This window comes from Schistocerca cancellata, chromosome 3 (assembly GCF_023864275.1).
Source record: "Schistocerca cancellata isolate TAMUIC-IGC-003103 chromosome 3, iqSchCanc2.1, whole genome shotgun sequence".
Classification (NCBI taxonomy): Eukaryota; Metazoa; Arthropoda; class Insecta; order Orthoptera; family Acrididae; genus Schistocerca; species Schistocerca cancellata.
In genome coordinates, this window is record NC_064628.1 from 868,470,786 (window position 1) to 868,592,681 (window position 121,896).

Here is a 121,896-nt window from a genome sequence, read left to right on the forward strand (position 1 = left end):
TACGACACAACATGTGGTTCATGCACGCTGGAGCTCCTGCACATTTCAGTCGAAGTGTTCGTACGCTTCTCAACAACAGATTCGGTGACCGATGGATTGGTAGAGGCGGACCAATTCCATGGCCTCCACGCTCTCCTGACCTCAACCCTCTTGACTTTCATTTATAGGGGCATTTGAAAGCCCTTGTCTACGCAACCCCGGTACCAAATGTAGAGACTCTTCGTGCTCTTATTGTGGACGGCTGTGATACAATACGCCATTCTCCAGGGCTGCATCAGCGCATCAGGGATTCCATGCGACGGAGGGTGGATGCATGTATCCTCGCTAACGGAGGACATTTTGAACATTTCCTGTAACAAAGTGTTTGAAGTCACGCTGGTACGTTCTGTTGCTGTGTGTTTCCATTCCATGATTAATGTGATTTGAAGATATATATATATATAACGAGAAAATATATATGGAAAAACAATTTCTGATTTCTAAATGCCCCACTGCCACAGTTAAAAATGGAAGCGACAAAGGAAACAAAACCGCACACTTTTGCAGCAGAGAATTTCTTTTCTCAGTCTGGTTTGACAGAATACATGTACAGTGTTGTTTAGTGAAATATAACAGTACCTTTCTGTCTGAATGTTTAATACAGCATCGTTTAAAATTTGAAGTACGTCAATTGGTCAATAGCTTTTCGAGGTTTTTGGTAACTACATTTCACTATTATACACTTTTATATCTATATTTATATATTATAAAACATATAACTCATATTCGACCAAACGTTTACTAGAGTAATATGTAAAAATTTGAAGTAAATCGATCAAGTAATTTTTGAGATATTTGCTAACAAAGTTTCCCCTTCACTGTGCATCTCAATGTTCGTGACAGTATCGTCTAAAATTTCAGGTAAATCTGTCGTAGATCCGGGACTGGGGAGGTAAGCACGCGAAGGTGCCGCGCCCTGCTCTTTGCTACTGTCAAGCATCAACTTAGCCGACTCAGCTAGACGCATCCGTAAAGTCAAGTGACTTGCAGAGGTTCCATCACGCGTGACAGTGTTTTCAGTCGGTTTGCAACGTTTTGTTTCTGTAATTCTCAGATATGTAGTTCGCAAGGAATGTTGGGAGTCCCGATTCGATGTTTGCTCATAGCCACCGAGGCTAAGCAGTATATACAGGGTGTTCCATTGATAGTGACCAAGCCAAATATCTCACGAAATAAGCATCAAACGAAAAAACTACAAAGAATGAAACTCGTCTAGCTTGAAGTGGGAATTCAGATGGCGCTATGGTTGGCCTGATAGATGGCGCAGCCATAGGTCAAACGGATATCAACTGCTTTTCTTTTTTTTTTTATAGGAACCCCCAATTTTTATTACTTATTCGTGTAGTACGTAAAGAAATATGAATGTTTTAGTTAGACCACTTTTTTCGTTTTGCGATACATGGCGCTGTAATAGCCACAAACGTGTAAGTACGTGGTATCACGTAACATTCCGCCAGTGCGGACGGTATTTGCTTCGTGATACATTACCCGTGTTAAAATGGACCGTTTACCAACTGCGGAAAAGGTCGATATCGTGTTGATGTATGGCTATTGTGATCAAAATGCCCAACGGGCGTGGCCTATGTATGCTGCTCGGTATCCTGGTCGTCATCATCGAAGTGTCCGGACCGTTCGACAGATAGTTACGTTATTTAAGGAAACAGGAAGTGTTCAGCCACATGTGAAACGTCAACCACGACCTGCAACAAATGATGATGCCCAAGTAGGTGTTTTAGCTGCTCTCGCGGCTAATCCGCACATCAATAGGAGACAAATTGCGCGAGAATCAGGAATCTCAAAAACGTCCGTGTTGAGAATGCTACATCAACACCGATTGCACCCGTACCATATTTGTATGCACCAGGAATTGCATGGCGTCGACTTTGAACGTCGTGTACAGTTCTGCCACTGGGCACAAGAGAAATTACGGGACGATGACAGATTTTTTGGAAGCGTTCCATTTAGCGACAACGCGTCATTCACCAACAACGGTAACGTAAACCGTCATGATATATGCTATATTGAGCAACGCAAAATCAACAATGGCTGCGACAAGTGGAACATCAGCGATCTTCGGCATTATGGGAGGAAAGATAATTGGCCCCCATTTTGTCGATCCCAATCTAAATGGTACAAAAGGGCTCTGAGCACTGTGATACTTAACATCTATGGTCATCAGTGCCCTAGAACTTAGAACTACTTAAACCTAACCTAAGGACATCACACAACTAAATGGTACAATGTATGCTGATTTCCTACGAGTATTCTACTAATGTTACTACAAGGTGTTTCACTGCATGACAGAATGGCAATGTACTTCCAACACGATGGATGTCCGGCACATAGCTCGCGTGCGGTTGAAGCGATATTCAATAGCATATTTCATGACAGGTGGATTGGTCGTCGAAGCACCATACCATGGCCCGCACGTTCACCGGATCTGACGTCCCCGGATTTCTTTCTGTGGGGAAAGTTGAAGGATGTTTGCTATCGTGATCCACCGACAAAGCCTGACAACATGCGTCAGCGCATTGTCAGTGCATGTGCGAACATAATGGAAGGCAAACTACTCGCTGTTGAGAGGAATGTCGTTACACGTATTGCCAAATGCATTGAGGTTGACGGACATCATTTTGAACATTTATTGCATTAATGTGGTACTTATAGGTAATCACACTGTAACAGCATGCTTTCCCAGAAATGATAAGTTCACAAAGGTACATTTATCACATTGGAACAACCGAAATAAAATGTTCAAACGTAGCTGCGTTCTGTATTTTAATTTAAAAAATCTACGTGTTACCAACTGTTCGTCGAAAATATGTAAGCCATATGTTTGTGACTGTCCGCAGCTCGTGGTCGTGCGGTAGCGTTCTCGCTTCCCGCGCCCGGGTTCGATTCCCGGCGGGGTCAGGGATTTTCTCTGCCTCGTGATGACTGGGTGTTGTGTGACGTCCTTAGGTTAGTTAGGTTTAAGTAGTTCTAAGTTCTAGGGGACTGATGACCATAGATGTTAAGTCCCATAGTGCTCAGAGCCATTTGAACCATTTTTTGCTTGTGACTATTACAGCGCCATCTGTCACAAAGCGAAAAAAGTGGTCCAACTAAAACATTCATATTTCTTTGCGTACTACACGAATATGTAATAAAAAATGGGCGTTCCTATTAAAAAAAAAAAACGCAGTTGATATCCGTTTGACCTATGGCAGCGCCATCTAGCGGGCCAACCATAGCGCCATCTGGTTTACCCCTTCAAGCTAGACAAGTTTCGTTCCTCGTAGTTTTTTCTCTTGACGCCTATTTCGTGAGATATTTGGCCCGGTCACGATCGATGGACCACCCTGTACAATCTGCTCGTTAAGTTACAGGGGAGCACAAAGACATGGGAAGACCAAAAACATAACTCGTTACCATGTCTAATAATGTGTACGAAAAGCGTTGGCGTTCAAAACAGCTTCCAGTTGTCTCGGAATGGATAAATAAAGATTCAGAACATTTTTCAAGGGAAACATATTATTCTTCCTTCGAAATACTGGCAATTCCAGGTTACGATAATGGTGGTGAGTAGCGATCACGCACTCTTCTCGGCAAAGTAGACCACAAAGGCTCAATAATATTGACATCTAGTGACTGCGGTGGCCAGGGGAAAGCGACAGTTCATACTCGTGCTCACAAAACAAGTACTTGACGATTAAAGTTCTGTGAAACAGAAGACTCGTACGATGATCAAGTACAAGCAGCAACATATGTACACCACTGGCCATTAAAATTGCTACACCAAGAAGAAATGCAGATGATAAACGGGTATTTATTGGACAAATATATTATACTAGAACTGACATGTGATTACATTTTCACGCAATTTGGGTGCATAGATCCTGAGAAATCAGTACCCGGAACAACCACCTCTGGCCGTAATAACGGCCTTGATACGCCTGGCCATTGAGTCAAACAGAGCTTGGATGGCATGTACAGGTACAACTGCCCATGCAGCTTCAACACGATACCACGGTTCATCAAGAGTAGTGACTGCTGTATTGTGACGAGCCAGTTGCTCGACCACCATTCAGCAGACGTTTTCAATTGGTGAGAGACCTGGAGAATGTGCTGGACAGGGCAGCAGTCGAACATTTTCTGTATCCAGAAAGGCCCGTACAGGACTGCAACATGCGGTCGTACATTATCCTGCTGAAATGTAAGGTTTCGCAGGCATCAAATGAAGGGTAGAGCCACGGGTCGTAACACATCCGAAATGTAACGTCCACTGTTCAAAGTGCCGTCAATGCGAATAAGAGGTGACCGAGACGTGTAACCAATGGCACCCCGTACCACCACGCCGTGTGATACGCCAGTATAGCGATGACGAATACACGCTTCCAATGTGCGTTCACCGCAATGTTGCCAAACACGGGCGCGACCATCATGATGCTGTAATCAGAACCTGGATTCATCCAAAAAAATAACGTTGTACCATTCGTGCACCCAGGTTCGTCGTTGAGTACACCATCACAGGCGCTCCTGTCTGTGTGCAGCGTCAAGGTTAATCGCAGCCACGGTCTCCGAGCTGATAGTCCATGCTGCTGGAAACGCCGTCGTGCAGATGGTTGTTGTCTTGCAAACGTCCCCACGTGTATGAGAAATCGGTTGGAAACTTTCCTCATGTCAGCACGTTGTAGGTGTCGCCACCGGCGCCAGTCTTGTGTGAATGCTCTGAAAAACTAATCATTTGCATATCACAGCATCTTCTTCCTGTCGGTTAAATTTCGCATCTGTAGCACGTCATCTTCGTGGTGTAGCAATTTTAAAGGCCAGTAGTGTATGTTTAGAAGGAACTAAGATGACCGCAATTATTGACACAGGAGCAAATATAAATGCCGTTTCCCTTTGTTTAAACTATTGTCTACAGTATTTGACCGTCTCTCCCTGGTATAAGTTGCACTATAACCGGAGCTATACGCTCGCAGATCCAGAAAGTTAACATGTAAGCTTTAATAACAATTCAATTTCCGTCCACTGTTGTACAAAGCATTTTGCTTGTAGCGAAAAATTTGTCTGTCTCACGTTTGCTTGGCATGGAATTCCTGCGCCAATTAAAAGCTAATATCGACGTTTATCATAGAATCTGTACTTTGAATGTTAACGACCAAGAAACTGTTTTACAATTAGAGAAAGTTCGGAATTATCCCGTGGTCATGGATTGGAATTACATCGATTGATAAGAAAATACAACAATCTTTGCGAGTATTGGGACGTACCTGACAATAAACTTTTTGACAACAATGACGAAAGCTATCTTCCAGACAGAAACGAAGTTGTTGCTAAAACTCAGGAATCGACCTACTTAAATGACTAGCAGTGGCAAGAACTTCACCAAATTCTAAACGCTTCCATCCATATGTTTTCTACGACACATGGGACAATAAAGGGCATTGAATATCAAATGGAAGTAATTCATCACTCCACCTTTTGTAGAACAACATAAGCAATTCCCTTTTCTCGCCGAGAAGCAGTAAAGAAGAAATTAAAAAGATGTTAATATGGAAAGTGATTGAGACCTAAGATTCACCCTATAGCAGTCCCTTGCTACCCATTCTCAAATCTGACAATACAGTAGGTCTGGTACTCGATGTCCGGAACATAAATTATTCTCCCTGTCAGAACTCGTCCTGAAGCTCTTGACGAGCTTTTACAAAGATTTTATGGCGTTCGCTATTTGTCTAGTATGTCTAGTATGTCATACTGGCAAGTGAGACTACACGAAGAATCACGAAAGTGCACAGCCTTTATCTTTAGTGGACATTCCCACCAACTCAGAGTGACGCCTTTCGGTCTGAATGTCAGCCAAGGCGTGTTTATTTCTGCACTCGACCATGTACTCGGAGAGAATTTATTAGATGAAGTTACCGTTTATGTAGACGATCTATTGATCGCTACTAACACTTGGGAAAAGCATATTGAACTCATTCAAAAGGTATTTCAGAAATTTCTTGAATATGGTGTCACAGCTAACCTTACCAAGTCTAAATTTGTCCGTTCTCAGATCAAAATCTTAGGTCATATCATTTCCACAGAAGGAATCAAACCTGATCCGGTCAAAATCAGTGGAGTCAAAAATTTTCCTACACCAACCACTAAGCGACAATTGATAAGCTTTCTTGGCCTTGCCTCTTTCTTCAGAAAATTTCTGTCCAACCAGGTAATGAACCAGTCTTCATTGTTGAAACTGTTACAGAAAAGCAGCTCTTGTCAACAGCCCTTTTCTTACACCAACCCGACATGACGCAAGATTTTTGCATCTCATGTGATGTTTCCATTCAATGGCTTGGCGCAATTCTCTTCCAAATGGAAATTAAGATTATCAGTTTCAAGTCGAGTGTTATCTGAAGCAGCATGGTCCTATTCAGTAACCGAGCTTGAAGCACTCGCAGTGGTTTGGTCATTTAATCGCTTCAACTATCAGGCCATTAAGTAAAAGAATTTTCCAACCACCAAGCACTAAGCTTTCTTCTCTCCTGCAAATTGCTGCACCCTCCTTTGATCCGATGGTGCTTATTCTTACAAGAAAATTTTGAGATCGTTTATATAAGAGGTACAGATAACGGTTTGGCTGACACATTGTCCCGAATGTCGAAAGGATCTTCAGATTCCAACGATCTTCTAGACCAAATGTCCAACTATCGAATACTATTAATGAAACACCCTTTACATCGAAGATATTTTCTTCAATTATGCGATCATACTGAACAGTTACAAAAATCAGATCCGAGATGGAACAAAATCAAGCATTTGATCACCAACAGTAATGGCCATCCTCTATGCAAACGCTTCAAGATGCACAACAAAGTTATTTCATCAGACATCTGTTATCAAGCGACAACTGGCTTGTCTGCATTGCTAAGGAATTTGAAGAACATCTCTTACGGCACACTCATATTTCTTGGGGACATTTTGGCCCCGAAAAATGTAAGCAAAAGATAGCCACCTTCTGTTACGTTCCTAACTTACACACGAAAATCCACAAACTTCTCCGAAATTGTCTGATATGTCAAAAAGCAAAGTCCTTCAATCTTTCAAACGCTCTTCCTCTAAACCCCATCTTACCAACAAAACCTAATCAGATAATAGGAATTGATCTCGCAGGTCCATATACACGTGGACATGAAGGCCTGAAATACATTGTTTGCCTCATTGACCTATTTACAAAACATGTTAGAATTTATGCAATGCGATCCGCCAACACCAAACCGAAAATTAGGCGGCTTGAACAAGACTACTTCCCCCGATTCGCAATTCCCGAATCGATACTTTCCGATAATGGCTCTAATTTCGTTTCCAGGCAATGGAGACACTTTTTACGCAATAACCACATCAAACAGATCCTTATATCAAAATTTAGACCACAGAGCAATCCAACTGAACGTGTGTTTAAAGAATTCAATCGTTTCATCAGGACGTGCATACCAAATCAACAGACAAAATGGGTTGAATATGTAACACCTTTTGAGGAAATCATAAATAACTTGCCACACTTCTCCACCAGTTTTACTCCAAACAGCTTGATTTCTCAGTGAAGAGAACAAAATGAATGGTTAACCGCATTCCTAAAGCACAAAATGCAAGCCCAAATCTTGATGGAAAAATCCGACAAGCGTTAATTTCACTCGCTATCCAAGCTCAAATCCGCAAGAGAACTTTCGACGCCAACGTATATAAAGTTTTGGAATATAAACAAGCTGAAAAGGTACTCGTGAGAACACATTTTAAGCCATCACTTATTCTTAAGAAGAACCGCAAATGGCAGTCGCTTTTCCAGGGACCGTATATAGTATTAAGGAAGCCTTACGTCGTATGCCGTTTAATAGCAGACGTGGTAAGTGGCAGAATTAAAGGCTTGTATCACCACGCTGAGTTGAAGAAGTATTATTGCAAGGAGTGAGTAATCAAACGCACCACCAATTACCAACTGCAATGTTAGCAACATCTAGAGTTGCGTATGACGAAGAAGTAGCTAACTAGTGTAACAACAACGACACGATTTCTGTATGTCAACAACGGCGCTCACATATAATCGGCTAAGTCCAATCTGTTATCTAAGAACAACATAAAACATGAACATATGACATAAACATGACATCTGTTGATGAATGAAAACATCAATCTCAACTCACAGTAGTAATAGATAATGCAATAATGAAAAGAATAGAGATCGTCGAATCTTAAAGAGAAGCTCGTGGCACATAACCACGTACTTTTAAGTTTAAGATTTAAGTATATTTTATGGAAAATGGATGAGTAATCATAAGGTACGGACGAGCTAAAAACGTCGACTTACTCTGATGAAATGAATAAGCATTCACTTTTAGTTTTGTCCGCACCTCGTGATCTCGCCGTCGCTCCCCGAACACGGGGTCAGGGATTTCCACCTGACTCGAGATGAATGGGTGTTTGTGTTGTCCTCATCATTTCATCATCATTCCTGAAAGTGGTGAGATTGGACTGAGCAAAGGTTGGGAATTTGTACGGGCTCTGATAACCGCGCAGTTGAGCGCCCCGCAAAACAAACATCATCATCACTTTCAGTTTTTAGGTTGTTATGTCACAAATAAGCGAAGCTATTAGGATAAAGAAGGTTATATAATGTAGAACTCGCAGTCAGGATTCTTCGGCAAAAAGAACAAAAACACGACGTCACCATTATACGTCACTTACACTGTTTCAGCAAGACGAAAAAGAAAAAGAAATATGTCACAGACTTGAGTGAGCTGCTGAAAGAATTTTTTTTATAAACGGTACGGTAAGACACCCTCCGTCTACACTGCAAAACTTGCTTCGCAGCTAAGTCTTGAATTAAAGGATATGGTAATTGTGACGGTTCCAGTAAAGCAGCGTTGTTGTTGTTGTTGTTGTTGTGGTCTTCAGTCCTGAGGCTGGTTTGATGCAGCTCTCCATGCTACTCTATTCTGTGCAAGCTTCTTCATCTCCCAGTACCTACTGCAACCTACATCCTTCTGAATCTGCTTAGTGTATTCATCTCTTGGTCTCCCCCTACGATTTTTACCCTCCACGCTGCCCTCAAATACTAAATTGGTGAGCCCTTGATGCCTCAGAACATGTCCTACCAACCGATCCCTTCTTCTGGTCAAGTTGTGCCACAAACTTCTCTTCTCCCCAATCCTATTCAATACTTCCTCATTAGTTATGTGATCTACCCATCTAATCTTCAGCATTCTTCTGTAGCACCACATTTCGAAAGCTTCTATTCTCTTCTTGTCCAAACTATTTACCGTCCATGTTTCACTTCCATACATGGCTACACTCCATACAAATACTTTCAGAAATGACTTCCTGACACTTAAATCTATACTCGATGTTAACAAATTTCTCTTCTTCAGAAACGCTTTCCTTGCCATTGCCAGTCTACATTTTATATCCTCTCTACTTCGACCATCATCAGTTACTTTGCTCCCCAAATAGCAAAACTCCTTAACTACTTTAAGTGTCTCATTTCCTAATCTAATACCCTCAACATCACCCGACTTAATTCGACTGCATTCCATTAGCCTCGTTTTGCTTTTGTTGATGTTCATCTTATATCCTCCCTTCAAGACACCATCCATTCCGTTCAACTGCTCTTCCATGTCCTTTGCTGTCTCTGACAGAATTACAATGTCATCGGCGAACCGCAAAGTTTTTATTTCTTCTCCATGGATTTTAATACCTACTCCGAATTTTACTGCTTGCTCAATATACAGATTGATAACATCGGGGAGAGGCTACAACCCTGTCTTACTCCCTTCCCAACCACTGCTTCCCTTTCATGTCCCTCGACTCTTATAACTGCCATCTGGTTTCTGTACAAATTGTAAATAGCCTTTCGCTCCCTGTATTTTACCCCTGCCACCTTTAAAATTTGAAAGAGAGTATTCCAGTCAACATTGTCAAAAGCTTTCTCTAAGTCTACAAATGCTAGAAACGTAGGTTTGCCTTTCCTTAATCTTTCTTCTAAGATAAGTCGTAAGGTCATTATTGCCTCACGTGTTCCAGTATTTCTACGGAATCCAAACTGATCTTCCCCGAGGGCGGCTTCTACTAATTTTTCCATTCGTCTGTAAAGAATACGTGTTAGTATTTTGCAGCTGTGGCTTATTAAAGTGATAGTTCGGTAATTTTCACATCTGCCAACACCTGCTTTCTTTGGGATTGGAATTATTATATTCTTCTTGAAGTCTGAGGGTATTTCGCCTGTTTCATACATGTTGCAGCGCTAACCGTTATAAAAGCAGAAAGATATATAAAGACGCACGTGACGGTAACGATTTACAACTAGATAACAAGTCCTACGTGAGCAACAGCACAAAGAAGATCTTTGTAATTATCAGTAATTTATATACTGTTTCACACAGTTATAGGATACATTTTAAGCTACAGTGAACTACAGTATGTATAGACAGAAAACAAAGCATTCCTCAGAGACGTGCGTCCACAACTCTGAAAAGAATGGCTAATATTTTCTTTAGCGTAGTGTTTAAGTACACAGTGACTTTGTTTGCTTATACTAACTGACAAATTTATTTATATGTGAATTTGAATGATTGTGTGTAGCCCTGATGTGTTATCCGTCTATACCTGTGATTCCATTCCCAAATTTGATCACAGATTTTGTGTCTTATAGCGATGTTAGTTACTTTTGATGACGCAGATTTGAAGAAAGTAGTCACGACGATTTCGTTTCTGCCACATGTTTTTATTTATAATAAATCGCGAACACGAAGCTATTTAAAGCTTTTATGAAGTCTGTAGACGACTTATGCAGTATTGAAGTCGAATGATTTTCCGAGTATAGATCCCCTGTCTAAGATCTATTCTCAGCGTATGAGAAATATGAATCATTAAACGGAGAGAATGTTCGAATAACGAGAGTATTTGTCAGAAAAAGCTGCTAACTTAAAAGAGAGATTCAGTACCAGTACTTTAAGCAGCTGTGGACAGAATATAAATTTTGCTGAAAAGATAAATTGACCAAAACTTGTTATTTAATGCGTAATAATGAAAAGATGGAAATGAACGAAGCTTGAGCAACTGTAGAGCTCAGAGCCGATACTCCGATGTAATGAAAGTTTTTGTATGGTGAATACCTACAAATAATTGTCCTTATAACGTGTGTAATCTTATGAATAGCATCTTGTGGATGCAAAGTGACTGTGTCCCTTAAACAAAATGTTAGTCTTCACGAAAGCTGACGATACTCGATCTGTGATTGCGTAAGTGCACACAGAAATCGTCAATGACCTCGTGTGTTTAGTGGAAAATGCACGTGCGCTTCGTTTTCATTGTGCTACCGAAGGTGAAATTCACCGAGCACGCAGTGGCATGGTGTTACAGCAGCCAACTTACGTTCAATTCACGGCTGTGATGCACCCATGGCCAGATGTGTAGGAAGTGATGTGATTTCTATCGAGTCATCACGTCGCTATCGTCGACACGGCTGCACTCATCAAATGACGTTATACTGCACAGTGATAAGCGACCAGCCGTTGGAGCATATGCGAGCGCACTCTCCAGCACTGCCGGCTCACGTAGTACGCTTGCCTGGCCCGCAATAATCCGAAGAAATGACAATATACATACGCTATTGTAGCACAACATTTTGACGCAACGAATATTCCTAAGCGAATGACGTCATCAAAAATGCAATCTCAACCAAGTGTGATCCACAGTGGTCACCTAATGTGAACGAATTATTAAAACAATAAAGACGCCACGAATGTAAAGAAAAGCATCGTAGTGCTGATAGATCACAGATACTATGATCATTCTCCACAAAAACCTGTAAATATTAAAATTAAGTTGTAGGTTATTCAAATATAAGTGTATACATTTTTTGATTCATGAAAACCATGTTATGCCATTGACTTCCTGGATGAAATGCCATCCATTCGTGACCAACCTTTTTCTTATGAGCACTCAGACATCAAGCGATGAAATGCTTAAAGAAAGACGTATGTGCTACTAATGCCACGCATCTGTATCAGTGCAGTGCGGACTTGAGTTAATATTTCCTCATTCTTATCTATAACTATTTTATATATGTAAATTGATGCCGGTCTGAGTGGCCGTGCGGTTCTAGGCGCTTCAGTCCGGTACCGCGAGACCGCTACGGTCGCAGGTTTGAATCCTGCCTCGGGCATGGATGTGTGTGATGTACTTAGGTTAGTTAGGTTTAAGTAGTTCTCAGTTCTAGGGGACTGATAACCTCAGAAGTTGAGTCCCATAGTGCTCAGAGCCATTTGAACCATTTTGTAAATTGATGTATTCATGTACGTACCTTGAACATTTGTTAATACTTCTCACTTGAAAACTAAAGCTTCCTCTGTCAAATTTTTGACGCTTATTGATGAATAAGTACCCTTAGCTATAAGCCTCAAATTTTGTCAGACTTGTAAAATTCTATTTGTTTATTCCAATAGTTGATTTCAGTTGTTCTCCGCGTCCAGTGTAAATGTTCTTCTATGTATGATTCTATAAATAGTGGAACACAGAAGGTTACGGATGGAAATGCCCCTCGACAGATATCTCGACGTGACGAGATGCATTTGGAGGCGATGTAACATTGTGTGTGTCCATCGACCGAATTTAACTGAATAAGTTCTCCAGAAATGAAAGACTGAGTGAAATTGTGAAAGTTGCGTAATATGAGGTGAACTGTTCTGGCGCAGAGCGCCAAAGATTATTATTGCGATCCGATATACTCAAAAGCGGCCAAAGACGTTTTTTAAGCCCGACCGCGGTGAAACAAAATATGAGACTGAATGCGAAAACAAAGTGTGTACTAAATCCTATACCACTTACGTTTTCTTCTGTCTGTATGTGTAGACGCACGTTATTACAGTTCATTGTAATTTATAATTAAAAATATGGAATGTGAATAGTTTCGATGTGAAACGTCTCAATATATCAAGAAGTACGGTGGATATTTGCCTATTTGTGAGGAATTGTAATTATTACCACAAAAGCTGGTTTATGTGAAATTGTCAGCCATGATAAAGTGTGGAAAAATGTTTAAAGTAAGTTTATCTTTAGCTTATTAAAAATTTATTATAAACTGTATGCAGTTATTTGCCTTGTTATTTAAATAGCAGTCACCAGTCATTTTATCACACCTTATGTTCATAAATGTTTAAGTGTCTTTTTAGAACAATTGTTCACAGAAATCATAGACGGTTCCACAGGACGAAGGAAATTGAAAGAAATTGTCGTAATCAGCAAACTATTAGTCACTGAATGGTAATTCGCTGTACTTTATTTCCAAACGTAGGTCCCTTCGGTAATCTTGTTGAAATCCAGGCTCAGAAGCTATCCGGCGAAAATTTGATTACGATCCCCGTTTTTGTTTCCCAGAAAAGTGTATCAAAATTATTGATCGCTTCTTTCAAGTATCCGACACGTCATTGCACGCAACAAGGTGCCCTTATGTCGAAATCCGGTGTACTCGCACGAGGCTAAAAAACGACATGTTCTAAAACATCAGGTACCATAGTTAACAGCAAAATACTCTCTCCATTTCCCCCCATTCAAAATATTTATAATAATAAACAGGGGCTCTGTCGCATTCCTCAGTAATCACTGGGTAACAAACATTCTACCATTTGATGAACGTGACGGGCCAAAACTTTGACAGTAATGTTGAAACGTCCCCTTTGAACAATTGTACACGACTGTGCTTAAACTGACACACAATATTTTTAGCGCAACGCAATCTGACTATCAAAGATCCCTGCAAAAGAATGGCCCTGAGTAACATTAAACTACACCTTTCAGAAATCAGTTACCTCACAAAATTCTTCATTACTCGAACTACTGCAATACAGCGAGCGCCACTATTGCCAGCTAAATAAAAGATTCAAACTACGGAAGCACTAACTACTGATAGGGATAGTTAGCAAATGAAAGATATTAATAGAGAACAAACAATGTATTTACCTTAATAGTCATAATATATATATATATATAGAGAGAGAGAGCAGTTCATGACAAATTATAAAACTCCGCCATCTCTCTCCCCACATCCACCACTGCTGGCGGCTCACCTCCAACTGCGCAACGCTACGCGCTGTTCACATCCAGCTGCCGCTGCCCAACACTACAATGGCAGACAACAATGCAAACTAGCCACAGACTGCACACAGCACAGCCAGTGATTTTCATATAGAGCGCTACGTAACGTTGCCAAAAGAAAACATAAACAGCCTACTTCATATAGAGCGCTACGTAACGTTGCCAATAAGAAAACATAAACAGCCTACTTACATAGCCCCCATGCTCCCCACAAAAATGTAAAAAAATATTTTTGGGCAGTGGCCAATAATGATTTGAAAAAATTTTTCATAATTACAATAACAAAGATATCAAATGCACACACTTATTAACACAATGTTGGTCAAAAGCTAAAATTTTCTCACGGTCCATAAAGATAGTCCTGATCATTCATCATAATAGTAATTACAGTTTTTTTCACAAAGTCTCATTAGTAAAAGAAATTGCACACAGAAGTAGTGGATTTCCATGCAGTCTTGAAGAAGTAGTGTTGTCCTTCCAACGGAAAGACAGTGCTGACACTTGACATGCTGACAGGTAATGGGCCACAACAGAGCAAACCCACAGCAGAGTCATTCGACGTTTTGAAGAAGATTGGTAGGTAGGTCATCACAGAGTAGACCCTCTGTAGTCCTGGTAGAGATTAGCTGCCGCTGCCCAACACTACAATGGCAGACAACAATGCAAACTAGCCACAGACTGCACACAGCACAGCCAGTGATTTTAATATAGAGCGCTACGTAACGTTGCCAATAAGAAAACATAAACAGCCTACTTCATATAGAGCGCTACGTAACGTTGTCAATAAGAAAACATAAACAGCCTACTTACAATGTGACCTCGCAAAGTACCAGCGTGGTCCATGGAATAGCACGATATGGCTGCCCAAATTATCACCGAACCCCCGCCATGTTTCACTCTTGGGACGTAAACTCGGCCACATGTTGTAAACATGGGGAAACAAGACTCATCCGACCAAATTAAATCATCCACTATCCAGGGACCATGTTTTCCTGTTACGTGCATTTGCTTGACTGACGGCTGAGTTTGGAATTCCAGCTCGCCTTGCACTTGCCTACTTTTCGAACTCCCTTCCTGTTGTTTTGCTGCTGACAGGGTTCGCGAATGCTACATTTAGTTCTAGTCAACTTTGCTGCCGTCGCCCTCTTATTTTTCGTCACAACCCTCTTCAACGACCGTCTGTCACGAGCACTCAATTCACTCTTTCGTCAGTATTGCGACTTACCAGACGATGCTTTTTTGCTTTCGCTGCATGCGGTATACTAGTAAATCTTCGGCACGGTGCTTATTGAAACACCCAACACTTCGGCTACCTTCGCTATGGAAGCACCCACCATATGGGCACGCTTTCTGATGTAATGTGCTCATAACAATATAGAACACTTCCAACGTACAGGTGCCGATCATGATCAGATACAACATCGCAACATGGAGGCATTTATGCTCACCATCTGCAGCATCATCGAGATGAGCGATTGCGGACCTTTGGTACAGAGCCGAGTGGAGGGTCTGAATCAGGTGTCTGCGACCGTGTAGGCAGCAGATTCCTCGACTTGCGCCATAGGGTGGTGGGGCTTCGCGTTCCGCTAAATAGGACTGTGTCCACTACACACAGGGGGCGACTACACGGGTAGCAGGGGCTGTCTGGCGTGCACTGGGCGGTTTTTTAGGTTAGACAATCTCGGGAAAGATCAAAAAGGGCTCCAGTCTCAAAGGGTACACGGCAAAGGAACGATGAGAAACGACCAAGCAACAGTCGGTATTGTAGTTGTAAATTGTCTTAGCTGTGTTTGAAAAGTACCAGAGCTTCAAGCGCTGATAGAAAGCAGTGAAGCTGAAATCGTTATAAAAACAGAAAGCTGGCTAAATCCGGCGATAAATTCTGCCGAAATTTTTACAGAGGCGCAAACTGTGTTCAGAAAGGATAGATTAAATTAAGTAGGTGGTGGTGTGTTTGTGTCTGTTGGTAGTAGTTTCTCTTGTAGTGAAGTTGAAACAGATTACTGTGAATTACTATGGGTAGAGGTTATACTCAACAGCTGTACCAAAATAATAACTGGCTCCAGAATGAGATTTTCACTCTGCAGCGGAGTGTGCGCTGATATGAAACTTCCTGGCAGATTAAAACTGTGTGCCGGACCGAGACTCGAACTCGGGACCTTTGCCTTTCGCGGGCAAGTGCTCTACCAAATGAGCTACCCAAGCACGACTCACGCCCCCTACTCACAGCTCTACTTCCGCCAGTACCTCGTCTCCCACCTTCCAAACTTTTCAGAACCTCTCCTACGAACTTAAACTGGGAAGACCACATAGATAATATTGTTGGGAAGACTGCGCTTTGCTGGCAGAACACTTTGAAGATGCGACAAACCCACTAAAGAGACAGCTTACATTACACTTGTCCGTCCTCTGCTGGAATATTGCTGCGCGGTGTGGGATCCTTACCAGGTAGGATTGACGGAGGACATCGAAAAAGTGCAAAGAAGGGCAGCTACTTGTGTGTTATCGCGCAATAGGGGTGAGAGTGTCCCTGATTTGATACGCAAGTTGGGGCGGCAGTCACTGAAACAAAGGCGGTTTTCTTTGCGGCGAGATCTATTAACGAAATTTCAATCACCAACTTTCTCTTCCAAATGCGAAAATATTTTGTTGTCACCCACCTACGTAGGGAGAAATGATCATCATAATGAAATAAGAGAAATAAGAGCTCGAACGGTAAGATTTAGGTGTTCCTTTTTCCCAAGCGCCATTCGAGTGTGGAGTGGTAGAGAAGTAGTATGAAAACGGTTAGATGAACCCTCTGCCAGGCACTTAAGTGTGAATTGCAGAGTAACCATGTAGATGTAGATGCCGAAGCAAGCATTTCTCTCGGTGTTTTCATATTTTCTCCAACCAATATACAGGGTGAGTCACCTAACATTACCGCTGGATATATTTCGTAAACCACATCAAATACTGACGAATCGATTCCACAGACCGAACGTGAGGAGAGGGGCTAGTGTAACTGGTTAATACAAATCATAAAAAAATGCACGGAAGTATGTTTTTTGACACAAACCTACGTTTTTTTAAATGGATCCCCGTTAGTTTTCTTAGCACATCTGAACATATAAACAAATACGTAATCAGTGCCGTTTGTTGCATTGCAAAATGTTAATTACATCCGGAGATATTGTAACCTAAAGTTGACGCTTGAGTACCACTCCTCCGCTGTTCGATCGTGTGTATCGGAGAGCACCGAATTAGGTAGGTATCCAAAGGGAACGGTGATGGACCTTAGGTACAGAAGAGACTGGAACAGCACATTACGTCCACAAGCTAACACCTTTTTATTGGTCTTTTTCACTGACGCACATGTACATTACCATGAGGGGTGAGGTAAAGGTACACACGTGCTTTCCGTTTTCAATTACGTAGTGGAATAGAGTGTGTCCCACTGGAAACGCGTCGACGTATGTGGTATCAGCACGATGGTGCACCTGCACATTCCGCAATTAACACTAGGCTGACCCTTGACAGGATGTTCGACGGGCGTTTCGTAGGACGTGGAGGACGCATAAATTGGCCAGCCCGTTCTCCTGATCTTACACCTCTGGACTTCTTTCTGTGGGGTACGTTAAAGGAGAATGTGTACCGTGATGTGCCTACAACCTCAGAGGATATGAAACAACGTATTGTGGCAGCCTGCGGCGACGTTACACCAGATGTACTGCGGCGTGTACGACATTCATTACGCCAGAGATGCAATTGTGTGCAGCAAATGATGGCCACCACATTGAACATCTATTGGCCTGACATGTCGGGACACACTGTATTCCACTCCGTAATTGAAAACGGAAAACACGTGTGTACCTTTACCTCACCCCTCATGGTAATGTACATGTGCGTCAGTGAAAAAGACCAATGAAAAGGTGTTAGCATGTGGACGTAATGTGCTGTTCCAGTCTCTTCTGTACCTAAGGACCATCACCGTTCCCTTTGGATGCCTACCTAATTCGGTGCTCTCCGATACACACGATCGAACAGCGGAGGAGTGGTACTCAAGCGTCAACTTTAGGTTACAATATCTCCGGATGTAATTAACATTTTGCAATGCAACAAACGGCACTGATTACGTATTTGTTTATATGTTCAGATGTGCTAAGAAAACTAACGGGGTTCCATTTAAAAAAAACGTAGGTTTGTGTTAAAAAACATACTTCTGTGCATTTTTTTATGGTTTGTATTAACCAATTACACTAGCCCCTTTCCGCACGTTCGGTCTGTGGAATCGATTCGTCAGTATTTGATGTGGTTTACGAAATATATCCAGCGGTAATGTTAGGTGACTCACCCTGTATACTGAGTTTCTGATTCGACTCGCAAATTCAATACCTTATACATTTTTCCTCCAAGTTCCACTTCACTAGACGTGTTGGCATCCATGTTTGATTCTTTACACTTGGATGCTGAAGCAAGCGTTTCTCTCGGTGATTCCATATTTTTTCCAACCAATATATACTGAGTTCCTGATTCGACTCGCAAATTCAGTACCTTACACATTTTTCCTGCAAGTTTCACTTCACTAGAGGTGTTGGCATCCAAGTTTGATTCTTTACACTTGGATTCACGGGGAAACGTCTTTCCTACACTTACCTTTCATTTGCTCATAGGATACGTTGCACATACATGTCCCACTAGTACGTGCTCTCTTGTAAGAAATTTTCAGTGATCTACGTAAGTTGACGCTGACGCAGTTCTTCGAGATATTCTGCAGCTGAGACGAAGTAAATGCAAATCTTCACATTCACCACAAAAGTTCTATGCTTTCAAGCCCTGGTAACAGGTGACAAAAACATTTGCCATGGTGTAAAAAATTTAAGCTTTTAAATCAACGTAATCAAAAGATTTGCCCATTTACGAGTATTTACATATTTTGAAACTCGCCAACTCACTCTTAAAAATCTATAGGGTAGTTCCGTTGACATAGGATCATGAAATGTGGCAAGAATCAAGGTTTCACGGTACAAGTAAAGTAAAAAAATGTGAAAATTGTTAAATTATAACTACATCGCATAAAAATATCTTTTTGCCATTACGACATACTTTCCATTCCGCTCGCGCTCTGGCTAATGTTTTTCTCTAGTGTCGTAGGTGGGGACATCACTATTCTTCTCAAGTTGTGATAGATTATTTGTGACGCATTTCATTAACGAATACATGTATTGTGATAGTGCAGTTAAATGCCTAGCTCCTTGAACAGGATACAACAACCCAGATGAACACCACATATTATTCTTACTACTCATTTTTGTGCCATCTATACTTTCTTACTAAGTGATGAATTACACCAGAAAAGCCGGCCGCGGTGGCCGTGCGGTTCTGGCGCTGCAGTCCGGAACCGCGGGACTGCTACGGTCGCAGGTTCGAATCCTGCCTCGGGCATGGGTGTGTGTCATGTCCTTAGGTTAGTTAGGTTTAAGTGGTTCTAAGTTCTAGGGGACTTATGACCTAAGACGTTGAGTCCCGTAGTACTCAGAGCCACTTGAACCTTGAATACACCAGAAAATGACCCATAAGACATTATGGAACGGAAATAAGCAGAACATGTCAGGAGGTTGATTCGTTCGTTTCCAGGATTAGCAATTATACGAAGAGCAGAAGTACTTGAACTTCACTGTCTGAGAAGCTCCATAATGTTCTTCCTTCAACTCAAGTTTACATCACTATATACACGCAAAAATTTTGATCAGTCTAATCTGATAACTGACTCTTTTTTTATTTTTTACGTCCTACATCAGTTGTTGCTATGACACTATCTGTTCTACAGAACTGAATATCGTTTGCTTTCTCAAAATTCTTAGGGAATGACCAGTTTTCAGAAAATCACTTAAATAGCTCTTTGGCAAACATCATTAACAATGGTGCTTTCTCTCTAATGAGATTTATTATAACACTGGTATCGTCAGCCAAAAGTACCAATTGTGCTTCATAACTGTTAAGTGGAAGTCCATTCACATATGTAAGGAATAGGAGCACTGTTGGAGTCCCATTGTAATTTCTACACAATTATTAAGATTTTCTCACCTCCTGCATTGTTTGAATAATTCATCGCACACATTATTCATTGTTACACACTATGAAGTCCATTTGAAATAGTAGCCAAAACTCTGAAGCATCATTTCGCAACATGTCTCGGTCTACACCCAAGAACAATTTTGTGGAAATTGACTTCAGCTGCAAAAGTCTAAGCACTTGAAAGAGTAATCTTTGTGAATGGGATTGACCTCAAACAACGTTTCACCTTCTAGGAAAAGGTTCCCACATCGCCTGTAAGGGCCAGTTATACCAGAGCACGGGGTATGTCCAGTGGGTGGCAAACACACAGAGTAACTCTTATTGCTGCACTCAAACCACCTATGCTTTATTCATGATAATGTGATGTATACAAAATGACAGATGTGTAGAGCAGTCCTTATTGGACGAGCCGCTGGTAGACGATCTCCTTGATCTTGTTGTTGTTGGCCATCCAGACGGAGCCCGACTTGCCCTCTCGGATGGCAGTCATCATGCCCTGGGCGATGAAGTCAGGCCTGTGAAGACAACACACGCACACACACGTCATTTACATTGCTCCGAAATAATATAGCGTAATAAGTAACAAATGCAATTCCAACTTCCACATCAAATTATGTACTAGCTGGGAATTACCAGTGGGATCATTTTATTGCTGTGTAGTGTATGCTTCAGAAATGAGGGAGTACTAGACAGCGATGGGGCAAGGTTAACTATGTGCTACAACCAAGTGCCTGGATCACTATGCCCTGCCCATCACAGCACAACATCTGGCTTCCTATTTTTTTATAACAATTTATTACATTCTTATTTATGGAACTTCTGAGCATGAGTTTCTGGTTAGAGTGCATCAGGTTAAATTTGAGGTGGGAGATTTGCCATCTTTATGTGAATCACTGATTAAAAGGACGTGACCTTACTACAGACATGTGTGTGCTTACTTACTTAAAGAAACTAAGAGGACTAAAATAATGAAATAAACCCGATAAAAATATTAGTTCCTGTTTTAGCACAAAATACAAAGATAACAGTCCATATGCTGAAATGAGTCCCCCATGGAATTTAATCATTGTTTACTTTCACTATTTTACTTTCATGGTAGCAAAAATCCTAAATGCGTGTACAGTTCTGATTGTTAGGTTTATCGTCACTTATGTTCCTGCACCTCCTCATTAGTTCCGTTTTTCTGTAGTTTACTCTCAAGCCATATTCTGTGCTCGGTAGACTGTTCGTCCCAATCAACAGGTCCCATAAGTCTTCCACACTTTCAGCGAATCTTATCGATGCTCTACCATCTACCGGCATTTCAACTTCAGGGTGATGCGATGACATTGTCATCATTTTCGTCAGTGCTTCATCAGTGTACAGGTGAATTAGTGTGGAGGAGAAGGTAGGAATGCAAACTCACTTACTTTTTAAATCGACCACTTCTTTGTTAGTCTTTTTATTGTTCCCTTTTCACTCTCGTACACATTATACAGAGCGTACATAAAAAAACATAACTTGGAAACTATTAGGGATAGAGAAACGTGATTTGTTGTAAGACATTTAGCATCTCCTTTTTTTCCTGTGCAATTTCTTGCAGATTTGACTTGGACTGCATCAAAAAGAATGCAGACCAGCATAAGGTGGAATGTGTCATCTGGTACGCTGTTTCCATGTCGGTGTGAACGATACCGCGGAATTATCAACGCCAGTATGGGAAGACACCAACGGCAGAGACAAACATAATGAGATCGTTTTAAAGAGACAGGCAGCGTTGAACATCTTCCTCGAAGCGGGAGTTCCCTGTGCCTCAGGCACCTGTCAACATACGGCAAACTACATTTCCACACAGCCCGCAAAAGTCACTTCGTCGCGCTTTACGCAGATTGAGGAAAGCACGATCAATTGTCCATAAAGTGTTACAAAAGCAGTTACGCCTTCTTGTATACAGAATGCAAATACTCCAAGCACTGCAGCCAAACGATCGTCCTTGCGGTATGCATTCGCGTGTTCCAGGCAGACACCCTAGATGCAGACAATGATTACCTTGAAAAGTGCCTGTTTCCACATCAAACAACGGTCCGCATTTCCGAACATGTGAATTGCCTCAGCGTTAGGATTTGGGCCTCAGAAAAAGCACGCAACTCACGCGAACACAACGGTGATAGCCCAAAGCTTCACGTTTGATGTAGCCTGATTCGTAATAAGTTGATAGGTCTATGTTTCTTCGCAGAAAAAAGCGTATCGGAAATATTTACTTAGGAGTGCTCGAACAATTTTCGCTGCCAAAGGTCGAAGAATTGCAGCCATCCATCGTCTTCTCGTATGATGGCGCAGTCCCACAATGGAATTTGAAGATGTGGGTGTGCTGAGTGTTCCTGGGAAACACCTGGGTCGTGACGTCACATCGCACGCCCCCTGCGCTCTCCCGATGTCATGCCTTTTAGCTTACTTTTTATGGGGTTACGTCAAGGATCGCGTGTGCACAACACCAGTCAATGACATTGCGACCCTTCGTGTATGAATCAATGAAGCCACTGTTGATGCTGCGATGCTGACCCGTACATAGGGAGAACTCTTAACGTCACCTTAATGTTCTAGGAGTGACAGGTGAGGTACACAACGAAATTCTAGTATACAAAAAATGACTTTGACAGCTGCTAAACGTTTTACAATAACGCAAGATGCAGTGGCTCTAATACTTTCCAAGTTACGCTGTTTTTACATGGTAGCCGGACTTATGGACGCTCTGTATATTACCCGTATAGCTTAAAAATGTTTTTCTAAGAATTTCAAAAGTCTTGCATCACTTATTGAATGTTCTACCTAGGTCAAAAAATCCTAGAAAAGGTTCTTGATTTCTCCTAATATCCATTATCGATCGCAACATCAGAACTGCATCTCTCGTGCCTTTACCTTCGACCACAGTCTTCTTTTCTATCGTTCTGTGTATTATTCGTGTCAGCAACTTGGAACCAGGAGCTGTTAAGCTCATTCTGAGATAGTTCTTACATTTATGTGGTCTTGCTAGCAATGAGTCTGTGGGTGATATTCTTCCCAAAGCCTGACGGTATGCCTCCAGACTCACAGATTCTACATTTGATTACTCTCATAGATTCTGTGCACTAACTTGAATACTCGTTTGTATCCAATGATATTGTAAATTCCAAAGGAATGCTACGGGTATCAATCTCCTACTCCTTCTTTCTTGACAACCCTTCCAAAGACCTGTTAGTCTAACCCTGATTCTCCAATGTCTTCCTTATCGACTTCAATTTCTCCTTATGTTATGACACAGTTTCTCTTACTCCTCATTCTCTCAGAGGCGCTTATTGTAATCTACGCTGCGTTCAACAGCGAAATTCCTTTTGCACTCTTAATGCTGAAACGCTCGATCGTAAATTCACCGAAAGTTATTACGATTTGTCCATTTTCCTAAGCTGTCCATCTGGCGAAGATTTCTTTTTCGATTTCTTCACATTTTTTTCCGCAGCCAATTCGCTTTAGTTTCCTTCCATCATATATCCATTTCATTCCTAAATCATTTGTATTACTTTATCCATGGGCGTACCCAGTGAGGGGCAGATGCCCCCCCCCCCGCCCCCCCTAGAAGATATTCAGATATTCGCAGTTTTTCACTAGTTTACTGTTTTATTTAATAAGAAATGCTACATGTTTTCTCGGATTGTACAAGTACATTCTTGTACTTAAAATGTTTATTAAAAGCATTTTTCACTGGTTTACTGTTTTATTTAATAAGAAGTCTGTATGTTGTCTCGAGTCCTTGTTTCCTGAGACTAGTATGACCTGCCCCCCCCCCCCCCCCCCCCCCCCTAGTTCAGATTCGGCGTACGCCCTTTCTATTCCCAGAACATTTTTCTATTTCCAACTTTGGTGTATTAATTGCATTATTTCTTCTGTTAAGGATGATTTCTTCGCAAGTATCTAAATCTATCTACCTAACGTCTGTGAGTGCTCTTTTGGAGGTTGTGCCGTCCATGTTTAAGTCTTATATGTGCCACGGCGATAAAATAGGAAACAGTGTCGTGTTGTGAAAATGTGGTGAAGTGTGAAACGAAAGCCAATAAATGAGTACACAACATATAAAATGAGTGTATAATAGCACATGACGATGTTAGCTTCGGATAAAACTCATGAAGCTCTCTGGCGTAACAAACATATGAAGTGCCGCCAGAGAGAAAATCGACAACCCTTTTCCGTCTCGCTGTACAAGAAGGAAGTTGTGTAATAGCACCTCTGACGCTTGCTGGTTGTGAAACGAAAACGTATGTATTGCAAATGTATTACATTGTGCTTAATTTCAGAATACAATTCAATAGTTAAATTATGAGTTTTCTAACGGCCATAAGCCATTCCAGATCATTACAGGAACACGGCCATAAACCGCTAATAGCTTTTTATTTAAGTAATAATTTGCGGTCTTCACCTGTCTTCCTGAATAATATTACAGGAACAAAAAGCAGTAGAATATTTAGACTTTTAATGTTACCATAAAACATGAGTGCTCAGGAATTATTTTTTTTTTGTTTACGTAATAAAATGCTCTAATCTGATGGTTTTCACTTCACGAAATCAGATAACACTGAATGTTTTATAAAAGAACTTATTTACAGACAAATACTGAACAGATAACCGAAGTCGAATTTATTTCATTCTGGATGCTAAAATAATAAAAATTACTTCAATACAATATTTTTTGTGGAGGTATGTACTGTCTATGCAAACAAATGAAAGCAGTTTGTTTACTGCCATAAGCGCTTCGCTTCTTTTATTTGGGAAGCATCATCAGTAGCCTGAAATACACGTTTGGTTTTATACATTCAATAAACGAATTACGTGGTAGATACAACACGCTGTTATATTACATGTTATGGTGTTTTTCTCTTTTTTCTTTAGGTTAGAATCAACTTTTGCAGCATAAATTCCGTAGTGTGAACTTCTCGTTCGGTGTTACTTGCGGTTTCCAGCGCAGTTAACTCATGTGTGCAGTTCTGGAGATGTATTTGTTAGTTTACACACTCCAGCTGGCCGATTTCTGGGGTTCTTTCACACACACTTGTCACCTCGCATATATCGCTTGCACTTTTCATTTTGTGATCAACATATGTGTGTTTTCGGTTTGTAGTGTTGCCAACTGTTGTTGTCTGTTTTTTGTTTGTGTTGTGTTGTGGTTTGACATTTTCATTTGTTGTGCATGCGTGTGTGTGTGTGTGTGTGTGTGTGTGTGGGAGGGAGAGAGAGAGAGAGAGAGAGAGACTGTGGGGGGGGGGGGGGAAGGTGGATTCATTAATTCATTAATTATTTACGCTGGTTACATTCGGTGTTATTGTTTTGACGGCTAGCATGATCAGAGAGTTATTGCTGTCATGTCACATTCCATGTTAGATGGTTCATGTCCATGTTTTATCAGGAGTTCGGCGAAGGTAGTATGGCTATTTTAATATATCCAGCTCCTTATACGTTCTTTATATCTAGTTTTGAAGTTCCTGATTTACATTCTTGGCGCTCTAGCTAGCATATACCTGCTCCTTGGTATTTATCTGGTTTGTTTGTTGTTGTAAATGTGATTGTAGTGTATTTCTTCTTATATGTAAACCCTGTTTCTTTGGTATATTTGCTATCTTGTGTCTTGCTTTGTGTTTGTATGTAAGAATGCACCATTTTTTTCTTACAGAACACCTCACTCATCTCGTCATCAACTAAAATAGAGGGGAGACCCCCGCCTAAATTTTCTTCTTTCCACTTATCACAAAATAAAATGCACTCAATTAAAATGTGGCTACAGTAATTTACGTGCAACGGACATTTCTGGGTCACCTCATCTTGCTGGAATGACCTAGGTGAGGAACGCCATGGCCAGATCGTTGACTGCAACAACCCCAGCTTATTGTTCATCACTGGCAGCCATTGCTCCTCCCACAATTGGATGTACCTCCGAGTCACCAGCGAAATGACAGCCTACAGCAGATGGTGCACTGTGTAACGTCACGTACGCTGCAGGTCTCCTTGGCAGCTTTGTCTACCTGTTCATTTCCCTGAATTTCCACTTGCCCTGATGTTGTTGTTCTTGTTGTGGTCTTCAGTCCAGAGACTGGTTTGATGCAGCTCTCCATGCTACTCTATCCCGTGCAAGCTTCTTCATCTCCTAGTACCTACTGCAACCTACATCCTTCTGAATCTGTTTAGCGTATTCATCTCTTGGTCTCCCTCTACGATTTTTACCCTCCACGCTGCCCTCCAGTACTAAATTGGTGATCCCTTGATGCCTCAGAATATGTCCTACCAACCGATTCCTCCTTCTAGTCAAGTTGTGCCACAAATTTCTCTTCTCCTCAGTTCTGTTCAATACCTCCTCATTAGTTATGTGATCTACCCATCTAATCTTCAGCATTCTTCTTTAGCACCACATTCCGAAAGCTTCTTTTCTCTTCTTGTCCAAACTATTTATCGTCCACGTTTCATTTCCATACATGGCTACACTCCATACAAATACTTTCAGAAACGACTTCCTGACACCTAAATCTATACTCGATATTAACAATTTTCTCTTCTTCAGAAACACTATCCTTGCCATTGACAATCTACATTTTATATCCTCTCTACTTCGACCATTTCCTAATCTAATCTCATTTCCTAATGAAATTCCCTCAGCATCGCCCGATTTAATTTGACTACATTCCATTATCTTCGTTTTGCTTTTGTTGGTGATCATCTTAAATCCTCCCTTCAAGACACTGTCCATTCCGTTCAGCTGCTCTTCCAGGTCCTTTGCTGTCTCTGACAGAATTACAATCTTCATACCATAGCATTGGAATGGCCACTCATGGGAAGGCTCCCTCATGCTTGAACAACGAAGCCCTATTGGTTTCGCACGAACGAATGACTTTTGGAGATGGATGTTTCCCTGATTCCCAGCAGAATTACACCGTCTTCTCCTATCACTGTAGGAAGTACAGTTGATCAAAGTGAGATGGGTTATTTCTCTGCTGGGTACGTGTGCTACAACGATTGTAGGGCACTAAGGGAATTCATGCAGATGAGAAACGTTCCCCTGAAGACGCCTCGTCTGGTACGGCGCATCCGGGACCCGCGGAGCGCTACGGAAAATATGTTGAAGGCAGATCCTGGAGACATGTCGGGAAATACGACTGTACAGTCAAGGGACTTCCCTTGTTGGAAACCTTCGGTGTACGCAACTTTAAAACCGCAATGCCTATCAAAAATGTAAAAAAAAAAAGATATTAAGACCAAAAATCTGGAGGTAATCTATCTTAAAATTCGTCGGCTCTAAAATACACTACTGACCATTAAAATTGCTACACCAAGAAGAAATGCAGATGGTAAACGGGTATTCATTCTACAAATATATTATACTAGAACTGACATGTGATTACATTTTCACGCAATTTGGGTGCATAGATCCTGAGAAATCAGTACCCAGAACAACCATCTCTGGCCGTAATAGCGGCCTCGATACGCCTGGGCATTGAGTCAAACAGAGCTTGGATGGCGTGTACAGGTAGAGCTGCCCATGCAGCTTCAACACGATACCACAGTTCATCAAGAGTAGTGACTGGCGTATTGTGACGAGCCAGTTGCTCGGCCACCATTGACCAGAAGTTTTCAATTGGTGAGAGATCTGTAGAATGAGCTGGCCAGGGCAGCAGTCGAACATTTTCTGTATCCAGAAAGGCCCGTACAGGACCTGCAACATGCGGTCGTGCATTATTCTGCTGAGGTGTAGGGTTTCGCAGGGAACGAATGAAGGGTAGAGCCACGGGTCGTAACATATCTGAAGTGTAACGTACACTGTTCAAAGTGCCGTCAATGCGAACAAGAGGTGACCGAGATGTGAACCAATGGCAACCCGTACCATAACGCCGGGTGATACGCCAGTATGGCGATGACGAATACACGCTTCCAATGTGCGTTCACCATGATGTCGCCAAACACGGATGCGACCATCATGATGCTGTAAACAGAACCTGGATTCATCCGAAAAAATTGCCATTCGTGCACCCAGGTTCGTCGTTGAGTACACCATCGCAGGCGCTCCTGTCTGTGATACAGCGTCAAGGGTAACCGCAGCCACAGTCTCCGAGCTGATAGTCCATGCTGCTATAAACGTCGTCGAACTATTCGTGCAGATGGTTGTTGTCTAGCAAACGTCCCCATCTGTTGACTCAGGGATCGAGACGTGGCTGCACGATGCGTTACAGCCATGTGGATAAGATGTCTGTCATCCCGACTGCTGGTGATACGAGGCCGTTGGGATCCAGCACGGCGTTACGTATTACCCTCCTGAACTCACCGATTCCATATTCTCCTGACAGTCATTGGATCTCGACCAACGCGAGCAGCAATGTCGCGATACGATAAACCGCAATCGCGATAGGCTACAATCCGACCTTCGTCAAAGTCGGAAACGTGATGGTACGCATTTCTCCTCCTTACACGAGGCATCATAACGACGTTTCACCAGGCAACGCTGGTCAACTGCTGTTTGTGTTTGAGAAATCGGTTGGAAACTTTCCTCATGTCAGCACGTTGTAGGTGTCGCCACCGGCGCCAACCTTGTGTGAATGCTCTGAAAAGCTGATCATTTGCATATCACAGCATCTTCTTCCTGTCGGTTAAATTTCTCGTCTGTAGGACGTCATCTTCGTGGTGTAGCAATTTTAATGGCCAGTAGTGTAAGTAGAGAAAGACGAAGGTAATGAGAAGTAGTAGAAATGAGAACAGCGAGAATCTTAACTTCAGGATTGATGGTCACGAAGTCAATGAAGTTGGAATTCTGCTACCTAAGCAGTAAAATAACCAATGACGGACGGAGCACGGACGACATCAAAAGCAGACTCGCTATGGCAAAAAAGGCATTTCTGGCCAAGAGAAGTCTACTAATATCAAATACCGGCCTTAATTTGAGGAAGAAATTTCTGAGGATGTACGTCTGGAGTACAGCATTGTATGGTAGTGAAACATGGACTGTGAGAAAACCGGAACAGAAGAGAATCGAAGCATTTGAGATGTGGTGCTATAGACGAATGTTGAAAATTAGGTGGACTGATAAGGTAAGGAATGAGGAGGTTCTACGCAGAATCGGAGAGGAAAGGAATATGTGGAAAACACTGATAAGGAGAAGGGACAGGATGATAGGACATCTGCTAAGACATGACGGAATGACTTCCATGGTACTAGAGGGAGCTGTAGAGGGCAAAAACTGTAGAGGAAGACAGAGATTGGAATACGTCAAGCAAATAATTGAGGACGTAGGTTGCAAGTGGTACTCTTGAGATGAAGAGGTTAGCGCAGGAAAGGAATTCGTGGCGGGCCGCATCAAACCAGTCTGATGACCAAAAAAAAAAAAAAATAAAAAAAAAACGTGTAAGTCTGGGCCCCTCTAGGAGCCAAGGTGGAGATGTACTCCAACCTTGGCGTAAAACGTTAAAACCAGTCAGTCATTCGTGCGAATCCCATAGGGCTTTTTTGTTGAGCATGAGGGAGCCTTTCCATCAATGACCCTGCAACGCTATGGTATGCAGGTTTGTATGGCGTGGACAGTGTTTTATAGACCTGTCGCACCATAGATAGGCAGCGACTGATGTGAAGAGGAGGAATGAGTGAAGGCGTAAAACTATAGAGGGAGACAGAAGCTTGAATACAGTAAACACATTCAGTTGGACGTCCGCTCCCATAGCTGAGTGGTCTGCGTGACGGATTGCCGTCCTACGGGCCCGGGTTGGATTCTCGGCTCTGTCGGGGATTTTCTCCGCGCAGGGACTGGGTGTTGTGCTGTCTTCATCTTCATCATTTCATCCCCATCCCGCGCGCAGGTCGCCCAGTGTGGCGTCGAGTGTAGTAAGACCTGCACCAAGGCGGCCGGACCTGCCCCGCAAGGGGCCTCCCGGCCAATGACGCCAACCGCTCATTTCCATTTCCATTCAGTCGGATCTCAGTTGCAGTAGTCATTCAAGATGAAAAGGCTTATCCAAGGTAAACTAGCAGGGAGAAACGCATCAAGACCACATCAACATGTACTTCAAGTGTACTAACAAATGCTTGCTACGTCATCAGACGTTCTACAAATGAACGTGGTACTGACTGCGGGTATGTCCACTAAACGCCAATGAAATTGAAGAAGAAAGTGGTACGAACGTGTTGAGGGGCCCGTAAGTGGGTATGACGTCGATCAGCGACTGCTTGACGTAGTCGTGCAGGCAGTAGTGGTGGGCATCGTTCACGAGCGGCGTGTCTGTGGGTCCCGGGCACAGCGCCACCATCCTCACGCCCGTCTGGTTGACGTGCAGCTCGTCCTGAAACACAACACATTACGTCACAGGCCCACATTCATCCAGTGGTATACACTTTCAATGGTGATGTCCACAAACTTGCAGAATTTAGGCACAAGTCGCGTCCTGAAAAATGCAAACCACATGAAACAACATACAAGGTCCTCTGCTTCCTAAAGACTCATAAGACATATTATAGTCAGATTAAAATTACTTGACACTTCACACGTTTGAGCCTGTTTCCTCCAATCAAAGCACTCAATGTCACGCCCACACTTTGCCGCTGCCAAACTGCCACGACACAATTGGTCAGCTCATTTCCAGTTCCTTGTCCGGATTTCTTTATTGATGTGTTAGGACTCCGAATCCTGGATCTGGGCCTCTTCTTTCGTGACGCACACACACACACACACACACACACACACACACACACACACACACACAATCACACACACAACGATTCTAATCAAAGCCACATTTTTCAAACATAGCACCAACCAAACACTACTGGATCCTTTCACGCAGGACGCGATGCAGTGTCACATATACAGTTATTATAATCACAGAAATACTGTAGATAAGCTTCGCATGGTATTACAAGAAGCAGAATTTTTGAAGGCTACAATTCATTGTTGAGACTGTAGCTTCAGAGTGATGAATATAAGACCATAATGCAGTGCACTGACAGCGTAGTTTGTACTGGTTAGCACCGAGACCTGACGCGTAGAAGGTCGTAGTTCAGAAACTCATCAAATCTTATTTTATTTATAACTCTAATCCAAAGACTTTGATTATTATTTCATTCAATTAATTATTTTAAATGGATTTTTTTTATTTCTAATACTTTGCCGCGTCATTTTCGTCATTGTACTGATGTTTTTAATAGCCCTTATTTTTCATCCTATCATTCTTTTCTGTTTGCAACCAGTCTGTCTCACATATAATCTGCAACCAAGTGCCAACCGGGCTGCTCATCGGTTGATAATGCGGCAGCTTGTGTAGGCAGTTTGAGGATTGTTTCAGGTAACCAGTGGTAGCGAGAAATTACAGTTTGATTTTAGCGCTGACACTGAAATTTTTCTTGAAATAAGTAGTTGTAGCTCCGTCATAAGTTGCATTGAGAGTTCTCTAATGTACGTCCTATGTGGTGTATTAGCTGTTGTTGAGTCGCCCATAGTGCCGCTTTCATCATCACTGCAGGGACAGTTTTTGTATGTAGACTATCACCTGTATTTGTCACACGCTACGTATGGTTTGAAAATGAACACACGTGTTCGAAACTAATCAACATCAAGGAAAAAACGAAACTTCTCAATGCTACTTATGATGGAGGTACAACTATGTATTTCAGTTATATGAGAAGTTCCGGGCGTATTTTTCACCCCGTTTTTACGATTCCATGCCTCAATCTATACAGACGATCGCCGATCGCTTTGTTGTCTGTCTGTCTATCCATTCGATCGACTGTCAAGAATCCTCTCTTTCAGATACAAGTAGATGTATAAAGTTCAAATTTATGTCAGATACTAAGGTATATAGTTCCTTGGCGGTGTAAAACGTTTAAGCTTCTAATTCAATCCAGTTAAAAGACACGGACATTTATTTTGATACTTGAAAACCCCCTAATCAAAATCTGTGGGGTTCCTGTTGATCCAGAATCATGGAAGCAAGTTTTCATAGTACAAATCCGAAACTGTTAATTTGTAATTATATCACACGAAAAATATTTCTTTTGTCAATAGTTACTCGACTTCAAACTTGAAATTAAAACATTCTCGAAAGCCCTGGAATCCCCGGGATCGATATCTTGCCATTATCAATATCGATAACAGGCAAAAATCATCATTATTCTCGATTCCTGCAATGGATAGACTGTCTACATACATAATTCACTTCCACAGATCCCTCAGTGCGCCAATTTTTCTCGGGACAGGCACAATTTCTCCCGAATTTTTTCAAAGGTAATTTGGAACACCTATTTGTCCCAGATTCAACAATTATGAAACAATTTATCTCAAATTAGACATTTACAAATCAGACACCTTTTCGGGATGTTGTCTTACTAGTTTTAGTTGGCGAAAGTGTTTGACAAGAAATGCTGTTGCTATCAAAGTGTACCGACTTACACTGTCTCGCACAAGGAATAAACATGATTTCTAGCGACATATGTCATCCTTACGCGCCAAATTATATCATGTTTTACATAGTGTTATACTGTATTACAGTAGTTAATATTTCCGAGATGGGCCCGAGTCTCAGCCGGGCACTGGCCCATACCTCCTGAACTGTGTGTCATATGATTGTACGACACACAGTTTAAATCGTTCAAATGGCTCTGAGCACTAGGGGACTTAACATCTGAGGTCATCAGTCCCCTAGAACTTACAACTACTTAAACCTGACTAGCCTAAGGACATCACACACATCGATGCCCGAGGCAGGATTCGAACCTGCGACCGTAGCGGTCGCGCGGATCCAGACTGAAGCGCCTAGAACCGCTCGGTCACCACGGCTGGCCGATCGTATAAGTTTGCTGACATGTTGAGCAGTTTGTGAGGGGGGGACTGTGGTGTCACCGCCAGACACCACACTTGCTAGGTGGTAGCTTTTAAATCGGCCGCGGTCCGGCAGAATACGTCGGACCCGCGTGTCGCCACTGTCAGTAATTGCAGACCGAGCGCCGCCACACGGCAGGTCTAGAGAGACGTATTAGCACTCGTCCCAGTTGTACAGCCGACGTTGCTAACCATGGTTCACTGAGAATTACGCTCTCATTTGCCGAGACGATAGTAGCATAGCCTTCAGCTACATTTGCTACGACCTAGCAAGGCGCCATTACCAGTATAGATATTGAGATTCTATTAATGTATCATCAAGAGCGATGTTCTACAAATGTGGATTAAAGTTAAGTATTCCAGAAGCTACGTACTTTTCTTTATAGCATTCATTACGTATCCTGTTTCAGACCTCACGCCAGCCTGCGTGAGTTTAAGCGCGTGCCTTTCGGCTTCCTCGCATTGTGTCTAGGCTGTCTTGAATAGACACAACAGGGACTGTCAGCAAAATTTGTTGTGAATGAAGTTAGCAGGAAAGAAGTAACAAACTAAAATCGTGGCTCTGAGACTCGCAAGTGGGACTCGCTTCCGTCCTGCAACTGTTGAGCTTGGTTGCTTTTCTTCATCAATAACCATTGTATTGCATGTATTGTATTGTGTGTTAACCGATGGTCTAGAAACGACGGAGAGGCTCCATCCCTGCCGCTGTGGTCCACAACCCCACGACGACTACCGCAGTCCACTTCACCTTTCCGCCGCCCCACACCGAACCACTCTTTCAGGGTTATTGTGCGGTTCGGCCCCAGGTGGACACCCCCCCTCCCCCCCCCCCCCCCCCAGGGAGCGTCTCACACCGTACAAGTGTAACCCCTATCTTTGCATGGCAGAGCAATGGTAGTGTACGCGTACATGCAGTACTTGTTTGTGCAGCAATCGCCGACATAGTGTACCTCAGGCAGAATAAGGTGAACCAGCCCGCATTTGCCGAGGCAGATGGAAAACCACCTAAAAACCATCCACAGACTGGCCGGCTCACAGGAGCTCGTCACAAGTCCGCCGGGCGGATTCGTGCTGGGGAGCAGACGCTCCTTCCCAATCCGGAAAGCAGTGCGTTAGACTGAACGGCTAACCGGGTGCGTCAATAACCATACTTCCCAGCAAGAATGAGTTTAAAGAACTTCAGTTGCTCCTTCGCTCAGAAACTTCATTTTAGATTGCATTAATAAAGCATAAATTAGGGTACCTTCTGTACAAATTTATGTGAAATTTTACATTTATTACACTTAATTAAAATCTTTTTTTAATTTTTGCAATATCAAATCTTTTTAATGTGTCCCGAATTGGGGTCTGTAAAATATGGCCACCTGAAATATAAGGGAGCCATGCTTGAGTGTGATGAGTTCACATAGAAACAAAGCGAAATTTCTCAGCAGTGTCTTGAAATGATTCAATGCTTGCAAAATAAGTGTCAGAATTATTGACAGTCACAACTTGGACATGTGCTGGACACGGAAGTGTTGCAGGTAACGGGGCAAGGTGTGGTACTTACCCCATAGGAGCGCGTCATGGCGGACACAGCGTGCTTGGTGCCGCAGTAGATGGGCAGCTGAGGGACTTCATCGAGGCCCGCCACAGACGACAGGTTGACCACCACGCCGCCGGCGCCCCCGTTCTGCTTGCCCATGTACTTGTACGCCAGCAGGATGCCGTACACCACGCCCTTCTGTAGGAACACACAAAGCACCAAAAGTGTTCAACCGCACAGGGTCACTTCTGCCATTCTAATTACAGACCTAATATCGTAACAACGGTTCATAGAAACTGCGATAAGGCCGCCGTAAAAGCATCGTCCACTATTCTTGCCAAATCCCACAATTCTCTGGGCACAAGGAAAGTCACAACTATTTTCTGCTACCTGTTGCCCACAGCTACACTCTCGTATCAGTAGTTCTGTTGTTGAGTGATGGCAAGTAAGTAAGCTACTGTGCTTGCAATAACGTCACCTGCTCTCAGGTGTCTAGCTGTTTGGATAAGCCCCCCCCCCCCCCCTTCTATACCAACACACGACGATGTGGCAGGCATACAGCGTTGCTGACCAATGGTGCTTGGAGACAGGTGTGGGTAGCTCCGTGCATCTATCCAGTGTGCTGCTGAAACAGCTACACATTATACGGTCCGTACATTATGTAACATATTTAATATCTTCTAACATGGTTTACGTTCACTGATGTAAAAAATGCATTCCACCCCCTACGTCACACTTTTAAGCGTAGAATTTTCTTTTCTTTTTAATTTTCTAAAGTAGCCTATGTTCTTCCTCGGTGTTCAAGATAACTCCATACCATATTTAATCGAAATTGGTCAGTGGTTTATTCGTGAAAACGCAACGGAATTACTTTCACACATATTATATTATAGGCTGGATGTACAGTATATATTAAACACATTGACAACTATACAAGTACTGTATTCATTATGTTGAATTGTATTATGTGGAATATATGAATCAATAAAAGTATTTTCACAAATATGATAAAGCTCAAAAGTCAAAAGTCAAAGAACCAATAGCTTCCTTAATACGTGTAATGTTCTACAAATAAGTAAATAACTTGTGTACTTTCTGAAGTAGCCTATGTTGTTCCTGGGCGTTCAAACTATCTCCATATCAAATTTTATCAAAACAGTTTTGCGGCTTGGTCATGAAAAGGTAACAGAAAAACACATCTTCTCATTTATAACACCGAAAATAACGATATCTTTTTTTTCGTGGTCCGAGTTTGAGTAAATAAAGCATGTACGTTGTTCCAAGCTACTTTCAACTTGCTCGTGAAAACCCCATGAAAATTCGTCTAGTAGTTATGGAGATTAACGTGTTCAAACAGACAAAGCGACAGACACGACAGTTTAACGGTTTTCTTACTAATATAGACAATAATACAAAGTAAAGTAAGGAATACAAGACTACACAGAAGTTTGAGTATCAGGACTGGTCACTATATTGCGAAAAGTGAAACTGACACTTTTGTTACACAGGAGCAGAAGATACATTTACACCATAGACGTAAGAATAGATCAGTAAAGAATATTTTCTCGAGAATGTAAGTTTTACAGGTCTGTATCAGAATATATTAATAAAAGAATTAGAACAATTAGCGGCCTGCAGCAAAATTCTAGAAAATTGGGCGAACATTGAAAACGCAATAAAAAAAGCTGCAAATGAAGCGTTAGGAACGAAAATAAAATAGCGCCAGAAGTGTGAGTTAAAGATTTGATCAACAGAAACTGCCGAGGCTTACAAGAAAACAAAAAGCATATAAATGTTATCTTCCATAGCTACAGTGGAAAATATACAAATCTATAAGTAGAAAAGAAATTACGCAAAAAAAAAAATGGCTCTGAGCACTATGGGACTCAACATCTTAGGTCATAAGTCCCCTAGAACTTAGAACTACTTAAACCTAACTAACCTAAGGACATCACACACACCCATGCCCGAGGCAGGATTCGAACCTGCGACCGTAGCAGTCCCGCGGTTCCGGACTGCAGCGCCAGAACCGCTAGACCACCGCGGCCGGCAATTACGCAAAAGCAATAGCGAAAGGAACCCAACAGCAAGCCTTTTACTGATACATTAGTAGTACAGAATATGATATTCAAGGCTATAAGCAGACAGCATATAAAGCTTTGCAAACGTTGAATAATACGGAAAAGTATACAATTCGTTTGAATAATATTACGAAAGAAGAGTGGATGAAGTACTATAAAAACCTGTGATATGATGCTGACACGGAAAAGAAGAAAGCAAAAAATCCAGAAACAGAAGTAAAAGGCATAGATGACAAAACAACAAAGTAACTGACAGCAGAATTCTAAACAAAACAAAAAAAATCGGAAAGCAACAGGTTTAGCTGGAATATGGAGAATTATCACTACACATTAAGCTCTTGCACTTACTTGACATTCGCTGGAAGAAAAAAGAAAAAAAAAAAAAAGCACCACGAAACTGGAAGAAAGCAAAATCTATCGATATACTTGAAACGAGAAAAAATATATTTGAGAAAAACAGATGGATAAGCCTACTTGACAGCATATAAATTGTATGCAAGAATTTTAAATACAATACTAGAAACAACAGGAGGATACTTAATTTTGGAACAACAGGCAGGATTTAGGAACATGCGATCAAAAACTGATGTAGTTTTTATTTTTCGATGGCTAACTGAAAAGCAAGTGAAGTTTAAGAAAGAAACACATATTGTTTTTATGGATTTTTTTATGTGGTCAGAGAAAACTTATAGAGAATAATGGAGCACAGACGTTGCTCGTCACAGTTTGTATTAGCTACCAAAAGTCTGTATAAAAAAAACATCAGTAATCTTACATATAGAAGGCATATACACAGAAAAGATACAAATAAGTAAAGGAGTGAGACGCGTTTGGAGCTTATCCCCTAAGCTGCTCAATATTTATATTGACAGTTCAGTTTGCAGATGGAATTCTAGGAGAAACGCTGGAGTAGAACTGCCCATTCGGTAAAACTAAGGTCACTTTAACATGCTGATGATCTTACAATGATTTTTAAGGGAAGATGATGTACAAAAACGAATTAATGAACTAAATGAAATAAAGTATGTACAGACTACAATCTGAAAATATCAACTAATAATCTTAGTCAAGCGCATTTTGTGGAAAACATTCAGTGAGAACTTAGATAGGAGCCAACGAAACAGCAATTGGACGAGTAGAATATTTTAACAATATTGGATTAAAATATCGTATGAATGCGAAGATGATATTCAGATGAAATTCTGTATAACAGTTAACAGAACTTTAAATAATAAAACTCGGAAAGAAACACTAGTGAAACTTTATAAAACAGTCACATTGCCATTCGAATTATACGGAACTGAATAGTAGGTATTGTATAAACGATGAAAAAAATACAAGGAACAGAAATAGGATTTCTTAAAGCGATGAAGAGATATAAAAGAACAGATAAAACAGGAAATGAAGATATATTTGAAATGACTTAAAATATGGAGTGTGAACGGAAAATGGATGACAACAAAAAGAAATGGAATGAATATCGGCAAAGAATGCATCCAGAGAGACTATCACATCAGATAAGGAACTTCAGACCAAAAGGGAAAAGAAATCCTGCCAGACTGAGAAAAGGATGCGACCAACAGACCACAATTGGCCGAACACGAAAGTGTTGAAGAAGACATGTGATGCCTATACGTATGCTTCTGCAGGCAGTGTCGGTCTCCATAAAAGCCTTCTGGATGTACTGCTTTGTCATCTCATAAAACACTTAAGATGAGCAAAAAGTAATGTACATCCGACAATTAGATCATGTTTAAGAGGCCTTCCTCATTGCGTAGACTTACTTAGCTGTAGAACGAGTGCTTAGCCACCAACTTTGCCTGATCTGAAGCCGATTGAACACATCCCAGACGCTATCCGCGTCCACAAGTACATCATGTGCGACATATCTCCGGGAATCTACTAAGTATCTGCAGCGAATTGACGCATGGTGCAGGGAATGGCAATTGAATCTCAATGTAGACAAGTGTAATGTGCTGCGAATACATAGAAAGATAGATCCCTTATTATTTAGCTACAAAATAGCAGGTCAGCAACTGGAAGCAATTAATTCCGTAAATTATCTGGGAGTACGCATTAGGAGTGATTTAAAATGGAGTGATCATATAAAGTTGATCGTCGGTAAAGCAGATGCCAGACTGAGATTCATTGGAAGAATCCTAAGGAAATGCAATCCGAAAACAAAGGAAGTAGGTTACAGTACACTCGTTCGCCCACTGCTTGAATACTGCTCAGCGGTGTGGGATCCGTACCAGATAGGGTTGATAGAAGAGATAGAGAAGATCCAACGGAGAACAGCGCGCTTCGTTACAGGATCATTTAGTAATCGCGAAAGCGTTACGGAGATGATAGATAAACTCCAGTGGAAGACTCTACAGGAGAGACGCTCAGTAGCTCGGTACGGGCTTTTGTTAAAGTTTCGAGAACATACCTTCACCGAAGAGACCAGCAGTAAATTGCTCCCTCCTACGTATATCTCGCGAAGAGACCATGAGGATAAAATCAGAGAGATTAGAGCCCACACAGAAGCATACAGACAATCCTTCTTTCCACGAACAATACGAGACTGGAATAGAAGGGAGAACCGATAGAGGAACTCAGGGTACCCTCCGCCACACACCGTCAGGTGGCTTACGGAGTATGGATGTAGATGTAGATGTAGATGTAGAAGTGCAAGTAGAAACCCTTCCACGCCGAATCGTTGCTATATTGCATTCCAAACGTGGGCAACACGCTATTAAGCAGGTGTTCATAATGTTTCGAGCCGTCAGTACAAATACAATAAAAATGTGGCTGTACAGAAATGACTGACCAGCGTTATTCACATGCTGCTCAATGTCTGTTTTCTTCATGTGTCGTCAAAGAATGTAGAAGACACCCCTCATACCGTCCGCCACTCTTGCGTAGCTGCGTTCTTCCTCGGTATCTTTCACTTACCACATTGATGTCGATTTCCTTCTCCCAGACCGAATCTCTCATGATTCCTGCATTGTTGATAACAATGTCCAGACGGTTGAATGTGGATTTGGCTGCCTTGAAGGCCTCTGCAAGAACAGTAAACGGAAATGATTAATAAAACGGTCTTGACACGTACTCGTACAATTTTTGGGTTATTTATGCATTCCGTATCAGAAAACCAATATCTTTCGTCTGTAAAAACCAGTTAAGTGCAGTTCTCAAAGAAAAAACAGATATGACAGAAATCCTGCTGAGTACATAGTTTAATATTCTATACAGCAAAAAAAAAAAAAAAAAAAAAAAAAAAAAAATTTGGGTGCACGTAAATAGACAGCAATCCATCAAGTGCACTTAATGGATTCCAGCAGAAAAAGATACACGACAAACTGAAGATAAATTTTATAAGTAGACTGCAGTAAGCTAGTGTTTCTCAGCCTCAACTGCCAGAAAAGTGATCTGTATTGGTGTGCAATAATATTACATTACCTAAACAGTATGACGTAAATATTACTGTTGAAAATGAACCAAGAAGCAGTACTTCCTTCAAAATAAGTCTCGGTTAATGGGCACTTCACCAAAATGAATTGCTGGTCGGTGCAGAAGGGAACTGTGAGTCTTCCTTCCAGTGTGCTATCCATAAGTGGAGCCAGGAGCGGAATATTTATCGCTGGTGCACTGTATACGCTCCACTACAATACCGCACGGTGCCTTCCAGAGTACAGCAGTAGACACAGATCTTTACACATAATTAATACACGGGGTACGGGAGAAAACTGACTAGTAAAGACTCTGGAAAATTTAAGGACAAAAGTGATTGTCGCATTATGTGTCACTGCCAAGAAACATAGCTGGATGAAACTTCGACCATACAGATGTAGATGATGTAGATCTGCTAGAATGTATTACAGAAGACACCTGAAAGAAATACACTACTAGTTGAGCAAAAATGACACATGTGTTCAAAGACAATAATGGCACTGAGGCCACAGTGAAAAAATGATGTCCCTTGGACAGTTCAAACGGTGAGACAAGGTTCTTAACACGCTGTGTGATCACAACGGGCGGTAATGAATGGTACGCAAAGTGCTTCCACGCTGGCCAAAAGGTTGATAAGGGATTCTTGCGAGAGGGCGTTTCATTCCTCCACCACTGCAGTTAACAACTGGTGGATGAACGCTGGTGCTTATAGACATGCTACAATGCATCTGCCCAATGCATCCCACACATACTCGCTGGAATTTGAGCTGGGGGGGGGGGGGGGGGGGGAGGAGGGGTGACGGGCAGACCAGTCCAGTCACCGAATGTACTCTCGTTCCAAGATCTTCTCCACTTATGCTGTTCGAAGCCATCGGGCCCCGTCATCAATAAAATGGAAGATAGGGCTGAATGAACTCCTGCAAAGACACACATGGCAAAGGAGTACAGTGTCCCAATAAGTGTTCTATGTTCAAAGATTTGGAGGCCAGTATGCCCAAACGACATTGTGACTCTCCACACCATAACACCTGAACCGTCAAACGATCGTGTTCGACACTGCTGGACGTACCCCCATAATGCGTGAGGTGGGAACACGTAACAAGATACAGAAACGTTGTCGAACATGATAGTATCGTGGTCCAGGTGCTACGGAGTGGAGAAGATTAATGTTGCACGGGCATACTGGCCTCCTGCTCTTTGAACACGGTTTAAGCATCAGTCAACATTATTGCGACGCTGTACTCCTCCGACATGTGAGTCTTTTCAAAGGTGCATACGGCCCTCACTTAATTTTTATGGACGGCAATGCGCAACCGCGACGAATACCCAAGTGGAGGGGCTCTTGGAATAAATGAACGTTCGATCTGCCAGTTCCGACGACTTAAATTCCGTCCAACACATGTGGGATGCATTGAGGAGACGTACTGCAGAACATCCACACACACCAACGACCATTCAGCGCTGCTGCAGGAATTCGGTGCCCTACCACACGAACTGCTTAACAATCTCGTGAACAGCATTGGAGCACGCTGGAGAGCATGTCAAGCAGACTGTGGTGATCAGACAGCCTATAAAGAACCGTGCATGCCTAGCCGTTTATAATGTGTAAGAGACCGCAGGAATCTTAGAATAAAAGTATCATTCCTCTTCGTCTCGATGTGTATTTCTTTGACATCTTTTGTACTATACTGTTGCATTTTTTAAAAATGTGTAGTGGAAGTTTCATCGAGCTGTATTACTTGGCCATGACACACTATGCGAAAGTTATTTTTGCACACCAGTGTATTTCATGCACCTACGATAGACAACCTATCTGACATCAACCACACCCGGGACAGAACATACAGAGGGGTCCAAAAAAAAATGTATCCACTGTTTAAAAGTCCATAAATGGCAAACTAATTGACGGAGTTGTCTCATCTTTGGTAGTGTAATAGTTTGTAGTTTCGGCAATCGCCACACAATCGTTGTATTGCGTTGTTTTGTTTTCTCAGATGACAGTCGCCAGATAGTCAGTGTTTTGTTCTTAGTTGCACCTAGTTACTCGAGTAATCATGGCTGGCGCAAGGCTTACATTCGATGAAAGGAAGTCAGTCTTGAAGTGGTATTTTAAGTACGAAAACATTAATGAGGTCCAAAGGCAATGGCGAAATGAGTATCAGAGCCACCGACACGTTTAACGATTCGTCGCATTCGAGACAAATTTGAAGCCGAAGGCTGTGTTAAAGATGTACACAAACAACGATCTGGACGACCTGTAACAGTAACAAGTCCAATTAACTCCAGTCTGTGAGACAGTGTGCCCGTGAAACTGGAGTGAGTCGCTCAAGTGTTTGGCGAATTTTGAAGACAGCAAAGTAGAAGTGCTACATCCCACGATTTCTACCCGCAATGAACGAGGACGACTCAGATCGTAGAATGGAGTACTACGAGTGGTTTACTAACATGGTGCGCAACGATGAAGAGTTCGCAGAGATGATTGTGTGGTCTCATGAGGCACAGTAAATCGCCACAACTACATCTACTGGGCCGCCGAAAATCCGAACGTCCATGTAGACAAAGTCGCGAATTTGCCAGGAGTAAATCTGTGGTGTGGGTTGTCTTACCGGGGCTTGATTGGGCCATTCTTCTTTGACGGCACAGTTACCAGTGAGGTGTACCTTCAGAAGCTTCAGACATCCATTTTACCTGCCATTCGAGACTTGTATGGAGACAGAAGAGTTTACGAGTACTTTCAACAAGATGGTGCCCCAGCCCACTACGAAAATCGTGTTAGGGCATATCTCGACGAAAATCCACCAGGAAGAAGGATAGGCCGTAGAGGTGCTGTGGAGTATCCACCACGTTGCCCAGACCTAGCTCCTCTGGACTTTTACCTGTGGGGTACACTAAAGGACGTCGTTTATCGACAAAAGCCACAACATTGGATGAACTTCGAGAATCCATCGTACATTCATGTGCAAATATCCAACTGTACACGTTGCAGTCAGTAGTTCGTGCTGCAGTTCGGCGCCATCGTTTGTGTGTGGATGTTAATGGTGATCATTTCGCACACCTACAGTGGTATCTTTAAGTTGGATTCAAGCTACACTTTCACCAAAAATGAGACAACTCCGTCAATTAATTTGCAAGTTATGGACGTTTAAACAGTGGATATATTTTTTTGGATCCCTCTGTATTTCGCTCACTTTAAGATAAGCAACCCATCTTACATTATCCTCAGCTGGTGCGGATCATGCATGTTGCGTTGTCTATCTTAAGATGAGCGAAATATTTTCCGGGCCAGTCTTATTTTTCCCACAGGGTACAAAGCGGAGCACGGCAGAGTGAATCTGTAATGGCTCGACTTAGTAGCGGTACTTGCATGCTGAAGACAGGCAGTCAATCCCCGGGTCTCAATGGAGCCATTTTTCAATGGCAGAGTAGGCCTTACTAGCTTTTTGTGCATTGAACCGTAAGGCAGTAGTGAACTTTCTGAACTGTTCCGCATTGTGCAGATATTTCAGTATAGCTGAGGAACTGTAATATCACCGTAATAAATATGTGATCCAAACTTTGTATCAGAATTCTCGCTCGACTTATCCATCATTATATTTCAGCTATTTCGTGTTCTGCCTTCTATTTCATATTTATGAAACGTACAATACAATTTTCCAAGAAACTAGGGGAGAAGTTACATTGAACCTGACGCTGACTCGCTGGATTCGTAAGACAGAGTGAGTAGAATCATACGACGTGGGGAACAGCATAGTTGGATAGGAGTTGCATGGGAGATCAAAATACGAGGGTCACACCAAAAGAAATGCACACTATTTTTTTAAAATGCATCTAATATTTTACATGTTTGAAAGTTTTACAGTGTGTAGATTCATCCTTTGGGAACAATATTTTCATTTCTCCACATAATTTCCATCCCTCTCAACTGCCTTACGCCATCTTGGAACCAGCGCCTGTATACCCGCACGCTAAAATTCTGGACCGACCTGTTGGAGTCACTGTTTGGCAGCGTGCATAAGGGAGTCATCATCTTCAAACCTGAAACACGTATGTAACATAGCAGCGGTGGTGAGGCACGTTAAAATCTTTGACCAGAGAGCATATAATCGTAGTTAGTCTGCGCTTGGGCGCGCGAGTGTTGCGAGCAGTACTCTGTTAGTTATCGTTGAGAGCAGTTCAGTGGTAGTCGTCGTGGAGTTCAGTAGTAGCAGCCCAGTGCGGTTGTGTGATGTAGTCTGTCGGCAACACTGGTCAAGATGCTGAATGAGGTATATTGTTAATTAAGGTAATCATCAGATAATTTAAAGTTCATTTATTGTAATTAATTTCCAACAAGTGCCCCAATAATAATTATGATTTCAAAAGCAATTTTATTGAACTAAATTTCGTTCCACTTCCCTTAAACAAATTTCAGTTAAATTACAAAAAAAAAAGGAATATTATTAATTGCAATGCAATTCCTCCAAGCTGTGCGCAAGAATAAGAGCAGAAATTTGACTAGCAGTTACAATGAGGTAAGAATTTAATTCTGATTTTTGCACAGGGCCAAAGACCGATATTTCGGTGTAATTGAAATTTCATTATCACTGAGATTTTCTTATCACTGAATTGACTTTCATTTTGTTTCGTGAGGAATTTATACTTGGGTCAGATTGCTAATTTTTGTCTAATGGTCATTGTCATCGAATTTATTTGCTGGGAAATTACGTTAGGTTGTATTCTTGTTAACATACAAATTATCGTCCGGTCAACATTCTTGTGGGAAGGTTTCACTTGGCTCCCATTTTTATTAAATATTGTCTTTTCTTTTTTTGTGGGGAGGTTACACTTGGCGACACCCAGTCCAGGATCGTATTTCGTTGAGAGTCTTTTGAACAACAGTCAGATATCTGCTCTTATTTGCTTAAATATAATTAGGATTTGGCGCAACGCTTTTACTAATCTTGTGACTTTCTTTCTACAGGTCAACGGCAATTCGTTGCTCTATTGTATTTGTGTGTTGCTTTTGCATTTGTGCTTATTGTTTCGTGAATAATTGTGACTATTGTAAAAATGCCGCGAAAGACTGTGAATAGTGTATCGCGAGGTATTATGAACGAAATTACTGACTTAAACAACGTGACCGATAGGACATGTGACACGCAGTGTAATGATGATAATCGTGCGTTCACTAACAATCAGTGCATTCCAACCACTAATGATGACTTTTACCTTAATGATGAACAAACGAACTCAATTGTCTCTTCTGTTAATTTGACGACAATTGATGACGCGGGACGCTCTATTGTAAAGAGCGCTGTCCAGCTTAACACACCCGGTTTGGAAAATTCACGTAACAGACAGACGAATTTGTCTAATGAAAATGAACAGGATACACAAAGTACGCCGGAGTTATTTAATTCCGAAATAGTGAATGAGAGTGTACATTTGACAGGGACAGCTTTTTGTGAACCAAAGAATGACCAAATGGTCACACAAAACGTGACAATTGCATGTACTCCATCACAGAGTACTGGGAATGCAACAGCTACTTTAGGTTTGGATCAATTTATGACAATAATGCTACAGTTTAAGAACCAACTTAGTGTAGATATCAAACAACTAGATAAAAAACAAGACAATCTTAGTGAGCAGAATAAACAGTTAAACGAAAAATTAGACGACAATTCCAGACAGCTTAGTGAACAAATTAGAGCTGTTGCCGCGCAGTGTCATGACACTAAGGAACAGTTGCGCGTGGAAATTGAGGCTAGTTCAAAGAAAAGCAGCGAAGAAATTAGGTCTGTTGCTCAGGAATTAAGGGAAATGCAAACAGCCACAACAGAAACACTTAGAGCGGAAATTAGTACAGTCGCTAAACAATGCTCTGAAAAAGCTACACAATTACGCGACGAGTTTAAAGCAATGACAGCAGAACTTTCGCGCACAATGGATGAAAAGATCGACGCGAAATTCGAACAACAGAATACTCAGATTGACGAACGCTTTAATCTTCACATACAAAACAGTGATACGCGTTTCCGCAAATTTATTCAAGATCAAAATAAAGTCAAACGTCAAGTCATGGAAACAATCACTGCACAAAGACAAGAAGACAAACGCAAAATGTTCGCGAAAGCGAAGACATACGTAGACAACAATATTGCCTCAGTGTCCGACGAAATTAATTCCATCAAACAGTCGAACACAGAATTACGTGACGAAATTTCCAATCTTAAATCAAAAACAGATACACACACAGTAGATATTCAAACAGTGACAGACAGATTCGAACAATTAGAACTAACACAGGATTGCGATGTCATCAAAGCTGATGTTAAAAAACTGAGCGAAACTACGCGTAAGTTGCAAAAACAGATTAATGCGTCCGATTCTAAAACCGATGATCAGGCAAAAATACTGACTGAAAAATATGATGAATTAGCCAGTCGTATTGATGCTATTGAAAGTAGTAATGATAATAAATCAGACGATACTGCACCGATTTCATTTAACCAAACACCTGAATTTCAAAATTTACAGCAGACAATTAATGAGATCGATTCGTCTAACAACACGTTGCGTAGAAAATTGTCAAGTTTGCAGCAAGAGGTAACAGAGATGAAAAGCACTTCAGTTAATAATAACCTACAACAGACACCACTTTTCGAACATTTGCCAGACTCACGCAGCGCGTATAATTTGGGTAATTTACAGAGAGTACGCGAATTAAAATCCGAAAAGCTACGCGACTTAAAATCTGAAAAGCTACGCAACTTGAAATCCGAACTGACACAGAAAAACAGATTCTTGCACAAACCTGAACGTGTTCACAAATTCAGAGACGATAACGTTGATTACGAGCAGTTTTTATCCGTAAGAAAAACTAAGGAATTTAATAATGACAGAGCACAGATACACGATTTGAACTGTATACGACGATTTATTTTTGTACTTTCACCGCTATTACCTGTAACGCAGAAACTAGCTTTGAACTGGATACGACAATTTGCTCTTGAATTTTTACCAACATTTCGTGTATTGCAAAAACTTGAATTAGTATGGATACAGCAATTTATTTCTCAATTTTTACCGACATTGCCTGTAAGGCAAAAGCTGAAAAGTATTTGCAGTGCATAATCAACCTCAGGGGATTCATTACACTTTAATGAATATGTGCCGTAGCGAGCATAGGGCCCCGAGCTGTAGTAGTGCTGTTTCATCTTTAGTTTTCTGCACTGCTGCCTTCTCTTCTACTATACTTTATATCTATCAAAACCGCTCTTTAACTATTGCTCTACCTAGAATTAAGAATATGTAATGAAAACCCGATGTGACAAATTTTTACCGAAAGTGACAATTTTCATTAGGCACTCCAGAACTACCAGCGTAATTTTAATAACTGACAAAATTTTAATCATCAGTACGTATAAAATTATCAGTATCAGTAAACACATTTTTGTAACAATAGACGTTTTTACCACAACAGCATGAAAGTCAGCCGCTTAGCATACGTAACCAACAATGCAGTCTACAAGGTCAACCAAACTTTAATGTTTCGCCGCGTGCACGTATAGTCCCAGCTACAACAAATAGTAACGCACGGCAGCAATGAAATAACTACGTAGAGAAAACACAGTATTTCAATTTCTATCGCAATGCGCCATATGGAAATGACTATCACGACATACATAAAATTAATTAGCACAATTTTCAGCATACATTCAATAACACGTCAGATAGAATTTGATTAAATACAGTACAGATTGCATATTCCAGTAACGCAAGCAATACTTTTGACACGCAGAATTTTGTTCATGAGAATGTTATTGAAAACACGCTTTGTTGAATACTCCACTTTTATCGCACCCAGATCTTACCAGAAATTTTTCCATTGCCACCGACAGTTCTAACACCGCTTTAGGCGTACACATTTTCCAGGAAATTGAAGAAGATGGTTCAATAGCAATTAAAAACATCGCATTTGCAAGCCGCATTTTGTCACCTGCTGAACGAAATTATTCCGTTACAGAATTGGAAACATTATCTGTTGTATGGGCTTTTACGAGATTTCGGCACTTTCTTTATGGAAGACACACTACAGTTTACACAGACCACAGAGCGATACAATTTTTACTTTCAGCTAAATTCACTCACGACAGGTTAAGCAGATGGAAACTTTACTTGCAGGAATTTAATTTCACAATTGTTCACATTACCGGCACACAAAATGTTGTAGCAGACGCTTTATCCCGTTCTCTCGGCAACAATCAGCAAGACGTAGCAACCAACTTCTGCAAAACAAATTTCAGTGTCATGTACATCCAGCAAGTAGCATTTGAAAACTTTATTTCGTCGTCATTACAGGACATAGCAAAACAGCAAAATAAAGACAACGTGTGGAAAGAAATTAAACACCTTTGGCAAGATAGGAAAAATGTTACGATTAGGAACCACTACACTGTACGCAATGACATTTTGTTTCGCCGCTCTCACCCTGACACCAACAATTAGATATTATGTATTCCTGACGAACTGGTTAACAAATTAATCTGGTACACTCATTTAAGTTACGCACATTACGGAGCACGAAAATGTTTTCTTATACTGAGACAGAACTGTTATTTTAACAACATGGAGAAACGTATACGACGAGTTTTAGCGTCTTGTAAAATTTGCCAGAAAGCTAAATCAGACACCACTTCACGTATTCCTCCTTTATATCCCATTGTACCTGTTAAATTAAGACACATGGCCGCAGTAGATATTTTTGGTCCGATTCCCAGAACTAATAGAGGTTTTTGCTACATTTTTGTCGCTGTTGAACTAACTTCAAAATTTGTTACTTTCACTCCGTTACGCAAAGCTACTGCTAAAACTGTTTCGAAAGCATTTGTAAAACATTTTCTATTTCATGTAGGGCATGTGATGAAAGTAATTTCTGACAATGGATCTCAATTTCGTAGTAGCATATGGACAAGCATGTTACGAGCCAGAAACATTTCTCCGATCTATATATCCAAGTACCACGCTTCTTCGAACCCCTGTGAACGGTTAATGAAAGAAATTGGTAAACTGTGTAGAATATACTGCCACAAAAGACATATTGATTGGGATACACACATACTCTCATTCCAAGATGTAATTAATTCCATTCCAAATGAATCCACTATGCTATCTCCGTCTGTTATACTGAAAAACGTTGAACCACCAAACAAAATTAAAGAATTTGTAAATTTTCCTACATCTCGTCGCTTACGACACCACGAAATAATTGACATTGCGCTGAACAACATCAAACGTGCCGCAGAGCGCCGGAGAAGACAGCAAAAACAGGTTTGTACACGCCGCGACTTTCACGTTGGACAGAAAATATTAGTACGTACACACTATTTATCCAGCAAATTAAAAGGTAAGTGCAGTAAATTTGAACTTCTATACGCAGGTCCATATCGGATTCGCAGCATTCCTCACCCCAATGTTGTACACGTCGAAACTTTGAGAACCAGAAAATCGAAAGGAAATCACCATGTCTCAAACATTAAACCGTTTATTGAATGAAATCACTTTATGATGTAACATGCTATGACGCCATTTACTAATGCAATTATATTCACCTGACTAATTACTGATGATTATCGTATTTTTTCTTGGCAAGTGCCCGGCAAGGTAAGTTTAGCAGGTCGCTTTTCTTGTCGTTACACATCAGACCATGCACATTTTCCATTTTTTTTTAATGTACGATTGTATTCCAGTTTTGTCTATATGCACTGTGAAATAGTTAAGATATAACACACACCAGTCGACTTTGACATTTTTTTTTTTTTTGGCCTTATGACATCTCACCATCGTGACTTTTACATTTTTTTTTTTTTGCTGCTGCATTGTGATATTCCGTGTACATTTTTGCCTTTGAACACTGTCTGTGCTTTCGACATATTACGTTTTCTGTCATGTTATGCTGTATGCTTAATTATATTACCGTTAATCAGTAATTACTTAGTGGGTATATGATTTAAATACAAGACGTTATTCTCTATTCATCAATTTCAGAAAGAAATGATGCGTGTAAGAAATAAATTCAACAGAAATGGGAATTTCACCTACGGAATAAACGATAGAAGATGCAATAACTTTATGAGGAAGAGTAAATGGATCAGGATTAACAAGCATTAACAAGAATATACTATACTCATCGTAGAATAGCAGTCTTAACTAATTTTTTCTTTCAGAATACAAGGTGATTGATGCAGGCTGTCAGACAGAACTACACATCTTAGTTTTAGTGATGAAATATGTTAGAGATAAGGAATAGTTGTGTAACGAGTAATGAAGTGATTTTTTGCAGATGATAATGAGTGATGATGAATAATGATGAAGAGTGTGCTACTATGGATAATGAAGTTTTTCTTTACAGGTGATGATAATGATGGAGTTATGAATAATGAAGTGATGAATAATGAAGTTTTTTTCTTTACAGATGAGGATAATGTTGAAGTTATGTATTTATGCTACATAGTTATTTAAGTATTTGTTGCAGTTTGTTTTGACAGCAGGTGTTATATTGCATAGTAGGATGACGGAAAGTTTTGGAAAGGACAGCTATGGAACACATTTTATACACATTTCACTACTTGTTAATTCGAAGTTCACTACTTTTCAGCATAGTGTGCGTTTCTTCTTTCAGGTCAATAATCCATTTTGTATTTTTTCCAGGAGAAGCTTTTCATGATACTAAACCTGTTACTTATTATACCTGTTCTAGTACTTGCATTTTTTTTTACCCATTTGTGTTTATCATTTATAAATGTGATCACATATACTGCCTTGTTACATAATCTTGCTACAGCTGACTCATGACGAATGACGTTACACATTTTTGATTTACAGGAACAACCCACTACCAATTTTTTTTTTCTTTTTTCTCTTCTTGCTTTCTCTTATAATTACCAAACGCAATGCATTGCTAACAAAAAATGTATTACCAGTCCCAAATAGTGATACCAGTTTGAGAAAGTTCTGAATAATACTGATCAACTCTGAATAGTATGTCACTTCAGTAATGACTTCGTAAGGATACAAAAAAATATATGTATAAAATAATGCTTTGTAACTGGCTAATAACTGCCACGGTTTATTGTAATGAGACTACTTATAATGCCCATGCTTATTAATGCTATGACTGTAATTAGCTGATTTTTAATAATGACTTCGTAATGATCTGAATGTCACTCAATGAATTGTTATTACTTCTTAATGATCTGAATAATACTGAATGAGGAACAATGTTTTATACTATTCGATACTTGATGGCCACTGAGTGCCAATAATTAATGTCACTTAATGAATTATGTTATTAATTATGCCATTAATTAGCTCTTGTTTTCAATGTTGATACTTTGTAACTGGAAAAGAATATGATTCTTACTATATTGAAATGACAAATGATTAACTATGCTTTATAATTGGGAAAGAATGTGATTGTTTCATAATGCTTTGTAATTAGGAAAAGGCTAATGATTATTACTATATTGGAATAACAAATAATTAATTAACGATGCCATACTTTGTAACTGGAAAAGAATGCGATTGCTTCATAATGCTTTGTAATTAAGAGAAGGCTAATGATTATTACTATATTGGAATAACAAATAATTAATTAACGATGCCATACTTTGTAACTGGAAAAGAATGCGATTGCTTCATAATGCTTTGTAATTAGGAGAAGGCTAGTGATTAATACTATTGGAATGACCAATGATTAATTAACTATGGTATACTTTGTAACTGGAAAAGAATGCGATTATTTAATAATGCTTTGTAACTAGGAAAAGAAGGTTACTGATTCTATGTAAAACAATTAATGAACATTTTCTGTAATACTACATTCATGGTACAGAAATGTTCAACACTGGGCTATGAATGCCGCAAATGAAAACTGTAATTGTCAATATTATGTGACTTAATGTCCTTCACCTCATGAGCTAACTACCCTGAATTACTGCAATGTCCATTTGTCCTGTCTATCCTAGTGATCATGGAGCACTACCTTTGGGTTTGCACTACTTCTACGTTGGTGTGCCTTGTAAAAGCGTGGTGTTGACACGACATGCTGTCCACCACCATGAGCGATGAAGACATTATTATGGTCCCACTGTTTGGTGTACCTAATGTACTGCCAAAATGAGAACATGAAATATTACTACGAGAGTTCAGTGTCTTGGCTACACTGATGAATTCTGATGGGAAAAGAACTGCAAATTGTGTCACTTGGTGTTGTACTTCTGTGGAAAGAAATGGACTTTCAGAACAGCTGTGTGCAATCTAAAGTGCTACAACCATGATGCAATCCTTCCCTTTCCTATCCTAATTCTTGTCACATAGTGAAAATAATTTTTTGCTAACATTATTTATGTTCATGACTACACATTTTTTTTTGATTCGCTGAACTCCAGTGCGAGTACAGTTATGTCACTTGTCGATATGATTTTTGCCATTATGTTTATTTATTGCAAAAATGCCTAAGACATTTTTTCGATTTGTTCTCAAGGACACTATGTGCACTCTTGTCTTTTATATTGTATATACATTTTTTTATTTATTATTTTATTTTAATGATATGTTCTGAACTACAGTGCATGTGCACTTATGTTGTGTGTTAATATGTTTTCTACTGAACTTCAGTGCCTGTGCACTTTTCTCATTTTTCAATATGATTTGTACTCATTCTGTATATTCAATACTTCAGTGCGTATGCACTTATGTCATTTGTTACTAATTGTATATACATTTCGTAAATTGCTAATATGTTCTCAACTGCAGTGCATGTGCACTCATGTCACTTGTCAACATAATTTTTTGCCATTCTATATATTTATTTTGAAAGTGCTAAAGAATTTTTTCAGTGCGTGTGCACTTTGTTATCTGTCAAATAATTTGTATATACAGTTTTCTGATTTACTACTATATTTTGTACTCACATCCTGTATTTGTCTGAAATGTTTTGTACTCGGTGCATGTGCACAACATTTAATTTATGTACTAAATTTGAATATTCTGTAAATTGTAAAAATTTCTTGCGATGGCAAGTCCAAATGACTCACCATCGCTGCAAAATTTTTGCCCCCCCAGTGGAGGGTTATGAAACACGTATGTAACATAGCAGCGGTGGTGAGGCACGTTAAAATCTTTGACCAGAGAGCATATAATCGTAGTTAGTCTGCGCTTGAGCGCGCGAGTGTTGCGAGCAGTACTCTGTTAGTTATCGTTGAGAGCAGTTCAGTGGTAGTCGTCGTGGAGTTCAGTAGTAGCAGCCCAGTGCGGTTGTGTGATGTAGTCTGTCGGCACCACTGGTCAAGATGCTGAATGAGGTATATTGTTAATTAAGGTAACCATCAGATAATTTAAAGTTCATTTATTGTAATTAATTTCCAACAAGTGCCCCAATAATAATTATGATTTCAAAAGCAATTTTATTGAACTAAATTTCGTTCCACTTCCCTTAAACAAATTTCAGTTAAATTACAAAAAAAAAAGGAATATTATTAATTGCAATGCAATTCCTCCAAGCTGTGCGCAAGAATAAGAGCAGAAATTTGACTAGCAGTTACAATGAGGTAAGAATTTAATTCTGATTTTTGCACAGGGCCAAAGACCGATATTTCGGTGTAATTGAAATTTCATTATCACTGAGATTTTCTTATCACTGAATTGACTTTCATTTTGTTTCGTGAGGAATTTATACTTGGGTCAGATTGCTAATTTTTGTCTAATGGTCATTGTCATTGAATTTATTTGCTGGGAAATTACGTTAGGTTGTATTCTTGTTAACATACAAATTATCGTCCGGTCAACATTCTTGTGGGAAGGTTTCACTTGGCTCCCATTTTTATTAAATATTGTCTTTTCTTTTTTTGTGGGGAGGTTACAAACCTTGTTCCACGAAGAGAGTCTTTCAGTTTCCCAAAGAGATGATAGTCATATGGAGCCAGGTCTGGGCTGCAAGGCGGGTGTTTCAATGTTGTCCATCAGAGTTTTTTGATCGCTTCCACGGTTTTTAACTGACATGTGGCCGTGCATTGTCGTGCAACAGCAAAACATCCTGCTTTTGCCGATGTGGTCGAACACGACTCAGTCGAGTTTGAAGTTTCTTCAGTGTCGTCACATATGCATCAGAATTTATGGTAGTTCCACTTGGCATGATGTCCACAAGCAAGAGTCCCTCGGAATCTAAAAACACCGTAGCCATAACTTTTCCAGCAGAAGGTGTGGTTTTGAATTTTTTTTTTTCTTGGGTGCTTTTGCATGAAGCCACTCCATTGATTGCCTCTTCGTCTCTGGTGAAAAATGATGGAGCCGTGTTTCATCACCTGTCACAATTCTTCCAAGAAATTCATGTCCACCATTCTCGTACTGTTCCAAAAGTTCGCTGCATACCGTTTTTCTTGTTTCTTTGAGAGCCACTGTCAACATCCTGGGAACCCATCTGGCACAAACCTTTTTTAACGCCAACACTTTCAGTATTCTGCAAACACTACCTTCCCCTATCCCAACGTAGCGGGACAATTCGTTCACTGTCATGCATCTGTCAGCAGTCAGCAATTCGTTAACTCTCTGCCCATTGTCTGGAGTGTGTACAGCACGAGGCCTGCCGCTGCGAGGACAATCCTCAATATTGCTGTGCCCGCTTTCATCACGCAACATGCTTGCCCACCGACTAACTGTACTGCGATCGACAGCTGCATCTCCATACACCTTTTTCAACCTGTTGTGGATGTTTCCCACTGTCTCGTTTTCACAGCACAGGAATTCTATGACAGCACGTTGCTTCTGACGAACGTCAAGTGTAGCAGCCATCATGAAGACATGCTGTGACAGCGCCACTCACGGGAACAGGTTGAACTAAGTTTGAAAACAAGCGGGAAGGATCTATCTACACATGGTAAAACTTTCACACATGCAGAATGAAAACTGTATTTTTACAAAAATAGTGTGCATTTTTTTTGGGGTGACCCTCGTAGTAACAGCTGACACACGGGTGTCTAGAAGGTATGGAAATAATTACATTGGTTTAAGTAGCATGTCTCTGTCGCAAAAATAAACCTGATTTAGATTGACCGGCAAATCCTATTTAACAGGCAAAATGAAATATATCTATCGAGGAAAACAAGATGGCGATAAATACACTTTGAGGCCATTTGGAAGACACCTCCAGTGGTTCCAAAGAAGGGCCGTTACCTTCCAGCGAGCTGCTGTTGGTGACGTCCGCTTTGACGAAGACGACCTTCCCCTTTCCGAACTGCTTCTCCAGCTCCTCCACGGCCTTCTTCCCTGCCGCCTCGTCAGCGTCCGACGCCACGATCTGTTAAAAAAAAATCATAAAATGCATTAACAGCGTGAAGGATAACGTATCGGGACTCTAATTAGGGATTCCTGCTGTGGCTTCAGTCATTAAGTTACGTGAGCATGTCTCCGGACCTAATTTTCATTCTTACTGGCCTGCATCTACACATACATCTACATCCACGCTCTGCAAACTATTGTGAAGAGTATGGCAGAGCATACTTCACATAGTACCATAGTAGTTTCTTTCCGTTCAGTTCAGATATGCAGCGCGGGAAGAATGGTTGTTTAAATGCCTCTGTGCCGCTGTAATTAGATATTGCCTTCGTGATCGCCACGGATGTGATACTTAGGGCCCTGTAGTATAATCGTAGAGTCATCACCCAAAGGGGCCTCTTGAAACTTTGTGAGTATGCTTTCACGGAATAGTGTGTGTCTATCTTCAGGTGGCCGCCAGTCCAGTTTTTTCGGCGTCCACGTGATGTTCTCCCAGAAGTCAAAGAAACCTATGTCCATTCGTGCGGGTAGTTGGCCGGCCGTTGTGGCCGAGCGGTTCTAGGCGCTTCAGTCTGGAACCGCCGCGTCCGCTACGGTCGCAGGTTCGAATCCTGCCTCGGGCATGGATGTGTGTTATGTCCTTAGTTTAGTTAGGTTTAAGTAGTTCTAAGTTATAGGGGACTGATGACATCACACTTTAAGCCGTATAGTGCTCAGAGCCATTTGAACCTTTTTTTTTTTTTTTTTTTTTTTTTTTTTTTTTTTTTTTTTTTTTTTTTTTTTTTTTTTTTTTTTTTGCGGGTCGTTGTGATTAGACGTGGAGAGATGAGTGATAATGAAAGTCTAAGCCAAATCTGGAGGAGTGCTCAGAGTGCAGAGGCCGGTGCTCGCGTTAAGCAGGAAATTCGGGTTCGAGTATCGATCACATACAATTTTTCAGTTGTCACGACATATTTACTGATATATTCAGTTTTTTCATTCATTTTTACAGTTTATTTACACTAATGCCAGAAAACAACGTTGCCTGCAGAACAAAGATATTTCAGGTATATAACGTGAACCAGCATTCTTTCACTTTTTACCCAGGCTAATGTTCTAAAAATTTCTAGTGTTGATGACATTAAATCTCGTTGCCCGAGTCCTCTTTCCATTTTGAATTCACCATCCTGATGATGCCTAGTGCGAGCTGTAGAACTGAGATGTATGGTTGAGATGGCTCTGAGCACTATGGGACTTAACATCTGAGGTCATCAGTACTCTAGAACGTAGAGCTACTTAAACCTAACTAATCTAATGACAGCACACACACCCATGCCCGAGGCAGGATTCGAACCTGCGACGTAGCGGTCGCGCGGTTCCAGACTGAAGCGCCTAGAACCGCTCGGCCACACCGGCCGGCAACAGACATCTATATTCTTGCAAAGACACATCTCGGTTTTGCAGCTGGAGAACACTACGCAAGTCCCAGTATGTTTCATCTAAAGAGCTGTTCGATCGTATGAGGTAGTGGTAGTTCCTGTCGTTACTGCCGCAAGTCGCGTGAGTAGATAAGTACTCACTGTTGGACAAAGGTAGTGATGGTGTTGTCCCCTTCTGGGGGCCGAAGAAGTTCTTTTTTTTCCCCTGTTTATAAGGTAGTTCAATAAGTTGAGCAACATATTTTTTTCTCAAAGCAGGTTGGTTTCATTCAGGATTACAGTTTTTCGACATAATTTCCGTTCAATGCAAAGGCTTGACGCCATCCTTAGTGGGAGAGCATTTATGCCCGCATAATATCACTCTACTTCGACAACGGAGCCAACGTCTTGCAGCATCAGTAACCTCTCCATCATTCACTTACTGCTTACTGCGAAGTGCGTCCCTCATTGGGCCAAGGAGGCGAAAGTCGGAAGCTGCGAGATCCGTCTTCTGCTAGGCAACGAGGAACCCATGGAGGTAGAATAAGGGGAGATGGCGCTACAGACTTACGCTGCCATCTTGGATCCCCCAAAACATTAGCAGACGAGTGTTTATAATTGCTTCTTGTTCGTTATTTCTTTAGTGTGCACGTGATATTTGTTTTATATAGTAAATGTTACACTGTTTTAGTGAGCAACACAGCATAAGGAATGCAACTTCAAACATTTTTCTGAACTTAAATGCGTATTCGATACAGTAATACGACACGAAAATATAACGCTTCTGGCCTCAGTACTGTGATTCCTTTTTGTTTATACATTTCGAATAACCGAGAAGAGTAGTATGTGCTATGAAAAGCGTGCTTTCGTAATCCATTTCTATTCACTTTCATTGTGTTTTTGTCGATAATTGATAAAGTCAGAACTCCAAAACAATGACTGGTAGTTTAGAGGCACCGATTTGTATTCGTTGCATTTTCAAGTCAAATGCAAATTTTAAATGTTTAAGTTTGCAAGAAACGTACCTTATTTCCTTTGGTGTCCCATAGATATATGCAGGGATAATTTAAGGTTGTCGGGCCCATTGTAGTTTACACATCTGCTTTGTTTTTAAATTGTACCTACCAAGTGACAATCAGTGTGGCAAATAACAGCAATTTACAGGGTAACACGACAACACAGTGATTAATGTAATGATCTAAATAGCCTGGCCTTAGATGGGGAACTCTGCTTTAACAAATATGTAACCCTTTAAGTACTTATAATTTAACCACTGTAACAGGTGTTCTACACATTTTACTGAAGATTTAATTAACTACATATAGTTACATTACTTTTATATTACATTATCGCATTTTAAAATAGTCCCCTTTTCCAGGATACTTCTTGCCAGGACTCTTCAGTTACTTGGGAATAACCAAACAATGAAAACCAAGTGTATTGCTCACCTCCAGAGAGCTCCTCGCATTGGATTGATAGGAAATCTAAAGTCAAATCACAGAAATAAAACCATACTGTAAAACTTTACAGTGCATCAGAATTTCAAGTATACATAAGAAAATAGAGATTAAATAAGTCCACTTACGAATGAAATGTGATTTGTTCAAACTTTAGACTACAATCAAAACGATTAGTACACCCGTAAGCGACGCAAGCCGGCATTTTTTATCAAAACACTTCACGACTACAGGGAATCAGACCACCAGAAGCGAATGTTTTCGGGTAGTTTGGCGTCCTCTTGGGTAAAATATTCCGGAGGTAAAATAGTCCCCCATTCGGATCTCCGGGCGGGGACTACTCAAGAGGATGTCGTTATCAGGAGAAAGAAAACTGGCGTTCTACGAATCGGAGCGTGGATTGTCTGATCCCTTAATCGGGCAGGTAGGTTAGAAAATTTAAAAAGGGAAATGGATAGGTTAAAGTTAGATATAGTGGGAATTAGTGACGTTCGGTGGCAGGAGGAACAAGACTTCTGGTCAGGCGAATACAGGGTTATAAATACAAAGTCAAATAGGGGTAATGCAGGAGTAGGTTTAATAATGAATAGGAAAATAGGAATGCGGGTAAGCTACTACAAACAGCATAGTGAACGCATTATTGTGGCCAAGATAGATACGAAGCCCACAACTACTACAGTAGTACAAGTTTATATACCATCTAGCTCTGCAGATGACGAAGAAATTGAAGAAATGTATGATGAAATAAAAGAAATTATTCAGATAGTGAAGGGAGACGAAAATTTAATAGTCGTGGGTGACTGGAATTCGAGTGTAGGAAAAGGGAGAGAAGGAAACGTAGTAGGTGAATATGGATTGGGGCTAAGAAATGAAAGAGGAAGCCGCCTGGTAGAATTTTGCACAGAGCACAACTTAATCATAGCTAACACTTGGTTTAAGAATCATGATAGAAGGTTGTATACATGGAAGAACCCTGGAGACACCAAAGGGTATCAGATAGATTATATAATGGTAATACATAGATTTAGGAACCAGGTTTTAAATTGTAAGACATTTCCAGGGGCAGATGTGGACTCTGACCACGATCTATTGGTTATGAGCTGTAGATTAAAACTCAAGAAACTGCAAAAAGGTGGGAATTTAAGGAGATGGGACCTGGATAAACTGACTAAACCAGAGGCTGTACAGAGTTTCAGGGAGAGCATAAGGGAACAATTGACAGGAATGGGGGAAAGAAATACAGTAGAAGAAGAATGGGTAGCTTTGAGGGATGAAGTAGTGAAGGCAGCAGAGGATCAAGTAGGTAAAAAGACGAGGGCTAGTAGAAATCCTTGGGTAACAGAAGAAATGTTGAATTTAATTGATGAAAGGAGAAAATATAAAAATGCAGTAAATGAAGCAGGCAAAAAGGAATACAAACGTCTGAAAAATGAGATCGACAGGAAGTGCAAAATGGCTAAGCAGGGATGGCTAGAGGGCAAATGTAAGGATGTAGAGGCTTATCTCACTAGGGGTAAGATAGATACTGCCTACAGGAAAATTAAAGAGACCTTTGGAGATAAGAGGACCAATTGTATGAACATCAAGAGCTCAGATGGAAACCCAGTTCTAAGCAAAGAAGGGAAAGCAGAAAGGTGGAAGGAGTATATAGAGGGCCTATACAAGGGCGATGTACTTGAGGACAATATTATGGAAATGGAAGAGGATGTAGATGAAGATGAAATGGAAGATACGATAATGCGTGAAGAGTTTGACAGAGCACTGAAAGACCTGAGTCGAAACAAGGCCCCCGGAGTAGATAACATTCCATTGGAACTACTGACGGCCTTGGGAGAGCCAGTCCTGACAAAACTCTACCATCTGGTGAGCAAGATGTATGAAACAGGCGAAATACCCTCAGACTTCAAGAAGAATATGATAATTCCAATCCCAAAGAAAGCAGGTGCTGACAGATGTGAAAATTACCGAACAATCAGTTTAATAAGCCACAGCTGCAAAATACTCACACGAATTCTTTACAGACGAATGGAAAAACTAGTAGAAGCCGACCTCGGGGAAGATCAGTTTGAATTCCGTAGAAATACTGGAACACGTGAGGCAATACTGACCTTACGACTTATCTTAGAACAAAGATTAAGGAAAGGCAAACCTAAGTTTCTAGCATTTGTAGACTTAGAGAAAGCTTTTGCAGTGCTGACTGGAATACTCTCTTTCAAATTCTAAAGGTGGCAGGGGTAAAATACAGGGAGCGAAAGGCTATTTACAATTTGTACAGAAACCAGGTGGCAGTTATAAGAGTTGAGGGACATGAAAGGGAAGCAGTGGTTGGGAAGGGAGTAAGACAGGGTTGTAGCCTATCCCCTATGTTATTCAATCTGTATATTAAACAAGCAGTAAAGGAAACAAAAGAAAAATTCGGAGTAGGTATTAAAATCCATGGAGAAGAAATAAAAACTTTGAGGTTCGCCGATGACATTGTAATTCTGTCAGAGACAGCAAAGGACTTGGAAGAGCAGTTGAATGGAATGGATGGTGTCTTGAAGGGAGGATATAAGATGAACATCAACAAAAGCAAAACGAGGATAATGGAATGTAATCGAATTAAGTCGGGCGATGCTGAGGGAATTAGATTAGGAAATGAGACACTTAAAGTAGTAAAGGAGTTTTGCTATTTGGGGAGCAAAATAACTGATGATGGTCGAAGTAGAGAGGATATAAAATGTAGATTGGCAATGGCAAGGAAAGCGTTTCTGAAGAAGAGGAATTTGTTAACATCGAGTATAGATTTAAGTGTCAGGAAGTCGTTTCTGAAAGTATTTGTATGGAGTGTAGCCATGTATGGAAATGAAACATAGACGGTAAATAGTTTGGACAAGAAGAGAATAGAAGCTTTCGAAATGTGGTGCTACAGAAGAATGCTGAAGATTAGATGGGTAGATCACATAACTAATGAGGAAGTATTGAATAGGATTGGGGAGAAGAGAAGTTTGTGGCACAACTTGACCAGAAGAAGGGATCGGTTGGTAGTACATGTTCTGAGGCATCAAGGGATCACCAATTTAGTATTGGAGGGCAGCGCGGAGGGTAAAAATCGTAGGGGGAGACCAAGAGATAAATACACTAAGCAGATTCAGAAGGATGTAGGTTGCAGTAGGTACTGGGAGATGAAGAAGCTTGCACAGGACAGAGTAGCATGGAGAGCTGCATCAAACCAGTCTCAGGACTGAAGACCACAACAACAACAACAACAACATGGGGGATCTTCACTTGGGTCGGCTTCAAGTTTGTAACGTCATGACAACTCCTCTTATTTTAACCTCCATGGAGGACCCCAGCGAGCACCCACCTCTGAGTACCCCAGCTGGTGGGTGAGTGTGTCAGCACAACCAACAGAGAGCAGGGAGCTGCTTCATTGTGATCCGGCAATCACCTCGATCGACAGTTTTCACACGTTCCAATATTTCAGGAGTCACTGCTATGTGCGACCTTTTTGCACGAACTTGTAATGTTGATAACAGACGCATCGCCCAACGACTCGCCGTGCTTTTGTTCATTGACAGGTCTCCGTAGACATTCTGCAAGCGGCTATGAATTTCTGCGATACTCTTATTTTCCGCCACAAGAAACTTGAAGACGTCTCTCTGCTTGGAACGCATCTCCATTACGAAGGCCACCTATCGGAACTTCACGAAACTGTAAGGGGCTGAAGCGGGAATATTCCTCGATGTCTCACAAAAAATTCCGCATTTTTTTCAATCGAAATTGGCGGAAAAGAATGTGTTGCATTATTTATTGCACGCTCCTCGTAATTTAATGGCAGCCAGTGCTGGATTCCAGGCAGTGCTTGGTTGAAGTCCAGCATCCCCGTTGATGACATTGTCTGTAGTACATATCTGTACGATACGTCCTTGATAATACAATTCCAGAATGATGTCGCTGAGGACAGAACTTCACTCTGCTCGCATATTCTTCAGATTAGATTAATTATTCATTCCATAGACCCATAAAAGAGGGAATCCTCCTGGGTGTGGAACATCTCAGATAAACACATTACAAAAATGTAATTATAAAAACTTGAGTTTCATTAATTTTAATGAACCCCAGTCAATAAACAATAAAATTATGTACATGAATTAAATTTAAACTTCTAATATTTACAGGTTTAATACGTACATCTGCTTTCATTATATCCATCATTCGGACATTTGCTAGTTTCTTGTCTATTGAAACCAAGTATTATCAAAAATTAAAGTAAATTATTAATTTCAGTGATCCTCAGTTCTGAACTGTCAGATTATATACAGGATTTAAAATTAAACCTCCACTATTTACAGACTTAAGTCTTACATCTGCTTGCCATACAGCCATCATTCACACAGTAGGTAGTTACTTGGCTGTTACAACCAAGTATTATCAAAAATTAAAGTATAATAAATTTTCATTAAAATGGTCTACTGCACTTGTTGAGAAACTCATGGATGGAATAGAAGGAGTTGGCCACCAAAAATTCTTTTAAATTATGTTTAAATTGTGCCTTGTCTGAAATTAAACTCTTAATGGTTGTTGGTAACTTATTGAAAACAAGCGTTGGTGAATACTGGACTCCTTTCTGGGTAAGAGTAAGTGATTTTAAATCTTTATGTATATTGTTCTTATTCCTAGTATTGATACTGTGTACTAAGCAGTTAGTTGGAAAAAGAGATGTATTATTTACAACAAACTTCATTAAGGAATAAATGTACTGAGAAGCCATGGTTAATATGCCAAATTCTTTGAACAGGTTTCGACATGATGTTCTTGGATTTACACTACTCATTCCTCTTATTATACGCTTCTGTACTCTAAAAATTTTTCTCTGCTTGTGGAGTTACCCCAAAATATGAAACCATATGACATAATGGAGTGAAAATAAGCAAAATATGCCAGTTTCTTATATTTATATCTCCTATGTCTGACATCATTCGCGTTGCAAACACAGACTTGTTTACGTGCTTTAGCAGTTCGTTAGTATGTTGCTCCCAACTGAATTTATTACCAAGTTATAATCCCAAGAATCAGCATACCAACATGGTTACAACCAATGACTTGTTTCTCAAGGTCTGTAAGTGCAGAGTTTTTTTCGTACTGAGTCAAAAATGTTCTGAAAATATGCTAATGGTAGAGCAGTGACACACATTCACAGCTCTGTTCTACAAGTTCATTCGCAACTTACCAGTGCTAAATTGTCCTACATTCACTTCTAATTAGAGCACCTTCCTCTCTTCCTTTGCTTGACTTAAATATAACGTCTTTTCCATGCTTTTTCAGATAATTTTAGTGAATATCTTGTACATTACGTGGAGGGGGCTGACGGTATTTGTGTGTGTGTGTGTGTGTGTGTGTGTGTGTGTGTGTTTGTGTGTGTGTGTCCCCTTTCTTGTGAAGTAGAAAAATTAGAAAAATTAAAGCTGCGTTCTAATTTTGGATAACTGTCTTCCTCTGGATATATTTTTACATACATACTTTGCGTGCCACTATGAAGTTCATGGCAGAGGGTACTTGGCACGGTACCTCTTGTTTAGGTTTATTCTCGGTTCAAACGCGTAGTGGAAGCGGGGATAATGATTGCTTAAATGCCTCTGTGTGTGTGTGTGTGTGTGTGTGTGTTGTTATCAGCATCATCTTGCCTTCGCGGTCACTAACGCATGGGACTGATTAATATTACTAGATTTTTCACCTAATATTGTTTTCTGAAAATTTGTAAATAGGGCTTCGCCGAATAATCAGCGTCTAAGTTCATGGGTTCTGCCAGATACAATTATTCAACATTTCCGTAATGTTCTCCGTTGAGTAATACAAACTTGCGACTATTCGTGTCGACCTTCGTTACATACGTTCAGTATCACATATTAACCCTATTTGGTATGGGTACCATACACTCGAATAATATTCTAAGATGAGACACACAAGCGATTTGTAAGCAGTTTGCAGTAGCCGGCCAATGAGTACACTATTTGATCAAAAGTTACTGGAGACCTTAGGAAACACTGATATGTGTAAGGTGTCAGGCAAATCCAAAACCTTCCATGAAAACCGTGACATGATAGCAAATCCGGCAGTATGTCACATAGCTCCAAATAAATACTGACAATAAATTAACCAAAGTTAAACAATCAACGAGCGAACAAATGGAATACCACAGATTAACACAAGAAAGCCTAAATGCATGTCATACCTTCCCACCGTGAAACAGACGCAGTTCCGAGGGGAGAAACGAGAACAGAAGCCGAGAGCAGAACCGTGTTAAGCTAGAAGGCCCTACGATAAGGGACGGACACCCACGTCGCCAGCCGACCGCCAAGACCACCCCAGCCCATGTTAAAAGATAGAGCCCTCCAGAAGAACAGTATAGATCTTACGATAACACTAAAAGGGCCACACCAGCTGCAAGTTTTAGCGTGAGACTTTTTCGCATCTCTGTTACGTTGCAAACGTTAAAAACATTGCCCCACCACGAGAAGTATAACGTTTCTCATTGGATAGAATTTTTGTAGGCAGAGCTTAAGGTTAACATTGAGACCCTGATTGGTCAGTTGAAAACACAGCCAGATAGTTTTTTTAAACCAACTTCGGTAAATTGTAGTAAGGAGAAGTTAGGGGAGAGTTGCTTCTGAGATGGCGAGGTGCGTGGAGCTGTGCCGCCCGCCACCCCCTGACGCTGCCTAAACACCGACAAGGTAACTAACGCACGCGATGCCGCATTTTTGAGCGCATAATGCTTCACTCAGAACTGCAGAAGTCTCATCTGTTACATCCCCGTTTTACGTAATACTAGTGTCGATCGTCACTTAAAACTCAGGGTGTTCACATTTGCTACTTGAAGTAAAAATCTGAAACGGGATGATTTTTCTGTTATATAATTATTGAGAAGCCACATCAGCCACTGTAATTTACGACAAGTTAGATAAGTAATTAAAGATAATTGAGGGTCACTGTAGACCATTTTGATAGTTTTCTCTTTTATGAAACTTAAATCTAGATTATAGATGTGATATGGCATAGGTCATCCTTCGATCCATTGTAGAACTTGGAAACCCATTCAGGGAATATTCGTTCACATTTTTGTTGAACGCAGTTGGTTTTTATCATCCTGTATTAAAATATTTCCTTTTATCAATAGTGCAATTTATAAACAATGTTTTGTGAGTAGAATAAAATTTCCAATGGTAAATTTAACTGCTTTTTCGACGTTATTTTACCAGCTAACTAAAAATAGGAAAGCCTTGAACCCCTTCCACTAAATTTAGTTAGTATTAAGATTCTTTTACAGGGAGTGCAGTGGAACTGACGCTGAAATCAATAATTATTTGATTATATCATCGCTAGTCTCACTGAACTCTTCTGAACTCTACATGTCATGTGTGGTCTGGCGTCTCCTTACCAGCAACAGGTCCCAGGTTCAAACTAGTCAATTCCCTAAAAAACACGCTCAGAGCGTCGTTGCGCGAAAGTAGTAGGGAGACACGACTTAGAACAAACAGACACCACGCAGAATGTTAGGTATGGGTCATGCGCATCCTTTGTCTTTATGGTGGTTTGAACTCAGCTGGGAACACTTTCATATAGGTTTCCGTATGTCTGCAGAAGAGTGGCAGCCCATTCTTCCTGAAGACCCGACTCCAGAGAACGCAGTCATGTTGGACGCTGGGTTCGGGAACTACATCGACGTTCTCACTCGTTCCAAAGCTATTCCATTAGGTTCAGGTCGGAACTCTTAGCAGGCCATTCCATTTTTAAAGGATAAGTGAGAGCAGTTTTCTAGTCTTTGCCATGGGAGCTTGGTTCCCAAGTACATGCACGGAGAAAATCTTTTCTGCTAATAGGTAATTTTGTTACGGGTAAGTGATGTCACTCGTGTGGTTGTCTTACTTCTTGTCGGGCTTGCGTTTTACGTGTCGGTACGGAGTTTTCATCTCTGCACGCCGTTTTCTCCATCTCGGTGTACGCTGAATAAGGTAGCATCTGCCATTACCTCTGCATTTGCTGCGACGAGAAATGTTTGAGCGATATGGCTGGGGAAGATACTTATTTCGTGAAATACATTGTAGAAATTCAGTTCTTACTTAACAGAACATTGTCTGGGTATCTGTTTCACAATTACCATACATGAACTCTGGTAGTTATAACATCGCTTTATCACCATTTTCAGTGCACCTACCGAATGAAAGAATACGAGTTTTCTAGATATGTTTAATACAAGAGCTTCCTGTTATATGTACAATATAAATATCCAAGTTATTGTTAGCGACAATAAATATCCAAGTTATTTTTAGTGAAAATAATATTTAATAGAGACCTGCTCATACTTTCGAATATGAAACCTTTTAATCGTTTATGCTCTCACAATTAAAATACAGAAACTTAACTGAAATGGAGTTTTTGAGTTACTTAATTCTGGATCCTAATATATTTTCTGTTTGACGATTGAAAACCGACCGAAAGTGACACACGTTATATTGTTGCGTGATTTATTTAAACACTTTTAGAAAAAGCCAGGTGATTGATTTCAGGATCGAGCAGAGTGCTACATTACAAGTAGGGTGGCAGAGCCGAGCTCAGCTTTCTTGTCAACCTTGTGCAGATAACACTTAACATCAGGGCCATGACAAAACTTTATAATTCGAATTTGGGAAATAGTGAACATTTACACAAGTCTATACATATCCCAACTGGTGTCAGTAACTGTGCGTGGTTGTTCAATATATCAGTTAATACCACAGTCTTGACTGTTGGAAAGTTATCAGTCACAGACACTAGGTCAAACTCCCTATTGTATTGTGAATACTGCTTTCAGTAAATTCTGAACCATTATACGAAGGAGAGTCAAATGAAAACCTTAAATTTGTAATAACAGATCGAAATTTCGCGCCGTTATTCTGTAAGTTGGTAAGCATGCTACAACAGCGTGCAGAATGGCCTTTAGGTGGCAGCATAGTGCAGATGCACGCATACCGTCGCAGTATCAGTGTAAAAATCGCCGCCTCACTTGCGACTTGCACCAGGGTAGAACAGCGTTCTGTTCTTCGGTTTCTGCATAGTGAAGGTGTGAAACCTATTGAAATTTATCGACAATAAAGGTTCAGTACGGTGATGCATGTTTGTCACACCAGGAAGTCTACGAATGGAGTAGGAAGTTCGCAAATGGTGTGACTTCAGTGGAAGATGCTCCTCGTCCAGGTCAGGCACAACGAGTTGTGATTCCACAGAACATTACAGCACTTGAAGCAATAGTGAAGGAAAACCGCCGAGTGACACTGAATGACATTGTAGCATGTTTACAGATTAGTTATGGGTCAGAACACCACATTGTGAATGATGTGCTCCAGTTTCACAAAGTGTCTGCAAGATGGGTGCCACGGCAGCTGCTCCTGAAATGAGAGAACGACGTGTTGATGCTTCTGAAGATCTTCTTCGGCACTTTGAACGAGAAGGTGATGGCTTCCTTGCAAGAATCGTTACTGGGGACTTCCACCAACCGGAAATTAAGAGAGCGAGCAAGGAATGGCGCCATTCCTCATCACCAAAATCAAAGAAATATCGAACAGAACCATCAGCAGGGAAGGTTATGCTGACTCTCTTTTGGGACGAAAAAGGCATCATTTTGGAGCATTACATGCCTAGAGGGAGCACTGTCACCAGTGCATCATATACAGATCTCCTAAAAAATTATCTGAGGCCTGCAATCAAATCAAAGCGACGTGGATTGTTTTCAACAGGTGTCCTTTCGAAACATGACAACGCAAGGCCCCACACTACCAGTACAACAGTTGCAACACAGATCTGCAGTTTGAGTGTCTTCCTCATCCACCATACTCACCAGACCTTGCCCCAAGTGATTTCCATATGTTTGGACCATTCAAAGACGCAATGGGAGGAAAGAAGTTCCGTTCTGATGAAGAGGTACGCCACGCGGTGCATGAGTGGTTGCGCGGACTACCAAAAGAATTTTTTTCTAAAGGAATTTATGCACTTTGTAAGCGCTGGAGGACTTGCATTGTGCGTGGGGGAGATTATGTTGAAAAGTGATACAGCTTTGTACCACTTCCGCACGATAAATAATACTTTAAGAAAAATTTTAGGTTTTCATTTGACTCACCGTCGTATATTCATAGCGTTACACGGTTGTATAGTCAAATTATATTCAGGTCTCAGTATACTGGCTGAACAGCTTAAAGATCAGACATAAATCACATTTAGAAACATAAGGTTATGTAGTTCAAAAATGTAAACACGAAGGTTAGAAGTGCAAACCAAGTGCTTTCACATTTCAAGAATGTTACTGCCGACAAACCATTGTTTCAAAGATGCTGCTTTGTAACAGGGTGCATTATCTTGCTGATACAAACAGTAATCGACTCCGAGCCGCTCCTTTGCTGTACGCAGTACATAATGCTGCAAAATGTACAAAATATTTGACCAGGTGATCATCTGCAACTGAGGAATATGTTTATAGAATAAAAATCCGCTTCAGTGGCCAGCAGTTTTCTTAATTTATTCAAGTGCCGGTTTCGAAGCTCAAAACTTCATCTTCAGGTGCCATCAAATAATTACGGGAACAAAAATGTGTGGCGGTCGTGGCCAGCCAGTCATGGGGGTCGCACACACGTCAAACAAACGCATGCAAGTGTAACCAGCAGCGCACGCCTGGAGAGCACGACTCACTACTCATGAGTATCGAAGGATTCGATGTTGCTCTGAACTTGACGGGCTTTCTTTGGCCGAGGTGAAGATGGGTTTTTCTACCGGGATGATTGCTGCTTAGATTCAGGGTTAATCTATAAAGACATTTTAGACACCTGTAACAACTGTAGAAAAAAACCTGAGTCAATTCGAAGCAGTTCTTTCAGTTCCCTGCAGACATTCATGCGATGCTCTTTCTGATCATCTCTCAGCAATCATGACACGAATTATGGGACAATCCTCATATGTTCAATTTTTCTGACATAATTCGCAGACAAGCATCATATGATTTTCTCACAATATTACAGACGTCGTGGATTATCTGCCTCCGATCTTTCATAATGACATTCCGAACAGCACTGATATTATCTGGTGTAATGTCGGTAGGTAGTCGTCCCGAACATTTATCGTTGTCAACAGGCGTCCGGCCAGTTTTAAAACGGTTGAACCAGTCATATATTTGTGTTACTCAAGGTGTCATTGCCGAATACTTGCACTAACATTTTGTGCGTTTCTGGAACTGTTTTACCAAGTTTAAAACAGAACCTGATACAGCTACGCTGTTTTCTTAGGTCGATCGTTGCAAAATCGCAGCTTATCCACTAACAGCAACACGTTCAGTTAGATGGAAACCGCTAGAGACGCTGGCACACGAGCGTGTATTACGCTGCTCCTAGCCGCGTTTGGTTGATTGCCATTTGTAAGCGCGGGTCATATAAATTTCGGGAACTTCTGGGTAGCATTGTGTATATGGAGTGCATAGACAGTCACAATTAAGTAAATAAATACAGGAGAAATGGAGGAATAGAATGGAATAGATGGCAGGAACCATTGGAAAACTGCGAGGATTGAGTAAGTTTAGAAGAGGGGTAATACTGTACTGTGTTCACTATAGTCAGGACTGTGCGCCACGTCTGTTGATTCCCAGGAGATTAAGCTCTCGGCCTTTGTTTGCCCATTGTAGGACACGGTGCTGTGGCTACTACACTACTGACCATTAAAATAGCTGCATCAAAAAGAAATGCAGATGATGGTGCATAGATCCTGAGAAATCAGTACCCAGAACAACCACCTCTGACCGTAATAGCGGCCTTGATACGCCTTGATACGTGGCTGCACGACCCGTTACGGCCATGCGGATAAGATGCTTGTCATCTCGCTGGTAGTGATACGAGGCCGTTGGAATCCAGCACGGCGTTCCGTATTACCCTCCTGAACGCACCGATTCCATATTCTGCTAACAGTCATTGGATCTCGACCAACGCGAGCAGCAATGTCGCGATACGATAAACCGCAATCGCGATAGGCTAAAATCCGACCTTTATCAAAGTCGGAAATGTGATGGTACGCATTTCTCCTCCTTACACGAGGCATCACAACAACGTTTCACCAGGCAACGCCGGTCTACTGCTGTTTGTGTATGAGAAATCGGTTGGAAACTTTCCTCATGTCAGCACATTATAGGTGTCGCCACCGGCGCCAATGTTGTGTGAATGCTCTGAAAAGCTAAACATTTGCATATCACAGCATCTTCTTCCTGTCGGTTAAATTTTGTGTCTGTAGCACGTCACCTTCGTGGTGTAGCAATTTTAATGGCCAGTAGTGTAGCTGCGTCATTCGCAAAGTACATGCTGAGCAAGTATGGAGTCATAATTCTGCAACGTATCTGCCTGATTGAGGAAAATAAAACTTATCAGACCCAGAACAAATAATTTTGTATATCCCACTGTTGGCTAGTAATTGCGTCTTATCTTTACAGTCCGGTTTTCAATTGTAATTATAAAGTTGTTCTATCATGAAGGGAAGGAAGGATTAGTTAACTTAATAACCTATTAGTTGTACTACTACATACTATATTGACTACTGTCGGGACTAATCATCTCAACATATCGGTACGTAGCTATTTTCAAGAGTGGTCTTGAAAACTGAAGTCGAAGGTAACGGACGGAGCCAAAGCAGGAAAGGAAGGACTCGAAAGACAAAGACTTAAGAACAAATAGGGTGTTGCATGAGAAGGTTTGTACATCATGTTAGTGGTAGCGTTAGTCGTATAATAGACAGGCTGTTTGGCATGGTATGTGCCGAGGCTGTAAGTGAGGTAAGAGAGGAAACACTCACCTTGGCGCCTGCAGCCAGCAGCGCCCTGCTGAAGGCTCTGCCCAGGCCGCCGGCCGCCCCCGTGATCAGCGCCACCTTGCCAGAGGGGTCCATCCTGCAACACGGGACACCGTCTCAGCAACGCAAGTCGTGTCTATGCTAAACGCGCTACAGCATTTGGATTGCTAAGCGTTCTCAGTTTGTCTTCTTTGTGACGCGCGTGCAGAAGTGGTTCAGTTTATGAAGATCGCACAGATGTAGCTTCGAAACAATGTATAACTAACCAAGATTTACAACTTCTTGTCTTAATAGAACTTTGCGATTCCACCTTCTTTCCGGTAATGCTTATTCCGACTTCCGGCTATAAGGTATGAGATTCATGTTTCTCGTATAATTACGCAGTACACTGGTGCATTCACGAAATTTTACACCTTTCCCAATTCGTTCCTAACGTGGTAACTTTTTTGCATGCGTCTAGTTGACTATGTTGTGTTACGAAAATTAGTCATCCTACAGATTTCTTTTTGCGGTAACATATATTCTAAGTACGTAGCTATGTAAAACTTAATCTGATATTCATATTTCTTTCTAATGTTTATTTTCTAAGTTTAATTGATATAGTGATAAACAACATCGTACTATTCATCAAATTAATAATCGTTAGTGGCATATCTAGAAATCGTTAAATTTATTTTTGAAACTAAATGAAATAACTTTCGTTGTTGTTTTATTTCTCAGACTTTTGTATCATAAAATGATTTTTTTACACTTGAATGATTACTATTTGTAAAGCCGGATGTTATTATAATCTCCAGTTTGAACAAATAGCTTTTAGAACATCCTGGAAAGCTATAATTTCATATATAATTTCATATATAGAACAGTCCCAGTTTGTCTGCGTTTCTTCAGCGATCAGGCTGCATTCTGTTGTCAGAGTGTGATCTGTAAGAACTTGCACAGCGCACACAAAAATCTTTTGTTTGGACGTGTATGAAATACTTCACTATGATAAATAGGTAAAAATGAGAAATAAAATGAGAAGAAACTGTGTGAAATAGTGTTTTCACTGGATAATCAATACCCATGGATCAAAATTGTCTTGATTGGCGACTCCATAGAGTACTGCATGCACAACGACCATATACGTGAAATTAGAAAGAAGGTCAGCGTAGGCGGTAATATTGATGGTCATTGTGATCGTTTCATAGCTTTGGTTGCTGATTATAACTTGACACCAGTGCCTATGAGTTTAATTTGTACACCACAGCACTGAAGATGATCACTACGTGATTGAAAATCGATTTTGCTGTCAATAAATCATCAATATTGCGGCCAACGCTGTCCTTCTTTCTAATATCAAAATTACCTCCTAGTTAAACGAGGAGGATAGCACTTTTACACCATACAGATGAGTATATAGCATAGGAATATAATATTCATTACATTTTAGTATTGAATGTACTCACTTTTCATTTCTTCTATGTACACTACACTGACAATAAGAAAAGCTAGGAATATACATGTCGTAACTATTATGAAAAACCCCTTAAACCTTTGTACATATCACATTACAGTGACGATGGTTCACGTAATACACGAGGTTGAACGGAATCACGTGCTTACACCAGTTTGAGCTGATATTCATGCATATCTCGGGCGCTGCGTTAACGGAACTGTAGGATTGGTGATCGTCCCCACAATCAAAAGTTTGGTGGATTGCAGTGACTGGCTGTAAGCGTGACTTCAATGAATGTGTAATATTTAGTGTGCGAACAGTGCAGCTCTGAGAAGTGCATTGCTATCAGTATAGTGAAGTTTTATCAGTTTCGCGTAGCACCCAGAAATTGTCTCCGCAGTAAACTACGTATTTAGGAAAAATATGAGCTTGGTTGCCGTGCAGAGCTTCGAAGGAAGAAGCGAGCTTGAACTGGACAGTACGGGTGAGTGGGCAAGCAGCGCCGTCCTAGTGTCTTCTCCCACCTCACCTCATGCTGGGCCGTCTACACCACGACGTCGACAAAAGCTATTAAATACATTAGGATGTAATATTTACGGGAGATGGTGCTAGTAGCCAAAAAGTAGAGAAACTCACCTAGTGGAACGGGGGTAGAGCCATTGAAGAAGTTTCCCATGGACGCAAAACGTAGTAAATTTATAATACAGTCGCTGATCTCAAAAAATTCCGCACACCATGGTTAAATTTAACTTTAAAAATGCAATAAAACTGCAGCGTACACTGAATACAAGAATAATGTTCACTCCTTACGACGGGCAAACTGTCACTAACTTAAAAGTATAAAAAGAAACAGATTTGCTGCTATGTGGAGCGAAGATAATAATATACACCTTCGGAGGACGCGATATTTGATTTATAGAGATCGGTATACTTACAATTCAAGTGTGTGGAGTTAGCGGTAATGTGGATATGGGATATCGCACGCCACGTCCTTGTTTTTTTCATATAGAGACGGATGTGTGGGTCTATATGGCAAGTACCTCACGAAACTGCGGCAGTATGGCTGGGTATGAATTTTGCGTATCCATGTTGCCTCAGCCGTGAGCCAATTCAACGGCTCGAGCCCTCTGATACCACAACCCTAGAAATGCTTCAGTTGCTTTCGTGAGATTGCCTCAGCCGTACCGAGCGAGCAGCCGCAGTGGTTAGCACACTGGACTTGCATTCGGGAGGGCGACGGTTCAATCCCGCGTCCGGCCATCCTGATTTAGGTTTACCGTGATTTCCCTAAATCTCTTCAGGCATATGCCGGGATGGTTGCTTTGAAAAGGGCACGGCCGACTTCCTTCCCCATCCTTCCCTAATCCGATGAGACCGATTGTAAGTAGGCTGTTTTAGGTTTCTATGTTGGTAACGCCACGTAGAGCTCTGTATGCAAATCACTGACTGTGCTGTGTGCAGTCTGTGGCTGGCTTGCATTGTTGGAATATTCGCTGTTGTAGTGTTTGGCAACTGACTGTGAACAGCGCGTAGCGGTGGGCAGTTGGAGGTGAGCCGCCAGCAGTGGTGGATGTGGGGAGAGAGATGCCGGAGTTTTGAGAGAGGACGATCTGGGCGTGTCTCCGTCAGAAAAAGGAAATTCGTAAGACCGGATGTCATGAACTGCTATATACTGTATATTATGCCTTTTGAACATTATTACGGTAAATACATTGTTTGTTCTCTATCAAAACCTTTCATTTGCTGACTACGCCTGTCAGTAGTTAGTGCCTTCAGTAGTTAGAATCTTTTATTTAGCTGGCAGTATTGGCGCTCGCTGTATTGCAGTAGTTTGAGTAACGAAGATTTTTGTAAGGTAAGTGATTCATGAAAGTTATAGGTTATTGTTAGTCAGTGCCATTCTTTTGTAGGGATTATTGAAAGTCAGGTTGCGTTGCGCTAAAAAAAATATTGTGTCAGTTTAGCGATGATCAGAATAAGTAAAGAGAGAAGTGTCTGAGTACATTCAGTTTTGCTCAGCGGTTTGAAAATCAAATAACGTAAGGGGTTTATCAGCACAGCCATTCATAAATTTTTCTAAGGGGATGTTTCACGATGACCTCGCTGTTTGGTCTCCTCCCGCAAAACAACCCAGCCCAACCCTCAGCCATGGGTCAAATCTACGAGTCGAGCCCTCTGGTACCGCCAGCCTTGGGAATGCTTCAGTGACTAGCGTGTAGGGTGGACGTGTGCCAACGAGCATTGGGAGGACAGGTCAACCCTCTAAAAATGTCTGTCTCTTAGGGCCGGCTGGGGTGGCCGAGCGGTTCTAGGCGCTACAGTCTGGAACCGTGCGACCGCTACGGTCGCAGGTTCGAATCCTGCCTCGGGCATGGATGTGTGTGATGTCCTTAGGTTAGTTATGTTTAAGTAGTTCTGAGTTCTAGGGGACTGATGACCTCAGAAGTTTAGTCCCATAGTGTTCAGAGCCATTTGAACAATTTTTTTCTCTTAGGGCGAAACAGTCATTAGAGGGCAACAGCTGCAGTAGCTGCCAAGCTCCCATTTATATAATGCTTGCGGATGTTTGTTTCCGTAGCGTCTCGCAGAACTTCTGTGGATTCTACTCACTCTCGTATGAACACCTCCGTCGTCGTGGTAGCCCGTCAAGTAAAACAAGCCCCCAATTAGACAAACAGTCTCTTGTCTACAGTCCTCCTAAAGACATGTTGTGTAGTAACAGAAAGATTAAGCTGTTAGCAATATGGAGATCGTTATGAACGCCACAGTGCATTACTAGGCACTGTCTCGTTAGAGGTTGTTTGCTTTTCCCTTCCTCCAGTCTTTGAACTGACTTCCCTAGCCATTTACAGGGGGGGGACTACAGTTTCACATGGGTTCTCAAACTCGGCATAACTTAACATTTTTCACAAACAAAACTCATTAACAGAAATGAAAGAAGCAATGCGTGACTGGTAAAAGTTCGAGGACTGACCTGGGATCCAACCAGAGACCTTTCGGTTCTTAGTCTATCACATTATCACTTTTTTTGGGTTTGTACCAGTTTTATTTTCTGCACAAGAATTACTTAATAATAGCGTTTTCTACATAGTGGAATCACATCCATAGACACATAAGGAAGTTTTAATTGTTTTTTTTAATTTTTTTATAGGAAACTAAAACTAATGAAACATGACTTTTCTTGATGTGAATCTTCAGGTTTTGGCGGCGCAAAGACTGTTCCATTAAGTTTGGGGTGTGCAGCCGCAAGAATTCTCCTTCTTCTAATACTTCGGCTGTATAACGTTCAGCCTTGATAAATCATGGAATCCAGTACTTGGTTTAATAAACTTACAAAGGCGTCGTCACATTTCAGCTCACAATGATATATCGACATGCCAATACGGATCGACTGCGGAGTCATAGATGTAACTCGCGCTTTGTGCACATCTCTGCCGCCGACCAACATATCTGGCGCATTTGGATCTGTGGCCGCATGCGCAGTTGCGCGGTACACGAGTATAAAGGGACGAAACGAGCACTGGAGTGGCAGTCTTGCGGCTCACTCTGAAGATGGTTGAATGTCATACAACTGATATATTAGAAGAAGAAGGAGAATTCTTGCGGCTGCACACCCGAAACTTAATGGAACATGACTTTTCTTACCAATAAATCAGTAATGCCGGGCTATAATATACAAGTTGGCACAATTGCACGGATTACCCTGGCACGCCTCCCTCTTCGATCTAAATTCTCACTGCCGCCCCAGTCTACTTTAAATTCCCCCTTAGACACGAATTTACGAGGCTCTCCATGTTCTAGAATAGCACATCAACATCGAACGTAAATGGGGGATCCAGCCTGAAACCCAGGTGGAGTTGAAGGATAAAGCAGACTGGGGCGGCAGTGAGAATTTTGATCGAAGAGGGAGGCGTACCAGGTAATCCGTGCAGTTCTGTGGACTGCAGTGCCTAGGTGGCTTACTGGCCTAACGCACCCGCCTCGTAAGCGGGAGACCCGCGTTGATTACCAGCCTAGGTACAAATTTCCATTCGCCGCTTTAGTCATTGTACATAAAACCATATCTGTATGAAACCAGTAAAGTCTCTAAAATTGTGTCATTACATAAAAGTACACTTTACAATAATCAGAATTAATGCAGTATGTATGGTAATCCAATAAATGGAAAAATTAACTAATACAAAATATAGGACATGTAATAAAAATACTAGAAAAAGAAAAGCAATCAGTTACTGCTTTCAACAATTAAAGTTCACTTCCAACTGTACTCATAACTTCCGCGTCAAGAAGTAATTCTATTCATTTTCATTCCCCCTTCGTAATAAAGAATGATCACAATGTGCTTAACTGCAGCATGTATTACCATTATGGCAAAGCCATAACCAATAGGCAGACATTCTTAAAGATATAAACCAAAATTGTTCAATAAAAACACGGGAGAACTGCCGGATATCAGTAACGTCCTGCCACGATATTTCGGCGGAGAGTCATCTGGCCATCTTCAGCTGAGTGTCACTGTAGTAGTGCTGGTGAGTACGTTTTTTTTTTTCTTTATTGTGATTTCATTCCGCTGCCCCACATGGGCAGGGGAGGGCTGTCAGCAGCACAATCCGCCGCTCCTCAGCCGAGTGACACGACAACTAAAACAAGAATAAAATAATACATACATAAGGAGATAAAAAAGGGGAACATAAAACAGAAAAAGGGGAGAAAATGGAGGTAAAAATACACTGACATGTAGACGTTCATTGGGGACAGTTAAAAAAGTCACCAGAAAGTTAAAAAAAACACAGTTGGCGATTCTTAAAACACGGAGAAGTCACTGGATGCGTATGCACAGGTTAAAAGTTGGCGACAGTATTAAAAACACTCCGAAACAACACACTTAAAACCCACTTGGAGCACACAATACGAAGAATAAAACTACCAGGTGGAACCTGCTGAGGGAAAGGTCAGAGAGGATGGAAAAGGAGGGGAGAGCATGGGGCAGCTGGGGAAGCGGTGGGATGAAGAAAGGAGGGGCAACCGTGGATTCACGAAGAGGCAGGAGACACATGGGGCGGGAGAGGAAAAGGGAAGACAGGGCAGGAGGGAGCGCAGAGACACTGAAAGAAGGCACAAGAGATGGAGGGGGAGTAGGAGGGGAAATCCGCTCAGAAGGAGGGAGGGGGAGGAGAGGGAGCCCTGAGGAGGAGGCAGGAAGAGGGGGTTAGAGTTGGTAGGAAGGGTAGATGTCAGGGCGAAGCTCATCATCCGGGAGGGGTAGACGGTGGAAGTTGTGTTGGGAAAGGAGATGGAAGGTGTGGAGATGGAGAGAGGGAGGGACACAACGGTAAAGGCGCGGCAACTGGTTGGGAGTGGAGAGGAAGGGAGACACCAGGGGGTGAGGGGGATCAAGGCGGCGGACAATATATAGTGTGCGGATGTGTTCAAGGAAATGGAGAAGGTGGGGGAAGGGGATGATGTCGTAGAGAATGCGCATGGGGGACGGAAGGCGGATGCGGAAGGCAAGGCGAAGTGCATGGCGTTCGAGGATTTGGAGGGCTTTATAGAACCGGGGAGGGGCGGAAATCCAAGCGATGCTGGCATAACAAAGGATGGGGTGGATCATGGATTTGTAGGTGTGGAGGATGGTGGAAGGATGCAGACCCCACGTCCGGCCGGACAGGAGTTTCAGGAGGCGGAGGCGGTTGTGAGCTTTGTTTTGGATGGTAAGGAGATGGGGAGTCCAGGTGAGGTGGCGGTCGAGTGTGAGGCCAAGGTATTTGAGGGTAGGAGTGAGGTGCATAGGACGGCCATAAATGGTGAGGTAGAAATCATGGAGGCGGAAGGAGCGGGTGGTGTGGCCTATGATGATCGCCTGGGTCTTGGAGGGATTAACACGGAGGAACCACTGGTTGCACCAAGCGGTGAATTGGTCAAGGTGGGTTTGGAGGGTACGTTGGGACCGTTGAAGGGTAGGATAAAGGGCTAGGAAGGTGGTGTCATCAGCGAACTGGGGAAGATGAACAGGAGGGGGAGGTTTGGGCATATCAGCAATGTACAGGAGATAGAGGAGAGGGGAAAGGACAGAACCTTGGGGCACGCCGGCAGAGGGGTAGAAAGTACGGGAGTTGGAATTGTGGATAGTCACATAGGAGGGACGATGGGAGAGGAAGGAAGCAATGAGATGGACGAAGTTGATGGGGAGAGCATAGGTCTGGAGTTAGAAAAGGAGCCCGGGATGCCAGACACGGTCATAGGTGTTCTGGAGATCAAGGGAAACAAAGATAGCAGAGCGACGGGAGTTAAGTTAGAGGGAAAGAAGATGGGTAAGGTTAAGGAGCTGGTCGTCAGCAGAGAAGGAAGGCCGGAAGCCACATTGGGTAAGAGGAAGGAGGCGGTGCTGGTTAAGGTGGCGGTGGATACGGCGAGAGAGGATGGCCTCAAAGACCTTACTGTACACAGAGGTGAGCAGATGGGACGATAGGAAGAGGTAGCAGAGGGGGTTTTGTTAGGCTTAGGGAACAGCAGGACACGGGAAGTCGTCCACAGGTCAGGGCAAAATCCAGTGGAGAGGAGGACATTGTACAGGGTAGCAAGGACAGACAGTAAGGATGGAGGGGATTCCTTGAGGTGACGGTAGGTGACGCCATCATGATCAGGGGCGGTGTTGCGTTTGGAGCGGAGGACGAGTGTGATGTCTTGCATGGTGAAGGGAGTGTTGATGTCGGAGGGGGGTAACTGATCCAAGTACTGGAAGCTAGGGGCGAGCGGGGGGACAGAGGCGTCAGTGCGGTCAAGGACAGTGGGGAAGAGGGAGTAATCAAAATGGGGATTGTCAGGAATGGAGAAGACCTCGGATAGGTGGGAAGCAAAATGGTTAGCCTTACTGAGGTTGTCAGGAAAGGGTCGATCGTCATGGAGGATGGGGTAATGCGGGGTGGGATGTCTACCAGTAAGGCGGTGAAAGGCTGACCAGTACTTGGAGGAGTTGACAGGGAGGGTGGAGTTGAGGCGTGTGCATGTCCGACGCCAGTCCCGGCGTTTCTTTGCTGTAAGGAGGTTCCAGATATGTCGCTGTAATTGCCTGTGGCGGGTGAGAGTATCCCGGTCACGAGTGTGGAGGAAGGAGCGGTAGAGCCTGCGGGATTCACGCAGAAGAAGGACGGCCTGTGGAGGAAGTGTAGGGCGGTGAGGGTGGATGAGTTTGGTAGGGACATGAGCCTCCACAGCGTCAGTGATGGTCTTCTGAAGGAAGGAAGAGGCATGGGTGATGTCATCAGGGTGGTGGAAAGTGAGGGGGTGGCTTTCGACCTGTAAGGCAATGGATTCCCGGTAGGCATCCCAATTGGCACGGTGGTAGTCATGGACAAAATTTAGAGGGGCAGTTGGGCGAGTGGCTGCAGTGGCAGGACGGGTAGAGGAGATAGTGAGAAGGACAGGGAGATGGTCACTACCGACGGGATCGAGGACATCAACGGCAATGCGACCAAGGAGGTTGGGGGAAGCGAGGATAACATCGGGGATGGAGTTACTTTCAGGACGGGTGTGCTGTGGGAGAGGAACAAGGTCACCATGGAGGGTGGCAAGGAACTGATGCCACCGCCAAAGGGTGGCAGGGTCACGGCTGTGGATGTTGAGGTCAGCGGCGATCACATAGGTGGAGAAGGTATGGTCAACATGGGAAATGAAGTCAAAGGGGAGAGGAGCTGCGGGGCGAATATAGATAGTGGCACAGGTGACGGTGAGGAAGGGGAAAAAAGAGGCTGAGGAGAAGGTGTTCGGTTGGGTCATTGAGGAGGGGTTGTGGCCGGACAGGGAGATGCCTGAGGTGGCCTATAGCGACCCCGCCTCGAGCTAGGGGAAGGGGATTGTCAGTGCGGTGGAGGAGATAAGGGGAGATGGGGACCACATGGTGGGGTTGGAGGAAGGTTTCATTAAGGATGAAGGAGTCAACCTGGTGCTGGGAGAGGGTATGCATGAAGAGGTATTTGTTTGCAGGGAGGGAGCGAATGTTGAGGTAGAGTAGACGATACTGTTGACGAGCCATGAGGTTGGGTGTGGGAAGGGTGCGGGAAGGGGAGAGAGGGGCTTAAACGAGGGTATCTAGGTGGGCGAAGGTAAAGTGGGCCTGGTTGTGGGAGTATGTGGCGTAGGTGTTTAAGTGGAAAACAGAGCGGACAGCGAGGGAAATCTGCTGGAGTGTGTGGGGGCGCTGGAAGGGGTGGATGTTCTGCAGAACAACGGTGAGGAACCGGATGATGTCTTCTGCTGTATGGGGAGGGCAGAGGGAATTGTTAGGGTGGATGGGTGGGTCAATGGGGCAAACGGGGACAGTGAGTTCAGGGTCGGTGGGAGGGGGCTTGGCTTTGCATTTGGAGGAATAGGTGGGGTGAGGTTCATTGCAGGTGTTGCAGGATGGGGGGGGGGGGGAGGAGAGGTTGGGACACTGTTGAGGAAGTGGGATGCTTTACAATGGGGGCAGGTGGGTGGGTTCTTGCAGTTTTGGGTGAGGTGGTCATTGTACAGAAGACAACGCTGGCAGTGGTAGGACTGAGGAGGGGAACGGGAAGGGTCAACAGGGTGGCGGCGGTTGAAAATCAGGGCTCCCTGCGTGAGGAGGTGGTCGATGGAGGAGGCGGACTCTGTAAAGATACGCATGAGGAAACTAGGGCCAGAGGAGTGGTAAATACGGCGGGCAGAGCGGACTTCCAGGGAGGGGTGGGCATTCAGTTCCGCCAACACCTCGGCCTCCGTGACCAAAGGGCTGAGTTTTGTGATGACGGCAGTGAGGGTCGGTGGACGACGAGGCGGTTGGGGTTGACAAGGAGAGGAGGATGGAAGGAATGGGGTGAGGGATGCGTGGGGCCCAAAGGTGATGCGGGGAAGGCGCCGGAGGAGATCAGTACGGAAGGATGGAGAGGGAGACTTGATGAGAACAGAGTCTCTGCGAGGGATAAGTTGGGTGATGGGTGCACTGGGGATGTACTTCCGGATTTCAAGGGTGAGGGTGCGGGCATCCAGGAATTTCGGATCAGGGTTGGCTAGGAGAAAGGTATACAGGGAGGGGGCTGGAGAGGAGGGAGGTGGGGTGGTATCCATAGCGGGGTCAGTGGGAGGTGGGGCGGGCAGTGGCTTTTTGGAGGAAGGAGTAGAGGAGAGGTCGCCACTGGGCCGTTTGGAAGATTTTTTGGCGGGTGTTGCCTGGGAGGAGGGATGAGGGACTGGATGGATGGGGAGGTGATGGGAGGCAGGGCCCTCCTGTGAGGCAGTAGCACCGGATGAGAGGGTAGGGCGCTCTGTGGCGGCGATTGTGGCGCGGCGGGCGGAGACTCTGGCAGGGGAAGCAGTGGTAGTGACAGGGGGGAGAGGGGGAAAGTCGTCTCGGCGGGCGACAGGAGCGGGAGAGGGGTTGGGAGCAGGGACAGAGGCAGGAGCGGGAGAAGCAGCAGGGGCAGTTGCAGGGATAGGAGCAGGAGTGACGTACAGCGATGGAGAGGAGATAGATGGGGAGGAGACTGTGAGTAGGGGAGGTGCATGAGACGGGTGAATCTCAGAGGAAGCACTCCATGACGTTACAGTGGGGGCAGGTGAAGGAGAGGTGTAGATGATGGTGGTAGTTGGGGCGTCCATGATTGCAGGCGGCAACGAACACTGAGAGACGGCGGCAGCGGCGAGCACCGAGAGACGGCGGCAGAAGAAGCGGCGAGCACCAAGAGACGGCGACAATGGCGGCGGCGGCTGAAGAAGCGGCGACCAGGCGGCGGCGGCAGAAGAGGAAGCGGCGAGCACCGACAGACGGCGACCAGACGGCGGCGGCAGCGGCGGCGGCGGCGGCGGCGGCGGCAAGCACCGGGCGGCGGCGAACAGACGACGCCGGCGGCGGCGGCGGCGGCGGCGTGCAGACGGGCAACAACGCGACAAGCACGGTTGGGGCTCTTCCACGTCGAAGATACACCGAGTAGCCCAGGCAGTGCGTGTCCGCGATGAGGAAGTGAGGGAATCCAACCCTCGAATATATGCTGGTGAGTACGTGCTGAGCTCCGCTATTTAAAGCCATACTGAGGTGACTTTGCGCATGCGCTGCTCAGCGTGCGCGTTCATAACAACTCCGTGCGCTGCACCTCGCGCCTTCCACGGTGAAAGCTTGGCGTATCGATATCAGCTCGATTTTCGTCTTTATGCAGATAACTACGTCGACTACGAAGTTTCTCTATAACAGGATTCCAAGCAGAGTTCAGCTGATAACCGTTGTCTCGATTGATGAGAGTCTCGTTGTCAGGCAATCTTATTTCCACAGATTCATTGATAACTGAGCTCCAAAAGTTTGATGTATGGGCCACAATTTAAGTGTCATTGTAATTCATTCTCTCGTTGTCAGACAATCCTTTTTCCACAGATTCATTGATAATTTAGCTCCAAAAGTATGATGTATGGGCCACAATTTATGTGTCGTTGTAATTCATTCATTCATGAATTTTGTTGTCGAAATTTCTCAACACTGTCATTGAACGTTAAGATCTTTGTGGCATATACAAAAATAAACTGTAATGGGTACAAGCAAAATTCAAGGAACTTAACTTTGAATTAGAAAGCCTTAATGATTTAAATTCTCCATTTATCGCTGCTCTTCTTGCTACTCAGATGCAGGTTTGGAAATGGCAGCTTTAGTATACATTCTACAATGTGCCAGTTTCTTGTGGGTACACACTTCCACTGCCATAAAAAAGACACAAATTTTTCGTTAGCGCGCTGTCTGTGTTTACAGTCACAGAAGCAAGCGAACACTCGTAAACAGATAACATTATATAGAATGAGATTTTCACTCTGCAGCGGAGTGTGCGCTGATATGAAACTTCCTGGCAGATTAAAACTGTGTGCCCGACCGAGACTCGAACTCGGGACCTTTGCCATTCGCGGGCAAGTGCTCTACCATCTGAGCTACCGAAGCACGACTCACGCCCGGTACTCACAGCTTTACTTCTGCCAGTATCTCGTCTCCTACCTTCCAAACTTTACAGAAGCTCTTCTGCGAACCTTGCAGAACTAGCACTCCTGAAAGAAAGGATATAGCGGAGACATGGCTTAGCCACAGCCTGGGGGATGTTTCCAGAATGAGATTTTCACTCTGCAGCGGAGTGTGCGCTGATATGAAACTTCCAGGCAGATTAAAACTGTGTGCCCGACCGAGACTCGAACTCGGGACCTTTGCCATTCGCGGGCAAGTGCTCTACCATCTGAGCTACCGAAGCACGACTCACGCCCGGTACTCACAGCTTTACTTCTGCCAGTATCTCATCTCCTACCTTCCAAACTTTACAGAAGCTCTTCTGCGAACCTTGCAGAACTAGCACTCCTGAAAGAAAGGATATAGCGGAGACATGGCTTAGCCACAGCCTGGGGGATGTTTCCAGAATGAGATTTTCACTCTGCAGCGGAGTGTGCGCTGATATGAAACTTCCTGGCAGATTAAAACTGTGTGCCCGACCGAGACTCGAACTCGGGACCTTTGCCATTCGCGGGCAAGTGCTCTACCATCTGAGCTACCGAAGCACGACTCACGCCCGGTACTCACAGCTTTACTTCTGCCAGTATCTCATATCCTACCTTCCAAACTTTACAGAAGCTCTCCTGCGAACCTTGCAGAACTAGCACTCCTGAAAGAAAGGATATAGCGGAGACATGGCTTAGCCACAGCCTGGGGGATGTTTCCAGAATGAGATTTTCACTCTGCAGCGGAGTGTGCGCTGATATGAAACTTCCTGGAAGAGTCTCGGTCCGACACACAGTTTTAATCTGCCAAGAAGTGTCATATCAGCGCACACTCCGCTGCAGAGTGAAAATCTCATTCTGGAAACCTCCCCCAGGCTGTGGCTAAGCCATGTCTCCGCTATATCCTTTCTTTCAGGAGTGCTAGTTCTGCAAGGTTCGCAGGAGAGCTTCTGTAATGTTTGGAAGGTAGGGGACGAGATACTGGCAGAAGTAGAGCTGTGAGTACCGGACCTGAGTCGTGCTTCGGTAGCTCAGTTGGGTAACAGTTGGCCTTTGGCTGTGCTGCGGTGAGGACGCGCTGTTTGTGTTCCTGCCGCGGAGCGAGCGCTCGTGTTGTTTACATAGTTCTCGGCCGTTTCGCGCGTGCCGTACTCAGCATATAGATCACTATGGTGCACCAATACAGAAAATCGACGCTCAAATTTACGTTCCGCAACGAATTTGCACGGCCCAAAGCACTCGAAGTCGAACGATTTCTACGAGAAGAAGTTAAAATCCCGGCGACCGACATTCTCGGCATTCACTTGTCCATTGTGAGTAGTATCGTATATGTCAAGATCATCAACGACGCAACATGTGAACGGATCCTTCGGGACACGAAACAGGGCCTCCGTTTCTGCCATGCTGATGGCAATGTGGGGACTGTGCACGTCGATTATTCTGGCATGGGACTTCGCACGATCAGAATTTTCGAACTTCCTTTCGAACTCCCGGCGGAGGACGTCGTGACAGCGCTGCGCCCCTACGGCACGGTCCATGATCATATTGCGGAAAAATGGACGCAATTCCAGACATATCCTGTGCTGAACGGCGTCCGCCAGGTTCGAATAGAACTTAAAAGACATGTACCTTCATATCTGAATATCGGTGGCTGCCGTGCCATCGTCATCTACGATGGGCAACCGAAGACCTGCTCTGGTTGTGGGAAGGAGGGACACCTCAGATCAGAATGTATGCAACGTCGCATCACTCAACTGCCGCCGGCTGAAGCGGACCCGCCATCGCAGCCGACGCTGCTTCCTGTGACTTATGCAGCAGCCCTCACGACAGCTACCACTTCACCACGACAGCCGACATCCACTGTTGGGTCGCGGCTCCATGCTCCAATACAGGGCGATGATGACACACCCGTTCCACAAGATACGGATTCAACTCCGATGCCGCCGCCCCCGTCGACTGATAACAACATACATGACTATAGCATGGCCGTAGACTCGCTTATTGTGCCTACGGCTGCCTTTGTGCCGGAACGTCGTGAATCTTTGCCATCGTCTGACACAGAAGGACACACCAGGAAACAACGCTCTCCGAAGCGACGGAAGCGGAGGCGTAGAGCAACTTCCCAACGGGATGCGACACAGCCTCCAGGGGATGACGATTCCACCTTCAATGACGACGCTACCACAGAGGCAGCCGCCATTTGCTCCAGTGTGGCACCATCGAACGAAACTGAGGACAAACCACATGTATCTACAGTGGCAAAATCGGATGCCGAGCTGCAGGACAGATGCTGCCCACCACCTTCTGGAATGCAAGCACCCATGCCGTGTCCTGAAGAAGCTAGGGAGGCAGATCTTACTTTCAGTTCCCCGACGTGGGCGGATGACCACGACGACAACGGAACCATGCAAGTTACGCCAACAGGGCCCACGCCATTGGCGCCGGCTCTCTAGCAAGGACTGCCGGTGAGATTTGGGGGGATGCGGAGGTGTCAATACAGTCAGAAGCGTCATAGGTAATTCCAGTCTTAATGGATAACTTAACACCTGCGGTTCGGCAACAAGCTTATCGTATCGCCACGCTTAACCTCAACACGATACGAACGGCAGTGAATATCCAGTTGCTGAGTGAGATGCTTCGTTCTTCGGATGTTGACATTGCCCTGTTGCAAGAAGTATATATAGCGGCCCTCCCCGTTTTCTACGGTTATGTGACATATGTGTCACCGGCGGACCGGAATGGCAGCGGTACGGCAATACTAGTGCGCGACGGAATTGCCATCGACGAAGTGACCTACCTTCCGTCAGGAAGGGGGCTGGCGATCACAGCACTGGGAACGCGCATCATTAACATTTACGCTCCATCAGGAACTGACCAACGCCGCGAACGATCGCTGTTCTACTCGGAGGATATCGCCCCCCTCTTTATCAGCCGCTTCGAGCAATATATCTTCGGGGGCGACTTTAACTGTGTGCTCCACCCCAAAGACCAAGTCCCACATTTCTCGACTTGTCAAGAACTTCGGCTCCTGGTTCGAGATCTGCTTCTCACCGACACGTGGGAGACAGTGCACGGTGAACGTCCCGGGCCGACATACCTTACTGGTCACTCCGCCAGTCGCCTAGACCGGATTTATGTATCACGAGCTCTAGCGCCGGGAGTATTGGACGCCGAACGTTGGCCGCTTGCCTTCTCCGATCATAGCGCTTTCATATGCACACACACTCTACAACAGCAGCGGATATGGCGCAGCCGAGGACCCTGGAAGCTGAATGTGGCACATCTTCAAGCCCCGGAATGCCGTCAGATTATCGCCAACACATGGCTGGATTGCGAACATCGTCTTCCCCGATACCCATCGACTCTAGCATGGTGGGTGGACTGTGCAAAACCAGCTTTTCGGCGTGTGCTAACACAATTCGGAAAAGATATCGCAGATTGGCATCGTCACACATTGGACTTTTATTACACGATGCTTCGCGAACTCGACAGCCAACCACCATCTCCAAACCGACAAATGGAAAGCCGCCGAATTAAAGGTAAAATATTGTCTCTTACGAGGAAACGTTTGGAGGGGGTCGTAGTGCGATCGCGACGTCAAGACCGAGTGGAAGGAGAAAACCCGTCTATGCATCACATCGTGCTCGACAGCCGCCGACGCCGACAGCAGCTGATCACGGACCTCGTATTGCCAGGTGGTAGGGTCGTAATGACTCAGGCGGCAGTTACAGAAGCCTTCGCAGATCACTATCGCAGGTTTTACGACGAGGTGAAGACAGAGGACGAGGAAGCGGACGATCACGACATACTGCAGCATGTGTCGCACACCCTCGACAATGCAGCAGCGGCGACGCTGTTAGGTGGGATTACACGAGACGACATCGAGGACGCGCTTAACAAGGGAGCACTCAACAAATCTCCCGGGCCAGACGGACTGCCGCTCGAGTTTTATCGTACTTTCCGCGATCTCATGATGCCCCGATGGATCATCATGTACCAAGAACTGATGACCCCCGGTTCTCACGTGCCACCTGCATTCGTGGAAGGTCTCCTTATACCGATACACAAGCCTTCCAGAGGTCGGACGGTCGAGGACTACAGGCCAATTACAATGCTCAACTCGGACTATAAAATCTTCGGCCGACTACTCGCCAGCCGCTTAAAGACGGTTCTGCCCCTACTCCTCTCAATGGAGCAAACGACACAGGGCGGAGTGACCAACATGCAAACGGCAACCAGTGAATGCAGGGATTTAATAGCCATCGCCACATCCTGTCGCCTTCGAGCTGCTCTGATCTCCATTGATTTCGACCACGCCTTCGACAGAGTTCACCACAAGTTCCTTCTGTCCGTTATGGCCCGCATGGGCTTCCCGCCTGACTTTCTCGACATCTTTCAGCGCCTTTTCCGTGGAGCTGCATCCCGTGTATTGGTGAATGGACGGATTGCGGGTCCCTTTCCAATTCGACGGTCAGTTCGCCAAGGATGCCCACTCTCCATGATCCTTTACGCGATCGCACTCGAACCACTTGTCGGAGGGTTGAAAAACAGGCTCTCGGGCGTGTCATTGAGGGATCACACCTTTCACTGCAGGATATATGCTGATGACCTTCTATTACTTGTCCGATCTGGTGACGAGGTACGCTCGGTGATACAATGGATCAATCGCTATGGTTTGGCAGCGGGCAGCCTCATGAATGTGGCCAAGTCGGCAGCGATGCCCATTGGGAGAGGTCTACAGGAGGACGCTTTAGCCCCACTCCCACTACTTAACAAGATCCGGTTCTTGGGCATAACATTTACACAGGATGTGCGCCGCACGGCTGCCATGAACTACGCACGATTACTACAGGTAATACGCACAGAAGTTCGCCGGAACTTACTTCGACGGATGGACCTCCTACAGCGTGTGGAATACCTCAACCTTCACGTGGCAACTAAGATGATCCACATGGCCCAGGTCCTACCGATACCGACAGCGATGGCACACAGACTGCAAGCAGCGTTTGGATATTACCTTACCGCCGGACACCTATTCAAAGTCCGCTACGAAACACTCACCCTCCCTCCGCTTGATGGCGGACTGGGACTTATAAATGTACGAGCGAGGGCTACAGCATTATACTTGTGCACAATGATGAAATTGTGGACCCACAAAGATGCTTCCCTTACGGGTCGTCTGTTAGAGGAATTGCTGCCGGCGTCTCTTCTGCCACCTGTCACGGTTGCGCACATTACACCATCACTCTCGCACCTCTCGGCATTTATTCTTGAGTATAGTTACGTGCACCCAGACCTTCCCAACACTCGCCCTCCCAAGGCGAGCGACTTTTACAGACTGCTGCTAAGGTCCATCCCTCGCAATGTGATTGAGAGGAAGAGCCCTACGACCCTATGGCCTGCAGTGTGGAGAGCGGTCCAGAAGTCGTTCCTCCCCACGCGGGTACGAGCCGCGTGGTACCGGGTGGTGAATGGGAAGGTTGTAACACGACAAAGGCTGCACGCTATTGGGATGGCGGATTCCCCCCTTTGCCCACATTGCCACTTCGTGGATACTGACGAACACCGTTTAACATGTGGATCGGCGTTAGAGGTATGGCTGCTAGTGCAGAAGATCTTCGCCTGCTACCTACGTATCGCGCCTCGCACAATTGAGCCACGGCTCCTTCTTTGTCCAGAGGATACTTATTTCCCACCTGCGAAGACTCATGCTCTCACATGGTTTAAAGGCATGTCCATATACTACCTCTTTCGAGATGATGAGAAGATGGTGCTTGATTACTGGCAATTTCTCCAGGACAGTCATAGCACACTTGAGTGTACACCCCGATGCCGCCAACTATTTGCCAACTATTTACGCAGTGTCTTCGATAACCCCCCTCACAGTTGGGGAGTACCGGGCAGAGGATGACCGCCTTCATGGGGCTCCACACACTGCGAAATGTTGTACCAATTTGGAACATGGGATCTGTACGCAGATGGGCCATGCATATGGAATGGCGTGCGGGATTGGTTACATTTTTTTTTTTCTTTTTTTCTTTCTTTATTATGTATCACCACACTATTGGTTTCAAATTCTCTTTCATAGTTTAGAAGAAACTTTTGTTCTGTTGTTGCTACGGATATACATTTTCATTTTGTTTGTCATAACTGAAAGACGCCTTTTTCCATCTATATATAAAAAAAAGGTTGGCAGAGGGAAAAAAATAAAAAAAATAAAACAAAAAAATACAAAAAATAAAAATAAAATATACAAAAATGAAAAAAGAGCGCTACTGCCCTACAAAAAAACAAACAAAAAAACGGTAGCGTCAAAAACCAGTTAGACAATAAAAAAGCGGGTTCGGTCAGAGGGTTACGAAAAAAAAATAAAAAAAATAAAAAAATAAAAAAGTGGTCAGCGTGACAAAAAAAACCCAAAGGTTGCGGGATCGAATCCCGGTCGAACCACAGACTTTACACTGTATTTTAACCTAGCATTTTCTCTCAATTATGTGGACATTCGACAGAAAGAAATAAAAAAAAGGGGTAAAGAAAACAAAAAAAATCAAAAAAAAGAAAAAAATACAAAAAAAGATGGTAGAGCACCTGCCCGCGAATGACAAAGGTCCCGAGTTCGAGTCTCGGTCGGGCACACAGTTTTAATCTGCCAGGAAGTTTCAACATTATATAGCTTCAGAATACCACTGAGCCACCGGTTGCACAATATGGCATAATAACTGAAACAGAACACAAGTATCTGGTGACAAAATATTTTTCTTCATGAAGCTACAAGCAGTTCAATCGCAGTGGTATTACCATTCAACATACAAACAAACTTATTGAACACAACGGCTGGAAAGCCTAAATATCAAATATTGCGTTCTAAAAATGCATTCAGCAAGATTCTACACCTTACTGCTACACGAAATCACCAGCAGGTGAAACTGTAATTAGCTCTCCCAGTATTGAAAAACAATGACATTAATCAAAGCAAGAAACTCTCCAGGGTGTGAAGGACTTTCTATTAGACTGAATATTGAATTAGCCACTTTGCATTCCTAAAGGACATATCATAGTAGCGTAGGCCCGCGCGTCAAGAAAGAGAATATGAAGGATAAAACAACGAATGTACAGAATTACCCAACAATATTGCTAAGCATTAAAGGTATTCGTAATTGCGAATTTGGGCAACCATCAGCTGCAGAATAGAATGACGACAATAAAAATTCGAGCCAGACCGGGATTGGAACCCGGACTTCAGGCTTATCACGAACGGTCGCCTTACTATTTGCTTATGCGTTTACGGCTGACGGCCAGACCCAAATTTCCATGTGTTGTCAACCCTGCAATATCGTATCTATACGCCGACACCGGGAAAGCGACTTTCAAGTAAAATGTCTCGCTCGTACGGGGATGTAGACTACTGGCTATTAAAATTGCTACACTACGAAGATGACGTGCTACAGACGCGAAATTTATCCGACAGGAAGAAGATGCTGTAATATGCAAATGATTAGCTATTCATAGCATTCACACAAGTTTGGGGCCAGTGGCGACACTTACAACGTGCTGACTTGAGGAAAGTTTCCAACCGATTTCTCATACACAAACAGCAGTAGACCGGCATTGCCTGGTGAAACGTTGTTGTGATGCCTCGTGTAAGGAGGAGAAATGCGTACCATCACGTTTCCGACTTTGATAAAGGTCGGATTGTAGCCTATCGCGATTGCGGTATATCGTATCGCTACATTGCTGCACGCGTTGGTCGAGATCCACTGACTGTTAGCAGAATATGGAATCGATGGGTTCAGGAGGGTAATACGGAACGCCGTGCTGGATCCCAACGGCCTCGTATCACTAGCACTCGAGATGACAGCCACATCTCGATCCCTGAGTCAATATAGGGAACGTTTGAAAGACAACAACCATCTGCACGAACAGTCCGACGACGTTTGCAGCAGCATCGACTATCAGCTCGGAGACCATGGCTGTGGCTACCCTTGACGCTGCACCACAGACAGGAGCGCCTGCGATGGTGTACTCAACGACGAATCTGGGTGCACGAATGGCAAAACGTCATTTTTTCGGATGAATCCAGGTTCTGTTTACAGCATCATGATGGTCGCATCCGTGTTTGGCGACATCGCGGTGAACGCACATTGGAAGCGTGTATTCGTCATCGCCATACTGGCGTATCACCCGGCGTGATGGTATGGGGCGCCACTGGTTACCCGTCTCGGTCACCTCTTTTTCGCATTGACGGCACTTTGAACAGTGGACGTTACATTTCAGATGTGTTACGACCCGTGGCTCTACCCTTCATTCGATCTCTGCGGAACCCTACATTTCAACAGGATAATGCACAACCGCATGTTGCAGGTCCTGTACGAGCCTTTCTGGATACAGAAAATGTTCGACTGCTGCCCTGGCCAGCACGTTCTCCAGATCTCTCACCAACTGAAAACGTCTGGTCAATGGTGGCCGAGCAACTGGCTCGTCACAATACGCCAGTCACAACTCTTGATGAACTGTGGTATCGTGTTGAAGCTGCATGGGCAGCTGTACCTGTACAGGCCATCCAAGCTCTGTTTGACTCAATGCCCAGGCGTATCAAGGCAGTTATTACGGCCAGAGGTGGTTGTTCTGGGTACTGATTTCTCAGGATCCATGCGCCCAAATTGCGTGAAAATGTAATCACATGTCAGTTCTAGTATAATATATTTGTAGAATGAATACCCGTTTATCATCTGCATTTCTTCTTGGTGTAGCAATTTTAATGGCTAGTAGTGTACATAATGGATGTACGAGTACAGGCTGTCCACACAGATTTAACGACATATGGAAGTTTGGTTCTACAGCTGATGGTTGTCCATTCTACAGCTGATGGTTGTCCAAATTCGCAACAGCGAATACATTTTATGTACTTCATATCGATTGTACTCGCCACAGCGCCAAAGTAACTTTGCATCGTATTCGGAATAACACAGGCATGGCAATATCGCATCGTAATATTGCTAAGGTCTGTCAGGCTGGGTCCTAGAGCATGTTCCGATCTTATACATTAAGACATTCCTGGATGAAGAGAAGGTTCTGCAAAGAATCAAGACTGGTCCACGAAGAAACTGCGTTTTGATTTGTATTTCTTCCCCATTTAAACAAGATTTCTGTCAGTAGTAGAGGCAAGTGTACAGGTAGATGGGGTCTCCTTAGATTTTCGAAAATTGTCCACAGTGTGGTCGGCAGGTAATTGAGATATAAACATGCCCAATATCGATTGTGGTAGATTCCAAGAATTTTCGACTAATAGAACCCAGTGCGTTTTACTGGACAGCGAAACGTTAGACACACCGGATGCGTTTCAAGGAGGTACATTTAGGCTACTAACGTCCTCAGTATACCTTAACGTTCTGTCTGACTGGACCAGCAGCAGTCTCAGTGCTATTTACTGACAATGTGATTTTGCATCCTTTCTTAAAAGTCACAAAATGCGGGATAATGCTCATAACAAGCCGAAAGAGCCCAGTACTATCTGGTTACAATATCTGTGAGTAGCATCTGGATCCTGTCCCATTGTTCAATTACCCATCGATAATACGATGAAGTGATGCGAAATGGAGACTACTATTTTGTATGAGGTTTCCCTACCGATTCACTTCACTTTCCCAGAATTCGTTCGACATCTCTTAGACGTGGGACATCTTCTAGAGCACTGTTTAAGTATTTGCAGATCTTATCAAGAAATGCTGGAACACGTGAGGCAATACTGACCCTACGACTTATCTTATAAAATAGATTAAGGAAAGGCAAACCCACGTTTCTAGCATTTGTAGACTTAGAGAAAGCTTTTGACAATGTTGACTGGAATACTCTCTTTCAAATTCTGAATGTGGCAGGGGTAAAATACAAGGAGCGAAAATCTATTTACAATTTGTACAGAAACCAGATGGCAGTTATATAAGTCGAGGGGCATGAAAGGGAAGCAGTGGTTGGGAAGGGAGTGAGACAGGGCTGTAGCCTATCCCCGATGTTATTCAATCTGTATATTTAGCAAGCAGTAAAGGAAACAAAAGAAAAATTCGGAGTAGGAATTAAAATCCATGGAGAAGAAATAAAGACTTTGAGGTTCGCCGATGACATTGTAATTCTGTCAGAGACAGCAAGAGACTTCGAAGAGCAGTTGAACGGAATGGACAGTGTCTTGAAAGGAGGATATAAGATGAACATCAACAAAAGCAAAACGAGGATAATGGAATGTAGTCGAATTAAATCAGGTGATGCTGAGGGAATTAGATTAGGAAATGAGACGCTTAAAGTAGTAAAGGAGTTTTGCTATTTGGGGAGCAAAATAACTGATGATGGTCGAAGTAGAGAGGATATAAAATGTAGATTGGCAATGGCAAGAAAAGCGTTTCTGAAGAAGAGAAATTTGTTAACATCGAGTATAGATTTAAGTGTCAGGAAGTCTTTTCTGAAAATATTTGTATGCAGTGCAGCCATGTACGGTAGTGAAACGTTGACGATAAATAGTTTAGACAAGAAGAGAATGGAAGCTTTCGAAATGTGGTGTTACAGAAGAATGCTGAAGATTAGATGGGTAGATCACGTAACTAATGAGGGGGTATTGGGGAGAAGAGGAGTTTGTGGCACAACTTTACTAGAAGAAGCGATTGCTTGGTAGAACATATTCTGAGGAATCAAGGTATCACCAATTTAGTATTGGAGGGCAGCGTGGAGGGTAAAAATCGGAGACCAAGAGATGAATCAACTAAACAGATTCAGAAGGATGTAGGTCGCAGTAGGTATTGGGAGATGAAGAAGCTTGCACAGGCACCATCAGCGTAGCATGGAGAGCTGCATCAAACCAGTCTCTGGACTGAAGACCACAACAACAACATCAAGAAAATGTGACAGCAGACGCCCTACAAACTCACGAATGCACAGCTGGGATCATGAATGTTCGTATGGAAGAGTAACACAAAGGGGCAGAAAACGTAAATTTGGATTTTTGAAGGGAAGAAAGAAGACATTGTTCTCGTAGCAGTCGGTTGGATAAATGCAAAGATTCGCTCTCCGACATAGACTGTGCGCAATTCCTCTTCCTTCCTCTTCCTTCATCGTTCATCGTATATCTGTCTGAAAAAATGATACGGTAAGACGATTACGCTGGTACACAAACAGTAATTTTTTTGAAATGAGTTACAGGCATTGAACTGAAAAGAATTGATCTATGGGAATATAATCAGTGAACATGCAATGAAATAAATTGTTATCAGTGCAAACCTTTCAGATACACAGAACCTGAAATGACAGAATCATCATTGCCATGCACATTTTCGTTTTAGACAGTTTGTCTGTTTGGAATTCAAGCATTTTACATGGTACCATCTCTTTCGTTATCGCCCTATCTGCCTTCTATCCTTGGATCTGTAGTCACAGGTTTTCCTTGGTATACGGCTTTGGTCCATACGTAGCAGATGTTCGTATCATTGCTTTCTATACACCTGGATTTTCTCTGCTATTTCCATAACGTGGGACTCCTGTATTATCTCATTATTCCTCTTATGATCTAATCTGTATCCTGCTAAAGGTGTTATAAGTTTGATTTCCACCATTTCAGTTCTCTGTAATTGTCTGATAGCTTAATCCGTACATCGGATCCATAGAGCAGGAAAGCTGCAGTCGTAGTATTAGGATATATGTTCAGTGCTGAACATCTGTGCCACATGTGGCTCTAAGCCGGAATTACAGCTTATAGCGATCACTCATCCATACTGTTAAGCTACACGAGCACGTGTGCACGACAAACTCTTGCTTTGATCGGCAGTGGTTCTTCTACCTACGGTTAGAAGTTCTGCTATGTGGCATATGGGAAAAGCACCTATGAAAGAGCGGAGTCGTTGGAACTCAGTGGATTACCCTACTACAAGGGATACACCGTAATAACCATTCTGGCACGGATTTGGAAAGCATTGCTCGTGCGAAACTCAGTTTGCCTTTTTATCATTTGATATCCCGCGAACCATGGATCGAGGGCAACAGGCAGATTCCATACTCCTGGATTTTTGGAAAGTGTTTGACACGGTGCCCCACTGAGGCATATCAATTAGGTTCCCGGATATGTGAAGCTCGAAGGCGTCTTAAGTAGTAGAACTCAATGTGTTGTTCTCGACAGCGAGTATTCATCAGACACAAGAGTATCGTCAAGAATGCCCCAGGGAAGTGTGATATGAACGCACTTATTCTCTTTAACTCAAGGACAGGGTGAGCAGAATATCCAGATGAGTAGGAAAAACAATCCTGTAATGTTGGAATCCAACATCGGTAATGTGCTGCTTGGCACAGCCATGTCGATTAAATACCTGGGCGTAACGTTGCAAAGCGATGTGAAATGGAACGAGCATGTAAGTATTGTAATAGGGGAGGCGAATGCTTGACTTCGGTTTATTAGGAGAATTTTAGGGAAGTGTAACTCATCTGTAAAGAAGACCACTTATAGAACACCAGTGTGACCCATTCTTGAGTAGTCCTCGAGTGTTTGTATCAGCACCACGTCGGATTCAAGGAAGACATGAAAGCAGTTCAGAGGCGTGATGCTAGGTGTTTTACCGGTAGATTCGGTAAACACGGAAGTATAACGGAGATACCTCGTGAATTCAAACGAAAATTCCTGGAAATAATACGGTGTTCTTTTCAGAAAAGCTATGAGAAAATTTAGAGAACCACTATTTGAAGCTGATTGAAGAAAGATTCTACTGCCACCAATGCACGAGGGTGAGTCAAATGAAATCCTTAAATTTGTAATAACAAATCGAAATTTCGCGCCGTTATCCTGTAAGTTGGTAAGCATGCTACAAACAGCGTTCAGAATGGCCTGTAGGTGGCAGCATAGTGCAGCTGCACACATACCGTCGCAGTATCAATATAGGAACCGCGCGACCGCTATGGGCGCAGGTTCGAATCCTACCTCGGGCATGGATGTGTGTGACGTCCTTAGGTTAGTTAGGTTTAAATAGTTCTAATTTGTAGGGAACTGATGACCTCAGCAGTTAAGTCGCATAGTGCTCAGAGCCATTTGAACCTTTTTTTTTTTTTAAGTATCAATATAAAGATGGCCGCCCCACTTGCGACTTGCACGAGGGAAGAACAGCGTTCTGTTATTCGGTTTTTGCGTAGTGAATATGTGAAACCTATTGAAATTCATCAACGAATGAAGGTTCAGTACGGTGATGCATGTTTGTCACAGCAGCAAGTATACGAATGGAGTAGGAAGTTCGCAAATTGTGTGACTTGTGTGGAAGATGCTCCTCGTCCAGGTCAGGCTCAACGAGTTGTGACTCCACAGAACATTGCAGCAGTTGAAGGTATAGTGAAGGAAAACCGCCGAGTGACACTGAATGACATTGCAGCATGTTTACAGATTAGTCATGGGTCAACACACCACATTGTGCATCATGCGCTCCAGTTTCACAAAGTGTCTGGAAAAAAAACATCTGCTGCCTTCAGTCAAATCAAAGCGACGTGGATTACTGTCAGCAGGTGTCCTTTTGCAACATGACAATGCAAGGCACCACACTGCCCGCACAACAGTTGCAACAGTCACAGACCTACATTTTGAGTGTCTTCTGTGGTGTCACCGCCAGACACCACACTTGCTAGGTGGTAGCTTTTAAATCGGCCGCGGTCCGCTAGTATACGACGGACCCGCGTGTCGCCACTGTCAGTAATTGCAGACCGAGCGCCGCCACACGGCAGGTCTAAAGAGACGTACTAGCACTCGCCCCAGTTGTACAGCCGACGTTGCTAGCCATGGTTCACTGAGAATTACGCTCTCATTTGCCGAGACGATAGTAGCATAGCCTTCAGCTACATTTGCTACGACCTAGCAAGGCGCCATTACCAGTATAGATATTGAGATTCTATTAATGTATCATCAAGAGCGATGTTCTACAAATGTGGATTAAAGTTAAGTATTCCAGAAGCTACGTACTTTTCTTTATAGCATTCATTACGTATCCTGTTTCAGACCTCACGCCAGCCTGCGTGAGTTTAAGCGCGTGCCTTTCGGCTTCCTCGCATGGTGTCTAGGCTGTCTTGTCTAGACACAACATCTTCCTCATCCAACATACTCACCAGACCTTGCCCCAAGTGATTTCCATTAGTTTGGACCACTCAAAGAAGAAAGAAGTTCCGTTCTGATGAAGAAGTACGCCACGCGGTGCATGAGTGGTTGCGCGGACTAGCAAAAGAATTTTTTTCTAAAGGAATTTATGCACTTTGTAAGCACTGGAGGATTTGCATTGAGAGTGGGGGGGATTATGTTGAAAAGTGATGCAGCTTTGTGCCACTTCTGCACAATAAATAATATGTAAAAAATATTCAAGGTTTTCATTTGACTCACCCTCGTACATTTCGCGTAGGGACTACGAGGATAAGATAAGAGATCTTAGGGCTCATACGGAGGCATACAGTCAGTCGTCTTTCTCTATCTCTACCTACTGCATGTTTGAGAGTGGAACGGGAAAGGAAATGACTTGTGCTGATACAAAGTACCCTCCGCCATGCGCTCAATAGCGGCTTGCGGAATATGTTTGGAGATGAAGATGTGTAGACCTATATACTGCAACCTAATACACACCGCTCTCGCAGGGTCTTCGATGACAATGTTAATTACAACACCCACAGAGGCATTTACGCAATCATTCTTTTCTCACTCCATATGCACATGGAGCGGAAAGAGGACCTGTTGTTGTTGTGGTCTTCAGTCCTGAGACTGGTTTGATGCAGCTCTCCATGCTACTCTATCCTGTGCAAGCTTCTTCATCTCCCAGTATCTACTGCAATCTGCTTAGTGTATTTGTTTCCTTTACTGCTTGCTCAATATACAGATTGAATAACATCGGGGATAGGCTACAACCCTGTCTTACTCCTTTCCCAACCACTGCTTCCCTTTCATGCCCCTCGACTCTTATAACTGCCATCTGGTTTCTGTACAAACTGTAAATAGCCTTTCGCTCCCTGTATTTTACCCCTGCCACCTCCAGAATTTGAAAGAGAGTATTCCAGTTAACATTGTCAAAAGCTTTCTCTAAGTCTACAAATGCTAGAAACGTAGGTTTGCCTTTTCTTAATCTTTCTTCTAAGATAAGTCGTAACGTCAGTATTGCCTCACGTGTTCCAGCATTTCTACGGAATCCAAACTGATCTTCCCCGAGGTCGGCTTCTACCAGTTTTTCCATTCGTCTGTAAAGAATTCGCGTTAGTATTTTGCAGCTGTGACTTATTAAAGTGATAGTTCGGTAATTTTCACATCTGTCAACACCTGCTTTCTTTGGGATTGGAATTATTATATTATTCTTGAAGTCTGAGGGTATTTCGCTTGTCTCATACATCATGCTCACCAAGTAAGTCATAAAATGAGTAGTGACCCCTGTTATGCATTTCACAGCGGTTTTCAAGGTGTAGATGTAGACGTCATTATGCAGTAGGAGTGAGACTGGGTGAGATTTATATTAAGTTCCCTCCCACCATATACTGTACAGTGACTTGTAAATTATATACGTAGACCTAGCGTTCGTTGGCAGCGACTGAGTCTTAAGATAAAACATGACGGATCCTATACGAGCGCTTGTCTTGGGAACTCGATGCGGCGTACGGCAAACGACCACAATGAACTTGGAGCCGTTGCTAGTCACTGTGGACGCAACCTCTCGTGGCCTGCTTTCGTAAGTAGACCGACGGTTGCGGATGGCCTTGTGGAAACAGCCTAAGAGAAAGTACTCGTATTTGAGGCGCAAACTCGGCCTGTAACGCAGCTCACAGATAGCGCGACATCAGACGACGGAAACGAGTTTCCATTATCGACGGGCAGTTACTGGGCAGACGCCGTTAACCCTGCAAGCCTTACCGTTAAGTAATCAGTGTGGCTTAAGTGCGCATTTGTTTGACCTACCCATAGCAATAGCCGCCTTAACGTGCTGTATCTAATTCAATACAGCATGGAGCATTCGTGAGAAAACTTCTCAGCTAAACGTAGGGAACCACCCTCCTTTGGCTTCTGAGCTTAATTACGTCTAGCGAACTGTCAGCGAATACAGAGTAATGGAAATTGCATAAACGAAATAATCGTCGTACACTTACCATTGTTACGAACCCAGCAAATGTCAAAAAGATTTCAGTTGTCAACAACGCGGCTCGATCGCATAGAATGCGAGTGTCAACGACATTGGTATACTGTGCATTATACGCAAAAACAAATATCAGCACACCGAGCGAGGTGGCGCAGTGGTAGCACACTGGACTCGCATTCGGGAGGACGATGGTTCAATCCCGCGTCCGGCCATCCTGATTTACGTTTTCCGTGATTTCCGTAATCTGTTGAGGCAAATGCCGGGATGGTTGCTTTGAAAAGGGCACGGCCGAGTTCCTTCCCCATCCTTCCCTAATGCGATGAGACCGATGACCTCGCTGTTTGGTCTCTTCCCCCAAACAAACCAACCAAACCAAAAATCAGCGTCAAATTAAAAGTTGCTCCCATCCCTAGATTCTGACCAATGTTCTTGGGAGTTTCCCTGGAGTGGAAGGAAGATGACATAACTGGAAATACCCAGTTGGAACTCTCTTTGTTCCTCTTCCGGTTCACGAACTAACAGCCTTTATTTAGTTACTACACACACAAACACACACACGTGAGGCAGCTAATTCAGCCCACCCCCATATATAGAGAATAAAAGAATGTATTGGGACACCGCTTTCGGCAAGTTATAGCAGACAATGTGGCGAATTTCCTGACGCTGGAAAGTAATTTTTGTTGCCCATGCTCGCCGAAATACGAAACTTGCTTTGTTTTATTTCTAAAGGAACTATATGCTTTTGAAAGAAGCTTCCAAGAGAACTTCAATGACATAACATGGAAATTGTGGTGTCACCGCCAGACACCACACTTGCTAGGTGGTAGCCTTTAAATCGGCCGCGGTCCGTTAGTATACATCGGACCCGCGTGTCGCCACTGTCAGTGATTGCAGACCGAGCGCCGCCACACGGCAGGTCTAGAGACACTTCCTAGCACTCGCTCCAGTTGTACAGCCGACTTTGCTAGCGATGGTTCACTGACAAATTACGCTCTCATTTGCCGAGACGATAGTTAGCATAGCCTTCAGCTACGTCATTTGCTACGACCTAGCAAGGCGCCATTATCATTTGCTATTTATCTTGTGATGCATGTACCGTCAGACCGATGTTCACCAATTATGAATTAAAGTTAAGTATTCTAGTAGTTACTTACGTTCTTTACTACTATAAATTCCCTTAACTGTTCCAGACCTCACGCCAGCCTGCGTGAGCTTAAACGCGTGCCTTTCGGCTACCAATCATAGTGGCTTGGCTGTCTTGCCACGTCACAACAGAAATAGTATCACGATACCAGCGCCGAGAACCACTGTGTCGCCCGTCATGCGAAGAGGTTCCACAAACTCCTGTCCTAGTACACAAAATGTAAGCAAACACGTAACACAGGTACGGTTCGTATGTTTACAATTACGGTTGTGACAGTAAGCGCTCAAAATGTACATCTTGAGCATTGCTACACGCCATGAAGCGATTCTGGAGAGATAATACTGTACGTTGAATTTCATCTGGAATTAACAGCAGCGCAGACCTGTGTTGCAAGGCACTTCATGCGTTCAGGAGTCGTCGGTGTTTCCTAATAGACCTCTTGTTTTAATTTTCTCCACACATAAGAGTATAGGAGCGTTAAGTTTTCTGAGTGTGCCGAACATTTTGAGTTTGTTGATCGACCGTTCCAATGGTCTCGAATGTTCTCTTAAGAGAGGATGGCGTAATGGGAGGGACATTCGTCATGTTGGTACCACGCCGACTGCTTTATGTTCAGTGGGATGTCTTCCAGTAACTACAGCATCAACATATCTTAGGAATTACAGATACTTCAGTGTATTTAGAGTTCCACCAGTAAAACAGGGACCAATGATGCGGATCTTAAAAAACAAGCACCGAACGTTGACAGACCAGAGCTTTGATTTTATCCACTTCTTTGAGCCAGCATGGATTTTCCGCTGACGATTATTGCGCATAGCGACGACTGACTTGCCCATCGTTATCAAACGACACTTCTTCCTTAAACAAATTTCTGCATAGATATTCCGCATCACTTTTAACTTTTCATAGATAACATTCGGAGAACTGCAATTAATTTTAGAGGTCATTGGCACAAAGCTGTAAAAGCTGTAGATGCATCGAAATGGGAAGAGAGTGAAATGCGATGGAATCTACTGTTTGCAAAGCTCTCGTTTGGTTGATCTCAGTCGTACTTGCGAGATACCTCTTACGTACCTTTGCGTTATGTTTATTGCTGCTAAAATGTTAGTTCTATTTCTTTCATCTGCTGCTCTCCCTTTTGCTTGGTGTGTTTTATTGTTGTTGTTTTTTGGGGAAGGAGCCCAGACAGCGAGGTCATCGGTCGTGTGTTTTATTCTCCACACTTAAAGGGTCTAAAAATTTTTGTAATGTTTGCAAAGACAGATCGTGAGTGTTTGGTACCATCTGGATACTCTTTAAGGGGCTCCGGAACGCCCTATACTTGCAATGTTAAAATAACGCTTATAAATTACATCTTTCCTCATAAAGTATTTGAGGTAGGAAGTTGAACTTTTTACAGATTATTTATTGGAATATGGGCTACAACTTAACACAGGGATTTTACAAAATTTTAGTTCAGTTATTAAAGATGAATTTTTTTCAATTGTAATGAAAATTCACAACATTTTTTTGCAATTTTTTATTTATATATTCAAAAATATAGTTTTTTTGGAAAAAGGTACTGTGTAGCGCTTACTGAAAGTTTGAAACAAATATGTTTGGAAGATCCTTAGAAAACATGTAATTAGTATGAGAAAATAAAAGTTTTGGGAATCGAGCGACAAAGATTGGATTAACTTTTTAGTGCATTCCAGGTCCATAGGATGGATTATCTTCATCCTCTGCAAACTCCTCCTCCAGCTTCCTCTTGTTCCTCCTCCTGTTTACTCTTGCTTGTATTTCTAGACTCTTTACAGCCATGTCTGCAGCCCGAAGGCGTTCCTTGTCTAAAGCAAGCATCGCTCGTACCATGTTAGAACCTACCTTCATTCCCATAATAACACATACCTTTGGCTTTCCAACATTTCTCCTTTTCTTAAAAGCCTTCAGAGGATTTCTAATAACTTTAATTTTACTCATTATTATACTTCAACAAAACAGAGACTCAAGAAACAGAATTAATTACGAATATTTTCGAGATAACGACAGAGTAAATAAACATGAAACAATCGACAATCACACCAGCGATATATATTGACCCATCACAGGTTATCCACAACACATACTTTATCTCACATCACTAAAATGTACCTGATGAACACGGACGTTAATAATAACACCGTTTGACAGCAGTTTAACAGCGCCACAGTGGGTCACGCCCATGTAGAACACATTTCAAAAAAAATTTAAAAATAGTTGTAGTCTTCGGAATTGAATAAATTACATATCTATTAAAAGGTAATAGTCTGCAGATTCAGAAAACGCAAAAAAGTAAAAATTGAACTTTTCATGATTTTTAGCCTTTCCGGAGCCCCTTAACATGCAACCGCACCGCTGTTGTAATAGTTTGGCGACATTCGCCACGAACGATATTCATTTCTTCGAGTGTCATATACATTGGAAATGAGTCGATAGCTTTACGAGCAAGTAGTCTGATTGCTACAACAACACGACACAGGCCGATGGACTTTAAGAGCACAGGTAACACAAAAAACATACCTCAGTGACGTGTTTGCTTAATTTTGGTAGAAGAGGGAAAACGTTCGTGGAACTTCGGCTGACAATGGTTTGCGGCTCACTCCTGATCCTATTTGATCGAGGCCCTTGCATGTTCTTTCGCGGAAGTTCTCTTAGAAGCTTCTTTCAAGTGCCGCATAGAACAGTATGTAGTTCCTTTAGAAACGACAAAGACGGTTTCGTAATTCGGCGACTGTAACGATAAAAATTACTTGCGAACGTTAGGTAATTCGCCATATTCTCCGCTATAATCTAGCAGAAAAACCGCAACTCGACGTAGTTATTCATTCCGGCAGATCGTTACACAGTAATAATGTAATTATGATTTTTTTAGATGTCTTACCGCAATCAGCTTTCTTCCGTGAAAAAAACCTTCACAACGTCGAAGATGCCTGTAGTAAGCAGTAACCGAAACGTACAATGCACAAAACAGAGTGGCGCAAGACAGATTCAAAAGCGCTGTACTGTGGCTGCTGTCGCTGTGGAGCAACTCACAAGGGAAATTCCCCACTGCAGCGCCATCAGATTCAGTGGTAAGAGGGTCCAGAGGACAGCTCGTCAAGAAATGAGCACAGATCAAGCATGAAAACAGGTAGAAGGTGTACTGAAATGTGAAAAAAGAGCAAAACGGGAACAGGGAACCGTCCAATCACAACAAGTGCAATACAGAGCAGCCGAACTAGCAAAGGCGTCGGGGATAAGCGGTTACAGTATTGGATTGCGAACCGCGCGGGTCTTGTTCAAACCTAACGCGCACCTATTCCCCCCCCCCCTCCCGGTTTGGCTATATTCAAATTTATGTCGTGAGCCGGCCGCGGTGGCCGTGCGGTTCTGGCGCTGCAGTCCGTAATCGCGGGACTGCTACGGTCGCGGGTTCGAATCCTGCCTCGTGCATGGGTGTGTGTGATGTCCTTAGGTTGGTTAGGTTTAAGTAGTTCTAAGTTCTAGGGGACTTATGACCTAAGATGTTGAGTCCCATAGTGCTCAGAGCCATTTGAACCATTTTTTTTGTGTCGTGCTATAACGTCCGTTTACAACAGCGTGGTGTAAGTAGGGGACTTATAATGACAGTTGATTCTGCACAACTAGTCTATTAGCAGCCGAAAGCAAGTGGCTTTCGAATGGGAACCGCAAACGTTTGATGACAAGGCGACAAGTCAGCAAACCCTCCACCGGAAAAAACGTGTGGTGTGTCATACACGGTATTACTGACACTACGTGTTTCATATTACAAGGAATCTCTTATCGACGCAGCTAACTTGTACGCCAGTAAAGTGAGTGGGATATGCCCCCATGCCCGATTTAGGTGTTCGTATGAATTTGAATGTGATCACTCCCAAGGAAATGACGAAAATATAATAGTTTGTCACATAGCAAATGAACGTACAAAATTCACAACCGCACAGTTTCTCTGTGCTCTGTCAAAAACACATGTTTTTAACGTTTTTGAAGTAGCGTTCCGTTTTGGAAATTTTGGCTCATGGTTACCTTTGTTGTAACATAGTTCACACCCGTTTATATTTTGTTTTCGTTTCTGTGAGACGTCTATGTGGTATCTCGCCCGCTGTCGCTATTCAGCACGTTTACCTGCGACGGTAATGTATGCTTACCACATGACTCATATTCTATAACCAACGTATAGCATGACAGCTGCCTAGAAAGAGAACAAACATTTCAATGACAGGACGGACAGATCCCAACGTTGTGAAAAAAAAGAATGGCACGAAAGAGTTTTGGCTCGTGCGCGGCGGTCGTTCAACCTTCCTCAGTGTTTCGGTTGTTGCGCTTGGGCCGTTCACTGTTAATATTTTGCTTTTTTTCACAGTTCAGTACACCTTACCTGTTTCCGTGCTTGATTTGCTTTCAGTTTTTGAAGGGCTATCGTAACAGTGTTTCTGGGATCCAAGAGATCCACAGTTCAAAAGCTATCAATTAATTAGATACTTTCACCCACATAACAGAGGTCAACAACCGTTTAAATTTGCGCGCCACATCCAAAACAAACCCTCCCTGAAACAAATTATCACCATACATCCGTAACAATATGTGATGCATGTTAAGCTACAAAGAAATTACAGACATTGGTTGCGAGTAGGCATTGATTAAATCAAAAGGGAAAGTTGAAAATTTGTGCCCGACTGGGATTCTAACCTGTCTCTCCTGCTGACGGGGCAGATAGCTGACCACGAGGCCATCTAGACACAGAGGTCATCGCCACGGACTACCCTAGCACGCCTCCCGTCAGACCAGTAAGCAGGAAGCCAGGGTTCGAATCCCAGTCCAGCACAAATCTTCAAGCTCCCCCATTCATTTAATCAACGTCCATTTGCAGCCGATGTCTGTAATTCCCTTGTGTCTTAATTCATAGTCGGACTTATCCGAAAGAACGGACACCAATTCGGGCCAGTACAGCCAATGATCACTTCCGTGGTCAGTGGAGATGCAAAGCAGGCTCGAACTCCTACGGGAATCGGCGAAATGCCCCGAGTGGTGACGATAATGCGCAAGGTGCACTTCATCAGTAGTGTGTCGATAAGTTGAGAATTTGGGTCTGACGGGAGGCAGTCTAGGATAGTCCGTGCAGTTGCGATGACCTCTGTGTCCAGATGGTCTAGTGGTCAGCTATCTGCGTAGTCAGAAGATTCAGGTTAGAATCCCAGTCGGGCACAAATTTTCAACTCTCCCTGTTGATTTAATCAACGCCCACTCATAGCCAATGTCTGTAAGTCCCCAATGTCTGTGCCGGCCGGAGTGGCCGAGCGGTTCTAGGCGCTTCAGTCCGGAACCGCGCGACCGCTACGGTCGCAGGTTCGAATCCTGCTTCGGGCATGGATGTGTGTGATGTCCTTAGTTTAGTTAGGTTTAAGTAGTTCTAAGTTCTAGGGGACTGATAACCTCAGATGTTAAGTCCCATAGTGCTCAGAGCCATTTGAACCATTTGAACTCTCCATTCCGTTAAACACTTGCCGCAATTCTTCTTCACTTTCGCTGAGGACAGAAATGTCATCAGCGAATCTTATCATTAATATCCTTTCACCTTGAATTTTAATCGTACTCTCCCACTCTCTTTAATCTTTCTTTTATTTTCGTTATTGCTTCTTCGACGTATAGATTGAACAGTAAAGGCGAAAGATTACATCGCCACACAAACCCTTTCTAATACGAAAACTTTGTTCTTGTCCTTCCCGTGGTCCTTGTATATATTGTGCATTACCCGTCTTTACCTATAACTTACTCCCGTTTTTCTCAGAATTTCGTACATCTTGCGCCATTTATATCGTCGAACTCTTTTACGAGGTGGAGCAGTCCTATGAATGTGTCTTGATTTTTCTTCAGTCTTCTGTGGGCAACAGCAAACATTTTTCCATGAACGCAATCACCGTCTAGTTTCACAGTGGGACCAGTGTATTAACAGCTATAGCGGTTAATTTTGAAATAATAAACAGTTTACTTACTTGTTTTTCATTGAGTTTTTATTTGAGTGCCCTTTGGGCCTTTGTGCAAAACGTTCATGCAAGAGGTTAACGTGTAACAACAAATTTTCAGAAAGAAAATAAACAGAAACGCACTGAAGATAGCACAAACACTACTGGGTAAAAACAAAACTGTGAAACTGTGTGTTATTAAGGCGGAATTCCCTCCAGTTTTTCTTAGCAAGAAAGGACATAAGAAGAACTGCAACACCCACAAGATGATTACTTGCACCGGATGGGAACAGAGCGAATAAGCATAAGCTTTTTAATTCTTTTGATTAAAAAGGTAAAGCACCATTAACGCACTTGCAAGTAAACAAGTGTAAATACGCAGCTACAATACTGATTAATATTAAAAATAGAAAAGCCCTAATCATTCTAGTTTCTTACGTTCATGGTCGGTATAGTTACATGGCTGATGTTTCACTGTTATTTTAGGCGTCTGTTATGTAATAAACCAAACAAGTAAAAATCATTTTCGTGTGATATAGCTATCTGCCCTGTAACAAACCGTGTAGCAGATTTTATCAAGTACCCTATCTGACATCTTTTATGTGTCTTCCACGTTTATTTAATGATAATTTATTGAAATTACCTTCCTTATATGTACCTTAAAATGCAGAAAGTGCTTCGCATTGTAACTGCAGATACCAGAAACTGATATATAGGAGGTATTGGAATTTGATACAATCTCTACCTAGCGTATATGTCTCCAGTTGCTAATAACCAGAATGTAAATGTTAATCCTTTTTCAGGTTACGTTGGTCGTCGGCAATTACTGTCCTGCTTTTAAATTTCCTCCTCCATTGTAGTGAGCAGCCACTGAAAAGCGCCTCCCGACAGGTGTTTAAAATTTTGGAATAATGCTAAGGAAAGCTGGAGCTGCAGTTCAGTGTGGAGCGCACTACTTCGAGGCATTTCACGCTGAAGTGCTAACTCACAAACTTAAATTCCCCTTTTCCTGCGCAATCTTGTTTACTTCATCGAAAACAGTACACTCGCCCAGCAAAATACACTCCTGGAAATGGAAAAAAGAACACATTGACACCGGTGTGTCAGACCCACCATACTTGCTCCGGACACTGCGAGAGGGCTGTACAAGCAATGATCACACGCACGGCACAGCGGACACACCAGGAACCGCGGTGTTGGCCGTCGAATGGCGCTAGCTGTGCAGCATTTGTGCACCGCCGCCGTCAGTGTCAGCCAGTTTGCCGTGGCATACGGAGCTCCATCGCAGTCTTTAACACTGGTAGCATGCCGCGACAGCGTGGACGTGAACCGTATGTGCAGTTGACGGACTTTGAGCGAGGGCGTATAGTAGGCATGCGGGAGGCCGGGTGGACGTACCGCCGAATTGCTCAACACGTGGGGCGTGAGGTCTCCACAGTACATCGATGTTGTCGCCAGTGGTCGGCGGAAGGTGCACATGCCCGTCGACCTGGGACCGGACCGCAGCGACGCACGGATGCACGCCAAGACCGTAGGATCCTACGCAGTGCCGTAGGGGACCGCACCGCCACTTCCCAGCAAATTAGGGACACTGTTGCTCCTGGGGTATCGGCGAGGACCATTCGCAACCGTCTCTATGAAGCTGGGCTACGGTCCCGCACACCGTTAGGCCGTCTTCCGCTCACGCCCCAACATCGTGCAGCCCGCCTCCAGTGATGTCGCGACAGGCGTGAATGGAGGGACGAATGGAGACGTGTCGTCTTCAGCGATGAGAGTCGCTTCTGCCTTGGTGCCAATGATGGTCGTATGCGTGTTTGGCGCCGTGCAGGTGAGCGCCACAATCAGGACTGCATACGACCGTGGCACACAGGGCCAACAGCCGGCATCATGGTGTGGGGAGCGATCTCCTACACTGGCCGTACACCACTGGTGATCGTCGAGGGGACACTGAGTAGTGCACGGTACATCCAAACCGTCATCGAACCCATCGTTCTACCATTCCTAGACCGGCAAGGGAACTTGCTGTTCCAACAGGACAATGCACGTCCGCATGTATCCCGTGCCACCCAACGTGCTCTAGAAGGTGTAAGTCAACTACCCTGGCCAGCAAGATCTCCGGATCTGTCCCCCATTGAGCATGTTTGGGACTGGATGAAGCGTCGTCTCACGCGGTCTGCACGTCCAGCACGAACGCTGGTCCAACTGAGGCGCCAGGTGGAAATGGCATGGCAAGCCGTTCCACAGGACTACATCCAGCATCTCTACGATCGTCTCCATGGGAGACTAGCAGCCTGCATTGCTGCAAAAGGTGGATATACACTGTACTAGTGCCGACATTGTGCATGCTCTGTTGCCTGTGTCTATGTGCCTGTGGTTCTGTCAGTGTGATCATGTGATGTATCTGACCCCAGGAATGTGTCAATAAAGTTTCCCCTTCCTGGGACAATGAATTCACGGTGTTCTTATTTCAATTTCCAGGAGTGTATGTTTCGGGTCGTAGCACTAAGATTACTGGGTGAACCAGAACGCCACCGGCAAACTTTCAAAGGTAGTAGTGTGGACAAAATCGAGAAAAAAATATCCAGTAAACCTCGGCTCTAAACTGAATAGCTTAAGAACTATGGGCACAGATGTATTTCACCACTTAAAATGTGCATTTCAAAGTCGATGTTTACTAGACTTTTTTCGTGCTGCGGTCCGTACTACGACCTCTGAAAGTTTTTCGGTGGTATTCTGGTTCATCCTTTATAGAGTTGTGGCAACGGCCTTGCCGCAGTGTGTACACCGGTTCCCGTGAAATCACCGAAGTTAAGCGCTGTTGGGCGTGGTCGGCACCTGTATGGGTGACCATCCAGCCGCCATGCGCTGTTGCCATTTTTCGGGGTGCCCTCAGCCTCGTGAGGAGCTCCTCGACCGAATAGTAGCGGCTTCGGTCAAGAATACCAACATACCGACCGGGAGAGCGGTGTGCTGACCCCACGCCCCTCCTATCCTCATCCTCCTCTGATGATGACACGGCGGTCGGATGGTCCCGGTAGGCCACTCGTGGCCTGAAGACGGAGTGCTAGTGCTGTATAGAGTTGTATACTGTGTGCCAATTATTAGCGCCAAAAACAGTAACTCAGTGTTCATATGCTGTGCCAATTATCTCGCATACTCTTCCGTTCCCCCTATACTCCATTCATCATAAGAATAAACCTGATGTCAACATTACACCAAGTATTCTTCCGCGTTTGCTGGAACCTCATTGGATTTCGTTTCACGTGGAGCGGAAGCTGTTTCGAGTACAGTCAAGTACGATAATGAGAATACGTTTCATGCTGTGCATTACGCATACATCGACTCAGCGATAGTAGGCCTATGTTGCAACGGCTTTAACGGCGCATTTAACTTGTACAACACTGGCCAGGAAAGTGATCCAACTAACCTGCAGAGATGCGAACAAGTGCAGTAAAGACATAAAAAAGAGGCGGGCAGAGAACGTTACAGCTCTGAATGTAATTTAATTTTGAATAAGACGGAAATAACGTACGCTAAAACTCAGGCGATACGCTTCTTAGGTGATCGGACGGAAAATATAACATGCTGTCGATCTTAGCTAACATACTATTGTAATTAAAAACAAGTGATAAGATTTCCTTACTTTAACAATGGTAATTTTTCTGCATGAGCTATGTGCGGGCAAAAGCCCACTGATGGGATTTTACCACGTAGTTAAATACTGAAGCTACTGGAGGTACTACAATCAGTCATCTGGTAATCTCTGAACTCCTTCCATATCGGGCGGGCTCCGAGAAATATATTTCAGTACTGCTACGTTGATAACGAGGCGATCAGCAGCAGAAACCCAAGCCACCAAAAAGGCCACATTTCCTCCTCCTCGTTTTTAAGGACGGGTTCTTCTGCATTTCGCCGTCGTTCGGCAGTTACGAGTCACAAACTTTCGTCCATTAGTTCCAGTACTTTTGGAAACCTAAATGTGTTGTTATTTCTCGCGAGAACTTGCTTAACTTGTCTCCAGATCAATTCTATTGGTTTTAAGGTGGCAGCAATAAAGATGCAGCGTGTCTACAGTGCGCTCGATGCCGTGAAAATCATTGTTTTCTATGTTTCTACGATGCTTATCACTCTGGCGCGTGTGAGATCATATCTGTGCTGCAAAACAATGGGCATATTCAAACAAAAAGTATTCTATTTTACATTTTTCATTTTTATTAACTTCAGCAAACTTTAATCAAAGATCGATAATTAAGAATGCGTATTTTCAATGAAAACCAGAATTTTGTGCGCGGTATGTTATTAGAAACTAGAAGAAGTACATTTTTATTGAAAAATGATGGTTAAGTATGAGTTAATTATCATATTACGATGACTTTCATATTTAAATGATTTAGATATTCAAACGGAACAAAAAAGTTGTAATCTCCAACGGGTATGCAACCGCCGCCCACTAAACAACCGGGTTTTAATCTACAACACTACCGACCACGCCACGCCCATAATTAAATTTTTCTGTGTTAAATATAGTAGCCGCGCGGGATTAGCCAAGCGGTCTGAGGCGCTTGAGTCATGGACTGCGCAGCTGGTCGCGGCGGATGTTCGAGTCCTCCCTCGGGCATGGGTGTGTGTGTTTGTCCTTAGGATAATTTAGGTTAAGTAGTGTGTAAGCTTGGGGACTGATGACCTTAGCAGTTAAGTCCCATAAGATTTCACACACATTTGAACATTTTTAAACATAGTACAGAGTGTTTCTCAAAAAACTTCAAAGCCGGTTTTTCTCCGTAATCTTGTGGAAACATTAAGAACAACTTGTTTGTAGTCATTAACGGTGTTCTACGCGCGTGTTTCACTACAAAGCAGGGAACAGTGTCATCAGTCTTCACGGTACGTATATGAGCAGCGAGACAATTACAGCACAAGTAGCGTTTACAGAGACTGTGACTGTACACGGTTTTTGAAATAAAAATTACGTAGCTAAAGTACGATTAAGAAAAACGTCGATGGCTGTTAATATATCAGAACGTATTAAACTTTCATACAAAGTGACACGGTAATAAGATTTATAATACATAAGTTGGACCTACTTGCGAGTAGGTGGTGATGTTCTTACTGTACCGACAATGTGACTCACAAGGGGAGACCACGACGTTTGGGACGCGGATTTACTGCAAACTTCGTACACTAGTAGTTCTCCATGAGGACAACAAAATGTGTAAGCAGTAGCGCGTACTTCTCAAGCGTTATTGAGAAAATCGCAAGATAATTTCGGTCATCAAATGTATACCTGTGCGCGGACATTTTCACCATGAAGCCCCGGCAGCCGAAAAAAAAAAGTGGTTAGCGTTCAAGCTACGTAATCGTTGGGTCGCTGGATCGAGTCCCACTTGTCAGTTTTGTTTTATTTCTAACACAATTTTATGTTATTTGGCAGCCTACAAATTTTTATTATCACTGATAATATGATATTGATAACTACCGACTATTAAACGACCAAACGCATGAAGTGATACTGAAAATGTATGCTTGTCTGTGATTTGAGAAATCTCTTATACTTGGAAGGAGCCAGAAACGACTTGTTACCTCCAAGTTTTGACCGGCACAGACGGCATTCGAAAGATGTACAATTAATCGTCGCTTTCGACATTACAAGTTGCGGGATGGTATTTTTCGTAAAAAAACATGTAAAACAAAGCTAAACGGCACCACCTGCATTGAATAAATGCTATGGTTCCGCACACGCTAGGTCTTTTGAGGTTTTCCGTGGAAAAACAAAAGCGGCGGGTACGGTAGCTCAGCGTGTTCGATCAGAGAGCCGATTTGCCTCTGTAATAAAAATACTGAATGGAAGGATGAACAAACGAACTTGAAAGGATGTCGTGTGACGTCCGCAATGACCAAACACAACGATCAACGACGAAAAAAAAAAAAAAAGAAAAAGACCACTTGGCTGCCGGCGCTTCATGGTAAAAATGGCCACGCACAGGTATATATTTGACGATCGAAATTATCTTACGGTTTTCTCGGTCAGAGAGCCGGTTTGCGTCTGTAATAAAAATACTGAGTGGAAGGATCAACAAACGAACTTGAACGGATGTCATGTGACGTCCGCAACGGCCAAACACGACGATCAACAACGAAAAAAAAAGAAAAAGAAAAAAACCACTCGGATGCCGGCGCTTGATGGTAAAAATGGCCACGCACAGGTATATATTTGATGACCGAAATTAGCTTACGATTTTCTCAATAATGCTTGAGAAGTACGCGCTACTGTTTACACATTTTGTTGTCCTAATGGAGTACTACGACTGTACGAAGTTTGCAGTAAATCCGCGTTCCAAACGTCGTAGCCTCCCCCTGTAAGTGCAAAAGACAGCTCCGCCAATGCACTGCCCTTTTATTTATGTGTACGTGATACTACCGCCATCTATATATGTACATATCGCTGTACAACACCAGTGTACGAGTGCTACGGTTGCTGACCATTAATCGCGTTTGTTTGTTTACATCTTTATTCTTATGATGAACCGAGTATAGTGTAACTGCTTGTTTATAGATACAAGCGAATGATAGAGAACGCTGGCGAATTGTCCGCGAGTGCTCGATCCCTTGTGTTCGCTGCGGTGTAAAGCTGAGTTAAAATGTTGCCGGATTAGCGCCGGCCGATACCGGCTGCGTCAGCCTGCCGCGGCAGGGCGGCCCTGCGCACGCTTATTGGCAGCTGCAGCAGCGCCGCGCTTCGGCGCCTACCTGTCGCTGTGGCTGTAGCTGCAGGTGTGTGACCGGCTGCGCGCGTCTCCAACAGGCAACTGTCGGCGGGTCTGCCATACATCGGGGGCGCCGTCTACTCGTGACGTCACGCCAGGAGCAAGGTCCAGAGGCGCCAGATACTGCCATTGGCTGTCCAGTGTGTGTTGTCGCGACAACCGCCGCACATCCCACAGCCCGCATCTCATGTCAGCCTTACCGCAGGCGTAGCCTAACTAGGGCAGTGTCCCACAGGAACGACCTTCGTGGCTCTCGCTGAGTTCCCCTACAACGAACGACTTTCGAATGAAACCCTACTGTAATCTACATGGTGACGATAAAGCCTTTTCCTGATTACAGAAATTTATTTCTAAGGAACTCTGCTTCTAATAACTCTACCACAACAAAGGTCAAAAATTAATTATGATTGTGGTGTTGCTCACGCTGCTAAATACTAAATTTTCGGAGCAACAACAAAGTTATATTATGTGGCAGGTGTGATTGGAGCACAGTTAATAAATTCATTTCATGAAATAATGGATAAACTAGGCACTCATCTTTTCGTGTTTCCCACGCTGGTCTCGTTGTGAACCCACGACTCAATCGTCGAAAATCTAGCTAGTGATGATTCCACGCTCCGGATGCAAAGACGCCTAGGTGTTATTCTGCGATATTCAAAAGTTTTATAGATGTGTCTCATAAACCATTCTTGAAGATTAAAATTTTGCAAGTTAGCACAATGGTGATGTAAAAAAAGTAATCAGCACTCCGAATTTAAGTTACACTTCTTTTTTATTATTTTTCTTGCAATATCACTTCACTATATAAAACATACTTGAAAATATCTTCCTCTGTTAAAGTTCACATTTTATGAACTGACTACAATTTGCGTCTTTTCAAAATTATGACCAAGACTTGACTTTTCAATAACCGCTTACGCGCCCAAAAATCAGAGTTACAAGTACGTCAAACATCATAATGACAAAAGAAAGAATTCACATAAGAATAATATCATTGCAACATAAACATACTGATGTATCAAACTACCTCTACATTAATGAAATCAAATCTGAATGTTGTCTCAGAAATATGTTAACTACTTTACAGGAACACAAAAGAATATTGCTGGTATCGAGAGGTTGAGGTGAGGTGCCGTAATGGTTACGTAATTCAAGTACCATTACATGCTGGATACAGTAATGCAGTTTGTTGCAAATGGTTTCTATGACATTTGCTCTGACAGGATCTGATTTCTTTTCTCTCTCTCCCTCTCTTTTTACAGGTAACGTAATTTAGAAGCGATGCTGTCACAATGCTGTCTATACAGGAGGAAAATGTAATGTCTTTTGTAACACAACTGAACTGGGAAAACCAATAAAACCGTTATTTGATCGGACACTTAAACTCCATTCATGTCTAGTAATCGGACAAGCAAACCCCATTCATGCCTAACATGTGCCAATGTGATGTATTTGCCGCGGGAACAGGAAACTCAAATCTATCATGACAGAAATTCAACTGCATACGAGATTATTTGAGCAACACTCAGGTGACAAAAGTCATGGGATAGCAATACGCTCATGTAGAGATTGCGGTAGTATCGCCCACATAATAATAAAAGGGCAATGCACTGGCGGAGCTGACATTTGCACTCAGGTGATTCAAGTGCAAAGGTTGAAAGGAATCTCTGGTGGGAATATTTAAATGATTGAGACTATTCGTAAAATTTAGTGTACTAACAACTTTAATTTTTTTAAACAAGACATAAATTATACTAAACAAGTTATACTTTGAATACAGTAAACAACTAACAACTTATTTACTACTCCTTTGGGTGCATCCTGGTTAGCGAAGACAGTTTAACTAGGTGATCGGTAAGTCATGTACCCTGGCCCTAAAAATATGGATAACGCAAGCTGAATTGCTCTGACGCTGAGCAGACTTTGATTGATCAAATCTGCTGCAGTTTCTCTACATAGGTGCAGCTGAGAGCAAGTGGCGATCGAGATCTGTACACCCTGACAATGCCGAAGCGACAGTTCGTTACCCTGTTTTTTTTTTTTAATTTTTTTTAAAATCTTTATTCTTCAGATACATGATACATAATAAGCCACCACCAAATACATTAGTGGGTCCCAATTTATACTTATTACAATTACAATTACTGCAGTTCTAGGCATGTAATGTTGTTCCTGTTTCCACTATGGGCATTACTTGCTACGTCTTTGGGTTACCGGTGTTTTACTTATCTACTACTTATTGCTAATCTACTTAACCTGCAGCGTTACAGGTGTGCCAGCGTTTATAAACCTGCATTGTTGGCCGTGCCCACCGAGCTAATCCCAGTGGGCATGCCCCTGGCACCGGGCTGGCCCAGAATAGTGAATCGCTGCAGTACTATACTAATAGAATTATCATATCTTATCCTACGTCTAACCTAATACTAAATCCTACAGCCTCCTAATCCTAGACGTGCCGGATCCCAGCCATGCAGCGGCTGGCCAAGTCCACGCCCCATGTTGGCCATGCCCACTGAGCTAATCCCAGTGGGCATGTCCCTGGCACCGGGCTGGCCCAGAATAGTGAATCGCTGCAGTACTATACTAATAGAATTATCATATCTTATCCTACGTCTAACCTAATACTAAATCCTACAGTCACGTCCGGTAAGTATGTGAATCAGTTAGAATGTGCACCCCCCCCCCCCCTCCTAATCCTAGACGTGCCGGATCCCAGCCATGCAGCGGCTGGCCAAGTCCACGCCCCATGTTGGCCATACCCACCGAGCTAATCCCAGTGGGCATGTCCCTGGCACCGGGCTGGCCCAGAATAGTGAATCGCTGCAGTACTATACTAATAGAATTATCATATCTTATCCTACGTCTAACCTAATACTAAATCCTACAGTCACGTCCGGTAAGTATGTGAATCAGTTAGAATGTGCACCCCCCCCCCTAATCCTAGACGTGCCGGATCCCAGCCATGCAGCGGCTGGCCAAGTCCACGCCCCATGTTGGCCATGCCCACCGAGCTAATCCCAGTGGGCATGTCCCTGGCACCGGGCTGGCCCAGAATAGTGAATCGCTGCAGTACTATACTAATAGAATTATCATATCTTATCCTACGTCTAACCTAATACTAAATCCTACAGTTACGTCCGGTAAGTATGTGAATCAGTTAGAATGTGCACCCCCCCCCCTCCTAATCCTAGACGTGCCGGATCCCAGCCATGCAGCGGCTGGCCAAGTCCACGCCCCATGTTGGCCATGCCCACCGAGCTAATCCCAGTGGGCATGTCCCTGGCACCGGGCTGGCCCAGAATAGTGAATCGCTGCAGTACTATACTAATAGAATTATCATATCTTATCCTACGTCTAACCTAATACTAAATCCTACAGTCACGTCCGGTAAGTATGTGAATCAGTTAGAATGGGCACCCCCCCCCCTCCTAATCCTAGACGTGCCGGATCCCAGCCATGCAGCGGCTGGCCAAGTCCACGCCCCATGTTGGCCATGCCCACCGAGCTAATCCCAGTGGGCATGTCCCTGGCACCGGGCTGGCCCAGAATAGTGAATCGCTGCAGTACTATACTAATAGAATTATCATATCTTATCCTACGTCTAACCTAATACTAAATCCTACAGTCACGTCCGGTAAGTATGTGAATCAGTTAGAATGTGCACCCCCCCCCCTAATCCTAGACGTGCCGGATCCCAGCCATGCAGCGGCTGGCCAAGTCCACGCCCCATGTTGGCCATGCCCACCGAGCTAATCCCAGTGGGCATGTCCCTGGCACCGGGCTGGCCCAGAATAGTGAATCGCTGCAGTACTATACTAATAGAATTATCATATCTTATCCTACGTCTAACCTGATACTAAATCCTACAGTCACGTCCGGTAAGTATGTGAATCAGTTAGAATGTGCACCCCCCCCCCCCTAATCCTAGACGTGCCGGATCCCAGCCATGCAGCGGCTGGCCAAGTCCACGCCCCATGTTGGCCGTGCCCACCGAGCTAATCCCAGTGGGCATGTCCCTGGCACCGGGCTGGCCCAGAATAGTGAATCGCTGCAGTACTATACTAATAGAATGATCATATCTTATCCTACGTCTAACCTAATACTAAATCCTACAGTCACGTCCGGTAAGTATGTGAATCAGTTAGAATTCGCACCCCCCCCCCCCTAATCCTAGACGTGCCGGATCCCAGCCATGCAGCGGCTGGCCAAGTCCACGCCCCATGTTGGCCATGCCCACCGAGCTAATCCCAGTGGGCATGTCCCTGGCACCGGGCTGGCCCAGAATAGTGAATCGCTGCAGTACTATACTAATAGAATTATCATATCTTATCCTACGTCTAACCTAATACTAAATCCTACAGTCACGTCCGGTAAGTATGTGAATCAGTTAGAATGCGCAACCCCCCCCCCTAATCCTAGACGTGCCGGATCCCAGCCATGCAGCGGCTGGCCAAGTCCACGCCCCATGTTGGCCATGCCCACCGAGCTAATCCCAGTGGGCATGTCCCTGGCACCGGGCTGGCCCAGAATAGTGAATCGCTGCAGTACTATACTAATAGAATTATCATATCTTATCCTACGTCTAACCTAATACTAAATCATACAGTCACGTCCGGTAAGTATGTGAATCAGTTAGAATGTGCACCCCCCCCCCTAATCCTAGACGTGCCGGATCCCAGCCATGCAGCGGCTGGCCAAGTCCACGCCCCATGTTGGCCATGCCCACCGAGCTAATCCCAGTGGGCATGTCCCTGGCACCGGGCTGGCCCAGAATAGTGAATCGCTGCAGTACTATACTAATAGAATTATCATATCTTATCCTACGTCTAACCTAATACTAAATCCTACAGTCACGTCCGGTAAGTATGTGAATCAGTTAGAATGTGCACCCCCCCCCCTAATCCTAGACGTGCCGGATCCCAGCCATGCAGCGGCTGGCCAAGTCCACGCCCCATGTTGGCCATGCCCACCGAGCTAATCCCAGTGGGCATGTCCCTGGCACCGGGCTGGCCCAGAATAGTGAATCGCTGCAGTACTATACTAATAGAATTATCATATCTTATCCTACGTCTAACCTAATACTAAATCCTACAGTCACGTCCGGTAAGTATGTGAATCAGTTAGAATGCGCACCCCCCCCCCTAATCCTAGACGTGCCGGATCCCAGCCATGCAGCGGCTGGACAAGTCCACGCCCCATGTTGGCCGTGCCCACCGAGCTAATCCCAGTGGGCATGTCCCTGGCACCGGGCTGGCCCAGAATAGTGAATCGCTGCAGTACTATACTAATAGAATTATCATATCTTATCCTACGTCTAACCTAATACTAAATCATACAGTCACGTCCGGTAAGTATGTGAATCAGTTAGAATGTGCACCCCCCCCCTAATCCTAGACGTGCCGGATCCCAGCCATGCAGCGGCTGGCCAAGTCCACGCCCCATGTTGGCCGTGCCCACCGAGCTAATCCCAGTGGGCATGTCCCTGGCACCGGGCTGGCCCAGAATAGTGAATCGCTGCAGTACTATACTAATAGAATTATCATATCTTATCCTACGTCTAACCTAATACTAAATCCTACAGTCACGTCCGGTAAGTATGTGAATCAGTTAGAATGTGCACCCCCCCCCCTAATCCTAGACGTGCCGGATCCCAGCCATGCAGCGGCTGGCCAAGTCCACGCCCCATGTTGGCCATGCCCACCGAGCTAATCCCAGTGGGCATGTCCCTGGCACCGGGCTGGCCCAGAATAGTGAATCGCTGCAGTACTATACTAATAGAATGATCATATCTTATCCTACGTCTAACCTAATACTAAATCCTACAGTCACGTCCGGTAAGTATGTGAATCAGTTAGAATGTGCACCCCCCCCTCCTAATCCTAGACGTGCCGGATCCCAGCCATGCAGCGGCTGGCCAAGTCCACGCCCCATGTTGGCCATGCCCACCGAGCTAATCCCAGTGGGCATGTCCCTGGCACTGGGCTGGCCCAGAATAGTGAATCGCTGCAGTACTATACTAATAGAATTATCATATCTTATCCTACGTCTAACCTAATACTAAATCCTACAGTCACGTCCGGTAAGTATGTGAATCAGTTAGAATGCGCACCCCCCCCCTAATCCTAGACATGCCGGATCCCAGCCATGCAGCGGCTGGCCAAGTCCACGCCCCATGTTGGCCATGTCCACCGAGCTAATCCCAGTGGGCATGTCCCTGGCACCGGGCTGGCCCAGAATAGTGAATCGCTGCAGTACTATACTAATAGAATTATCATATCTTATCCTACGTCTAACCTAATACTAAATCCTACAGTCACGTCCGGTAAGTATGTGAATCAGTTAGAATGTGCACCCCCCCCCTCCTAATCCTAGACGTGCCGGATCCCAGCCATGCAGCGGCTGGCCAAGTCCACGCCCCATGTTGGCCATGCCCACCGAGCTAATCCCAGTGGGCATGTCCCTGGCACCGGGCTGGCCCAGAATAGTGAATCGCTGCAGTACTATACTAATAGAATTATCATATCTTATCCTACGTCTAACCTAATACTAAATCCTACAGTCACGTCCGGTAAGTATGTGAATCAGTTAGAATGTGCACCCCCCCCCCTCCTAATCCTAGACGTGCCGGATCCCAGCCATGCAGCGGCTGGCCAAGTCCACGCCCCATGTTGGCCATGCCCACCGAGCTAATCCCAGCGGGCATGTCCCTGGCACCGGGCTGGCCCAGAATAGTGAATCGCTGCAGTACTATACTAATAGAATTATCATATCTTATCCTACGTCTAACCTAATACTAAATCCTACAGTCACGTCCGGTAAGTATGTGAATCAGTTAGAATGTGCACCCCCCCCCCTCCTAATCCTAGACGTGCCGGATCCCAGCCATGCAGCGGCTGGCCAAGTCCACGCCCCATGTTGGCCATGCCCACCGAGCTAATCCCAGTGGGCATGTCCCTGGCACCGGGCTGGCCCAGAATAGTGAATCGCTGCAGTACTATACTAATAGAATTATCATATCTTATCCTACGTCTAACCTAATACTAAATCCTACAGTCACGTCCGGTAAGTATGTGAATCAGTTAGAATGTGCACCCCCACCCCTCCTAATCCTAGACGTGCCGGATCCCAGCCATGCAGCGGCTGGCCAAGTCCACGCCCCATGTTGGCCATGCCCACCGAGCTAATCCCAGTGGGCATGTCCCTGGCACCGGGCTGGCCCAGAATAGTGAATCGCTGCAGTACTATACTAATAGAATGATCATATCTTATCCTACGTCTAACCTAATACTAAATCCTACAGTCACGTCCGGTAAGTATGTGAATCAGTTAGAATGTGCACCCCCCCCCTCCTAATCCTAGACGTGCCGGATCCCAGCCATGCAGCGGCTGGCCAAGTCCACGCCCCATGTTGGCCATGCCCACCGAGCTAATCCCAGTGGGCATGTCCCTGGCACCGGGCTGGCCCAGAATAGTGAATCGCTGCAGTACTATACTAATAGAATTATCATATCTTATCCTACGTCTAACCTAATACTAAATCCTACAGTCACGTCCGGCAAGTATGTGAATCAGTTAGAATGCGCACCCCCCCCCCTAATCCTAGACGTGCCGGATCCCAGCCATGCAGCGGCTGGCCAAGTCCACGCCCCATGTTGGCCGTGCCCACCGAGCTAATCCCAGTGGGCATGTCCCTGGCACCGGGCTGGCCCAGAATAGTGAATCGCTGCAGTACTATACTAATAGAATTATCATATCTTATCCTACGTCTAACCTAATACTAAATCATACAGTCACGTCCGGTAAGTATGTGAATCAGTTAGAATGTGCACCCCCCCCCCCTAATCCTAGACGTGCCGGATCCCAGCCATGCAGCGGCTGGCCAAGTCCACGCCCCATGTTGGCCATGCCCACCGAGCTAATCCCAGTGGGCATGTCCCTGGCACCGGGCTGGCCCAGAATAGTGAATCGCTGCAGTACTATACTAATAGAATGATCATATCTTATCCTACGTCTAACCTAATACTAAATCCTACAGTCACGTCCGGTAAGTATGTGAATCAGTTAGAATGTGCACCCCCCCCCCTCCTAATCCTAGACGTGCCGGATCCCAGCCATGCAGCGGCTGGCCAAGTCCACGCCCCATGTTGGCCATGCCCACCGAGCTAATCCCAGTGGGCATGTCCCTGGCACCGGGCTGGCCCAGAATAGTGAATCGCTGCAGTACTATACTAATAGAATTATCATATCTTATCCTACGTCTAACCTAATACTAAATCCTACAGTCACGTCCGGTAAGTATGTGAATCAGTTAGAATGCGCAACCCCCCCCCCCTAATCCTAGACGTGCCGGATCCCAGCCATGCAGCGGCTGGCCAACTCCACGC

General features: G+C 43.4%; 1 protein-coding gene across 1 annotated transcript; it reads right to left on the reverse strand.

The window, feature by feature from the left end:
• Nucleotides 1-20,527: 20,527 nt before the first annotated feature.
• LOC126176620 (15-hydroxyprostaglandin dehydrogenase [NAD(+)]-like) lies at nucleotides 20,528-113,701 on the reverse strand. The gene is made up of 7 exons (XM_049923780.1): nucleotides 113,496-113,701; nucleotides 71,106-71,199; nucleotides 55,313-55,436; nucleotides 39,602-39,708; nucleotides 34,608-34,781; nucleotides 30,370-30,527; nucleotides 20,528-20,726 (listed from the first exon to the last, which is right to left on the reverse strand). Exons 1-7 carry the CDS (start codon nucleotides 113,699-113,701, stop codon nucleotides 20,609-20,611), a joined length of 981 nt encoding a protein of 326 aa, XP_049779737.1. The 3' UTR covers nucleotides 20,528-20,608.
• Nucleotides 113,702-121,896: the final 8,195 nt, after the last annotated feature.

Coding starts and splice junctions, on each gene's coding strand:
- LOC126176620 (XM_049923780.1), bottom strand. CDS start 113,701: ATGAGATGCGGGCTGTGGGATGTGCGGCGGTTGTCGCGACAACACACA. Junction 71,200..113,495: donor AGCTACAGCCACAGCGACAG/GTAGGCGCCGAA, acceptor CCCGTGTTGCAG/GATGGACCCCTCTGGCAAGG. Junction 34,782..39,601: donor AGGAAATCGACATCAATGTG/GTAAGTGAAAGA, acceptor GTGTTCCTACAG/AAGGGCGTGGTGTACGGCAT.